This window comes from Meriones unguiculatus, chromosome 8, assembly GCF_030254825.1.
Source record: "Meriones unguiculatus strain TT.TT164.6M chromosome 8, Bangor_MerUng_6.1, whole genome shotgun sequence".
In the NCBI taxonomy this organism is placed as follows: Eukaryota; Metazoa; Chordata; class Mammalia; order Rodentia; family Muridae; genus Meriones; species Meriones unguiculatus.
This window is the reverse complement of record NC_083356.1, coordinates 110,975,519-111,119,697: the sequence shown is the minus strand read 5'-3', so window position 1 is coordinate 111,119,697 and position 144,179 is coordinate 110,975,519.

Below are 144,179 nucleotides of genomic sequence, written 5' to 3'. Positions count from 1 at the left end.
TTGGTGGTGCCACTTCACTGTAACTAGGCTTCCATAGATGCTTTGAAGAACACACTTTTTATGCTAATACTTATCATAATAAACTATGAGTATTCAAATTACTTTTTTGATTGGTACCTGACTGATAGAATAAACCATGCAATGGAGAAAACTCCCCAAAGATTATTTGGTCCTGAAAAAATATTTTAAATGATGACATGCTTCACTGATTTGAAAGGGTCTGTTACATGAAAATACATGCTAGATTTACATATTTTTTCACATCTTTTGAATGACATGATAATATTGCTTCTATTTCCTATTAAAGGAAGGATAGAATAGAATAAGCATAAGGGAACAAGGTGGAGGAATAGAAAAGGAAGAGAAGCTGATGGAGGGAGAAAGATGAACAGAGAAGAGGAAGAAAGGAAAGGATGTAAAATAAGTGGGGAGGGAAGGTACAAAAAGATAAGATCACAATCACCATTTTATTTTTTTGTGATAATGAACTTTGTGGGAAAAGTTTTAAGAGTCTGAATAGAAAAAGTAGCGAATGTTTGTGAATTTTCTAAAGGATTACTTTTACTTTTCTTGATAACTTTCTATTTCATTTTAAAACCATCTGTTCCATAGGTATTGGAAAATCATGTCATTACTTTGTTTGGCAACCTAATAATTGAATATCTGTTGGATGTTCTTTTTTTTTTAATTAAACTTTTATTTTTTATATTATTACAGTTTATTTACTTTATATTCCAGTTGTAGCCCCTCCTTCATTCCCTCCCAATCCCACCCTCCCTTGCTCATCTCCTCCCTGCCCCTCTTTAAGTTCACTAATAGGGGAGGTCCTCCTTCCCTTCCATCTGACCCTAGTTTATCAGGTCTCTTCAGGACTGGCTGCCATGTCCTTCTCTATGTCCTGGCAAGGCTGCTCCACCTGTGGGGGGAGGGGGGCCGGTTAAAGAGCCAGCCATTGAGTTCATATCAGAGACAGTCTCTGTTGCCCTTACTAGGGACTCACTTGGAGACTAGAGAAAAAAAAAATGTGGTCTTTTAAAATACAATGGGAAGAGGTTTATTGTATATATAATAAACATTTATGAGCAACAACACCAGTTGTATTCTGATCCTAGTTATGAATTTAACTCAAATGTTAGATAAACATGCTGTCTCTACACCATGGGGCAATCAACAAATACCTCAGATCTGCTCCTTCTCAAACCTCTAGCATCATCAATGTGCTTCTCATGCAGGAAACTCTCAAAGCCACCCCTTACGTTAACGTCAGAAAAGAACATCTTAGCTCCTTCCCGAACAGACAGTTTCTGTGGTAGATATAGTCAGTAACTCTTACTAGCATCTGTGTGGACAAAGAATAAACTCATGAATGGTAGCAGAAAGTAGGTTAATGATTGACTAGGGTCCTGAGTCAGATGTGTAAAGTAGCTTGAGAAAGAGAAAAATGGTAACTTAAATGATAACTTAATGAGTTATAGTCACTGCCCTTCTTGAATCTTTAACATAAAAAACAGAAAACATAAATAAATTGCATCTTTGTCTTGAAGATTCTGTTGGAAGATAATTTAAAAATTAATAAAACAATGCATATGGAAATTGTTTCATTTTGTTTATATATAGCTGACTTCAGAAATGCTATATGAAGTACTTAATTTAATAAATTATATTTAAATAAAGCATTTATTACAAACTTAAATCAAGACATTGTTCTACTTTCTGGAAATACTGTAATTGGTGAGATATTTGTCTCCAATTAGTTTGCAATCTCAAAGCAGACACACACTCACATACACACCCACACTCACATACTCACACACAAACGCTCACACACACAAAGTAAAGAAGAGTTTCTGAACTGAAGTTACACTTACAAAAGAAAGCAAATCACTTCTTTGTTGGAGAACTGCTTGACATTTAAAGTGCCACTCATCCTGAAGGATCACGAGGACATGACTCACATGAATCAGAAATGCTGCAGATCTCATCAGTATTTGTCTAGAATTCCACCACTCGTCAGTGCTCCATATGAACAGATTCCTCCTGGAAAGCAAAGCATTATTCCGTCAGTCCATCCCACATTGCTTGAAAGAAAAGAACAAAGCCACTTTGTTTAAACCCAACCTGAACACCACCTTCCTCCTCAAATCCTTTATAATTTTCCCTCTGTTTCAGCTGGGAGCGTTCATTCCTAGTGCACTACTTACCTTTGCACAGCCAAAACAGATTTTGAGTAAATCTATCATTCTTTTTTCTTTACATTTTCGAACATGTTATCACCATTAAAATTTTGAGTTTACACTGATGACATCTGAGGAAACACTTTAATCATTTTAGCCCATTTAATCCTCTCTTAAAGCTCCCATGGGGCTATACTTGTGACTATATCGTAGCAAGGCCGTGCTACATCATTCTTGTGCTGGTTGTACAGTTTTATTGTTGCTGTTTTATTTGTTTGTTTGTTTGACAACCCAACAAGCTGGCATCAGCTAGGAAGCAGGAGCCACAGTGGAGGAAATGCCTCCATCAGGTGGGCCAGGGGGCATGTTTGTGGGGCATCTTATTGATGGCTCCGGCCTACTGTAGGCAGGGCCATCACTGGACAGGAAGTCCCGAGTTTACGAGGAGCAAGCTGAGCAAGCTGGAAAGCAGCACTCCTCCCTGGCCTCTACTTTGGTTCTCGCCTCCTGACCTGCGTCCCTGCTTTCATCTTCCTCAAATATGGACTGTGGTCAGGGCATGTAAGCCAAATAAACTTATTTCTTCCCAAGCAGCTTTTGAACATGATGTACATCATAAAAATGGAAATAAATCTAGAATAGGAGGCAGGGGACATTTAAATCATTATACTAAAATTTATAACATTTACATCGTCGCTGTAATGTGCACCTGCACTTAATATTTTTTGTGACTTGAAATACTGGGCAATATAAAGTGAAAAAGAACAGACTGAAACATCTCTGTAGTAAAACTCTACTTTTCCATTTTATCATATATTTGCATGATTATATCACATTCCAACATTATATTTATATGTCATTGTGAGGGGCTTTTGGCTTCTCAATTATAATTCAATTAACAGGAGCCCAAGAAGTGAGAGGATGTGTACAAATGAGGTAACTATCTTTATAATATGATAAAATTCTTCATCTGAATTTATTTTTCTTCCACCAAATACTTTCAAAGGAAAGACTGAAGCATACTGGAAATCATCTTTACACGTTGTCTGTGTCCCCTCCAAAGTCTAAGGTCACCAACCTTTCTATGGCTTCTACCCTTTTTCTGATCTATTCAACCTATAGAGCCACGCTTCTTCTTAAACTGCTGCAAGCCTCCCAGTTTTGTGTTGAGATTTAAGGAACTTTCAAAATTATTTTGAAATAACCACATGTTCTGGTATAAAACACTCACAAGAAATTCTTTACATAAATGTACTAGGAAAGATTACTCATGTAATAAAATATGATGGGAAATCAGAGATTTTGATGTATCTAACATTGGGCTGAATTTTGACAAGCTAGTAAAAAAGACAAAATGCTTCCTCACAATTATAACTGAAATTTGAAGTAGAAAATAAACCAGCGGAGTATCAGATATGATTCAAATGAAAGACATTCCCGATGCAGCCCTTGGGAGCTAACAGCACACAAGTAGAGAAACGGTGAGGAGCCTACCCAGTGTGACAGTACAATGACAAATTGGTGTCCCTCTCCTCTCTGTCCTTTATTTGGTTTCCTTCAGAATTCAATACAAATATATGTTGATTGTTTTTTCTCATAAAATGAAGGACCTATTTATTTCAAAACATCATTTCCAAAGAAAAGTAGATTTCCTTTCTACTTCAGCTTTCCACAGGTGCCTGTCCCCTCAGGACCATTCTCAGTGGAACTCTCTGAATGGAGAGTCCAGAGGGAGAAGGAGAAGAAAGGGGAAAGGGAGAAAGTGAGAATTTTTTTTTTCCTATCAAGCTACCACCATGTAATAACTCAGGGTTACTCTATGTTCCATTCCTATCTATTAAATTACTGTTGGAGCTCAGAGTCCTACTACAGAAACAAAATGGGGCACACTGGTATTTGAGAAAAAAAAATGATTTTAAAGGGTGCAGGAGACATAGCTCTGTGATTATCCACTTTCTTAGACGACCCAAGTTCTCATTTCTACAACCATGCCCAACAGATCCCTACCTCCTGTACCTCTCAGTCATCCATGGAACCACAAACATGAGACACTACACACATGTAACACACACACACACAAACCCATGTAAATAATTAACTATAAAGAAGATATTGTAAGCTCACTGTGATGTAGAAAATTGATAATTTGAGAAGTTTGGGGGTGGAGTAGCAGGCTCAAGAGTTTAAAGTCATGCTCAGCATAAGGTACAGGAGACCTCGACAAAATTAAGCATGTAAATAATTAAATAAGAAACTGATTCAATAAGTGAATTAAAATGGTCACTGTGATTTTCTTCTGACCCCTTTCCCAAGAACCTAGCTAATTCCTTTCTTTCAAGTACAGGCAAACCTTCTGAAGTGGGTTTGCTTGCCTACTTTAGAGGAAAATAAACTAGAATTTTTTTTCTAAAGTAAATAATTTTAGAAGCTGATGAGCAGCTAATATTTGAGTATTTTCTTTGATTTTTTTTTTCCTCTGTAAGAGGTGAATTGAATATTCATGTCTAACCAGTGAGTCTCATTTCAGCAGAGAATTTTCTTACCTTTGAAATAATTCTAAATATTACCTTATGGAATTTACTTTGCAGAAATACAAATTGCATTAGCAAACACCACAGTGTTGGTTAGCTGAAGTAATGAGAAAAATGATATTTAATGTTTCAAAATTAGAAATTTCTCTTGTTATTTGAATAATTACAGAGTAAAAAATCATTTTTTCTGTTTAAATTTTTTTGTATTTTTAAATTTTCTTTGTTTTTTTTGTTAATTACAGTTTATTCATTTTGTATCCCAGCTGTAGCCCCCTCCCTTGTCTCCTCCCAACTCCACTCTCCCTCCCTCCTCTCCTATGCCCCTCCCCAACTCCACTGATAGGAGAGGTTCTCCTCTCCTTCCATCTGATCCTAGCTTATCAGGTCTCATCAGGACTGGCTGCATTGTCTTCCTCTGTGGCCTGGTGAGGCTGCTCCCCCCTCAGGTGAAGGTCATCAAAGAACCAGCCTCTGAGTTCATGTCAGAGACAGTACCTGTTCCTATTATTGGGGAACCCACTTGGACACTGAGCTACCATGGGCTATATCTGTATAGGGGTTCTAGGTTATCTCCATGTATGGTCCTTGGTTGCAGTATCAGTCTCAGGAAAGACCCCTGTACCCAGATTTTATGGATCTGTTGTTCTCCTTGTGGAGCTCCTGTCTCCTCCAGGTCTTCTATCTCCCCCTTCTTTCCTAAGATTCTCTGCACTTTGCCCAAAGTTTGGCTGTGAATCTTAGCATCTCCTTTGGTACCCTGGTGGGTAGAGTCTTTCAGAAGCTCTCTGTGTTAGGCTCCTGTGTTGTTCCCTGTTTTCTCCCTCTTCTAATGTCCATCCCATTTGCCTTTCTGAATGAGGAATAAAAATACTTTTACTTCCCCTCAGTTGTATAGTACCATTACATGGATTTAAAAATTTTGATTGCAACATGTTTGCTAGTGGCCCTATGGGTAGCATAACTGTATTCATAATAATGATGATATTGACAAGAATTAGCAAAGAGCTCCTAAGTGGAGAATATGTAGCTGGTGAATTGGGGTTTGTCCTCAACAGCACTTTTTATTAGTGGTGACTCATTATGAAGGAAAAATAAACAAATCTAATAACCATTTTCTTCTGACTTATGGAATACTATCTGAGTCATTTCTGCAATCCCAGTCCTTTCAGAAGCTAAAGGCTATTTGAGGTTATCTTTGTGACCATTACATCATAAACTTCAGGCTGTATTTGTTTGTATATACACACACACACAAACACATGCACGCATGAAATTTCACAAATATCATTATTTACTAAAAATTAATTCAGATTATAACTACATATTCTTTTGAGTATGATTATTATTTTCCAGAACCCACAAACAAATGATTTTAACTCATTTGTATTTTAAAAATTATTATTATTATTTATTACAGTTTATTCACTTTGTATCCCAGCTGTAGCCCCCTCCCTCATCTCCTCCCCGTCTCACCCTCCCTTCCTCTTTCCCCACATGCCCCTCCCCTAGTCCACTGATTTATGTGTCTTAAGTTTCTTTAATCATGCATAAACTATTCTGTTTATTAGTTCACTTTGTATCCCAGCTGTAGCCCCCTCCCTCATCCCCTCCCAGTTCCACCCTCCCTCCCTCTTTTCCCCCATGCCCTTCCCCTAGTCCACTGATAGGGGAGGTCCTCCTCCCCTTCCCTCTGACCATAGCCTATCAGCTCTCATCAGGACTGTCTGCAATGTTCTCCTCTGTGGCCTGGCAAGGCTGCTCCCCTCTCGGGGGTGGAGTTGTGGGGTGGGAGGTGGTCAAAGAGCCAGCCTCTGAGTTCGTGCCAGAGACTGCCCTTGCTAGACTTACATCAATATTTTTGAAAGACATTGTACACCTAAAGGGTGCTCTATGGTGGAAACACTAACCTTTCAACTTCTCTCCTGCTTCTGAAATAGAATTCATTAGAAACGGACTCGGTGCTAGTGCTGTGGATCTGAGGTGCATCTGCCTTTCTTTTGTGCATAAAAGAACTGATAATTGAGTTTAAGTTGTTCCTCGCCTTCTTTCATGTGTGCAGCTTCTCAGGTGCCCCATTACTGGATAACACTTAATGCCGGAGGATGGGGGATCCCTGACTCGGTGTAACGCGTCATTAGCATGCACAGCTGGAGCCTGAAAGAGAAGGCACCGCCGGGACTAATTACCTGAAAAGACTTAAATAGCAGACACCTACTGGAATCTTATTCTTCTCCCTTAACCCGTGGATAAAGATTCTTGTGTGTCTAGCACTATTATTTATTTCAAGTTTAAAATTTAAATCCCCACCGTAGCACTGCAGTTCGACGAACTCCATCCAGGGGTCTCGTCCGGCTCCCTGTGTCTTGTCCTGAGGTATTATGAGCTTAACCTGGCCGGCGTGTTTGATGTGGCAGATCTGTGAGATGCGCGTCAGTGGAGACCTCAGAAGAGTACATGCATATTTTCATCACCGCTACCGTGAGGCCCAGGGAGGCCATGTGAATGCGTTTAACTGGGAGATAATTAAACATTTGTCAGCCATGTTTGATCAGGGTCCCTGGGCTCTAGAGGAGCTGTGAGCCTCCTAAATTTATAAGCCAACGTTTTAAAAAAATCTGTTCAAACAGTAAATGTATGTGCATATTTTTCAAAAGGATCTAATCCACTTGGATTTATATATCCAACCCATGGTACAAAAGGTCCTATGTTATACATAAATCTTTTCCTCATTTTTTTCGTATATTTTGAATTGCAGAAAGTTAGGTACATTGTCAAAACTTTTAAGATGGCAGACAGCTCCAAGAGAAAGGGGCTTGCTCACCTGAGAAGAAGGCAGATAGTTTACCCCTCACATATGGCAGCGCTCATGAACTGAAGCAAATATGCCACTGGAGGAAAGCATAGCCACTTGTGATAAAATGAAAAGGAAAAAAAAAGCCATGCTCCCTATTTCAACTTTGACACTAATCTGAGAGCATATTTTCAACTTTAAAATGTTAACCCTTCATTTCGCGTCTTATCTCATAGTTACTACAATAACATGGCTTTTTATTTATTTTTGTAGTCTGGCATAATTAACCTTTATTCACAATCTTTTCCTAAGGTCAGGACGTTTTAAGATTGGTGGTTCCACTTAGCATTTTTTTCTAACTTTCCTTCTCTTAAAGTCCCCCAGCACTAAAATATGTTCCAGTAAGTCATGATCTCTCTAAGTTCTACAGAGCCTCAAGCACAGAAGTTATATTGTGAAGAAAAAGAGAAGTTTTCAAACCACCGAAATCTATTGACACTAATGAAAACAGGAGATACAAACGAAGGTAAGAAGACAGTTTAAGGCAAAAATGACCCGTTTCTACCATGTCTGTAAGCTAGAAATCTCCTTAGATTTCCTGGCATCTTCAGTTTGCTGGAGGTCACAGATAGCATGAGTTTTCAAGACAAAATGCCCATTTACCATATGACCCAGATAGACCAACCCTTAGCCTCTATCCAGAGGGCTCAATACCCTGCTACAGAAATACTTGCTTGGCCGTATATATTGTGCCTCTAGTTACAAATGCTAGAAAATGGAAACAACCTAAATGCTCAACTGAAAAGTGGAAAAAAAAAAAAAAAAAAGCAGGACATATACCCAGTAGAATCCTGTGCAACTCCAAGCAAAAATGAAATATTGAAATTTGCCAGGAAGGGATGGAACGGGAAAGCATGATGGTGAGTGAAGGAATGAGACCGAGAGTCCTCATGTGTGGATCGTTGCTACTCGTCTTTAGACATGAATGCATAACCTGGGCGTCTGCAGAAATCAGGAGTGTGAAAATGCACCGTGGCTCAGGGAGGAGCTGCAACTGTGAAACCTCAAGAAAAATTGTCCTTTAAGCAACAGCTGCAGCTGTGTTCACAGTCTAGATGGGTGAAATCCCAGGAAGTGTTGGTCCTGTGTGAATAACCACAGGTGACAAATGCATACAGACCGTGACAAAAATCAGTCTTCCCCTCACATGTCCTGGAGTTAGATAAGTTATCCAAATCCAACTGGTCAGCCCTAAAACATACACTGAGGAGCAATATTAAATGAACTCAGCACTTGTGTGTGTGTGTGTATTCAATAATTATAGAAAACTTTGAGAGAGTTGGTAAAGAAAAGAGTTGTCAGGGTAAAGGAATAGAAATGATATAGGTATAGTGCTCATGTATAGAATCCTCAGGATAGAAATGAACTTAATTTAAAAATAACGTAGCCAAACTTTGGGCAGAGTGCACACAATGTTAGGAAAGAAGTGGGAGATGCAAGACCTGGAGGGGACAGGAGCGCCAAAGGAGACCAACAGAGCCAAAAAATCTGGACATAGGGTTGTTTTCTGGTACTGATACTCCAACCAAGGACCATGCATGGAGATAACCCAGAACCCCTGCTCAGATGTAGCCCATGGCAGCTCAGTGTCCAAGTGGGTTCCCTAGTAAGGGAAACAGGAAGCATCTCTCACATGAACTGATTGCCCTGTCCTTTGATCACTGCCCCCAGAGGGAGGAGCAGCCTTACCAGGCCACAGAAGAAATCAATGCTTCTGATGAGATAGACAAGGATCAGATGGAAGGGGAGGAGGACTGGGAGAAGGACTTGAGTAGAGAAGAGGGAGGGAAGGTGGGATTGGGAGAGGAAGAGGGAAGAGCTACAGGTGGGATACAAAGTGAATAAACTATAATTAATAAAAATAAAGATTAAAAAAGTAAATAATATTTGAGATAGTAGATCTGCTAATTATGCTGATTTTTACATTAAACAGATGCCAAAATTTTCATTATACATCATATATTTGTATAACTATCATGGAGTAGCTGAGGAAATTAATGTATAAATAGATGGCTTCTGTAAATAAAAAGAATTAAACCAATTAAAACAAAGCTGTTTATTTATTAACTTAGATTTATTTGTTCTTAAGATAAATACTACCAAGTTTTTAGAAAGTGCAATGTATTATAGTTGATAAATATTTTGGTTCTTTTTTTTGCTTTAATTTATAGTTTTTCTCTCATCTCATTATTTAAATGTTCAAACATAAAGAAACAAAAAAAAAACAACAAAGTTAATATCAAGGCATTTAGGCAATTTGAATGTTATGTCCATATCATTTATGTCCATATCATTTTATAAAAATAATTAGCATCATACTTTGGAGACGATATCATTTTCATCATAAATTATATTCTCCTGTGTTCTATGAGTTGAAGTGAAACCGGGGTGATGGCACCCGGAGGAGAAGGTATAAAACCCAGGAGAATTTTATTCTTTATTTTGTGCATTGCTGGAGCAAAACACTAAAACCAAATAACTCAAATGTGAAAACATAATTTACCCCAAGTGTTTTAAGTTTCAGTTCTGGACTCTGGGCTACAGTGGAGCCACATACCAGAGAATGAAAAGCTTGTGAGGAGCCGCTCACCGTGTGCACAGAAAGCAGATAGCATGCGAACCGGGCTGTGGTCAGGCATAATCTTCAGTAGGAAGATTGTTTATCTAGTTAGTGACATTGTTTATCTAGTTAGTGTTCTGTCACTGGCCAGCAGTGACACCTGAATTCCACCTGAGAGAGGGCTGGGAGAGAGAGAGACAGGGCGACACAGAGAAGGACCCCAAGTCTACATGCTGATCAAAGTGTTGATTTAGTGGACGGCAGGTTAATACTTAAGTAGGCAAATAAGTGCAAGCAGTTTCTCACGTAGGAGCTTTACTTGGTCAAAACATGTGAGGGCTCCCTCAAGGTGACACAGAGCCTGCTGTCTGGTTACTATGGTTGCACAGAGTTTCTCAGGGTCAGAGCAGTCCTCTGTAGGACCACCAAGGTCAGTTTCTGAGAAACTGGACTTTGGAAAATAGCCAAAGCCAAGAGGCCGAATTGCACTGCTCAGATGCCATTAACTCCAAATTTGCCATTAACTCCAAAAAGGCTGCCAAAGTGTTCATTGTTTATCTATTTAGATACTGCCCTTGAAAGTTCCACTCTGATTTTTCCAGGGTATTTTGAACTTCCACCACCAGCAGGAGAACAGGTATTCAAAACCTTAAGTTATGGAAGGCATTGGATAGTCAGACACAGCAGTTTCTTCATGGCCTCCAAAGATTCATGGCTACCTCATGAAACAAAATCCATCCTGTCTATCTCCAAGAATTCCCCAAATTCTAAACAATTAAAACCTTGTTAAAATAAAGTTCAGAATCTGTTTAGCATCAAGTCTAACTCTTAGCTGTAAAATAAAACTTTGTATATATCCAAGATGTAATGACACAAAAGCAATATTGCTAGCTCAAGTGGGATCCATAGGAAAAGAATAAAATGTTTCAGATTAGATAGGCTAGGGTCAGATAGAGGGGAGGAGACCTACCTTATCAGCAGACTAGGAGAGGGGTATGGGGGAGAAGAGGGAGGAAGTGTGGGATTGGGAGGAGATGAGGGAGGTGGCAGCTGAGATACAAATTGAATAAATTGTAATAAATGATAATAATAATAATAATAATAATAATAAACGAGTCAGGTAAACATTTAGCCCTATAGCTCCAAGTCTGGCTTTAGGGTATGTGGGCTCAGAATGTTAGCTTCTTGCTTGGGCTATAAATTTCCTTTGTAATTCATTCCTTTGGGCTTTATATTGTGAAATTAATTTGTGCTTTGGCTCTTTTTATATAAATTTATTTTACTTACTTCTATATTAGTTCTATTGTTTTCTTTTTCTTATTTACTGCTGCAATACAAAAGAAAGAATCAAGGAGTTCAATCTCTTTTTAGAACTGGGAGCAGTTTCTTATTAAATTTTAGGGTTTAAACTTAACTTTCTAACGGTTTTAAGAAATCTGCTAATCATTTTCCTGACATATTTCTCCCTATTCTGGTAGAGATGGCTGTCTTATAGCCAGCTACAAATGAAGAAGTGGGTTGATATATCTGAAAATATTCACTCATTCATTAACTCAAATTGTCAATAAACAGATCCTAAGAAGTGAAAATACTGAAGCAAGCAACTGCAGTATTAGAGTAATAAAATTATCAAACAATCAATAAAAACATAAAAATGGAGATGTAAAAGCAAAGCACACACCTAAAATGAGTGAGGTGCCATGTTCCAGAATACTCATGCATGTTCTGGAAGATTCCCTGAAACCTAGGACGATGTGCCAACCTTACCCAAACTAGTTTTTGGTGCACATTTGGCAAACTGTATTCTCTCTGTGAACTTCCAAAAGAGGGCGTTGTTTACCATTTTATTCTTTTGCACACTTAGTCATGTGTATGACTAAACTTAGATGCATCATGGGAAGCAACATGTGCAAATGAGCAAAGGCTTGTGTATTCTAAACCTGTCAGTCAAAACAGCTACCTAAACCATGCCACATCATAAGCAAACTACTTCTCTGTGTGCCATAAAAGAAACCCCAGACAGCTATCAGAGCCTTGAGCACGCTCACTCATACAGCCCTGCGTCCCTCTTGACATTTGTCTCTTTCTGTTCAGCTCAACCACTTGCTTTGAATAAAGTATTCATACTACTTTGTAACCTGCGTGTACCATTGATAGGTTCTTGAATGCAGAGAACCTGTATACCACTGCTACAGACCATTAAACCTGTGATAAAATCAACGGTGCTCAATTATGCAAACGTTTAAACAGCATGTACATAACACCCTGTAAGTGGATTTTCCACTAAAAATCCTGAATGAATTATTGTGGCATAAATTAAATACCAAATTACCTATTTATGGTGTATTCTGTGTTTACTATAGTATGTGTGAATATGTGTATATGAAGAGATATACAGACATAGAGAGACAGAAACAAAGACAAAAATGGAGTATATTTGGAGGTTAGGAAGGGAAGAATCTTGGAGGAGTTGGGGAATAGCAATGAATATGATAAAATTGTATTTGAGGAATTCACAAAAATTAATAAAAGACATGAAAAAGCAAAGAAAATATCTGCCAATGAATAAAATGGTAAAAAGAAAAATGGAATCACTATTATTCCTACCAATCTACACTTTGAACATGTTTGAGTCTCTTCTATTACAGAAAAACCAGATTTTGTTTTGGCTGTTTTCCTGTTTTTTGCTTTCTTTTAGATTTGTTTCCAAAGCCAGAGTGTATGTCTAATCTATTTTTCCCTTCTCGAGTCACACAGCTTCCAGCAAATCCTTAGTAGTTTGTCCAGTTTTCTTTGCTGCTGGTGCCTCTGCACATTTTATAACACTAATATTCTGGTTCGTACAACTTAGCACATAAACATAGATTTTTTTCTGAATTTTTAGCTATTTTTTATTTTTATATTCTTTTGTTTTTATTTTATTTATTGTTCTTCCTATATAAAATGAAATAGGAAGAGTGGCAGAAATAAATCTCTCTAGCACTTTCATAGTCCCACAGTGTCTAGTGACTGGTCCAAGTACTGCAAATAAAACCTGAGAAAAATGAGGAGTGAATAAATCCCATAAACAGGTCAAAATATTCTTAACTACTCTAGTTGAATAAAGATACACAAGTACTTAAAATCCTAAGGGGGCTTATATTATTTTTTCCAGCAAGTGAGAATTATATTTCTATTATTCTCAAAAGTGAAGTCTAAAATGAGAAAAATAACTTACGAAAATGCATTGTTTTCTTTCAAGATACATTAATTACTTAGTGTTTGCCAGGATGATCACGGTCAAACATGTTTGGACCTGATTTTAATATATTTAAAAGCATGTATTCATTTAATCTATATAGATTTATCTCTCTCTTCTTCCCTCCCTCTGTCTCTGTTCTACTGTCTCTTCCTTGCTGTAGGTGATGATTTATGTAGTGAGTGCTTATTTGATTTGTGCGTTTTTTGTTTTGTTTTGTTTTGTTTTGTTTTGTTTTGTTGTTGGTCTGCTTTGTTTCAAGAAAGGGTTTCTCTGTGTACAGTTGGTTGTCCTGGACTCACTTTGTAGACCAGGCTGGACTCGAACTCACAGAGATCCTCTGCCTCTGTCTCCCCAGTGCTGGGATTATAGGCAAGTGCAACCAAATTTGACTGGGGGGCGGGGTTTCTAATCACATGCTCTATCTCCCAAATAGAAGATACAGAGACTTCTTAGATTGGATAATAAGCTCTAGGCTCAATAACTGGGCAGATACGGATTTATACTAATCTCAGCTAGTCTGGCTACTTCCCAGCCGCTCGCCCCAAGTCATTTGCCATATTGATCTGCTCTGCTCTGCTTCTGCTCCATCAGGTCAGTTCCTCGTGAGAACTTCCTCTCCACCTTCTTCTCGTTCTCCCTTTTGTTGTTGTTGTTCTTCTTCTTCTTCCTTTTTCTTCTCTCTTTTCCTTCCTTTCTTCTTCCTTCTTCCCGACTTGTGGTCCCTACTTGAGACACCAAGGCCAAGATCCGAAGTCCCTCTTAGCTATCTCCTTTGCCCAGAGTTGGCCGTCCAGCTTCTTTATTGACCAATCATAGATAATTGGGGAGCAAATTTTACGCAACATTGATCATTGTACGTGAAAATGCCCTTATCTGGAGGGCAACTAATTCTTGCCACCCAGATTTCAGCACAGAGCACCAAACCTACCCTTCCCTCCCTCTCTCTTCCTGTCTCTCTTCCTCACTCTACTTCCTCCTACCCCCTCTCTCTCACATACATATACAAACTAAGATAAACACACACCTAATATATAATCAATATTATACAATGAATAGTAGAGTGTGTATGTATATCTATACATATATATATATATATTATTACTGCACAACAAAAGTATTATTTTGGTAGTTTTAGTCAATAATATGTTTATATCATATTAATCTTCATGCTATTTAAATGTTTGTACAATTGAACTATACTGATTTTCATTATAACTTTACAAAAATGAAAAAAAATTAGTTCTATTTTTGTTTTCTTCTGGAGTGATAATGAGCCCCAAGGAGTAAGTAATATTAGAAACAGTAACAATTCTTTAATACTAACTTTCTAGCAAAATATTTAAATCCTTATTAAAAGTTCATTTGCGAAAAAAAACAGTCATTCTTATTATATTCCGAAAGCTCATGATATGAAATATTAATCTTGGTCCACTTTCTAAGACACAGAATAACAAAATCATAGGAGTCTGCTTAGTAAAAATTTTCAAGATTTAGAAATCTAGAGAAAGCCCAGAACACCTGCTTTCTTTCTTTCTTTCTTTCTTTCTTTCTTTCTTTCTTTCTTTCTTTCTTTCTTTCTTCATTCATGGACATCTGTGTTTGTCTTGAGAAAGATTTCCCATACACAGCTCTGGATAAACTGGAAATCATTATATAGACCAGTATGTCCTAAAATGCCTAGACATAGACCAGCCTCTGTTTCTGGAGTGCTAGAATTAAAGGCGTGTGCCACAACGCTTTTATGTCAGTCTTAATGGGAAATTTTGGTATGAATTCAGTTAATCAAAATCCCAGTAGAAATGAGAAAAAAAAATCTGTGCTGAGTTAAATGGAAATGAAAACTCTTAGACATTTGAATAATGGCTGTGACATGATTACTGCTGGATGTTTTTAACTAGGTTTACAGAAAAATTGGCATGAAAAGGTAGAGCAGAAGGCTTTTAAAGACTTAGTATAACCAGAAAAAATATATTATTTCCAGGTTGTGCCTAGGATGGTGTGGTTACTGAAAAGTTTAACGTCATTAAGTGCAACCAAGTATGTGTGTACGACAAAAATAGGGAAGAGATTATGAATTGGGAAAGGAATAGGAGATACAAGATGAAATGTGCTGGGGAGAAAGATGGAAATGAGTGATGAAATGCAAATGTAAATGTTCACGTATGAAGTTCTCCAAAATTAAAATGTAATAAAAAAGAAAGATGAAACAAATTAATCATCACATTCTCAAGTGTGTTAATATGTAACATATCTAAAAGATTTTGCCCGGAGAAAAGAAATTGTGTCTCAATTACATATGGAAAATGTCATTTATACTTGTTTATATTATTTATATAACATAATTCTTTATATATGATATATATTATTTTATAAGCACCCATCACTCACAGTTTGCCTGGATTCTCAGCAAACTTTAAACCAAAGCATTTAGTGATGATGAAAGTGGAGAAACAGTTGGGGGATCTTGAAGGTGGATTGGATATTTTAAATTAGGAGGTGAGTATCAGAGATGGCAGCCTATGTCTTAAACATGTTACTTTCATCTAAGAGTTGAAATGTTGAAATTTTCATTCCAAGCTGATATTATTGAAAGGTGACTGCACATGAGGTTTCTAACTGTATAAATAGTTTAACGTGTTGATAAATTCACACAGAGTGGGTTATTAGGAAGTTATGAGGAGCTGTTTGGAAGAGCTAGATATTGGGAAAAATGCTTGTGAAGGACTTATCTTGCCCATGCCTTGTTCTAACTCTCCTTACTTCTGGATTGATGTTCAGTGAGTGATTCCTTTGTTGCACGCTCTTGTTGCCATGATGTTACCGCCTCACCATCACTGGTAACATGGAGACGGACATGAACTCAAGTCTCTGAAAGTGCGATGAGACAAACCTTTGGATTGTTGAGTCGCTTTCCTCAGGTAACTTTTCACAAAAATGAATTGCCAATGGACACATTTCTCAGCCTCGTTTAACACTCAGGTTTGGTGCTGCGATGCTGACATTCAGGTTAAAGACACCCATTGGCTGGTGGACTATTTGCTTGATTGCTCACTGCTATCTCTGTAGCTGGCTTTGAAGTCAGCTCTGCTGAGACCAGAGACCTCCATTCTGACAAGATTTGATGTGCTGTTAGGAAATTAAATTCATTTTTAAATGGTGGGTAAATAATTGACACATTAGTAGATATAAGTGTCATTAAGATGTGGAAAATACAGACCAAACTCCTATTGTTTTAATTAAATTAACTTTTTTAGGTTTTTTTTTTTCAGCAATAGATTCACTTGTTCCACCATCTCCCATGCTGAATATGAACATTATTTTTCTTGAAGTATGTGGTGACTATTCGGATGCTTTGCATACTGGACCAACCGATATCAACCTAATGCCTTACTGAAATATCCCAATTTGATTGAAAAGATGCATATCACTGTATACATAATTGAGGTGATACTCATGAAATTATCTGTGAATGGTGTATAGCAGCAGTTGTGTGACAGACCACGACCACAATCACAAACAAGGAGAAAAACCTTTATTTTAGATGTAGTTCTGTATTGTCCTTGTTCTAAAGCTAAGAATGCCATGTTATTTTCAAAATCATGTCACCAATTGCAGTGGAGATTGAATTTATGAAATGCTGATCTTCAGTGTACAGCATTCACCATTCTGTGTTATTTCTTTCTTAACATGCAGTTGTGAATGTATCAAAAGAAATGAAGATGCCATAGTTTTTCTGTACCACCAACACTTTACACAGAACATAGTGTTAATGACACACTAATTATGTGAGCACCTGGAGTGAAGGCACTTGAACCCAATTAGACTATTTTGGACGTAGTGATAAAAAACAAGGTACTGGGCATGCTTAAGCTCAGAAAAAAAATATTTTCATAATATTAGCATTTTGGGTTTCTGGTGAATTCTCTTCCTGATGAGAGAATTCCCTTCATCTATCTCTGTGTCTAGCCTTTTCCTGGAAATGTCAGGAGAGTTGTCAACAAAGACAGGAGCAGTCTGTCTGGTATTCCTTCTCATATGTCGCTAGTTTTGTATATCAGCACTCTCCTTTTTAGTTCCATGAAAATATTTTAATCATTGTCACAAAAATTCATTTATGTTTGAAGTCTGGATTTCAGCGTACACATTTTGGTTAATATGTCCAATTCAGTTCATCCCATAGCATAATCTTGTTCTCAAAGGTGAGAAAAAAATCTACATGAATGTATGACATTCTCTCTCTCGGCATCTCTCTGTGTCTCTCTCTTTCTCTGCCTCTCTCACTCTTTTTCCTTCATTTTTATTGAAAATAGATTCTTCTCATGTTAGTACATCACAACCATAGTTTTGCCTCCTTCTCTCTCTCCCTTCTTCCCTTCCTCCTTGCCTTCCTCCTCCTAGATGCCCTTCACCTCTAATCTTCCCCAAGACCAACACTCCATCTTGTTTCTTTTTCAAAAAAGGAGTAGGTCTCCAAGAGACAACCTCCAAACACAAAACAAAACAAAACAAAACAAAACAAAGCAAGATACCATGAGAAAAGGTAAAAGCCCTCATATCAAGGCTGGACACAGCACCCAATAGGAGAAAGAGTCTCAAGAGCAGGCAAAAGAGTGAGATACACACCCACTCTCATTGTTAGGAGCCCCTCAACAGTACCAATCTAACAGCCATAAATTATATGCAAGGTGCAGAAACTTGCCGGCCCTGCACTTGTCACTTCAGTCTCTGACTCCAGAGGCCTTTCCTCCCCCTCGTCCATGGGGTTCCCTAATCTCTGAGGGGAGGGACTTGATGAACACCTTCAATTTAGACTCTCTGCATAAGGCCTGGCTGTGGGTCTGTACACCCACTCCCATCTGAAGGTTAAGAAAGACTCTTTGATGACTACTGAACAAGAAACGTATCTATGACTATGGCAGATACCAGTAGGAATCATTTCATTGAATTTACACACACACACACACACACACACACACACACACACCATTGGCGTCTAAGTTTCCCTTTCCGTGTCCTGCAGCATACCAGAGACTAAAACATAGGGGCGAAGGTTCAAAGCCCACACCAGCTGGTCCTTTCTACTTTCAATGAGCTGAGTAAGAGTTGTCCTTGGCCATGGAGCCCTCCTGTCAGTTTTCAGAGAGCAACCTTCTGTCCTAGCATCAGCCTGGGTTATTTAGGGATCTCCCCAGGACCTCCTCAGCCAATAACTCAGCTGAGTGTAGCCTGTCCTAACACTGGATCCCTGACCTCCCTACAAAAGGCAGCCAGTACAGACTGTTTTCTCCATTATTGGAGGTACTCACTAGGGTCTTCCTAAAAGATTCCAGGGTGGCTGCACTGCACTAGGTTCCACACCAACCCTCAAATGCCCCTCAACTCCAGCTTTCCCACTCCACACTCTCTCTCTCCACCCCCTCCTTTATTGTAAAACATCCTATTGAATTTTACACTTTTTTTTCTCCCATGTTCTTTAAAAGTTGTGGATACAAAAATAAAAGATGTTTTATAAGATAATTTTGTTAATGGGTATGATAAAAGGGCAAAGCTATTAAAGTAACATTGCATACAAATTTCAAATGAATTTGATGAGGTTACTCAGTCACCTGAAAATCTGTCAAAATCCCTTACTGTTAACATGAACATACAATGTCAGAAGATTTTTCTCTTGTTCATATTTTTCAGTACTGTATGCTGAGAAGCTTATGAGTGGCAAATCTAGCCTTCCTTTCATATCTTATGGCAAGGGAGGTGTGCTCATAAGTACCTCCTCTGTGCTATGTGGACTGGTTTTTTGCTTTATGAGTAGAACATAGAACAGTGATGTGGGAGGCCATAAGTGCAGAGGATTCTGACTGGGAGCTGCCTTATGTGTGCTGGGTCCTACAGGGTGTGTGCTGTCTTGCAGTTGTCCCTGTTGGCTCGTGATGAGGGCAGGCTCTTCATTAAAATTTTAGGGTAGTTTCTCTTGATTCACAGTAAATCTTTTAGTCATTTATTTAACTATTACACATTTGCTTTTGCAGCCATTTTTTAATCAGATGGCTGCTGGCAATTCCAGCTAAACATCTGTGGAGCTACTTTCCAGCTGTGCATAGCTTTACTCCAGTGACTAGCTGAAAAGCTTTTCAGATGACACACTTACTTCCTGTGGCTGCTTTCTGTTGACTTTAGTCTCTCAGCATGATTGACAGACAACTCCTCTTCTTCAAACCTCTACATGAAGTCCAGCCCCAGCTTATATTAAATTCGCCACCTTCACAGCATCACTTCCTCTCCCACTGTCAAAGGGTCTACAGCCCTTTGACTGTAGACCACTTCCTGATGAGGAGGCCCCAGCAAATTCCTTTAACACACAGTAAGGTACCATTGCACTTTCTCCAATGATAACAGACAGAGTGAAATTCAATTACATTATCCACCATGATCCAGTAGGCTTCATCCCGGGGATGCAAAGATGGTTCAACATACATGTTAAATCTAAAAAAGGTCCTGACACAAAATTTCCTAGAAATCTGGGACACTATGAAAAGACCAAATCTAATAATAATAGGGATAAAAGAAGAAGACTCCCATCTCCATACATGTAATCCACCACATAAACAAACTCAAAGGAAAAAAAAATGCATGATCATCTCTTTAGATACAGAAAAAGCTGCTAACAAAATCCAACACCCCTTCATGTTTAAAGTCCTGGAGAGATCAGGGTTACAATGACTGAACCTAAATATAATAAAGGCTATATAAGGGAAGCCAACATTAAATTTGATGGCAAGAAACTCAAAGCAATTCCACTAAAATCAGATACAAAACAAGGCCGCCCACTCTCTCTGTATCTCTTCAATATAGTACTTACAGTTCCAGCTAGATCAATAAGACAACTAAGGGAGATCAATGGGATATAAATTCAGAAGAAGGAAGTAAAAGTATCAAAATTTGCAGATGAAATGATAGTATACATGAGTGATCCCAAAAATTCCACCAGAGAACTGTTACAGCTGATAAACACCTTCAGCAAATTGCTGGATAAAAAAACCAACTCAAAAAAATTAGTGTCCCTTCTGTATACAAGCTACAAGTTGGCCAAGAAAGAAATTAGGAAAACTACACCTTTCTCAATAGCCACAAATTATAAAAAGTGTCTTGCTGTAACTCTAACCAAACAAACCAAGAACCTGTATGGACAAGAACTTCAGTTCTCTAAAAAACAACATTGAAGAAGATATAAGAAGATGGAAAGATGGATACAGAAATCGTGGTATATTTACACAATGGAATACTACTCAGCAATTAAAAACAAGGAAATCATGAAATTTGCTGGCAAATGGTGGGATCTAGAAAAGATCATCTTGAGTGAGGTATCTCAGAAGCAAAAAGACACACACAGTATATACTCACTAATAAGTGGATATTAGACATATAATATAGGATAAACATACTAAAATCTGTACACCTGAAGAAGCTAAGCAAGAAGGAGGACCCAGGGTGAGATGATCAATCCTCACTCAAAAAGGTAAAGGGGACTGACATTGGAAGAAGGAGAAAACAGGAAACAGGACAGGAGTCTCTGAAAGATTCTCCCCAGCAGTGTATAAAAGCAGAGGATAAGGCTCATAACCAAACTTTGAGCAGAGTGCAGGGAATCTTATGAAGGAAGGGAGAGATAGAAAGACCTGGAGTAGACAGGAACTCCACAAGGAGTGCAAGAGAACCAAAATACCTGGGCACAGGGGTCTTTTCTGAGACTGATACTCCAACCAAGGACCATTCATGGAGATAACCTAGAAACCCCTGCTCAGATGTAGCCCATGGCAGCTCAGTGTCCAAGTGTCTAGTGAGGGGAACAGGGACTGTCTCTGACATGAACTCAGTGGCTGGCTCTTTGATCACTATCCTTTGAGTAGGGAGCAGCCTTACCAGGTCACAGAGGAAGACAATGAAGCCAGTCCTGATGAGACCTGATAGGCTAGGGTCAGGTGGAAAGTTGAGGAGGACCTCCCATATCAGAGGACTTGAAGAGGGGTGTGGAAAGAGATGAGGGAGGGAGGGTGAGATTGAGAGGGAATGATGGAGGGGGCTACAGCTAGGATACAAAGTGAATAAACTGTAATAAATATAAAAAATTAAAATTAAAAACATAAAAAGGGAAATGGAAAATTTTAAGAAAATAAAAATTTAAAAAAGAAGAAGATGGAAAGATCTCCCATGCTTTTGGATAGGTAGTATCAACATAATAAAATGGAATCTTACCAAAGCAATCTACAGAATCAAAGCAATCCTCATCAAAATACCAACACAGTTTTCTAAAGACCTTGAAAGAAAAGTCTAACCTTTATATGGAAAAGAAAAAAAAATAACAGAATAGTTAAAACAATCCTATAAAAAACAAAACAAAACAAAAACAAAACAAAAAACACTTCTTAAGGAATCACAATCCCTGACTTCATGATAGAATATGGAGCAACAGTAATAAATACAGCATGGTACTGGCATAGAAACAGAATGGTGGATCAATGGAATTGAATAGAAGACCCAGAAATGAACCCAAACACCTATGGACACTTGATTCTTTACAAAGGATCCAAAAGCATGGATCCATGGAAAAAAGACAGCATCTTCAACAAATGGTGCTGATCTAACTGGATGTCTACATATAGAAAAATGCAAATAGATCCATATTTATCACTCTGCACAGAACTAAAGTCCAAGTGGATCGAAGACATCAATATAACACCACGTACACAAAATCTATTACAAGAAAAAGCAAAGAAGGGCTTCAAACTCATTGGCACAGGACACACCTTTCTGGAAAGAATACCAATAGCTCAAACTCTAAGATAAACAATTAATAAATGGTACGCCATAAAACTGAAAAGCTTCCATAAGGCAAAGGACACTGTCAATAGATGGAAATGGCATTCTACAGATTGGAAAAAGATCTTCACCAGTCCTACGTCTAAAAAAGGGCTAATATCCAAAATATACAATGAACTCAAGAAATCAAACTCTGATAAACAAAATAACCCAGTCAAAAAATGGAGCAAGAAATTAAACTGAGAATTCTCAACAAAGGACTTTCAAATGGCTGAGACCACTTAAAGAAATGTTCAAGGTATTTATTCATCAGGGAAATGCAAATCGAATGACTGAGATTCCATCTCAAACTGGTCAGAATGACTAAGATCCAAATCTCAAGTGACAGCAAATGCTATCCAGTACGTGGAGAAAGGGGAACCCTCCTTATGGCTTGTGGGAGCCCAATCTTGCACAACCACTTTGGAAATCAATCTGGCACTATCTCAGAATATTGGGAATATCTCTAATTTAAGACTCAGTTATATCCCTCCTGAGTATATACGTGAACCTGCATCACCATACAGAAGACGCTTGCTCAACTATGTTCATAGCAGCTTTATTCACAATAGCCAGAATATGGGAGCAACCTAAGTATTCCCCAGCTGAAGAATGGATAAAGAAACTGGCTCATTTGCACAGTGGAACAATCCTCAGCTATTATAAACAAAGCAATCATGAAATTTTCAGACAAATTAAGGAATCTAGAAAAGATCATCCTGAGTGAGGTAACCCAGATCCAGAAAGACACACATGATATGTACTCACTTAGAAGTGGATTTTTAGCTTATAGTATTGGATAAACATACACAGACCCAGAGAAGACAAATAACAAGGAGGATCCAAGAGAGGATGCATAAACCTCACTCAGAAGGGGAGATGGAATAGAGAGACAAAGGGAAGGAACAAGGCAGAAGAGGGGGTGCAGAGACATATGACGGTGGCAATCAGACCAGGAAGGGAGGATACAGAGATGGAAATACAGAAGGCCTGCAGAGAAGAGAGAAACTGCGGGTGGGAACATCTCTGTGACATGCTGGAGACCTAAGTCAGGGAAGACTCCTGGGTGGATACGAGGAAGACTCAAGCAGAGACTCCTAGGAGCAGAGGCTGTTGTGGATATAAACATGTTATGTATTGGTCCCAGGTGCGGAATGTGAGACTGATTCAGAGGTTCCACAGCAGCAAACTATTTGCCTCATGCAGGCTCTGAGAGTTGCTCTTTGCCAGCTGCAGATAGTTTAACTCTGAAGATTCTGGAGAGAGAATAAATGCCAGAGCCCAGAGAGTAAGGAGCTCAGAGAAAGACCAAGGGCTGTTGCTGCTTCCTCCTTTGACTACTGTTGCTGTTGTTGCAGTGATGAAAGAAGTTGGAACAAGGATTGGACTGGCTCCAAGGAACCTTACGACCATAACCTTAGAAGCAAAAAGCATCAAGGGAACTGCACCCCCTCTCTGACCAACCATTCTCTGTCCTACCTGGTGTTGGGGTTTTGGAAGGGACTGGGGTGGAACAGGCAGAAAAAATATAAAAGAAATATATATTTTTATAGATATAAATATATATTTATTTAAAAATATATAGTTTATTTAAAGTACATCAACAAGAAGCCATAAAGGCAAAAGAGGACCCCTCTAACTAAATAAGTCTCCTAAAAGGTAGGGGAACACCAACCCACCCACAAAAACTTCAACCCAAAATTTATTTTGCCTACAAGATGTGCAGGGATAGGGAAAGAACAGATAGAGCAGAGTTTGAGGGACTGTTCAAACAATGCCTGGCCCAGATGAAGACCTACCCTATGAGAGAGTGTCAACCCCTGACGCTATGAAGGACACCCAGCTAAGTGAAGACAGGAGCCTGACAGAGTTGTCCTCTGAGAGGTTCTACCCTGCAGAGCCTCAAAACAGATACTGAGACTCACAGCCAAACTTTGGATGATACACTGGGAATGTTGTGGAAAAGTGGGAGAGTAGGACCTGGAGGGGACCAAAGCTCCACAAGAAGATGAACAGAGCAAACTAACCAGTGTCCAGATGCTTGCTAAGATGAAGTCATCAACCAAGGACCGTGCATGGTCTGGACCTATGTAGCTGACGGGCAGCTTAGGTGTCCTAAATTCCTCAAGTGAGGAAAGCAGAGACTGCATTGGACTTGGACTCACTTGCCTGCCAGCTTATTATTCTCATTATCATTTTTATTATTAATTCACTTTGTATCCCAGTTGTAGACCCTTCCCTCATCTCCTCCTCATCCCACCCTCCCTCCTTTTTCCTCTCCTATTCCTCTCCCATACACTACTGGTAAGAGAAGTCCTCCTCCCCTATTGTCTGACCCTAGCTTATAAGGTCCCATCAGGACTGCCTGGATCCTCTTCACTGTGGGCTGGCTAGGTCAGCCCTCCAGGAAGAAGTGATAAGGAGCAGGCAACCCAGTTCATATCAAAGACTGTTCTTATCCCCTTACTTGAGGCCCCCATGGAGACAGCTCTCTATCTGAGCAGGGGTCCGGGTCCTCTTTATGCAAGGTCTTTGTTTGATGCATCAGTCTCACACCTGGGTCCCATACTGGTTTTGGTTTGTTTTTGCTTTTTTTTTTTTTTTTTTTTTTTTTTGCTTGTTGGTCTCTTTGTGAGGTTCCTGTTTGCTCTGAGTCCCACTATCTCCTTTTTCTTCCATAAGACTCCCTGTGCTCTGTCCAAAGTTTGGCTGTGAGTCCTTGTATAGCATCTGCTTTGATCTCCTGATGCATGGAGTCTTTTAGAGGACATCTGTGGTAGGTTCCCATCCTGTTCTCTCTCTTCTACTGCTTCTGGTCTCTATTCAGTTTTCCCTTCTGAATGAGAATTTAGTATCTTTCCTAGGGTCTTCTTTGTTGTTAAGCTTCTTTAGGTTTGTAGATTTTAGTATGTTTATCATATATTATATGTCTAATATCCACTTATAAGTGAATATATACCATGTGTGTCTTTCTGCTTCTGGGTTACCTTACTCAGCATGATCTTTTCTAATTCCACAAACTTGCCTGCAAATTTCATGATTTTCTTGTTTTTAATAGCTGAGTAGAATTCCATTTGTAAATGTACCACAATTTTTGTACCCATTCTTCTGTTGAGGGACATCTAGATTGTTTCCAGATATTGGCTATTGTGAGTAAAGCTGCTATGAACATAACTGAGTAAATATCCTTGTTTTATAGCTGAGCACCTTTTTTATATATGCCCTGGAGTGGTATAGCTGGGTCTTGATGTAGCACTATTCCAAGTTTTCTGAAAAGTGCCAGATTGATTTCCAAAGTGGTTGTACAAGTTTATATTCCCACTAGCAGTGGAGGAGGGTTCCCCTTTCTCCACAACCTCTCCAGCATGTTTTGTCACTTGAGTTTTAGATCTTGGCATATCTGATTAGTGTATGATGGAATCTTAGAGTCATTTTGATTTCCATTCTCCTGACGACTACAGATGTTGAGCATTTCCTCAAGTATTTCTCATCCATTCAATAGTCCTGTGTCCCTGTTTAGCTCTGTACTCCATTTTTTTAATTGGATTATTTGGTTTGTTGGTTTTTAATATATATATATTAGCCCTCTGTTAGATGTAGGGTTGATGAAGATCTTTTCCAAGTCTGTAGGCTGTCATTTGGTTCTGTTGACAGTGTATTTTGACTTACAGAAGCTTTTCAGTTTCATGAGGTCCAATTTATTGATTGATGATCTCAGAGCCAGTGCTATTGGTTCAGGAAGTTGTCAATGAGTTCAAGGCTCTTCCCCACTTTTTCTTCTAACAGATTTAGTGTGTCTGGTTTTATGTTGAGGTCTTTGATCCACTTGGACTTTACTTTGTGCAGGGTGATATGTATGGGTCTCTTTGCATTTTTCTACATGTGGACATCCAGTTAGACCAGCGCCATTTGCTGAAGATGCTACCTTTTTCCAACTTATGTTTTTAGCTTCTTTGTGAAAAATCAGGTGTCTGTAGGTGTATGGGTTTGTTCCTAGGTTCTACACCAGTAGCATGCCATTTTCATTACTGTTGCTCTATAGTACTACTTGAAATTAGGGATAGAGATACCTCCAGAGGGTCTTTTATTGTACAAAATTATTTTAGCTATTCTATTTTTTTCATATGAAATTGAGGATTATTTTTTCAAGATGATATGAGAGAGTACATGAGTGGCCCCCAAAATTCCACTAAAAAATTCCTACAATTAATAAATACCTTCAGGAAGTGGCTGGATACAAAATTAACTCAAAAAGTCATTAGACCTTCTGTATACAAAACACAAAATCACCAAGAAAGAAAGTAGGGAAACAGCACCCTTCACAATAGCCATAAATAACATAAATTACCTTGGTGTAACTTTAAACAAGCAAGTGAAAGACTTGTAAAAAAATTCAAGTCTCTGAAGAATAAATTGGAAAAGATATCACAAGATGGAAAGATCTCACATGCTCTTGGAATGGTAGGATTAACATAGTAAAAATGACCATCGTCTGTAAAGCAATCTACAGATTCAATGCAATTCTCATCAAAATAACAACAAAGTCCTACAGACCTTGAAAGAAGTTGCCAGCTTTTTGATCACTCTCCCAGGTGGGACTGCCTTGCCAGGCTACCGGGGAATTGATCAGGTTTAGTCCTGCTGCAGCTTGATGAGCTGGGGTGGATGGTAAGGGAGACTCCATTTTCTGAGGAGTAGGGAAGGGGGAAGAGAAAAACTGGATGGTAAGGAGAGATGGGATTACAACCAGGATTTAAAGTGAGTAACAATAAATAAATAATAATAATAAATAAAAACATGTCAGCAGAATATATTAGTGACTGATAACATATATTCTGAAGTTGAATAACATAAGCCAAAATATGTGATACATCAGAAGTAATATAACTTCGTGAGATGATTCTATTTTACCAGAAGTCTTAAAATGCTATCTAGAGCATTTTCATTAAAGAGACACAATTATCTCAATATTTCCTTTAAACTCATCTGGAGATAATTAAAGCTTTACAGAAAGTTACATAACAGTGCATAAAGCCTCTGAACAGTCTCCACTAACTGTTTTAATTTTTATTATTATTATACAAAAGCATCTAGACACATGGTAACCTATTATGCTTAAATACTTTTGTATTCCATGAATGCCTGAAACAATAAACAACATTGATAATTAACATGACGGAGGAATATCATTCTGTCTCCTGCAGTTTGAAGCTTATCTGCCATCTATATTATAGTTCCAGGATATATAGCTTTACTGTCTCCACTTAGTTACCACTTATCTTTAGTTTTCTTTAATTCGATGTAGTTTCTCGGTGGCCTTGGTACTATTAAAAAGGCCAGGTAAACCACATCTGCTATATGGCCTTTGGCACAGTTCCCTGCTAGCTGTCCCCTCCCTGCCCCTGTAGGATAATTAGGTATTGTGGTCCCGTCCATACGATGGAGAATGCTGCCAAATGCAAACCAAGCATCCTTGAAGTGTCTAGTTCTAGCCAATTATATACAGCTTTCCTGGGAGCCCCCACCCACTCCCCATAGGGTATACAGCCTTTGTTCTTTTGGATTAAAGTTGAACTAGCTACTAAAAAAAAAAAAAAAAAAGGCCAGGTAAATGCTACAAAACAAAAAACCAGTTAATATTTTAGAATATTTTTAAGTTTATAGCACAATTAACATAAAGACATAAAAACTCCTCATACCTCACCTGTCCTGAAATGGGTATCACATTATTAGTCATCAAAATGTTAATTTTCACATTATTTTTTGTTAATGAATCATAAGTATAACTCACTAAATTTCAACCAAAGTCAAAGAGCCAGAATCATAATCTAATTTCAACATTTACTTATTTTTATTTCTAAGTTAGTATTATACAGGTCCTTTTCTTTACAATATCTTCAATATTTCACATTTGAACTTGCAATAACTAAGTTCATAGTTCTTTGAAAGTTTTTCACAGTAACAGAGAAAATTTTCTTCAGTAAAAGTCAAAGGTAACTTGCCCTTTCCTAAATAATACCTTCTAAAAATGTTTTAAATGTGACAGCTAGTATATCATCTGTGGACTATTGTGTTGACCTGCATTAACAATACACTGATAGAGTATAATTGCCTAAGGAAATGGGGAAATTCAAATAGATCTCTGGTAGAATTTTTAAAAAGGAATGACAGACTCTTTAAAACAATGTATGAATATAACTGTCATAGAGTCTTGGCCACACAGTAGTCAACTCTGCATATACAGTTGTTTCAGGGACATGACTGTGTGTTGGCTGTATAGCAACATGATCACCTTATTATCATCCTAATAACCTTTACTATCACACCAATAAAACACTAAAATATTGATATAAACAGACAAGGACAGTGAAGGAATTTAACTCCTCCATCAAGAGATAGAATTCTTATTGGCAACTATGAGCATTTAGAGCCCCTGCTCAGAAGTAGCCCATGCAGCTCAGTCTCCAAGTGGGTGTCCTAGTAAGGGGGGCAGAGGCTGTCTCTGATGTGAACTCTGATGCCTGCCCTTTGATCACTTCCCAGTGGTGGGGTGGCCTTACCAGGCCACATAGAAAGAGGATCCAAACAGTCCTGATGAGACCTGACAGGCTAGGGTCAGACACTAGGGGAGGTGGACCTCCATGTTTTATGTTCTCACCCAGACCCATCCCTCTGTTTTAGAATTAAACATCAACACAACAGGTTTTTATGGCGTAACCACAGAGCTTGCCTGGTTTGAGGTGAATTAGCACTGGAACACACACAATACAGCAGAGTTTAGGGAAAAATGCTGCATGCGTGAGCAGAAGAGTCAAGTTCACCGACAGTTGTGATGTTCACTGTGTCATTGTTTGATTTAAAAACGGCACCCGTGGGATCAAAACAATCATTTTACTAGAAATGAAGATATTCAAACAATATAGAAGTGTGTATTAAATACTTTCATAGTAGGTGATTTCTAGAATTTACAATAACTTTTTTCCCATAAAGACAGAGAATGCTTAGTGAAGTCCCCCAATCACACAATTGATGAAGTTTCATAATTATGCACTCTATAGCTTTTTCTCAAAAACTACATTTATCAGAATTTGGAATTCGAATTAAATAAAACCTACAAGGTATCATGTTGTGTAGTAACAGTGGGTTTCGGAAGGAAGAAATGACATGTGATGATGTTGGAGATCATGGGACCATGGAGGAATAAAAAGTGGTACAAACATTACGGTCTACCTCAGACCTCAAGTTAAAAATACAACTGGAAAATGAACCAGTAATCCCAGAGCTTGGAAGGAAATTAAAGAACTCGACATCGGTAGTTTGCTGGGACCTTTCCACTACTTTGTTTATTAAACCACAATCCAAAATGTCAAATAATGAAAACATACTAAGTATTCATTAACTGATTACCTGATTTGGGGATAAATATTTAGAAACACACACACACACACACACACACACACACACACACACATATATGTATATGTATATATACATGTATGTATATATATATGCATTTATATGTATATACATACGTACAGCAGAAATCTATTCAGTTGTGATAATCAATGAAATCTTATCATGTACCACACCATGGATAGATGAAATATAATGCCATTCAAGTGTGGATTATCGTCTGGTATAATTTAAACATGAAATGGTGTTTAGCTGAGGCTGAGGAGAGCAGGAAGAAAAGAGATGGTGTCAACCACCAAGGTGTTACAAGTTCCAGTTAGACAGGGTGTGAAGTTCCTTTGTGCTGTTGTAACTATGGGTAACTGTGGATAACACACCTTAAGAGACAGTTTCCTCTGTGTGCTAAACAGACATACTTTAGATAACACGCTAACCCTTATTGAACAGTACACAACACATGTATGAGAAAAGGTCATTTCAGTCCATAAATAGAACTCATTTAGTTCAATGAAAAGAATGGAATAAAATAATTGTCATTTTTTTCAAAGTTAAAGCAGAATTATATTCATTTTGTTTGTTAATCCTAAAACTAATGGAAATGTGTTTGTTATGCCCTTTAAGTTTGTTATTGGTTATTATTCCAAATAATGGTATCATGTGACATGTTTCCTCCCTTTTCTATACTTATTTGTATTTCTTGGTGCCTCGCCAACATCTGGGCTTCTTTTTACATCTTTTCACATTATTATACTTTCAAATTTTTTGTTAATTTTTTGTTCTTGTAAATTGATTTTAAGTCATTGTACTACAAGTCTTTGTTTGACCTCTATTCTTCACATGGTATCTGCTCAAAAAAATTGAAGCTTATTTCTAATTATCTCCCAGTATTTTGTTCTTTAACAGTAAGTAGAAAATAGGTTGCTTTTGATATTCAAATGTGACTCACAAAATGAAAAGCAGACAACATATAAACCCTAAGGAGAACAAGACATTCTATTTTTCTTTCTGGGACTCCCCCAGTAAGGAGCTCACTCTTGCTCTTTGTTCGGGATCTTTATTCCTGTTTCCATCACTCACGTCCCATTCTTTACATACAGTTACTTATGTCTCTAAGTTAGCTTGAAAAGGCATTATTTTGTGACTTGGAATATGAATAGTGTCTGCCATTGGTATAGTGTACGGAAACATTCATACAGGATTTTACTGACTTCTTACCATCTCACCTTCACAGTTGTGCTATGCATGGGATTACCTATCCTGTGTTGTTTACAGTAATATGCTAATAATGTTTTAATAAATTTTGTGTATGACCTTGAGATACAATGACCGACCGAGTAGAAACAAATTACAGGTATTTGTTTTACCAACTCATTTATAAACGTCACATTTTCTTATATTTTCATCAACTATAATGTAGTAGTTATTTCAAATTTTTTTTCAAGTGATTTAAGACAAATTTCAAATTTTATTGCAGTCATCTTTAAAAGATTATGGACAATAAGACAAAATGCTTTATCTGGACTCACTCAAAACTCATGAGATAATTCTAGAACTCTGGAAACTCCAACAGTGTTCTATCTTCTCAGGGGTCAAGATTGTTATGTGTCATTTTGGGGAGCTTACTTTGTTTAAGTAGCCTAAAATAAACAGGGTGCAAGTGTCCAAACTTATATAGTTAGCATTTAAATTCTTTAGACTCCTTATTAAATGTAATTCATAGCATATTAAAACTGAGTCTTCTAAAAATGCTGCAAGAAAATGGCATTCACTAGATAACTTATTAACAATGTTTTTCAGACAGTCCAACAAAATCTAAGATAAAAACCTAGTTCATTTCTTCATTTTTGCCTCTAAAACCCCATCACAGTTTCTTTTACAGTCCACAATTCTACCAATCTAGCCAGAACTACTTTGGTTCTCTCTGAGAAAAGGGAGCCTGTTACTGTGCTTTTCTGCAGAGACTTTACGAGAAGCACATTTAGCTCATAGGATCACAGATTTCTAGTGTGTACTTCACCACTTTCCTAGCCTGACACTATTTCAGGATATTCACATCAATAACAGTTCTACTTTGCCATTTATTTTTAAATTATTCCATTTAACTTCTATTATAAAATCTGTAAGACTGAGTAGTTTATGAAGAAAAACATTAATTGTTACGGCTCCAGAATTGGTATCTAGTGTGGATCTATAATCAGGTAAAAAGACAACCCCTTTTGTCAGTGTCCTTAACAAGTTAAAGGAATTAGACCGCTTTCGCATTCTTGTTTTAACAGGTGCTTTCATAGAACAGAGAAAGAGCGAAACTCCTGCTATTGTGCACAGGTGGCTACAAGACACTGTATGTGTATTACTCTTCAAACACCGTTAAACCTTGTACTTGAATGAGTCTGCTAGAGCTTGAGACATGTGTCCTACTCCTACTTTAGGATGCCATGTTAGGTTCTCTTCTTTTGCTGTGACAAAATACTAAATGAAAAGAGTTTTAGGGGAGGGAGAAACGCTTATTTTTATCATGAGGTTCCAACATGACGAGGAGAACATACGGCAGACAGGGGAGGGATGGCAGCAAGAGCAGGATGCTGGCTGGCCACGCTTCAGCCGCACACTAGGAGCAGGGACAGACTAGAAAGTGGGGCCAAACTATAGCACTTCAAAACTTGCCCACAATGAAGTACTTCCTCAAGCAACGCCCTGAGTGCGTTCTAAAGGTTCCATAGTCTTCCCTTACACAACCACCAACCAGCAAGGGATAAATTTCAAACACATAGGCCTATCATATTCCATATTCTAAGCACAGCATATGGCAAAGGCTTGCATTGATCTTCACCTCGAATCAATGACAGCTGAGGCAATTTGTGAGGGGCAGCAGCAGATGAATGAAGGAACTTGAAAGACCCTGCAGTACTTTCTTCTCCTTATTTGATTGGATGCAGCCCGCCTCTCATCTTGTTACTTGTGTGCAGGATTAAGTAGGAGTAGGCTTAAAAATCAGTTGCCAGAATACTATAGAATTATATGGTTCTATAATTTATGTCACTGTCATAAAATGTGAAAATATTAACTAAAGGATACAAATAATCGACTCGACAACTAGTATTTGAGAGCAGGAGAAATTTTGTTGGTAATTTCATACATCCTGTAATGGAATTTATATCAAGCCCATGCTCAGGCCCTCCCACCCTGTTTCCTCTGCATGGCCCTCTATCAATTTCTTCCCCACTCCCACGTGTTCTGTGTTGAAGGTCATGAGTCTGTCTAGTCTGTTAGCTGCTGGGAAGATTCCTCTAACATGGACCCCAGATAAGTCAAGCTTGTTCCGGTGTAAAGCCAAATATCTGAGAACATCTGGGCAGCACAAGCAGGTCTTTAAGAAGGAAAAACTGAAGAACACAAAGCTGGTTGTTTATGGAAGGCAGGCAGATCTGGGAGAAATTGCAGAGGGAGATTAGGTTAAAGCATGTACTAATTTCTCAAAGAGCTAAAAATAAACATATATAATGTAAAATATCTCTATAAGAATTATGTATATACAACTTATTTTTGATATGTACAAAACTAACCTGCTCATTTTATTTAGATTATTAACTATTGATATTCAGTTAAAATTAGAGATAGGCTACTAAAATTTTGCTTCACCTGTAGGCATAAAATTTAAATTTATTTTTCCTCACATATGCAAGTTTTGTAGGAATGTAATTAAATTTTGTGCCAGTAAATTTCTGCACTTATACAATTTCCTTTAGAAATGCCATTCCAAAAAACTTTTGCAGCTGTTTCTGCATATGACTCTCCGATGATTCGGCACTCTGGGACAATTGCTTTCACACAGCTATATTAAGTAATAGTGTAGAATTGAATAATCCAAGTCATCCCCTCTCGTGCTCTAATACTTTTCAAAACCTCATCATTCACGAAGCATCTGTTGTTTGACGTCTTGAGAGGATTGAGAAGCCTGCTGACCAATTCAAACTGCTGTGTGAATTTGCTCAAGGAAGAGGTGATTCCTGAGAGGGGAAATAAAAATGAAACATGTTAGTGAGTAGGACAAATGCAAAGACAACCCCCCAAATCACTTCATTAAACAAAACAGTTCCAGCCGTGCTGATGTGTCTATTCCTCAGAAAACTTCCAGGACCTGAATTGGTGGTAATTTTGTTTCTCTCTTTGTTGCTTTTGTTACAGGCAGATTGTTCTGTGTTGAACAGGGTAGTCTAAATTTAAACTCTGTCATTTTTCCTTGACAGGGCACTATTTAATATAAAACATATTGCTTTAGTTCCAAATTTTTTAAAACAATGTGGCAAAATCATTCTTGCCTAGCAGTTTTGGGAATAGTCTACCCAGAATGATGTCCTAAAATTTCTATAAACATAAATCATTAACAATTCATTTTTAAGAAATAGATTATAACCAAATATACTAACTCAATATTTTATTATCATTTTTATTACCGTATATTTTATACTGCCTCAAACTTATACATACAATGACAACTTTGTAATGAAGTCAGGAAATAGTGTAAAAGTAATGAGGAATGCTGGACCAGTAATATACCATAGTGGATAGAGGCTCTTGACTCGAAACCTGATCCTGAATTTGATCACATGGTGGAAGAGTGAAATGATTCTTGAATGTTGTCCTCTAATTTTCACATAGGCACATGTGCCACCACGCACGCGTGCACACACACACACACACACACACACACACACACACACACATCCCCCCCCAATAAATATCATGCACTGTAAAAATAGCATCCATAAGTGTCTACAGTGAAATACTCTTAGACCCTGAAGCAGGAGGGCAGAAAAATATGACCAAAAACAGGACAATAAGAATAACCAAAGAAGAAATAAATAGTCTACATCAGAATTCCATAATTTCTCCGTGTAAAAGTAAAAATAAATAATTAAACAGATCCTTGGTGAGTAGAGCATGGTACCTGAAATAGAGGAATATCAGTGCACCAGAGATGCAGTGGAGACTTCTGAGCGACCCCTTGACGATGAGCACACACATCGCCCGACAGGGCGCGCCACATAGGACAGTAGCTGTCTGGAGACTGTGCATTCCTGGGCTAGCCAGCAGAGGAAGCAGATGCTGAGGATTAGTGATGTTCCTCAGACAGAAAGAGAATCCTTGTCTCTATCTTATTCTATAATTTCCAAACATAAAACATTTTTTCACAGAATTGTATTGCATTGATTATTCTTGCTGTTTTGACTAAACACACACAAAAAAGAGCATTTAGGGACGGAGGGCTTATTTTAGCTTGCAGCTCCATGGTGGTGGGGAGGGGATGCCGGCACTGACAGAGTGCTCACTGTGCATATGCCATCAAGAAATGGAGAGAAGTGAATGTCCCTGATCCTTGTTATGCAGACTTTTTATTTTGATTTCAGCCTTTGACCTACAGGGTACCACTGCCTACATTCAACATGTGTTGTTTTTTTTTTTTTTTCTTCCCAGTGAATCACTCCTGAAACACAAAAATATTTTCATGGTGATTCTAAATCTAGTGAAATTGACAGCCTAGATCATCACGACCACCAGCTGTCACGTTGGAAAGCCAGCGAAGACAGCCGGTTTCCTATGGGCCAAGGTCATGTCTAGGTGGTGTGAGTAGTCTCCTGTTCTTCATCTGAGTCTACTTAACACATGAATTCACGTCCATCAGCCCATTACCCAATTGCCAGGAACTATGTTTTTGTACTTTTATCAGAGTTATATTGTTCAAGGTTCAAACATTGGCATGTGTACATATGGCTTACTTCTATACAAAGCCCATGAGTTATTTCCTAGAGAGCTTTGCGATATTCGCACTGGGTTCAGAGTCCATCATTAAACCTGTCTTCATTTTACCAAGTTTGAGGCAGCGTGAACGTTTTCATGATGAAGCAGCAAGTCTGAGCTCCATGGTGAGGGCACTTGTCAAAACAACAGACCGGGGCTGCCTAGTACGCTGGAACAAAGTCAAGGCTCTTGTCTCAGACAGAAGGGTTGCGCCTTCAGAGACACCTCTGGGTTACATGTACAAACCTCCAACATGTTCACAGATGATTAGTCAGGTTATCCATAATAATCTTAACTTTATATCAAGAAAGGCTTTTGAATGTTATCTGAATTTATTATCTGAAAATTTGGAATATCTGACTTTATTATCTGCAAATTAATCTGAAACTTACTTAAGAGCATTTTACAAATTTGGATGTAATATCTGACCAAAGCACCAAGGACTGCAGTTTGTTCAATTTGAAACATCAACATGCTGTAACCCAGGCTTCTCTGAGGCAAATGGAGCATTCTGTTAGGTGGTCTTGGGGCCAGGCGGTCACCTTGTGTTTCCCCCACAACCCTCAACAGTGAATAAGTGAGAGAGATGATAAAAACAACAAAACCTAAAATCCAGGCAAGATTTACCACATCATAGCTCACATATCATATTTACATATTTCATGGTCATTTCAGCTTATTGCCTGCTGCAGACTTTCTTGTGTATTTCAAAATGTGATGCACTAAATTGAGGATGAGATTAGAAGGTGAAGGTGTGCAGAAAGACAATAATTCGAATTGTTCAGGCTTACAGAAATGTGTTCTTTCCACTTATAAGTTTCTATCAGAAAGTAAGATGTAACTGATACTATTTCATCTCTTACAATTTTCATCTATAATATGGATTTAACATCAAAGTCAGGTATGCTTTTATAAAACCATCTTAAAGTTCCTGGAGCTCCTTGTATCATAAAGACATTTTATTTCTTTAAACTTGTAGTGTAATTTAACTTTCTGGAAAATTACTCTCAGCTTCAATCTACGGCTTTAGCAAAAATGTAATTTATTACTATGTGTAAATTGAAGATTGTAGAGAAATTCAAGACACCTTTTTAATTATACTCTCATTACTGTCTGAGAAAGTAACACCAAGCCCATATGATTGCAGGTTAGAATATTGAAATGGATTATGTTCGAGATTATTAAAGTATTTGCAGTAAAATGTGGCAATTTTTTTCACTTATGTAGCAAATTATGGGTTGTATAATGGATTGTTTCAGAGTAGATAATGAAACTTATTTCTAGGAGCAATTTAATTTGTCCAATAGATTAATATTATTCACAATATTATGTTTAGAATAAAAGACATGTAATAGAGTAGGAGAAAAGATACCATAAGCCATGATTGTAAACTTATAAAAAAAAGTAAGCAACTGCATAGGTCCCAGAGTTCCTTGCAACTTTTGACATATGAATGGACTTTTAGTATAACATCTACTTTGTGAAAATATCATCCTACATTTGACCATAATCCCACAGAATACTGTGTGAGAGCGTCTTAGGGGAGAGTGTGCAATCACTTTCTCTCTCTTTTTTTCAGTGTCCTGGACAACAGAGAGACAGGACAAAGCATCTGCTGTGCAGTACTCACGGGATTCTTGTCAAGTTGATTGTACTCAAATCTACTGGACCTCAGAGCAGAGCAGAGCAGAGCGTCTAATCGCATGACAGCTGATGTCACTCAAACCTGGCACGAAACAATTTAGAAGGGAGTATCCTTGCTGGGTGTTTCCATTTTTTTAATTAACAGATTTTATATTAAGGTGTGTATTTCTCTACCGGTGTGTGAAATGATTTCCACCTGGGTGCGGTTTCCATATGTCAAGCAATTTCTGAGTAAATAAACAACACAAGGTTATAATATCCCGCTATAGCCCTAGGACTTCTGTACCGAGTACAGGAAAGGAAACTGTTGCTTTGCCCTTTTCAATACACACTGCAGGTGATTTGTTTCAGGCCGTGTGGTTACACTGTTTTCACTAAGTAAAGCCTCACTGTGCCTAATATGCTAACTGCTGTACCCAATGAAGAACAAGCAGCTTACACATTTTGAAATTCTTGATATTGACACACATGTTATAAGGCATAGCTTTGTTCGTAATTTTATATCATTGTGAACACATTTTTCTTGTTAGAATTCATTTATCACACCAATATTTGAAACCAGAGGCCATTTCATGATTAAATGAAAACTAAAGAATGCTAGGTTATAACTGGTTCTTATTTTGTTGCTAGATGTTTTGCTGGTTAAATATCTGTAAGGAAGAATTAGAATTGTGAAACTGATGGTAACAAAATTAAAAATTTCTGACATGGATGAATAGAAATTCCCTTAGAAATATAATAGTGAGTGCAAACTACCCTAAATGAGGAACAGTAGGAAGTCTGGTTAATGCATCCTTCTTCCATTTATATTTTGTTATCCAGTGAAAGTTTTTACCATTGGAAGGAGCATGCAGAGATGGAGGCTGGGAAATTCATCATGGTGGCAGTTTATGACTAGGATGCAGTCATTCCAGAATGAGCTGATGTAAAGGCTCCTTGTTCTGCGTTAGTATCATGTGTTTTCAGAGAGGGGAGCCGTCTTTCCCCACCAACTGACCACAGCCTGGACGAGGGAGGAGACATGACAGGAGCCTATGATTGGGATTAAAGTGAATAAATGTCAATCAAAACTGTGTGTTGTTATGGTAGTGTTCCTTCTCCCTTTCTATGACCATGTTGTGTAAGCTCAGAGCACAGACCTTTAGGAAATTTTCTTTAAAACAGGAACAAATATGTGCCAGTCAGTATTTTGTTCTGTTCACCTGTAACTTTGTGACCTCATTTGCAGGTTTTGATCATTAAGTTAATTGGATAGAAGAATGTCACCCCTGCAGCAATGAAAGTGAAATTCTTTATTTTTATTTATTATTTTTATTCAGTTTGCATCCTGATAACAGCCCCCTCCTTCCTCTCTTCCCCGTTCCCCCTCACTCTGCCTCCACCATCCCTCATCCATTTATGCTGGAGAAGAAGAGGAGGTCTCCATGGGACGCTACCCACCCTGGCACAGCAAGTTGCAGCAAGACTAGCCACATCCTGCATCCTCTCCTACTGAGGCCAGACAGGACAGCTCAGCTAGATGAAGGCAATCTAAAGACAGGACACAGAGTCAGAGACAGCCCTACTCCCACTGTGAGGGGACCCACATGATGACCAGGCTGCACATCTGCTACATATGTGTAGGGGTCTAGGTCCAGTCCAGGCTTGCTCTTTGGTTGATGGTTCAGTGTCTGTGAGCCCCCATAGGTCCAGGTTAGTTTACTCTGTAGGTTCTTTTGGTGGACTTGATCCATTCAGCTTCTTCTACTCTTCCTCCCACTCTTTCACAAGATTCCCTGAGCCCCACCTGTTGTTTGGCTGTGGGTCTCTGCAAGTGCTTCCACCAGCTGCTGTATGAAGACAGTTATGCTAGGCTCCTGTCTGCAAGCAAAGCAGAGTATCATTAATAATGTCAGGGGTTGTCTCTCTGCCATAGGGTGTGTCTCAAGTTGGGACAGTCATTAATTGGCCGTTTCCTCAATACCTGCACCATCATTATCCCTGTACTACTTGTAGGCAGGATGAATTTTGGATAGAAGGTTTGGGGTGTGTTGGTACCCCCTCCCCGCACTGGAAGTTTTGCCTGGCTATAGGAGGTGGCTTCTTTATGTTCCATATCTCCACTGGTAGAAGTCTCAGGGAGGGTCAGCACCATCAACTCCTAAAAGTCCTGCCACACCGATTTCCATTCTCGGTTTCAGCTTTACCCCATCATTCATGATTTCTGCTCTTGTTCCCTGCCTTATCCTCTCCCATCCAGTTTCCTCCATCCTTCTACCCCAGATCTCTACTTCCCCTCCTGAGTGAGATGCATGCATCCCCCACAACATCAACAAACCAAATAACCCAATTAAAAATGGGGTACAGAGCTAAACCGAAAATTCACAACAGAGGAATTTCTAATGGCCAAGAAGCACTTGAAGAAATGTTCAAAGTCCATAGCCATCAGGGAAATGCATACCAATACAACTCTGAGATTCCATCTTACACCAGTCAGAATGCCTAAGATCAAAAACTTTTTTATCTTTTTCTCCCTACTCCACCCCAATCCCTTTTAACACCCCAACACCAAGTAGGTGAGAGAAAGGGTTAATGAGAGAGTGGGCACAGTTCTTTCTTAGCTGCTTTCTGCTGGTCAGCCATTGGGTTCCATGGAGCCAGTTCAATTCTTGTTTTAGGATATTTCCAACTTCTTGTGTCATAACAGCAAGCAGGAACAGCAATGTGGAAGCAGGAACAGCCTTGTTCTTTTTCTGATCTCCACATTCTCTGGGCTCTGGCGTTCATTCTCTTCAGAATCTTCAGATTTAAACTATTTGCAGCTGGCAAAGAGCTCCTCCCAGAGCCTGCATGAGGCAAATAGCCTGCTGCTGTGGACAATCTGAATAAGCCCCAAATCCCTCACCTGAGATCAAAACAAAAACACATTTATATCCACAACACTCCATTGCTGATGCGAGTGCAAATGTGTACAACCACTTGGGAAATCAACCTGATGGTTTCTCAGAAAGTTGGGACTAGTTCTTCACATCATATTCTTCAGGATCCAGCTATTTCACACCTGGACATATACCCAAAAGATGTTCCACCACACCACAAGGACTTTTGCTCAGCTATGTTTATAGCAGCTCTATTCGTAATGGCCAGAAACTGGAAATAACCTAGGTGTCCCTCTATCAAAGAACGGATAGTACGTTTACACAATGGAATACTAATCAGATATTAAAAACAAAGACATCTAAAATTTGTAGACAAATGCATGGAACTAGAAAACATTATTCCGAGTGAGGCAACCCAGAAGCAGAAAGACACACATGGAGCATTCTCATTTGTAAGTGGAATTAGTCATCAAATATAGGACACTCAAGCTACAGTCCGTAGACCCATCCATGTCAGGGGATGGTGACGTTCTTTTTTTAATTTTGATTTTTATTAATTACAGTTTATTCACTTTGTATCCCCCCTATAGCTTCCTCCTGCCTCCTTTCCCATCCCACCCTCCCTCCTCCTCGTCCTCCACCTATGCCCCTCCCAGTCCACTGACGGGGAGGTCTTCCTCCCCTTCCTTAGTCTATCAGATCTCATAATGAAATTCTTAATGCTTAATGCTTATCTAAGAGAATTCGGATTCTGTTTCTTTATCTTCTCTGTTTCACTGTCTTAAGGATTTTTTTTCCATTTTCCCTATGCTTTCTTGGTTTCTTGCTATCCAAAATCTGTCATTCCAACAGTATTATGTATTCTAAAATGTGGAATAAAGTCTTCTGATGAATCCTGTGAAAACACTTTATTCTTCTAGGTAATAGGTGAGTACAGTCTGTGTATGTGGGCTTCTTGTGTGTAATTCAATCAACATCAATTTGAAAATATTGAGAAAGAATTACTCATAAATAGAGCATATATACTTTTATCAATATTGTCTAAATATAATTCTTTACCTAACATCCATGTTGTTTTGTGTATCCAAAGAATTCGACGTATGATTTGTTGCATAGGAGAGCAAGTAAGCTGTACGCAAACACTGTGCCATTTTCCGTAGAGCCTGAATGCATCCACATAGATTTTGGAAATCCTGGTGGGTGTGTGACAGAGGAAGAGATTCTAGAAAAAAGATAATTGTAGAAAAATTCTGTAGCCCCTACTGAACTATTATGTTTATAATCAATCATACTTCAAATAGAAATAGATGTAATCAATTATGAAACAGAGAGAAAAAGAACTGCACTCAATCATCCTCTAGACAGAACTAATTCACAGAGACACTGGGACAGGGATGAATGGGCTCAGAAAGCGTCCACACATAGAAGTGAGGCCCAGACACCAGGTCCTAAGGGAGATAGTTTCATAACCATATATTACTGCTTTGCTTTATGTACATTTGTAAGTTTGTTTCATATAAAATACTCAAATTCTTATACGCAAATTCATGCACACCTCAATATGAAACTTCTGTAACTATTTTGGAATGCTGCTTTGTTCCTGTTTTTTTTCCCCCCTTGTCAATTTCCTCATAAACTTTCCCCAAATTTCTAGCTCTGAAGAAGGTAAGAGAAATTTTATATGGATCCCCCAAATCTGTTCTTTTCTGGCCCGAATTCCTTTTGGTTTTGAATTCGGCAAACACGTCCTTCTCCTGTACTTCCTTTCTGTGAACTTGTCACTTTCATGGCACAAGATTCGTTATGTTGATCCCTGACCACGTCCAGCACAGGATTTTTAAAGCAGTTTTTGTTGGCATGCAATCTAACAGAAAGGAAGTCCCTTGGGCAATTCTCTGTATTCACTTACAGCACAAGGAAAATAAAAATTTCCCACTTTTTAATAAATACTTTTATTAGAACATGTGGAAGGGGATTAGATTGTTTCCCTAACTCCAAAGGGCAGAATTGGGGCCAGTGGTTATAAGTTCCAGCAAAACATTTTCTGTTCATCATGAGAAAAAAAATGCGATTTTATAACTGAAGAATGTAATTGGTTTTCATCCAAAGTACAAGAGATTGTTATTGAGGAAGAGATGGAATGACAGGCCATTTTCTGGCTATCAGCTCTATCCTCCTGAAGATGCACCCCTGCCTGGAATGCTGACATCACTTATTCATTGTCTTAGAGTCTAGACTTGGGAATTTACAAGGTAATGTATTTTTTTAATTTTTTATAATTATTTTTATTAATTACAGTTTATTCACTTTGTATCCCCTTGTACCTCCCTCCCTCCTCCACTCCAACTCCCATCCTCCTCTCCCACCCCCTTGTCTCTCTCCCAGTCCACTGATAAGGGAGCTCCTCCTCCCCTTCCCTCTGATCCTAGTCTATCAGGTCTCATCAGGAATGGCTACATTGTCTTCCTCTGTGGCCTGGTAAGGCTGCTCCCCCCTGGGGGGGGGGGGTTGATCAAAGAGCAGGCCAGTCAGTTCATGTCAGAGACAGACCCTGTCTCCATTACTATGGAGGCCACTTGGATACTGAACTGCCGTAGGCTACCTCTGTCCAGACCATCTCCATGAGCGGTCCTTGGCTGGAGTATCAGTTTCTGAAAAGACCCCTGTGCCCAGACATTTTGGTTCTGTTGGTCTCCTTGTGGAGCTCCTGTCCTCTCCAGGTCTTAACTATCACCCACTTCTTTTGTAAGTCTCCCTGCACTCTGCCCAAAGTTTGGCTATGAGTCATAAGCTGGAAACAGCCCAGATGCCCCTCAGTTGAGGAATGGATACAGAGATTATGGTACATTACACAGTGGAATACTACTCAGCAATAAAATAATAAGGAAATCATGAAATTTGCAGGTAAATGGTGGGAACTGGAAAAGATCATCCTGACTGAGGTATCCCAAAAGCAAAAAGACACACAGGGTATATACTCACTCATAAATTGATATTAGACCTGTAATATAGAATAAACATACCAAAATCTGTACACCTAAGGAAGCTAAATAGGAAGGAGGACTCTGGCTAAGATGCTCAATCCCCACTCAGAAAGGCAAAGAGGATGGACATCAGAGGAGGGAGAAAACAGGAAACAGGACAGGAGCCTACCACAGAGGGTAATGTATTTTTAAATACATAATCTATTTTATAATGCTCAATTATATATTAATAGTGCAATAATTAATATGTACACATGTCAGGAGTAATAAACCTACAAATAATAAGGACATGACTATTACTCTATATTATTTTGAATTAACTACAGAAAAATCATACTTGAAAATAACTTACTTTTTCTTAAGTAGTTTTAGGAAATTACAGCATTATCACCTTCTCACAGTTAATCAACAATCTCTTTTATAACTACCTTGGTACTCATTAACTGAGGAAGCCTTTCATAGATTAAAATGTTTTTGTTTGTACTCCACAGTTGGTATCCTCAGTATTGCTTGATAGGTTTTCCTTGCTCGTCAGGCATTTAGATGAATTATTAAGTGACTGAATGAAAAACTAAATTGGCAGGAAGCTGACTGCTGGGTAAATAGAAACGCAAAGTTGGCTTACAGTGCCATGCCAATTGTTAGTTGGGTATTACTCATGGTATGTTTTATGAACTATATGCACAATACATATGTATATTATTATGATATACATATACACATAGTACTTTGGTAGAATTGGTCTTTTTATAACGGCCTTTAATTTAGAATGCGTGACATTAATATTTATGACTCTAGTAATGATGATAATTTTAGTAATAAATAACCAAAAAAAGTTTTCCTTAAATAAGTGTATTCACATATTGTCATACCATGAAATTCCAGTGAGTCACAGAATGATAAATATATTATATATTAAATGAAATGCTGTAGACCATATGGTCACAATAAGATTGATGAGAATTTTCATTTGGTTTGGTTTTTAAAAACCAATCTATCTGAATATTTATTTACTACTTTTTATATTTTAAATCATTCAACTTAAAATCAACCTAATTGGCTTTACAATGAATATTAATGTTGATACAGACACATGCATATAATTTTGTAACTAAATGAAATAATGCATAAACATGTGTAGCAGGGTAATTTGGATGCTATGTATACATAAACACAAAGTTAGATAACAGATAGATGAGAGACAAATAGATAGATGATAGATAGATGATAGGTAGATGATACATGATAGATATATATGTAGATTTATATATATGTATGCTTATATATGATGTTTTGTGGTTAGGAGAAATTATGTTGAGTGTTTTATTACATAGAACAAATGAGAATATTGTTAAAAGAATGCATACTTATTTTAAATTCTGTTCATTCTAAAACAATCATTCCTCTTATCATTTATATGCAAGAATACAGAAAAAATCTACCGATAGTGAAGGCTATATATTTGTATGTAAATGTGATTATGAAAATGAGAATGACAAAAATATGTTAACTGATTTAAACTTCCTAAAATTTCATGTTCAAATCTTTAATCATATTATCTTACTAATTACAAAATATCAGATTTCTTTTTTTTTTAATTTTTCATCAATTACACTTTATTCATTCTGCATCCCCCCATAAGCCTCTCCCTCCCCTCCCAATCCCACCCTCCCTCCTCCCTCTGCTTGCATGCCACTCCCCAAGTCCACTAATAGGGGAGGTTCTCCTCTCCTTTCTGATCTTAGTCTGTCAGTTCACATCAAAAGTGGCTGCATTGTCCTCTACTGTGGCCTGGTAAGGCTGCTCCTCCCCCAGAGGGAGGTGATCAAAGAGCAGGCCAATCAGATTATGTCAGAGGCAGTCCCTCTTCACATTACTATGTAACCCAATTGGACTCTGAACTGCCCTGGGCTATATCTGTGCCGGGGTTCTAGGTTATCTCCATGAATAGTCCTTGGTTGGAGTATGAATCTCTGGGAAGTTCCCTATGTTCAAATTTTCTTGTTCTGTTGCTCTCCTTGTGGAGACCCTGTCCTCTCCAGCTCTTACTATTTCCCAGTTCTTACATAAAATTCCGTTCACCTGCCCAACAGTTGCCCATCCGGCTCAGCATCTGCTTTGATAGTCTGAAGGGCAGAGGCTTTCAGAGGCCTTCTGTGGTAGGTTCCTAGGTTGTTTCCTGTTTTCTTCTTCTTCTTCTGATGTCCATCCTCTTTGCCTTTCTGGATGGGGATTGGAAGTTTTAGTTAGGGTCCTCTCTCTTGCTTAGTTTCTTTAGATGCACAGGTTTTAGTGGGTTTGTCCTATGTTGTATGTCTATATGAGTGAGTATATACCATGTGTGTCTTTTTGCTTCTGGGACAACTCACTCAGGATGATCCTTTCCAGATCCCACCATTTACCTGCAAATTTCATGATTTCCTTATTTTTCATTGCTGAGTAATATTCCATTGTGTAGATGTACCACAATTTCTGCATCCATTCTTCAGTTGAGGGGCATCTGGGTTGTTTCCAGCTTCTGGCTATTACAAATAAAGCTGCTACAAACATGGTTGAGCAAATGTCCTTTTTGTGTACTTGAGCCTCTTTTGGATATATGCCCAGGAGTGGTATGGCCAGATTTCTTATTCTTTAAGAAATTTCATACATTTACAAAAATATTATGTTCACATAAAATTATCATTTCTCATCTCATATTTCCCACAACAGTAATTCCTGTTAACTTTAAGTCATTTATTCATTCTTCCTTCTGCTGTTTTTTGATAGTTCAGTAAGTCCAATTACCGTTAAGGATATATGTGTGTGAGGGTGGGGGGCAATCCTGGAGCGTGAGAAACCTACCGGTGGACACGCCCTGAAGAATGACTCTTCTTTCCTGGCTGGAGCACCTGCCAGCTGCTCCTTAGTAACGGGAAGGGCCTGGAAACCATCTGTGAATTCAGGCCAGAGTTTGTCTCCAGTCACGCTAGCTGACCTCGTGCAGGCTGTGAGTTCAGGAGTGCAGTGTGGCTTTATTATCACCCTAAGACAGAATGTCACACGCTTGTGTGCACATGTGCCCAGAGCTAAGTGCTGGAGATCAAGGGGATACAAATTTGAAAGGAAGTCCAGGCATCTAGGTTTGGGAAGATTATCATTCTAATTGCTGATATCTGATCCGGTCTTTTTTGAGTGAGTGTTTCGTTCCCTGATCTCTGTCTCATCTCTGGTTCTCAGGAGAGTGTGGTAGATGTAGGATTTTGTTGACGTTGTACTAATAGGCGTGTGCACTGGGAGTTGAAGGTCCCTGTGTTTCTGAAATTGGAGCTAGAGGTGCAGGAATGGAGAAGGGTTGGGGCAATGGTTGGGTTTACAAAAGAAAGGAAAACAGAATATTCTACCAGACCTGTTACTTCCCTGTGGGTGGGAACAGGGAGTGAGAGAGGGTAGAGGAGAAAGTTTGCCGAAGACCTGGGCACGAGACTGCATGACTAGACTTAAAGAACTTAGGGATGGAGATAGTTAGCCTGTTGTGTTCCTGCTCTTAGCAATTGATAGACTCCCAGAGAGTTTGTGCTGGAGTCAGGGGCTGGGACAAAGCAAGGAAGGGGCAGGAAGTATGCATTTCATTTAAACAAAAATGAAAATGCCAACCATTCTATTACACCAACAAAGCCTCAGAAGGCAGATGCTGGGGTGAAAACCTGCTAGCTCAGAGAGGCAGAGAAGTAACCTTCCTTCTCAGCTCAGGACTGGATGGAAAAATCCAAAAGGTTCGCTAGCTCAGCTGACAGCCCAGGAGCAAAAGACAAAAACCCCAATGTCAACAAAGGCTTGCTAGCTCAAAGCTCAAAAAGGCAGGGATATGAAGAGTTGAAGCCTAAGCTAAAGCCAGAGCTTGAGCTAATCCCATTTCTTCTCCAAGATGTCGTAAATACCCCCAACTCAAAGGCCAGCCTACTTTTTAGGCCCTGTCAGTTAGGGTTCACTTTATTAAATCCTGTGTACAGAAAGCTGTTGGATTAAAGGTGTGTGCTAGGGCTGGGAGAACCACACTATAAACACCAGTTTACAGTAAACAGAAAGTTCTTGGATTAAAGGTGTGATAGGACTTAAGCACGTGAAAGAAACAGCATTTTATAACGCACAATTTTGGGGTTCACAATGGGATTATTTTGCAACAGGAAAGGAATTCTGTAGGGGGCATCTGTGTGATCCACTGGAGATGGAATGGGTGCCGAAGGGGATGTTATAGCACCTGTTCTGTAGAGCTAAGTGCTGGAGATCAAGGGAATACAAATTAAGGGGATACAGACTGAAGATTTGATTTGGCCAAGCTGGCCCGTGGGTTGCCTGGAAGACCCTACAAGAATTAGGTGCTGGCTGGGGAGGGAGGCTAGGTGCAGAGGATCTATAGGATCCTAAGGTGTTTTGTTACATTGCTGGAAAGAGTTGAGGGATTGGACTTGAGGGAATGAAGGGAGAGGTGATGATCTGCAGTTAGCCGAGTTATTTTCCTGGCCAGAGTGAAGAAAGATCTTTATTCATAAAGATGTCCCCATAAGACAATAGGCAAGTTTGTAGAGCATTTTCATGATTAGTGATTGATATGGGAGTACAGTTCATTCCGGGCAGTGGATAATACAGGAAGTCCTGAATGGTGTAAGAAAGTGTGTTATGGATACAAACTTTTTTTTTTAAACCCCAGGTGTAGGATATGGGCCTGATTCAGATGTCCACAGCAGCATACTATTTGCCTCATGAGAGTTCTGAGAGGAGCTCTTGCCAGCTGCAGTTAGTTTAAATGTGAGGATTCTGGAGAGGAAATAAATGCCAGGTCCCGGAGAGTGTGGAGGAGCTCCAAGAAAGAAGGCTGCTGGCACTCCTCTCTGCTGCCCCTGATGATTGTTTGTGCAGTTGGATGAGAAAAAGTTGAGGATATCCTGAAAGGAGGCTTGAACTTGCCCCACAGACCTGATGACCCTAACCAGCAGGAAGTAGCCTCAGAGAACTAAACCTCCTTCTCTCCCCAACCTCCTTTCTCTCCTGTCTGGTATTGGAGTGTGGGAGAGATTGCGGTGGAGAAGGGAGGAGAAAGAGGCTTAAGAAACATAAATAAAATAGTTTCTAAAAATGTATACCTACAAAAGCAGGCAGAAAAAGCAATGCGGAGCAAGCTAGAAAGAAGGACTCCTGCTGGCTTAGACTGAGTTCCTGACTCCAGGTTCCTGCCTTGAGTTCTTGTCCGTGTTCCCTAGATGAATTGTGACCTGGAATAAGCAAGCAAAACAATATCTCTATAAATTGTTTTTGATCGTGGTGTTTTATCACAGTCATAGAAATGCCAACTAAAACAACTTCTTTTGTACTAGCAACAAAAGAAAAACCCACTCATTCCTGTATCTCTCTAGAACTGCATTGCATTTCTGTTTTTTTTAAAAATCATCTTTAAGAGAATTATCTCCTTTTAGACATTTCAGTTACTCTCGTATTTTCAGCTAAATTTGTGGTAAGTAGCCATTGAATGCTGCTTAAAATCACCTTCTCAATAACATCAAAACCCCAGTTTGCTGCAGCACCCAAGTCTCATTACCTTAGTTAGCATGGCTGATGGTTCACCTTTCAAAAAACAGGTTTTTTTTTTCAAATATTTTCTTTTCTCTGCCTCCAGTAAAAAAGTCAGTTTTATTTTCCTTCTTTGTAACTGCTCTGAACTCCCTGCAGACTCCCTTTTCCCTCACAGGATCAAAACTCTGTTGCTCCGCATATAAAAAGCATAAGCGTATCTTCCCATCTTACACTTACTGTGAAACAGTTCAGCTTGATGTGTTTCAGCGTGTGATAGTTATCTTGACTTACACATCACTAGCTTTGACCATACCCCATTCCCTAAATGCTATTTTTGTCTTCTGTCTGAAATATGGTTGTGCTCATTTACTCCTTATTTCTTCTCAAAGGACAGAAATCTCTTGACACCTTTCCATAACATTCCTGTATTTTCTATGACATTTTTCTCCACAGTATGTTTATTAATTATTCATAGAAAAATTAGTGTACACACCATGGTAGAATTTTTCGCCAGGTTCTTGTCTATCTGTAAAGATAGAAATACGTGAAGATAGTATGTTTGAGGCTGTTGATTTGAGCATTACAATCCTTGTCTTCCCTTTGTTCTTGCACTAACATTTTGAGATAGTTCACACTTTCTGTGCTCCCAACACGAGTATTTTGTTTTTACTTATGAATTGTATATGAAAAGAACTACTTAAACTATGTAAACTGAAACGCCTCATAAATCTACTTGGGAAAATATTAAGATCAAAACAACAAACAGAAATGATTGGAAAACATCATATACCAATTTAATATTTCATAGAGATACTTATGGAGATGATCTCATAAAGACAGATGGGGGGAGGGTGACCAGAGGATAAAACAAAATCTTTGTAAGTAGAGAGAAAAATCTTAATACCATGAAAAGAGATGTTAATGGAAATCTGAAAGTATGAAATCAAAATTAGATAAAATCAGTTCAAATGTACTCAGAGATTTGGGAATATACATTTGGTATATTTCATTTGGTTTTGATTGCTGATTAAAGCTTACAGGAGTGTGTGGTAAATGTGAAAAGAAACAAGGTGCCTTTAAGTGTTTTTTCATGGTAACACAATCATCATACACACACAATGTATAGACATCTCATAACATCTGGCAGAGCTCTTTGCAGTCAGATAAGACTTGGATTCTGTGATGAATCGGCTGATAGACAAGAAACTGTGCAAGTCATGAATGAACAGACACTGTTGACTCTGTTGTCAATCAGAGACTCCGATCCTCTGCTCTCTACCTCGTGAGCACAGAACGTAATTTCAGGAAAGAACATAGAGAACAGCCGTTTCATTTGTCCCATATCATAATGTTTTTTTTTTTTCATTTAAGGTTTTACCAGAAAAAAAAAATAAATAAATAAATTTGACTATCGACATTTTCGGACAGTAACCTGAAAATGGCACTACCATAAGTATGATATGAATAAGTTTAGGGACAACAGAGAAGCTGGATTTCAACCTAGACTCCCTGGTCTCACAGAGCCAACGGGGTTCTGCGAGAACAAGGGACTCTGTAGGTAAGAAGCTCATGTAGAAGGTAACAGCACAGACGGGCAGATAAGCGAATGGCACACGCGTCTTCCGGAGGACCTTGGCCAGAAGAGGAAACAGGCCCCAGTCTGACAGTCTCTAGAGAAGGCGATATCCACTGTGACGCCAGCCTATGAAATGGACAGAGCACATAGTACGCGCCGCGCTATTGTTAGCGTGGATACATGACTGGCCTTCCCACCCACTCCCTGCATCCAGAGGATTGAAGGTAACGCATAAAAATGGAAAGTCTTAACTAGACTGTGACTAATTTGTACATCACAAATTGATTCATTAATCACCGGATGGGACTAAATTTAACTGAAAGCAGTTATCTGTCATTAGAAAGACAGAAGACTAGGTCAGAAATTAGAAGTCTGCTCTAAAAATAAAGAATAGCCTGTCTTTTAAATCAGAATAGTGCCTGAATATGTTAGACCTCTTTGAGACAAGTGTACAATAGGGTTTTTAATAGAAAGAAGGTAAGGAGCTGTAGCAGGATAAATATTTAACTCAGGAGAGAATTAATCACGATTAAGAGCTGCTGGGAAAGAACTAACAGACAAAGGATCTTGAATATTCAGGAGGAATATGGAATCCTTGTTGATGTACAGGTTGTGAGAAGCCGTTAGAATAACTTACAGGAAATAGGCATGAAATCATTGCTCTTAGATGAAGCAGTGAGAGAGGCTTACATAGAAGCAGCTTTGTGGGGTCAGCTGGCAAGTTTGAAAGAATGTGCATCTGGAAATAAACAACATACTTAATTTTCCTGATGTTTGGGAAATGTAGTAGTCACACAAATCATAGCTTTGGATAACGATTTTTTTAATGCTTCCTAAAAGACAACCTGATGTTAATTAGCATTATAATATCTTCCAGTTTAAGGAAAGTTTCAAAGACTGAATAGGAAAGTGTTATGTAATTTACAAGAAATATTTTCAATTATGTTCAGTTCATATTTTATTTTATATCACACATAAAATTATGTATACAGATATATATATATATCTGCAAGCATAAATAAACCAGTATTACTCTCTTTTACTTGATTAACCCAGCATATTCTATTTGTAAAATTAAGATTTATGCACTTCTATGTTAATAAATGTACATTGTAAAATGTGTATTATATTCCAACATAACATTTAAATCACTTGTGATTACTTAGCTGAACCCAATGATAATTACTGTCTACAATACTTTCCATGCTTTTTATACTTCAAATAAGATTTTTCATAAGGTGTCAGACTAGACTGGGGCTAAATCCACCCATTAATCATTAAGTGTAATAAAGTTTTACTGGAACAAATTACTTTGTTTATGTATTTTTCTTGACTGAATATTCCATATGCTGCAAAAGACTTAAATAGTTGGAAAAGATAATCCCTAGCATAAAATGAAAAAAGAAGAAAACAAAGATAGAAAAACAAATTCACAAGGAAGGTCCATTCAGTATGTTGACTTGTTTCATTTTATGAAATCATGGAACTAAGCAATTTTAGTATCACTTTTACAAGTCTATATATTTAATACCTGATCTGTACCAAAATGTAATATGCGCTTTAACACTGAAAGTTTCTGCCCTCTATTTTTCACTGTTGGTACTGCAAATATTAGTTATTACAGATATAGAATAAATAGAATAGTAGACAATTGATTAAAATTCTAGCCAGCAAATAATGTAATCAAATAATCTAATTGATACCAACCCCAAATTACACATAAAGTAAGAAACATTTTCACTTAGCAGGGAGGGCCTTCTGTTCCGTTGCTGAGAGCACTCCACATCACTTGACACACTTGTGGAAACACGGAGCAGTGACATTCTCACCCACTGACCCCACACAAGCTGACTCCTTTTCCATTTAGTGATACTTGCTTTTCCCAGAGAAGTGTTTAAAGTCGTTAGAACAAGGACATGAAGAGGTTAACGACTGCAGCAGTGGTACTTTCCTGTGGGTGACAAAAGAGCTTATGACACCATATTTGGCACTCACACCACACATGCATAGTGTCTACGCTGACTAACAGCTATTGAGAGTTTAGTTACCTAAACAAAGAATTGGTCTAAAGGTTTAAAGAAAGTCCTCTAAATTATGTCCTCAAGAACTACACTCTGACAGGAAGATGTTGATTACACACGAGTAGTAACCAATCATTTTTGTGTTCCTGATGAAATTTTGAATAGAAGAGTTTAAGTGGCATAGCTGAAGAAATTAAAAGAAAAAAAAAAGGCAACAACAAAGAAGCAGGCATTAGTTACACTAAAAACAACCAGAAAATATAAACCGTATTTTCTGTCTGTCAAACCATTCAAGTTAATAAATCATTATGTACTTGCATGCCCTTCAATGCTGTTATGTCACTGTCTGAATTAAGCCATTAAATCGCCCAACTTTATTTTAATCCAAAAGTAGAATTCACATTGAGGAGTTATTTCCTTGAACAAATAGAGTTTCTAAATAATTGTGAAAAACAACAATGCCATCTCCTCAAAAATTCTAAAGCCAGTTGCCCCACTCTTTATCACATTATCTTGTATCATCTTTCTGGAATTAGTGCGAATGGTAGTATAAATAAATAAAGGAGTTTATTTTTATTTAGATCCCTGAATAAATGAAGGTATTGGAAATGAAATGATGTTATCTGCCCAGAAACAATTTCCAACCTTGGTTACTTTGCTTTGTAGACTTTTGAGTTATGAAAACAAAACAAAACAAAAATTTTTCATGTCAATAGAAAACTTTCAGAGGAGGTTGACTCATTTAACGTAGTTGTAGTACAGAGAAATGACTTGCATTAATAAAAATCACAAAGCAGTCTTTATTATTTGGTCATAAGAAGAGTGACAAGGGTGGCAAGACCCATGGGGAGAGAAGACAGGCCCCTCCCAAGAAGGCCAGCTTGTCATAAGAATATATATTGTAATATAAACTAAAATCTTTGGTCTTAGGCTAGATTACGCCAAGTATGATCGTTTCCTGAGCTTTAGATTAGATTATGATTAATCTTTATCCTATGCACTTTGCATGAAATAGTTCATATCATGGAAATACACAATCACAAATGTTTCAAAACTGAGTTAAATTTCAAAAACCCCTCAAATTTATTCCATTTAAAGATTTTCACTGACCACTCTGTCTCAGAATATCCATAAAAAAACAGTGCCAACATGGAAGTTCAATGCTATCAAAATATTTATGCATAAGTATGTAATGATAATTATTAAAGGAAAGGAAGCCAGAAATTTTAGAGGCTTCAGTAGGCAGGGGATGGGTTAAAAGATGGGAACAGAAGGAAAAAAAAATAATGTAATCAGACTTTAATAGGATTAAAAAGATTGCCTTAGAATTTTATTGGAATATTTTCTCAGGGTGTATGATTTTAGTAAACTGTGTAAACTTTAGTGTTCCACCCATAAATACTCCTCTGTTCTCTACTAGCATCTTTGTAACTTTTTGTGTCCGTGCAGAGTGCTTCCCTAAATGTCCTCCACATACCTTATACATAGGCAACAACACAAAATGAACATTTTCCTTTAAGTAGTTTAACTAAAATATATAATTTTAGTTACATGTGGTGAGATGAGAGCAGGTAATCATGCCCACTCTTCAGCCCCACTGCCTGCACTCAATCCCTTGGACTCACGTGCTGGAAGGAAAGAAATGAATCCGACAAGTTGTCTGCTGACATCTGTAGGGACATCCTAACATGTGTGTGACAGAGAGGAGTGGAGGGGAGGGGAAGTGGAGGAAGAGGGATGAATAAAGGGAGGAGGTGGGAGAGAGAGAGAATAAAAAGGTAATGAAAAACTCAGTGTAGCCGTTTGGGGGTCAGAAAGATGACTGAGCCATTCATTATGAGTGCTTGCTGTTCTTGCAGAAGATCAGAGTTCAGTGCCCAGCACCCACATGAGGTGGCTAACTGTAAGTCCAGCTTACGCGGCCCCAGTACAATCTTCCGGTCTGTAAGACCACCGGCACTCACGTACACCTAGCCACACACACAAGCATAATTGAAGAGACCAAAAAGCGAGGGGGTAAGTGATGCAGTTCTATTTTAATTAAAATAAATAATGAAACATAAATCTTAAAATATTTGCCTGTACAGCTTAGCATTAATATGTTTATTTCTACCTGTGCATGATTCTCCTTTGGAATCTTATTTATTTATTTATTTTTAGCAGATGTATGTTGCTTCTTTGAAGATAACAAAAATGATAACCTTTGATATGTTTAAATGCTGTCTTTATTTCCTCGGATGAGGGGGTGAGATGAAAGCAATTTCCAAACCTTTTTACTTCCTTTAACTCCTCTGGCTGGTACAACTCAGCTGTTCTGGCCTAAACATCTCTCCAAACTGAGTGATTCACACTGATTTCTCTTGGCTTCTGACTGAGTTGCTCTGCTTGCCCTCAAGCTAATACTGGCAATATATTTTAACCTCTGGCTCCTTCTCATTCTCTGGCTTGTTCTGTCCTTGCTTGTTTCTGGCTTGTGCTCTCTGCAACCTGTCTCTGTAAAACTGTCCTGGTTAGAAGCACTCTGCAGAAACTTTTTTCTCTCTCTCTTTCAGCACTGCTTAGTCGGGCGTATCCTATTTATCACTCATTCTGTCAAGTCTTTCTCTGTTTCATCACTTTACCTGCTCCTTAATTAAGTATTACTTTAATACACTGCTGCTTCCTTTTATAAATTTGTCTTATCTTCATTGTTTGTTTTAAAGAAGTGCACTAAGGGCGTGTCTGCATTCCTGCCAGATCACACAGACCTAGAAGGTCTTTAGATGTGATCCTTTTCCAGGGCAGCCATGTTGCCAGACTGAAATTTCTCTACAGATAGGTGAAACTTAACTTCAGAAAAAAAAAATAAAGGAACAAGATTGTACCTACACAACTTCACATATTAAAATTAGATTTATTTTTGTTATGATGCAATAGATATCTTAAAATTCCTTATGTTCTAGAACATTGCACAATAGAATCAAGTATTTTAAAAAGTTGCGAATGTTTTTGCACTCAACTTTGTTCAGCTTCTTAATTAGAGTGCTCAAAAAGATAGTGGACCACATTTAATAATGACACAGTTTTAAAGACTGGGAAGTCCTAGTTATCAATCAATTAATAAATAAATGATCAGCAAGCTTTATTTTTAAAGTTCAAGGGACATGATGAAAGCAGAAGGGATAAGAGAAGAGAACCAGGGCTATGTAGTAATAAGATAAACATAAGTATACAAAAGAACCACCCAGTAAATTTATACAAGATAAATTAATGCAGCAGAAGGACTTGGGACCTGTGACCTTCATGGATTGTTTTGCTGTTTCCTGGGGCTCTCATTGGTCTCATTATTCCAGCATGGCTGCATTCAGCTGCTGATTTCTCATGGCATAAAATTCTAACATGCTAGCATGGCAACTAGCATCAGTCCTGTTGAACTGACATTTTCTGATATATAAACAATGACAAATCTACACTCACCTTATAATGTATTGAAATAGACACTAGGATTTCTTTCTAAGAATCAGTCAAAGTCAAGAGGAATAAGCCATTGTTATGTGTAGTAGCAGCATATTATTTCTGTATGTGACAAATTTCACTTTCTCCAGAAGTATGTGAGAATGATATTTAAAATAAAATTTTAATTAGACTGTATTATCATGCTTTATAAGCTTTTAAGAACATTTTTTGGCTGGCTAAAGCATAAAATCCTCAGGCAAAATTTTAATTTTTCCTCCTTAAATCAAATAATTGCCACTCCATTAATATTGGTAGATGATTGATCTCTAAAAGAATATCAGAATTAGGCTCTATGTTCTGGGAAGTAATCTCATATTTATGATTTTTTTATGATTCTCTTAGAAATGCACTCTACTGCTTGAATCTCTCAATTTTTCATTTTCTGGATGACTTTTCACAGCAAAATGCCATTTCAATATGTAAATTTAAACCTTTAATTTCAGAAAGTATTCCAAAAATTATGTCCTTACTTTTTTTATTCCAAGAAGTATAATTAATGCACATGTAGATTTCCAATGTCTATTCCTTAGCTGTTTTTTTTTCTCTGAAATTTTAAACAGTTTTAAAACATGCACACGTACATTGAATATCATTTAGCTCCTTGTTGGGAGGTAAGACTTAAAACCACACTGTATATTTTGTAATGTAATCATTCCAGGAGGTATGTGTTATAATCTCTACTGTGATTCCAAGTTTTCTTTTACCCTGAGCAATATATTAACAACATATATACATTTTTCATAGATGTTTTCCCCAAGGGAGGCAAATTCATGGCTTTGTTTATCATCCTATTATGTCACATTTCCTTATTGTCTTGAAGAATGGGCTCATTTTCAAGTGAGGCAATTGGCTTCCACTGACGGGTATTTTCCAGACATATCACAGTGCCCTCTTCCTCAAAGGGAATATAAAAGAAAGGTCAGAGTCCGGAGAAAGTTTCAGTTGCAAAGCAAATTTGTAAACTTGCAGTTCCCTCCACTGTGGAAAAGTCTTTAAACCTCCTGCATCTAACCTTTTCCCCTCACTTCAACTCCCCATGGAAAGACATTCTCAAACTACAAGGAAAATGGAAGAGAAGTCTTTCCTCTTCAGACAATAGGTGAAGCCCCTGAAGCTGGTAAGAAAACACAAAACAAGTGCACAAACAAAACCAAAAGAATTCCTTATCCCTGTGTGAGGCGCAGCAGACAGTCCTGACCTAGACAATTAGGATGGTCTTCTGCAGCAGGAAAGGCAAGTTACTGAGAATGCCCAAGCTTAGACTTAGGACTCACCTCAGCATCCAACAGCAAGCCTAGTCAATACAGACACAAAGACAGATAGGGCTGAGCGGTAACTTAGAGCTGTATACACAGGGGAAAGGGAAGGAGCAGAAAACCTCAGGAGCGCAACAAAGGGGGAACCTACAGGTAGCAGTAGAGCAGGTGCCAAGGAAAACTCACAGGCAATTCAGTTGCTTCTCTAAGTCCCAGGGAGCATGAGAGTCCACAGAGCCATAGAGACAGAAGATGTCTGTAGCTGTCCTGTATACTAATGAGAAACAAAATGGAAAAAATGCATTTACCATCGCTACAAAATAAATAAAATACCTATGAATAAATCTTACCAATAAAATGAACATCCTCTACAATCAGAACTTAAGACAGTGCAGAAATAAACTGAGGAACACATCAAAAGTTAGAAAGACATCCTACGCTCCTGGATCCAGAACTTTAATACCATGAATACATCTACCATACCAAAAGCAATCTGTAGATTTAATGCAACCCTAATAAAAATTTCAAGGCCAATTCTTTCAGACATACAAAAGACAATTCTAAAGTGTATATGGGACTATAAAAAACAAAAAACAACAACAACAAAAAAACTAAGGCTAACCAAGGCAATCCAAAAAAAGAATGCTTGAGATATCAATATATTTGCTTTCAAGTTATTCTACAGAACCACAGTTTTGTCAAACACCAAAGATTGAGAGAACAGGAGAAACAGACATACAGATTAATGGAAGAGACTAGAAAATGCAAATTTAAATCAGCATAACTCTAGCTACCTGATTTTGAGTAAATATGCCAAATACCAACATATAGGGAAACAAAACCAATGCTTATCTTTTATTCCACGCAAAACTCAATTCCAGATGCACCAAAGACTTCAACATAAAACCTGATCCTCTAAAATTGATGAAAGAGAAAGTCAAGAGTACACTTCAGCACACAGGCATAGAAAAGGACTTTCTGGATAGAATTCTGAGAGCACAGGAAATAGGATAGACAATTGGCAAGTGGAATCTAATGAAACTATAAACCTACCTTACAGAAAATAAAAAGTTGTCAAGTGAGGACGTATTCCACAGAATGAGACCAATATTTGCCAGCTATTCATCCGACAGAGTATTGGTGTGTGGAATCTACAAGCACAATGGTAAAAAACCAAAGAAACACACAACCCAATTAAAATCTAAGGAACTAAACAGAATTCTCTAACAGAGAAATAAAATTGCCTAGAAAATACATTTTAAAGGTTCCATACTCTTAGCCAGGAAGGAAATGAGGATCAAAACAACCTTACAACTTGATCTCATCCCAATCAGAACGGCTATCATCAAAAAGTCAAATGATATGAATGCTGGCACATATTTAAGGATGGAAAGTGGAACCGTTGTTATCTCATGAAGCCACTTTGAAGAGCAGTCCAGAGGGTTCTAAAAATTTAGTAACAGAAATACCACGTGACCCAGTTTTTCCACTCTCGGAAACATACCTAAGACTCCATTCCTATCATCGATATATGCGTAGCCATGTTAACTGCCCATCTATCCAAAATATCTGGGAAAGGGATCAGACTATTTGTTCATCCATTGGCGAATTAATAATGAAAACATGAAGAAAAAAATACATAATGGAATTTGATTCATCTCAGATAAAATTTCACAATTGTTTCCCTCATATGTGAATCCAAGCTCCAAATCTTTAAATTATGTATCTAACCTGGAACAGCCTCAGACATCAGGAAACTGACAGTAGATCATTGTGATAGGGGATGCCTTAACAGGGTGAAAATAAATAAGCTAAGTGATGTGAAAGGAGAAAATGATAATACTGAGTTTAAAGCAGGAATGGAGGAGGAAAGATGTAGAAGGCAAAAAAGCTGTCTTTGGGAGAGCTAACGAAGTGAAAGTTATATGAAGACCCATATAGAAACCTACTAAGTTGTAAGCTTAAAAATTTCACGTTTTCTAAAGTTATAATAGAGATAACTTGCTTGTCTGAATAATGCTATTACTAGAACTCAATGATTATTAAAACTTCTAGTATTTGGTATAGAATAGAGAACCCCATAGCCTACCAACAATGAAGGCTTTTTTCTTTGTTTTCTACCAGAAGCATTTGGTAAGACCATATTGCTGAAATTACCACACAGTTTGGTTACATGGCAGAGAAATCAAGCTGGGACTCGGCTAGACGCTTCCTCCTCATGGTCCAACTTTCAGACTCCAGGATGGTGCTTTGTAGGCTCTGGGAGGGAAAATGCATCAGTGGTTAAGCAGCTGTGAAGCCTGTGGCCTGAAATATCAAGTTGGTGCCCTAATTCTTATTGCATTAGAGGCCCACTGCAGGGACAGAATAACTGCATCCAGTACTAACAGCCAAATTAAAAAAAAAAATCCATGACTAAAGAAATCTTAGGCCCTTTAGGAGAATTTATTTCGCTCTTATAGTTAAACTAATATGGCCCCAAACTGCTTCCTAAAGTCTTATGTCCATACCCACAGACAAATGTTACTCCTGCTTTAATCAAAGAAGCTTCTTTTTGCAATGAATAATCATGGCTGTTACGCACATTAAAATAAGCAGTGCTCAAGAGCACAGCCCTAAACAAGACCTTCATACAACACTTTCTAAGGCTCAAGAAACACCACTAAAGGGGAGCTAAAGGATGTCAGAGCCAGATGACACTGAGCATAGCTGTGGAAAGCCACCTTCTGGGCCCTTGCAATCATGATCAAATGTGCTGCCATCAGCTCTGTACAAGATTCTTTCAGTCATTAGCCATTAGTCAGGGAGGGGCTTCATGGCCCCACTCCTCCCTGATCAAATATTGGCTGCTTACTGATGGTTTCTGTCTAAAGGAAGTCAAGGGGTTCATTTAGGAATCAACCAACCAACCAAACAAACAAAAAACAGAAAAGGCATGTATGTGAGCAAGGACTTGGTAGGGAGGAAATAGGATCAACAATAGGGACAGACAAAATTGGGTAGAGTTGAGAGTAATTTTACTATAGACACACATGACATTGTTGGGTGAACAGAAGTAACTAGTCATCAACAAAGGGTCAATTCCTGCCAGGACAGAAAGAATCAGTCTTTTCCAGGGACTAGCTCTCACTTAGTTGTCCAATCTAAAGTGGTTAGCCCATGACACATGCAGAAGCAAGCAAAGTCAAATGGATTCAGTTGAATATATGTATGTATTTATGTGTGTGTATCAATATCTATATATATGTACATGCATATACATATATAAATACATATATGCTTAAACAGGCAACAATAATAATTTTAAAAGCTATGGATGTGGGCATGGGACAGAAGGAGTTGGGAGGAGAAGGAAGACTGAGGTTGGTGCAGATGCAGTGATCATGTATGAAGTTCTCAGAAAAGATATTAACAAAAAAGAATAAATTAAATTCTTATTTATTAAATAAATAAAATAAATTCCTTAAATTACATGGAACATAATAGTCTTCACATTGAGGATGTGTATCCAAACTTTCTCAAAGCAATGATTCACTTACTAGAATATGACATTTTCTATATGAGGGCCTAGTGCAATTGTGTGTGCGCATGCACACACACAGATACATATGGACTTTGTGACTCCTGAAGTATCATAGCGCCCCTGGAGATGATTGCAGGCAGTCCATCAGTGTTTATTGTATTCTACATGCCAGAATTATGGATTCTGTTGTTTAAATATGGTACTCGCAAGAACTTTATGAAGATTAACAAGACTATATTTCTTTTTTATATTTTACTTTTTGTAAGTATAAGTTATTGAAACATTATTGAAGTTATATTACCATTTTTCCCAGCAAAGAGTAATTTATCATGATGTTTTCAGAGCAAAGGTTCTGGAGATGGCCCACTGTGTAAAAGTGCTAGACACACAAGCCCGACAACCTGGATTGATCCATCGAAGGTAGGTAAAAGGCCAAATGTGATCAACATGTCTGCCATCCCAGCAGTCACGCTGTGAGAAAGAAGGTGGAGGCAGAATTGTCCTAAAGTCAACAGTTAACCCCCATTGTACTACAGCATCTATGTGCTCCATTCAAAAAATAAATAAATAATGGATAGATAGATGGATAGATGACAGGTAGGTAGGTAGATGATACATTTATAGACAGACAGATAGATGATAGATGGTATCTTTGAAGATTCATGGTTCTGATGACCAAATTGTAAGCAATATACTATTAAATGTGCATCCCCTTTCATCTTGGTAAAGCTATGTGATTGAATATTCTCTAATCTGGTTAAATTATAATTTATTTGGTTTACATTTATTTAGTGTGTGTGTGGGTATGTATGCACATACATGTGATCAGTTCACAACTTGCATGAGTTGGTTCTCTTCTTTAACATACCATCAGCACGTTCAGCTGCTGAGCCAACTCTCTTGTCTTAATTTGTTATTTGTTGTATCCTGATATATATATATATATATATATATATATATATATAAAGTACTTATGGCAGCGAGGTGTCCAAGTGGGTTCCCTAGTAAGGGGAACAGACACTGTCTCTGACATGAACTCAGTGGCTGGCTCTTAGATCACCTCCCCCTGAGGGAGGAGCAGCTTTACCAGGCCACAGAGGAGGACATGCAGCCAGTTCTGATGAGATCTGATGAGCTACGGTCAGATGAAAAGGGTAGGGAATGAGGGAGGGGGCTACAGCTAGGATACAAAGCGAAATAAACTGTAATTAATATAAAAAATAAAAAGAAAACAAATACTTTTACCAGAATTTCTTGAAAAACAAGTTCAGTATTTGATGCAGTTTCAATGTGTTTAATAAGACCATAATAAATTCCCATGGCATAACTAACATCTGAAAGTCACATGCCAAAATTATCACTGATAATATTTAATAGAAAAAATATAAGTATTTTCTATATATAAATCACATAATGAAAATGGGGATTTCATCCAATAGCATTTCTATGCCAATCATTATAGCAGACACGGTTTTTAAAAAAATGGTCCTCTTTTATATCAAATAACATCATGAGCAAGGCCAGGATCTAATGTATCAGTAATAGTTAAACATTTAATCAACTGAATTACAAAAATTACACTGATTGACAATGGTAACAATCAGGAGTAGATTTTATTCAGTTTGAAGCAGAAACTGGTATCATACTTACTAACAATTTATTTCTCTAGTTGCTGCAGTCTATGTCTTGAGAATGAGAATTTGATGAATACGATTCATATAGTGTATGACATAACAATATTAAAAATAGCACCAGTGCTTTCTATCTATCAAGAAGAACTTAAGAAACAGTAATTGCTGGGAATATATTTTTAAATCGATAACCCTGATCGTACTAGTGGTGTGGTCCACTTTGCCACGGCAGTGTAAATCACTGCGTCACATTTACACTTTAAGCTCCAATATGTAAATATTTCATAGTAAGGTATTCCGTTTTGATTGTGTCAGGACACCAACTCTAAAACTTTCATTGAAATGCGTTTACAACCCCTCCTATAGCAATGAGAAACCGTATTTAGAACACATCCTAACAAACAGGGATTAGGGTGAGACATATTAGGAAGAAAATTACAGACCATTTTTTTTTTCTATCTGAAAATCCTGTCAGTGCAGGGATTTCTGTTCTATATATGGTCTCTGGGCTGCAGTTGGAGCCATCTGTCAGAGTGGCAAACTGCCTATTCATAAATTAGTTGGACCATTTCATCAGGGCGAAAATGCCAAGGCATAATAACGACACAGGAACAGATTATATACTTCAACTGTTGCATCTTTAGAATGCTCCCATCTCCAGCTCAGCTGCTGTCCAGGAGAATGCCCTCCCCTCTACCTGGAATGAGGCCATGAAGACAGGCCTGACGGAACATTTTGAAACTACCTAAAGCATTTTCAAAGCACACAAATTATGACCTGAAAATAAAAAGATGAATAGGGGAACTTTAATGAAGCACAAATTCAAACTAACAACTGTAGGGGAGATTATAAATAACTTTCTACCTGCTAGATAACTTTAAACTTACACATGTCATGTAACAACTGCAAAGAACAGGGAACAGTTGTTAGATTCGGGAGATGGAAGAACTCTATCTTTGTGCCTATTTTAATTTAATTTCTGTTGCTGTAATAAAATACCTAGTAAAAGGAGAGCTGACGAGGAAGGTATGGTTTGTCTCCTAATTCCGGGTCATTATCTGTCACTGTAGAGAAGTCACAGTGAAAAGACCTCGGAGCAAATGGCTGCAGAACATCTCCATCCCGAGTGTCAGAGACATTAATGCATGCAACACTCGTGCACACTGGTGCTCGCCTCAACGCCTGCCCTTCAGAGCCTCGCTCTGGGGAATGGCTGTGAAAACTGGGCTATGTCTTCCCACACGAATTAACTTAGTTAATACCTGGCAAACTCGATTACCGACTAACTCTACGTAGACACTCTCTTCCCATGTGATTCTAGGTTGTGTTAAATGAGCAGCTGAAGCTAATGACCACAGCCTGCGTCTATTTCTTTAAATAACCAGTATGCTTAGGCTTTTCATATTGATAACTGTCTTGAGGTAAGTTACTATACTAAGCTTCAGTAAAATAATGTCATATAATTTATGTAAAATTTTTCAATTGTTTTAATAATTCTTGTAATGATTGTCCAGAAGGATAGCCTCAAATACTAGTTTTAGGGCCTGGAGAGATGGCTAATGATTTAGAGGACGGGCTGCCTTTTCACAGGATCTGGGTTCAGTTATTAACACAGGCACTGATGCTCTCAACCATTCTTGACTTCAGACGCAGAGTATCTGGTGCCCTCTTTGGCCTCCATGGGCAACTAAACCACACAGTGCTGCACGTGCCTATAAAACATGCAGATAAAATGCCATGCCCTGATGGGGGAGCAGCCTTGCCAGGCCACAGAGGAGAACTATGCAGCCAATTCTGATGAGACCAGATAAGCTAGGGTCAGATAGAAGGGGAGGAGAACCTCCCTTATCTTGGACTTGGAGAGAGTCTTGGGAGGAAATGAGGGAGGGAGGATGGGATGGAGATGGAATGAGGGAGGAGGCTACAGCTGGGATACAAAGTGAATAAATCGTAATTAATATAGAAAATATAAATTTAATTTAAAAATACCATGCCCATAAAAAGTAAATAAAGTAATTTAAGTTTGCCTTTATTTCATGTGTATTTTTAGGAAAATGAAACTGGTCATTATTTCTTTTTCTTAATTGTAATAGTGGTATGCATGCAAATATCCTTTTACAGCCATTGATTTAATTTACCAGGAAAATATTTAATTTGCAACAAAATAAAGCAGAAAAAAATATGAACGCTTCCATCATTTCATTGACTGATTCAAATATTTCGATTCTTTTTTATTTTATTAATTACACTTTATTCATTTTGTATTCCCCCATAAGCCCCTCCCTCCTCCTCTCCCAATCCCACCCTCCCTTCCCCTTCCTCATGCATGCCCCTCCCCAAGTCCACTGATAGGGGAGGTCCTCTTCTCCTTCCTTCTGATCTTAGTCTATCAGATCACATCAGGAATGGCTGCATTGTCATCTTCTGTGGCCTGGTAAGGCTGCTCCCCCCTCATGGGGAGGTGATCAAAGAGCAGACCAATCACATTATGTCAGAGACAGTCCCTCTTCCCATTACTATGTAACCCACTTGGACACTGAACTATCATGTGCTACATCTACTCTTTTAATAATGGGTTTAGAATTTTATGCTGAAGATACTTTAAGTTTTGTATCATTTCTTTACAGAGAACACATTTAGGATTCTTTTCAAAACCATACTTTCTTAAAATATAAAAAAGCACCAAGTGGTTTGTAAAACATTCAACTGGAAAAAAGTGACTGTGGTGGCATAATTGAAGTGGTATGTGCATTTTCCAAAATTTTCTTGACTGACAAAAGTTAGATTTTGTACATGATTGGCAATGGAGGAGCACATGGATGCCAAGGGAAAGGAGAAGTGAAAGCAGACAGAATTTGTAGTATCTGATGTGCAACCCTGGCATTAGTCCATAATGAAAGTGCTTGTGACTTTGGCAGTGGCAGCAGCAGTGAGCTCGCAATATCACTCTAATTTTTACATTATATCATCTTTTATTCACTTGCTGGAAAGGTCGTCCTGTACAGAGATAAAATACATTAGAATTGCAGAGTCATCAAAATTTTCAAATGCTCTTCCTTTGAAAAATTAGATCCTTCCTCAAATTTGAGTGTTCAAGAACTTTTAATTTAATGAAAGAATTAGCTTGAAACATAAAACCAATAAATTATGAAGAAAATTTATGAGTCAATCTTCATTTTCTTTTCCCTTTGTTTTTTTTTTTGTTTTTTTTTTTTTCTTATTAATCATGAACACAGTTGTTCTGGAATGAAATTTCGGAAGTGGAAAGTCTGTGATGTGAAACCTAGATTGTGAAACCTAGATGTATAGCCCTGAAATGTGTGTGGCACACTTGATTATTCTAACATTCCTGACCCAGCACACATGGCCAAGGGACCACACAGTAAAAGCAATGAGTGTGTGAGTCAGGATCAATCTCTCCTCCTTCCAAGCCATTGCTGTATGTGATACTACCACAGATGCGTAAAATTAGTTAATGCTGAAAGTTGGTATCAGGAGCGTGGGCACTGTTATCACAAAAACTGACTTGGCGTTTTTATACCATTCTAACTGGTTTGAGGAACAAATATAGAAGATTTTAGGGAAGTGGGCTACAATGCTATACCCTGGAAGATCAGAACATTAAAAGAGACTCAGAGAAGGTAAAGACTGAGTTCATGGCATTACAGATTTCAATACAATGTTACAAGTCAAACTGGCAGCCATTTACATTCCATTCCAGAAAATAGCTAATTCATGCCTAGTGTGTGTCATAATATAAAGAAAAATATTTATTTTAAAATGACTAATTAATGTGTAAAAGAGTGGAGGGCAGAAGTCATCAAATACCCCTGATTAAGACTCGCCTACAAGTTGGTAAAGCATGTCTCCGGCTGTGTCTGTGAGTTCCTGAGATGATGAGATCCTGAAAACTCTGCTGCCTGTTCACATGGTACATAACATGTCTCCTACACATTTTCAGGCTGGCATGTGCTGCTCAAGTACTAGACCAGGTTGCCATGTGATGACAATAAAGCTGAAACATAAAATAAATCTTCTCTCCTTTTGAGTTGTTTCTGCCATGTGTTTGGTTATGGTTATGAAAATTAACCAATACAGCAATGAAGCCCAAAGAATTGAAAACACACAAAAAGGTAACTGTACTTAATATAATTTCCTTATCTGGTACAATGTTTGAAAGAAAGCAGACAAAAGGAAAATATGATGCTCTTTCTATGCTGAAAAGTTCTTCCATCATCACCCTGCAACTGAGGTTGGAAGACAGACTTGCCATGAACATGAACCTTCTGGTTAAAAGATGCATCTCTGTGTTCCTCTAAACATAAATGGTCTGAGAAAGGCACGAAGGCCAGAGATACAGGTTAAAAGAAACAATTGGGAAACAAACCACGGGAGAGTTAAAGAAAGAAAATGAAATTCAACTCAAGGAAAAGCATAAGATATCTCAATTGCAAGGAGAAAAATAGAAAACTCAAAAGTTTAAAAAATAGGATGTAAAATTCCATGCTTTCTGCCCAAAGTTTGGCTATGAGTCTCAGCCTCTACTTTGATATCTCATTCAGTGGAGTCTTTCAGAGGCCCTCTGTGTAGGCTCCTATCCTGTTCCCTGTCTTTTCCTGCTTCCGATGTCTTTCATGTTTGCCCTTCTGAGTGAGGATTGAACATCTTCCCTAGGGTCCTCCTTGTTGTTTAGCTTCTTTTTTTTTTTTAAGGGAAATATAAGTTTTTATTATTATTATTAATTTTTACAGCTTATTCACTTTTTTTTTCAATGCAGTTTATTCAGGAACATTGAACAATCCTTGGACCCCGGGGAAAGCCAGCCCACAGCTTAAATAGCCTCTGGGTAGCCAACCCAGGCGTGCCACGGGGGCAATGCAGATAGGTCCACATACATGGAAGCAAGCCAGATCCTCGGCCTTAGCCAAATGTGGAGTTGTTCGTGACAGAGAGCACTCACCATCGGGAAGGTGGAAGGCGGAAACCAGCTCCATGTTTAAGGCATAGCATTCCGCAGCTCTCTACAGTTCCCCCTTTTTGTTTTAGACGCATCAGGCAAGACTAGAGGTCTGATCTCTGATATTAGAAATAAATTGGGACTTTGTACCGATGTTCATTTAGGTGTCATCCACCCAAAGAGCATCAGACCCGTCCAATACCTTTTTCTCAGAGGCGGGACCTGGGGCATCAACCCGCATGCAATCAGACATGCTCTTCTCTGGGTCCAAAGCGGCTGACCCTGAGTGCAGTGCTTAGCCTCGCATCCTGAGCGTATCATTTTAGCTTTTTATTGTATCCAACCATGCTTGGGGAGAATGTCCTGCTTCAATGGCTGTAAAGGCCTGAATGATCATGCCTGCATCACACTGTTGTGAGACTCTAATATTGCATATATACCACATTTAGGAGTATAGATTTAGAGAATCTAAAACCTCTGCTCAGATGTAGCCCACAGACTCAGTCTCCAAGGGGGTTCCCTAATAAGGTGAACAGGGGTTGTCTCTGGAATGAACTCAGTGGCTGGCTCTTTGATCACCTCCTCCATGGGGGGAACAGCCTTACCAGGCCACAGAGGAAGACAATGCATCCAGTTCTGATGAGACCTGATAGGCTAGGGTCAAATGGAAGGGGAGGAGGACCTCCCATATCAGTGGACTTGGAGAGGGACATAAGGGGAGAAAAGGGAGGGAAGGTGGAATTTGGAGGAGATAGAGGGGGCCACATCCGGAATACAAAGCTAATAACCTGTAATAAATAATATTAATTAAAATTAAAAATTAAAAAAACAAGATGATAAATAAAATACAGTATAAGGAAAAATTACAAAAAAAAGGATGTAACCAGACAATGAAATTTAAAAAAAAGACTGGATTATAGAGTTATAACTGATTCAGGAAGCACTTTAACATCAGCGCCTATGAGTTTTTTCATTGTATAATGAGATGTGAGCCCTCATTGTAAAATATATTGTTAGATGTCAAAGACAATGGATTAGAAAATGCTAGCACATTAGCATATATTTAAGCAGCCCTTTCCCATGCATTAACAAGAGTTCAGGAACACATCCTGGCCCAATTCCATAATAGAAAACAAGGCTGCCGTGATTGGTACAGGGAGGACATACGGCTTTTCTAGACAGGAAGTAAAGGGTAGTGGTCAGAAGACAGCAAGGAAAGCAAATAGGGATAAGCTAATTTAAGGACTTATTTGATCTTTAGTTATAGTGTACAATATTGTTGTAATTTTTATCTCCTACACAGGATATCACATTAGTGTTTATAAATTATGGAAGGGCAGTTGTCTGTAACTATTCTTCTATATATGGGTCATTCAGAAACTGGAGAATGCTATAATCTGGAAATTGATGTAAACAGGAAGAGATTGAATACATGACAATATGATATTTGTCAGCTTTAATGAGAAACTTCTCTAAAAACATATCAAGTTGTGTGAAAGTTCATAGATTAGAGAGGCACTTCCTTAGTCACATAAGCTTATCCTGATGACAATCGATGCCTTATAATTTATAATACATTGAAACAGCTTGGTTTGTTTTCTGATAAGATATTTTTAGAGGTCAGTTATCCACTCATACCGAATTAGCTGAATGTTAAACACAGTTTTAATCAAAATCATATATTAAAACTTAAATTAATAATAATTATGCTCTAAAATTCCATGCTGGTACATTTTTTTCTTTCATCTACTACATACTGAAAGCTGTCCTAAGTAACTGCGAGTCAAAATACTTGAACTTTCTATTTAAATAGTATGACTCAAACTCAGTGAATCTTAGAATATTGTGTAATAGCCTTCTCCAGAGGAACAGAAATGATAGAACTATTTTTTATTCGTATCTATCAACATCTATTTTAAAGAACTTATTAAATCAGTTTAAACGACAGGGTCAAAACGTCTAAGCACAATTAGTAGTTGTTCTGCCCTGCAGAGTGGGTGTTTCAGTAGTCAGATTAGTCCAGCAATGGCTGCCACTAGTAAGAGGCTGAGAGTTCTGAAGCTGCACTGTCTAAAGTCAAGTTGTGCCAGCATTCCCAATCCAAAGGCCCCGAGCGTTCCTTGAAGGGAATCAGAGGCAAGAACAGGGGAAGTTCACGCAGCAGGAACTAGTATGCTAAGAGAGTCTGAGAGAGATTCAGGCAGACTCTCAGAGAGGGGGTGGGGTGGAGAGGTCTGGAGGTAGGGAGGACCCAAGAAGTGTTGGGTAATGGAAACCAAACAGAATACATTGTGTAAAAATTCAAATTTCAATTTCTAAAAAGTGGTGGCTGTTGTTATCTGGGCTGCTACCAGAATTTGAGGCAGGTCCTACCTCAGTTAAGGCAACAGAGAATCTCATACCAAGGCATCTGCAGCCCAACCTCAGAAGTCAACTCCCTGAGGGAAGCTCCCTGTTCAACTGTTTTCCTCCTTGTGCCATTGAAGCCAGCCGTTACATCTCACTACAACCCAGACTCGGGCTTACTGTATTTTGTTGAAAGCTGATCGTCTCTATTTGTAACAAGCAGCGAAGCAATGCCCATGCTGTTCCTGGCAAAATATAGTCTGAATAAAATTATCAAAATAAATTGTAAGCGAATTTACCTTTTTAAGTCTGCTTGTTTGATGAGACATTCCCAACTTTTATGAGAACAGGGCTTGCATGGTTAATCTTGGCTTTTCTTATGGTTCCTGAAACTGGAAATCACCAGGTAAACATTCAGAGCTAGCCCAGCTGGTAAAAGAGGCCAAATGGAAGCGATTCAGCATGCCTCATATGCTAGTCATCCAGGAATCTGCCAAACAGATGACTGAAGGCATCCCAGGTCACTCAGTAGCAGCCAGCTCCTGAACTGACGACAAGTTAATGAAAAGGCCTAGCAGAGGACATTCAATTTGGATGATGCAGGAAACCACACAACCAAAGACGAACTTGTCGTCTGAAAGAGCAGTTTTAATTTCGGCAGGTTTCGGTGCCGTTTGTTACGTGATGACAGCTCAATAGGGAATGTCAGTGTGCGCTGCCAGTAAGCATGCGAAGGCCACACCCACGTGCCAACCTACACGTGCCTTCTCTACTGAATATGCGGTCAGGGCCACCATAACCCACTTTCGGTGACTTATTTTATACTTTTTTAATTAACTAATAAACTTTGTAGGACCCGTTTTAAAGATTTGCCTTCTATCTCTCATATGTGTCATTTGGAGGGTCGTGTATATTTAGTAAATGCTTTTTTTCTTGCTTCTTTTTATAACTGGTAACTTAATGCCAAGAGCCAGATATTGTGGCTAAGAAACTCTAGTATCATCTATACTTGAGCAGATGCTATTGAGTACTCATTGCTCCTCCAACCTACCTTCCTCGGATTCCTTGGGCGTGTGTTTGTTACTTAATTTGTCTGGACAATATTTGTGAGGTTAATCCTGCCTTGTACCTGGAGTAAGCCCTTTAATATTCCTTATAGAATGTAGTCTTGGGTTGTAATCTCTCTGATTATAAATGAATCAAGTAGCTTCATTTGGGTCTTTTCAATTTCATCTTTCCTGGATCTTCCTGTTAACGGTAATGCTGGCTAGTCTCTACTGTGGCAGTCAGCTGTTTTATTTCATTTCATTTTTTTCTAATAGGAAGCAGATGCTCTATTGTTGTGGATGATACCATGGGCAGCTGGTTGTTTTCCGCTTGAATCTGGGAAATAGGGACCCCTTTGCAAGAGCAGAATGTTGCCAGGCTTCGCGGTCAATCCAAAGCATTCTCATTACCATGTTTTGCGCTGGTTTCCTTTTTTAGATTTCCTCTGCTTCAGTCATTGCGTTGGGGTGTCAAGTGCAGAGTTTCCAGTTCAGTTTCTCATTGTAGTGAACGTCCTGTTCCCTGTTTTACACTGAAACAATTTCATGAGGCATTCTAGACACAGGTCTGTCTTGCTGACTTGAAGATGTGGTTTAACACTATGTCTTGAATTTTCTTAGCGAAATCCTAGGTCTCTTAGCAGGACTCCAGCAAGCGGTGACAGTTTCTGTCTTTTTAGGTCTCCCTCTTTACTGAGGAATGCCTCTGAAAAAGCTGCCTTCTCAGAATGCTGCATTTGAGGGTGAGGTTCTGCACTGTGCGATATTGGAAGTGCAGTGAGGAGTCCAGAGTCCCTTTATTTCTCATAGAAATTCCAAGACTCAGAGTAGGCTCTCTCTTGCATTATGAAATTACAACCATGAATAAATTTATAGCCCTTGAAAGTAGGAATTGGTGGGGAGATGAATACTGCTCTCTAATTTTAAATTTTATTTATCATTTGTGTGTTTATGTATGCATAGGTGTTTTTTGTGTGCCTGCATGCATGCATGAGTGTAGTGTGTGTGTGTGTGTGTGTGTGTGTGTGTGTGTGTGTGTGTGTGTATGCACATGTCTTCCAAGAGTCCCCATAGAGGTCAGAGCTCACCTTTTGAGAGTCAGTTCCCTCTTTCCGTCATGTGTGTCCCAGAGTCAAATTCATATCAACAGACTCACTATTCCACTCTCTAAGGAAGAATGGTCTTTAATAACACAGGACCAGTAAGGCACACTAATTCAAAGGATCTGGAGGCTGTTGCAACTGAGACGCCATAAATTCCTCTCTCTTTACTGAGATCAGCTCTATAGTTAGAGTTTTTGTAATATTGGGGATCAGAAAGCACCTCACAGGTGAGAGATACCACCTGCCCATAGAAAACTGTCTACAGACTGCAGAGGTGCCTCAGCAGGCAAGAACACGTGTTGCTCCTGCAAAGGACTTCAGTTCTGTTTCCAACATCCAACTTGTAACTTCAGCTCTGAGGAATCTGATGTCCCCTCCTGGCCTCTGAGCACATCCACACGTATGTGGCACACACACACGCGCACACACACACACACACACACACACACAGATATAAAATTAAAAAATTCAAAAGATAAAACTGTGTGCAGTCACTACGTAGTTGTTTTTATTAATTATTAACCCTTGTGGGGGGGAACATTTTCTCTGGGGAGACTATCACTGAGCATGCCAGGATTCGTGCATCGCCTACTGAGGTTTCCAGTTATAGAAATTGTGCTGCGGATGAGAGAGAATGACTTTGAGCCCAAAGCTTGGGAGGCAGGAGTGGACTTACGTGCAGTGAGGTTGTGGAATAGAACAGACAAGAGTAAAGAACGGGAAATGTGAAGATGGAAGGCGCAGAGTCTCTCTCTCTCCACTTCCTACATGTACTTTGGGTGTTGTATTATATATAATGCATTTACAAAACCACGTTATTATATTTTATATTAGTTCACCTACTTTCTTTATACATGACTAACAGAAAAGACATATATAAACAAACAGCAAATTTACTTCTACATTTGCAGAATTCATTGTTGAATCCATGAGCATTTGCAGCTAGACATTCAGCTGCTTGTCCTCAAAAATGCAGGCATGGAAAGAGCTTGGTTTTGAGAGCAGCGCACTCTGGTGCAGGCTTGCAGGCAACGATGGCTGAGGTGTTACTATTCAGAACTCTGAGATGTGGACTTTTCAGATGCCTGATACATGACGAGCTGCAAAACTTCATTTCAGTGCACATTCAAGAATCACGAATTAACTGTTATTTTATGGATGTTTGGGTTGGTTCAAAAGAGATTGTCCTTCATAGGCTCTGGCATTTGATGGCACTCTTTGGGGGAGATCGAGGTAGAACTTGCTGGAAGATGTGTCCCACTTAGGAGGCTTCAAAGCCTCTGGCCATTGTGAGTCTACTCTTTTGCTATGTGCACATGGTTTAGGTGTGAGTTCTCAAATTACCCTTGCAGCCACCTTGACCTTTGCCTCTGCTCTGCTATTAAGGATGGATTCTAATGCTCCGGACTTTTTAACTAAAATAAGCCCTTCCTTCTGTAAGTTTCCTTGGTCATGGCATTTTAATCACACCAATATAGAAGTAACACAATATTAAAATTGATATTAATATTTAAATGTAGTTTTTAAATTGAAGCCTACTAAAGATAATCATTGATCTATTTCCTACATGATATTGGTTTCTACTGTGCTTAGAAAAATGTAAGTATTCAGAGTGAGTCAGAAATCATATGTAAAATAACTGGGAAGGAAGTGTAAATATCTAGAGAATTCAATAAACTAGCACCAAAAGAACAGTACTTTATTATAGTTTTATGTATAGAATGTTAACATTCATATTTTAGGGAATAATCCCAATTTGCTTTTACTGAAAATCTTCAGCCACTGCTGAGGAACAGATGAATCTTTTTTATGCCAAAATGAATTTCTTTAAATAAATTATAGATGAACACACAAAAAGTCACTGAGTGGGAGAAAGCTGATACCTCTGCCACTGTGTGATATGTTTTACTTTTCTACAGAGTCACAGAAAAATGCTAACAGCTAAATTATGATTTAGGAATACTTAAAAATGATCAATTTTCCAACTATAGATGAAGAAACCTCATGACTTTGTTAATTTTTAGAAGCCAAGAAAACAGTGAAGAGAAAGTAGAGAATTTACCTAAAGAATAGGATTCTGATTTAATAAAATATAATACAAAAGACATAAGAAAAATATAAAAATAAGCATTTGAAAAGATCAGCCGTTTGGTTCTGTGTGCAAGTACAGAAAATACACAATGGAGGACTAAGAAGGAGTCACGCTTCTCCGATCCACCCTGTCTTAGTAATTTCATTCTGGTAGGACGGTCTCACGTAGTAACTTAAAGATGACTTGTTTTCTTGCCAGCATGACCTTGTATGAGAGGAAATTGCAGATTATTTCGCTATCTCCGTATACCAATGGCTTTCATGATAGAAAACACGTCTCCTTCTGCCAGCTTTCTTCCCTCCTCACCATCTGCCAAATAACTTGATTACAACATACTGTTGAGATTCATGAAAGGATTTTAAAGACTTAATTGATAATCTTATGCATTAAAAAAACATACAAACATGATTACATTAACACATGAATGATTTAAAATCTTTGCATGCAACTGTGTTAGTCTTTTTTTGCTTCGTTTTTTAAACTTTTCTTCTATTCATTGGTTATGGTTTCTTTTTACTTTGAAATATGATTGTTATTATGACCCAGTCATTGGACATTTCAAGATCACGTTCTACATGGCTGACCCTGCACATTATTTTCTTACTGCTAATGTGTAAATGGCTTTGAAAACAAATTCTCTTTTCCACCCTTCTACTAACACTTCTACTTGGATATTTATTTGACACAGGGAGATTAAGTCCTTTCTTGTGATATGAAGTTATCCCAATATCATAAAACAATAGCTCCACCAAGACTACCATTAGTCAGTGCGGGAAGGGTAAACACGGATTCTCACTATTAAACACAGACAGCTTAAAATGTGTGCTAACAATTTTAACGTGAAAAGAAAAGAGTATCTCCCACAGGTACTTTGTATCTTGTCTTGAACAAAACACAGAGTCCAGCCTTTACTATTACTCCATATGTGTTTGCATGCGCTTTGTTCCTAATCTCCGGAGCTTGATTTGTGAACTTTCATAAAAGGCTTCAGTCTTCTTTTCTTTTTAGAATCTCACTATTTAAGAAGAAAACACATAATATCAATGCCAAGTAAAAAGGAAGGTAGCTCACGCCCTTTTCCCATGTGTTCTTCATATTCTTTGTCTCCTGGAAAAATTCTAGACAGCTTTAGGTTCTGTGCATAGTGGGGTGTGATCAAGGACACTGAAGCTGCAGGGCGGCATTGCGCCAGAACAAACGGCTTCCCTGAGGGGAAAACCGTGACTAAACAGATTTTTAAATTTTATTTTATTTTTAATTAAAATGTAATTTTATCATTTTCCCTTCCTTGCCTCCCTCCTTTGTGTTCCCACTATAGACATTTCTGCTGATATTCTTATATTTTAGGCACACTCTTGTTTTCAAGGGTGGTTCTTCCCATCTTCTGTTTGTCTTTCCATCTTGTGATAATCTTTCAGAAACAAGACTTTTCACTTGTGATAAGAATGAATTTCTTATTTTCCCTTTGTTTGATTATTCTTATAATCTTAGCTTTTTTTTTTTTTTCTATTTGCCACCTGTTTTAGGCAGGCACGACTTCCAGTGGAGGGTTAAGAACACCAACCCACCCACAAAACCTCCATAATTTGTCCTGCCTACAAGATATGCAGGGGCAAAGATCGAGCAAGGATTGAGGGAATGGCCAACAAAAACCTGGCCCTGCTTGAGACCCATCCCATTGGAGAGACCCAATCCCTGAACTATTAATGTTACTCTACTATGCTTCTAGACAGGAGCCTCGCATAACTCCTCTGAGAAGCTTCTGATGGAAAAAGATGCAGAACCCACAGCCAAATACTAGAGAGAGCTTAGGGATTCTTACAGGAGAGTTGGGGGAAAGAGCGAGGCAGCCAGGAGTGGTCGCATACTCCACCGCAGTACTTACGGTCCTAACCTGGTGCCTTGCAGAGACTGAACCACCAACCAAAGATCATGCATGGAGCGCTCCTAGTCCCCTGCACATATGCAGCAGATGTGCAGCTCGGTTTTTATGTGAACCCTCAAAATTACGGAGCAGGAGCCCACTCTGACTCTGCTTCCCTTTTGATTCTGTTCCCATGTCTAGACTGCTTTGTTTTGCCTCAGTGGGAGAGGATCTGCCTAGTTCTGCAGCAACATAATGTGGCAGGGCAGGCTGGTACCGTGGATGGACCTCCCCTTCTCTGGGAGAAGGAGAGGGAAGAAAGGGGAGAATGGTGGGAAGCAGTGTGTGAGGGGAGAACTGGGAGGGGGCCCGCAAGCAGGATGTAAAGCGAATAAATAAGTACATTTCTAAAGTCTTTTTTCTAGTCCTATGTTCCACACATGTGTCCTGTTTTAGTTCATTTTTAATGCAACAACTGTAAAGAAAGTTTTCCAACCCCTTTTAGAATAAAACCCCCTTTACATAGCTGGTGAAATGGCTCAGTGGGTGCAGGCCATGGTTCCAAGGCTGTGAACCTGAGTTTCATCCCAAGAAACCGTATAGTTGATTGAAAAACCCACTTTTGAAAGTTGTTCTCTCATTTCCACTCATGGTCTGCAGAACACACATGTGTAAAACAATAAATAACTGTAACTAAGATGTGAAAATAACGCTGACTATGTCCCTCACCAGTTACACACAGCTGTTCCATAGAAATTATTATCAATTTTCACACAGACTCAAAAATCGCACAGAAGTATATTCATAGCTGCTTTGTTTGTTTGTTTTTTATAGCCTAGAATTGGGGATTCATGAAATGTCTCCTGATGGGTAAATGATTAAGCTCTCCATGATGCATCTATGACATGCAATACTACCAATCAATAGACAGGCTAGAGCTATTTATATACACAGTTTCCGTAAACCGTGAGAGATGAGATAATACTCACTGAATAAATTCAACCATAGGGTCTCAACCACTGACACTTAGGAAATGCAATAGTTATTAAGATGAGAAACTTACTGCTGATGCCACAGTTACTGATAGAATAGAGGATATATGGTGGGACAAGAAAGCCATAGCTCCTGGGAGTTTTCCATGATGGTTAGGTTGAGAACCTTGATGTGGTGGTAACATGAAATCATACATATGATAAAATAATAAAATTGTGTAAAGCTATGCAAACTGTGACACATTGAAAATTTGTGTGCTTGAAGTGTTGAATTTTTTCATTTTAATTTTTTTCTCTTTTTTAAAATTATTTTTATTTATTACAATGTATTCACTTTGTATCCTGGCTGTGGCCCCTCCCTCATCTTCTCCCAATCCCACCCTCCCTCTTCTACCCCTCCCTTAATCCACTGTTAGGGGAGGTCCTCCTCCCCTTCTATTTGACCCTGGCCATTCCTGTCTCATCAGGACTGGCCACATTGTCTTCCTCTGTGGCCTAGCAATCCTGCACTCCCCATGGGGAGGTGATCAGAGAGCCTGCTTCCGAGTTAATGTCAGAGATAGCCCCTGCTCCCCTTACTAGGGTACCTACATGGAGACTGAGTCTATGGGCTACCTCTGAGCAGTTGTTTTAGAGGTAACCCAGAAGCAGAAAGACACACATGGCATATACACACTCATATGTTATTAGACATATAATATACTAAACATACTAAAATCTATGCTCCTAAAGAAGCTAAACAAGGAATCCCCAAAGGAAGACTCAGTCCTCATTGAGAAGGGCAAATGCAACAGACATTGGAAGCAGGAAAAGATAGGGAACAGGACAGGAGCCTGCCACAGACGGCCTTGGAAAGACTCCATTGATCGAGGTATCAAAGCAGAGGTTGAGACTCAGGCAAACTTTGGGCAGAGTGCATGGAAATTTATGAAAGAAGGGGGAGATAGAAAGACCTGGAAGGGACAGAAGTTCCACAAGGAGAACAACAGAAACAAAGAAATTGGGCCTGGGAGACCCTGCAGAAACTGATACTCCAACCAAGGACCATGCATGGGGAAGTGTTGAAATTTTAAAGTGTGAACAAAATTTATTTACTAATGTCAGTTTCTAGGTTCCACAAGGTAACATAGTTATGAATAATGATGTCACCAGAAGCTCTAAATTTGGAACACAGAGTTCCAGAATTTTGTGTGTGCCCTGTTAGGCTGGTCTGGATTTTTCCTGCTTGTCCCTGCCTCCTTTTTCAATGATAATGTTTCCAAATATATGTTAGAAGGCTTCACAGTTAAGAGAATGCCTTGAGGAGCCTTTATTTTTGGTTTAGGCTGATGCTAGACAGTTAAGTCTTTGTAGACTTAGCAATGTACCATAGAATCCTGCAGCATGAGGGCAACCTGAGGCTGTTGGAGGCTGAGACCAACACCATGCTCTGAAACCTTGTTTGTGACAAGTTGTTTCGGTAAATTGCCATGTGGGACTTAAGCTTGATGAAAGCAATCTGGGAGCAAAAGGGCCCTTCTTTGTCTTCTACAGGATTTCCTGGGCCATGCTGGTGACCAAACGTGAAACAAGGAAAAAGGAGAAGAACAGGCAGCTAAGTGTTTTAGAAACACCGTGCTCCTGAGGACAGCGAGGAGGCAGGCTCCTTCCAGTGGAGGTTTCCATGTTTATCCCGCAATAGAATGCCAGGAGTGGGAGAGATAATTCCGCAGCTACTCCATGGCAAGAATACTCTGCATCAGAAACTCTCCACGGAACTTAAGCATGGCTGTTTCACGCGGACTTTAACAGTGGGTTTCTGCCAGATGATTTTAAGACCCAATTTAATGATTTTCTTTCCTTGGAATTCCGTCTGGTATGATGCTCTGCTCCTCTGAGAAGCCCTGACTGACTCACTCCTCAAGGCTGGCTTCCCTACTCAGTTTCTGCTGTACATTTTGCACAGTGGATTTGATAATGTTGTGGTAGCTGCGGCTTCTCTTTATCTGCACTCACTATTAATTCTTTTACTTTTACATTCATTCACTTACTAAATTCTTTCACTGAAAACCAAAAGCACAACTACTGTAGATAATTCTCTGGACTGTTGAAAACATCTGTGATGCTTAATTTTCTGCTTTCATCTTGCTTGAATTAAGAAACACTTAGAGTATCCATGTCAATGACAGCCTCTGCCCGAGTTGCTAAGGGAGCCACATGAAGGCTGAGCTGCCCTTCAACTCCATATGTGTAGGGAGGAAGAACTTAGTCCTGATGCAACATGAAGTGGAGGAGCTGGATGGCACGTGGTGGTGAGGACGCCCTTCTCTGAGAAGAAGCAGGGAAGGGGAAAAAGCGGTGAGAAGGTGGGCTTGGAAGAGAGGACGAAGGGGCTGCAATCCATATGCAAAGTGAATAAATTTAAAAAGAAACTCTCTTGAGTGAGGTATCCCAGAAGCAGAAAGACACACATGGTATATACTCAATTATAAGTGGATATTAGACATATAATAAAGGATAATCATAATAAAATCTTTACACCTAAGGAAGCTAATCAAGAAGGAAGACCCTGGGTAAGATGCTCAATCTTCATTCAGAGAGGTAAATGGAATGGACATTGGAAGAGGGAGAAAACAGGGAACAGGACAGGAGCCTACCACAGAGGGCCTCTGAAAGACTCCACCCAGCAGCGTATCAAAGCAGAGGCTGAGACTCATAGCCAAACTTTGGAAAGAGTGCAGGGAATCTTATGAAAGAAGGGGGAGATAGAAAGACCTGGAGGGAACAGGAGCTCTATAAGCAGAACAACAAAACCAAAAAAAGCTGGGCACAAGGGTCTTTTCTAAGACTGATACTCCAAACAAGGACTATTCATTCATGGAGATAACCTAGAACCCCTGCACAGAAGTAGCCCATGGTAACTCAGTATCCAAGAGGGTTCCCCAATAATAGGACCAGTGACCGTCTCTGCCATGAACCCATGGGCTGGCTTTTTTATCACCTCCACGTGACTCTGTTGCCTACCTTTTGATCTTTTTGATCCTTTTCCTCTAGCTGAGCTGCCTTGTCTGGCCTCAGTGGGAGAGGATGTGCCCAGTCCTGCTGTGACTTGAGATGCCAGGGTGGGTTGGTACCCACTGCGAGCCCTCCCTTCTCTGACAAGAAAGAAAAGGGGAATGGAGGAGGGGGTTTGAGGGGGTAGAGGAGGGAGGGGGCTGGGGTCAGGCTGTAAAGTGAATAGATAGATAGATAGATAGATAGATAGATAGATAGATAGATAGATAGATGGAAGAAAATAAGACTGAATCCAAAGTCATCCACCTGGCCAAGGGATCACCCCTCAGGTAGACCAGTGTACCTCAGGGTATCTTAAAATGGAGAAATAATAAGTATCTCTTTAATGAGAAAATCTGTTATCTTCACAGAAATTCCATCCTCTGAGCAACAGTTCCAAGGCCATGGCTTAACTTTTACTTTTTCTTTTTTTTTTTTTTCTGTCTTTTTCTTTGAGCTGCTGAACCTAAGTATACTCTTTCTGGTCTGTTGAGCTTTCTTATCCTTTGTCTAAAGCTCCTATCCTAATCTAAAAACTCCTGCTATTTTCTCATTGTTGATTCCACGCTTACACAATACAACCCACAGAAAGTTTTGTTTCCTCAGCTCTGTCCTCCTTTTAACGGGCAGCTGCATTGATTACCCTGGGCTTCTTTTGAACTACAATAAGGTTTTCTTCCAGTTTCTTCTTAACCCCACCCTTAAGCATTTTTATTAACAAGACTGAGTACCTCAAGGCAGGTCCCTATTTCTTTAATTAACACCAGGGACTTTTGTAGTCTTTGGATACGAATATTTGTGCTTTGTTTGTATAGCCAAATATATATATCTACTTTATGGTACACACACACACACTAGAGAGAGAGAGAGAGAAAGAGAGAGAATTATCAAATATTCAATTCAACATTATCCTCAAATTATGGGCATGAATTTGCTAATTAGTTATCTTAGTTGTATATGTCCATAAAATGAAATAAACATACTAACATAAAATATTTCTCTCAAACTAAGAATTTCATCTTATAGGATATTATGTTCACACTCACAGCCCAAATTTAGAGAAAATTTTTAAATATAGTATTGCTGAGACAAGGGTTAAAATATTTAAAACAAATGTAGTCTGAATTACATGAAGGGTTTGAGTAGGAAGTGAATAAAACACGCAAGTGATAGATTGCTAGATTTACAAAGTAGTCAGGCTAGGATTCACGATTAAGTGGAGATTTAGGCAATTTGGACAAAGATGCAGAAAACAAAGAGGTTAGTTAAGTGGACGTGAGAGAAGAGCTCAGGAGATAAACTTTAAAAATGAGATAAAAGACTAGGTTTTCACCAAGAAGATTAAAATGCAGCTTTAAACACTGAAGTAATCATTCAAAGGCAAGTCTTCTGATTATACCAGGCAAAGTTTGGGATGGGCATTTAAATTGGGCACGATCACATATAGATGGTATTTAAAGCTTCGTGACTACATGGTGTTTCCAAAGGTGTGAGAGTAAATAAAAATGTGAAAAGATTAAAGAACCAAAAAAAAAAAGGGGGGGTCTAAATTAGAGAATTCCAAAATTAAAAGTTCACACAAGAGACAGAACTAGCAAAGGACACTGAGGTGACAGAAATGATGTGGTAACAGGAGAAGAACACGAGACTTTTCAGGCCACATTTTAACAGCAGAGAGGATCCATTTCCACAGAAATGAAGGTTAGGCCTTCTCTATGAGCACCACTTTAAAAGGGTAATTTATGCCTTAGAATTGGCCTAGTCTAACTGGGAACAGACACGATTTTTTATATATGTTGAGTCTTGGCTTCTGACAGTCTTTCAAACACTAATACCATAAATAAATAATTCAGGGGCAGGGTTTATACAAGATTCTTATAATTCTCACTCTGTTAAAATATGTTTTGTGTTTGGGTTAGATTTTCAACAACAGTAGCAAAATTAAGATGGAAGAATATGCACTTAGTGAACATAAAAATAATTTGTGCATATTTCTCAACAAGACACTTCCAGGGAAACTTGGAATTTCTCCAGGAAAAGCCCTTGCCTATTATTCCAGAAAGCTTGAGGCCATGGCAGAAGGATTTTGAGTTCAAATTGAAGAAGCATGCATTCATTGCTGCATCTAATGTAATTTTTCTTCCCTATGGATCATATTTCAGTATATAAAGAAAGTCTTAAATTGGATTTTAAAAATAATATTTTGAAATGGGGTCTGTTTGTCATAGACTGGCATCAAAAGGCTCCTCTTGTCTCAGCCTCTGTGCAAACACAGAGAAAAAGCCACATTTTATCATAGATCGTTTTTGAGTGTTCAAGTCATTGACAGAACAGGAAAAAACTAGAAAAGGAAAATGTAAAATGAGTCAAAACCTTAGCATCAGAATATTTGTGACACAGTTAAGCAGGTATTAGAGTAAAAATATAATTATGGCTTTTTAAAAAAATCAAAGAACTAGGTGTAAAATAACTATTTCAACATAATAATATCTATATATTAGAGATGCATACCCAAAGTCATATTGAGTGAAGAAAAAAACAAAAATTATTTCTTATAAAATCCAAAGCAAGGTAAAAGTGACCAGTCGTTTCTGTTCAGTTTCGTGCTTTAATCTTAGAGAGCAGCACATGTGTCATGACTGCAAAGAGGACACTCAAGATTCTACGGGAAAACACTTGATTTGTTGACTAAAGTCAGGAAACTGACAGGATACTAAATTGATAAATGAAAATTGGTGTAGTATTTTCATAACCCATCAAACTGATCAGTGGTTCATGAACTATAGAAACAACCCCTGAAACAGAGTCTGCTATCTGTGCTTTATCCACTCTTAATGGAAGACCATGGGTCTGGAGAATCCACCTTACCGTTCACTTCCTAAACAATCCTTCCAGGCTTCTGCTCAGGAAAGAAACAAAAGCAAGGCATGCAGGGCAATGCTGAGTTGCCTAAAACCCTTGATTTTGAGATTTTTCCCAGTTTTCTCAGATTTAGTCATCAAAAACATTCCAGAAGTATATAGTGTTTACATGTTGTTTTGTTGAGATATATGTTGTTATAAAAAGAATAAACACCCCATCCATTCTATTTTACCAACAAAGATTCAGGAGCCAGATGCTGAGGTGAAAACCTGCTAGCTTGGATAGGCAGAGATAGTAACCAGCTGATCTTCCTTCTCAGCTCAAGTCCATTGGAAAGAAACCAAAAGGCTCACTAGCTCAGCTGATATCCCAGGAAGGAAAGGCCAAAAACCCAAGGCCATAAGCTTGCTGGATCAAAGCCCAAAATGCCCCAAAAGCCAGGAATCAAAAGAGCTAAAGGCCCTTCTATTTCTTTTTTTTTTTCATCAATTACACTTTATTCATTCTGCATCCCCCCATAAGCCCCTCCCTCATCCCCTCCCAATCCCCCCCTCCCTCCTCCCTCTGCTTGCATGCCACTCCCCAAGTCCACTGATAGGGGAGGTTCTCCTCTCCTTTATGATCTTAGTCTATCAGTTCACATCAAAAGTGGCTGCATTGTCCTCTACTATGGCCTGGTAAGGCTGCTCCCCCCCAGGGGGAGGTGATCAAAAAGCAGGCCAATCAGATTTTGTCAGAGACAGTCCCTCTTCACATTACTATGTAACCCAATTGGACTCTGAACTGCCCTGGGCTACATCTGTGCAGGGGTTCTGGGTTATCTCCATGAATAGTCCTTGGGTGGAGTATGAGTCTCTGGGAAGTTCCCTGTGTTCAAATTTTCTTGATCTGTTGCTCTCCTTGTGGAGACCCTGTCCTCTCCAGCTCTTACTATTACCCAGTTCTTACCTAAAATTCCATTCACTCTGCCCAACAGTTGCCCATCAGGCTCAGCATCTGCTTTGATAGTCTGAAGGGCAGAGGCTTTCAGAGGCCCTCTGTGGTAGGTTCCTAGGTTGTTTCCTGTTTTCTTCTTCTTCTGATGTCCATCCTCTTTGCCTTTCTGGATGGGGATTGGACCTGTTGTCTTAAATCCCTCAACACAAAGTCCCTCCTATTCTATCATTGTCAGCTGGTTTCTTGCTCTGCCTCTTCACCAGGGCTTAACTTTATTAAATCCTGTGTACAAAAACTCTTGGACTAAAGGTGTGTGCTAGGGCTGGCTGAAATCACCTGTTTACAATAAACAGAAGGTTCTTGGAGTAAAGGTGTGTGATAGTGTTCAACCACACCAAAGAAGAAACAGGGTTCTACAGTTCACAATGTCGGGGTTCACAATGGGAACAAATACCCCACAGCAGATATAGTTCTGTACCATTCATTTCTATGGAGACTTCTGCTCTGAGGTGACATTAGTCAGAACTAGAGGAAAGGCATTGTAAGGAAGGGGATTTATGAAATTTACCGTAAAGAGCATCATGTCTGGAACTCTAAAAGTTGATTTATAGCATTGAACTCGGAAGGCATGAGGAAAAACTCAGCAGTTAATTAACACATGCTCTACTGCTGCTGCTGCTGCTGCTATTGCCTGCAGTGCTTCGTGGCCGGCAATGCTTTCTCCTCAGATTAAAGCACAGTAGAGAGTGTGATTTGTGTTTAGTGGGAAATAAATACCTGCGAACGAGACAGGAGAATTTGGAGTTACAGAGAGCGTGGACTGCAAAGGGGACCCTGTCTCCAAAACAAACAACCAAGCAAACAAATCCTCCAAACACTAATTCACAAAGTGAAGACAGATGTGTTCACTTACAGTTGGAGGATGCATCATCCCTGAGATGTGCTCCTCAGGCTCTGGTGCTCATCTGCTTCCACAAAAATGACCGCTCTTAGGGTCTTACACAGAACAGTTTGGATGCATTGTGTGAAGGCATTACCACTAGACTGTGTTCTAAAACAAAGATAAAATATTTCAGGAGATTAAAACCAGCATTTTTATTTGTCTATGTTATCACACAGAAACCAGTTAAAATTTAGTTAACAAACTAACAGTATGTGAAGAAAATGAGCTATTGAAAAAGTCATTATAGACAAAATTAAGATAAAAAAGTATGGTACAGGAGAGACTCATGCATAGGATCCAGGTCTGGTAAGTGACTAGAGCATCATGGTTGAGTCACGCATTGTGGAAGGCCGTTTGTATTTCCTGTGCTAATGTGGTGGTTCATGTACAAAGATTTTTGATCGAATTTACACACGGAAGGATAAGCTTAGCCCTCAGCCTCTGTTGCTGATATATGTGTGAAGGTCAGCAACTCTTCAGATCATATCAGTCTTTGACCCTTCCTTTGTAATATCAGTGATGCATTCCCCTGCCAATCACTAATTCGTTTGTTCAACAACTATAGATTAGCCCAGTGTTCTGTGAAGGTCTTATAATTGTAAAATTTCCTAAGAAATTCAATCCATGACAAGAAGAGTTTTAATAAAATGCTCACAGATTGCGTGGAAAGTGAAGAATGAAAATGCAATGTCACCCATGAAGAACATGGGAATGGAGAACAGAGGATCTCAAGGCAGAATGAGGCAGGATCACTCTGAAAAACAGAACGGGCCACGGTCTCAGTGCAGTTGTTTTGAGGTAATACCATGTGCAAAGTGTCGAAACAGCACAGTCTCTTATTTAGGTGATTCTAAATTACATGGAGTCACTGGTTAGCAATTTATCCAATCCGTGGGGAAATGTTTTCATGATTAAAGTCTTTTTATTCCATGTTGGTTTGAGAATATTATAAAATAATTCCAACTTTACAAAATAAAGCACTTGAAACTATGGAGGCAGAAAATTATGTCCTTTCAAGACAAAAGCCATATTTCATCAATATATATCTTCAACTTAACACAAACTTAGACCTACCTAGAAAGAGAATCTCAGCTGAAGAATTGACTTCATCGTATTGGCTGGTAGGCATGTCAATCAAGCATTTCATTGATTGCTCATTGGTGTGAGAGGGCCTATCCTCAAGTGGGCAGGCCCAGCTCTCAGCCGATGGGCTGCTATGCATCAGAAACTTTGCCCAAAAAGGCACAGAAAGCAAGACAGCAAGCAGCCCTATTGTATGGTTTACGCTTCATTCCTAGCCTCTGAGTGCAGCCTTCATTTCCCTCAGAGATGGACAAACGTTTTCTTCCTCACATTGTTTGGTTATAATTTTTATCACGGGAGAAAAGTAAGCTCAAACATGTACATATTTTATGTATGTATGTATATTAATATATGTATATATTAAGTATTTACGAAATTAATAATATATATAAAATATACACGTGAGATAGGCATATAAATATATAAAATTATATACATATATGTGTGTGTGTGTGTTGTATCGGTGTGTAGTAGCAAAACCATACAGTAGGAAAATCATTAATCCAGGGTAGCAGAGTAAGGCAGAGCTCAGGACTTCATAAAGTGATAAACATTCACATTCAGAATATGGTGAGGTTCACTTACAGTTACTGACAGAATGCTTACCAGCCTTGCTCAACATTCTTAATCAAGTTTCCAGAATTTCAAAACGAAAGTTGTTTTTAAAAGAGTGATGCTGTGAGACTCTAATCTTGCATATATACCACAGGCAAACCAAGGAGACCAACACCAGAAGGCCTGCTAACGCTCCCATGCCCGCCCATTCCTTCAGATGATTCATGGCTGCAGCAATCCATGGTGATAATCCTGTGGCTAGTCCTGCGTCCACTCTGGTAGAATTTACTGTGACAATGGCCACTCTCAGCTGCTCCATCGTAGTATCGAATTCTCCAGTCCAATTACCTAAAATATAGCTCGACAATTGTTTAGACAGATTTGCAGCACAGGAAAAATTCTCATGTTATATGCTAGTGACGCAGCCATGATCATTCAGGCCTTTACAGCCATTGAAGCAGGACATTCTCCCCAAGCATGGTTGGATACCATAAAAAGCTAAAATGATACGCTCAGGATGCGAGGCTAAGCACTGCACTCAGGGTCAGCCGCTTTGGACCCAGAGAAGAGCATGTCTGGTTGTATGCGGGTTGATGCCCCAGGTCCCGCCTCTGAGAAAAAGGTATCAGACGGGTCTGATGCTCTTTGGGTGGATGACACCTAAATGAACATCGGTACAAAGTCCCAATTTATTTCTAATATCAGAGATCAGACCTCTAGTCTTGCCTGATGCGTCTAAAACAAAAAGGGGGAACTGTAGAGAGCTGCGGAATGCTATGCCTTAAAGATGGAGCTGGTTTCCGCCTTCCACCTTCCCGATGGTGAGTGCTCTCTGTCACGAACAATTCCACATTTGGCTAAGGCTGAGGATCTGGCTTGCTTCCATGTATGTGGACCTATCTGCATTGCCCACGTCGCACGCCTGGGTTGGCTACCCAGAGGCTATTTAATCTGTGGGCTGGCTTTCCCCAGGGTCCGAGGATTGTTCAAGGTTCCTGAATAAACTGCATTGAAAAAAAAAAAAAAGAGTGATGCTTACTTTCTTATTGTAAATATTAAAAAAAACCTGAAAGCATAAAAGTTTGGTCATATAGGCTTGGTTTTATAATAGAGACTAAAATTACATTCACACTCTTAATTAAATTGTCAAAAGTTCATTTTTTTACTTTATTTTTTATTTTTTTAATTCTTTATTAAATACACTTTACTCACTTTGTATCCCCCCTGTGGTTCTCTCCCTCCTCCTGTCCCAATCCCTCCCTTCCTCCACCCTCTGCATGCATGCCCCTCCCCAAGTCCACTGGTAGGGGAGGACTTCTTTTCCTTCCTTCTGATCCTAGTCAATTAGGTCTCATCAGGAGTGGCTGCATTGTCTTCTTCTGTGGCCTGGTAAGCCTGCTCCCCCTCAGGGAGAGGAAATTAAAGAGCAGGCCAATCAGTTCGTGTCATTTTTTTAATAGAAGTTCTCTCTAACTTCAAGGGAGGCTATACGTTTTGGGGGTCAGATACTGCACGTCAAATACGTTTGTAGGTCAACATTTCCTGCTTAGCATTCTAGTCATACCACGAAGACAAGTTTCTCACAATTGTATTTCATTTTATTGAGTGATCAGGAGGTAATACTATTCTTCCAGTTACTGCTGTTTCTACAACTGCTTCAAGTGAGAAAATAAAAATCACAAAAACAGAAAATATGAAAGCAATTTATACAACATTGTACTTTCTTTGTTTCATCTACCATGTATTTGGCCTACAGTTATTTTTACCTATGCATTCTGAGGATACAGAAACCTTTACTAAATAACAAAAATTAGATAATAAAACAAAGTACATTTAAGCAAAAGAAGATAATACTTAATTCTGAATTTAACCTATGATGGAATCGTCAATGTGTTATATATTTTGCCTTGAATTCTTCAGGCTTCCTGTTTCTCACCCCTTGGGACACCAAGAGCAGAAGACCGGGCACAAAACAAATGAATAACTTAAAGCTCTCTATTACGACACCACAGAATCGATACCGTAGGAGCAAGGCCGTCTTGTATTCATAAAGAAGAAATAATGTCGAGTGCTGTGAGCCGGGCTGTTTACTTCTTCACTGTGCCGGTTCCCACATGGAGAGGACGTGCATTCTTCCCTGGCAAGACCGCATCACGGAGGGAGGAAGCGATGAATACGCTGAGCGACTCAGGAAGCCCAGGCGGTCCTCTCAGGCCTTTCTCCTCACAAGGCATCTTTTCAAATCGGATCTGTTCCTTTATGGGGCAGGGAATCTTCTCGTTAATATGCAAGGGGTACCACATGGCTGCTCATCTGCGGGGGTCAGTTTCGAATCACTGGTCAGGGATGAAATTGAGTTGAAGTTTAGCCAAATAGCCAACAACAATGACCTTCAAACCTGTCGTGGCTGGCTGATAGGCAGCTCTAGAGAATTTAATTTGCTTTAGAGCTTGAATCCCACATTCATGTCAGACTTTTAGACAAATTTGCTTCTTTCATTGGTCATTGATTTTTCTGATATTTTAGGTTTATTTTTCTGATATTAAGAATTCTTTAAGCTTTCCAATAGCAAACATATCTAGGTAATATTCTTTGCAAACAGTAACTTCAGTGAATCAGTCATATAATTGACTCTCCAATGCAATTTCTGCTTTAAAAAAAGTATTTTCTCCTTTTGATCAAGAAAATTAATCTGTATCTTCCTCCCTCTGATAAAATCTGACACCAATTAAAATCTTTATACTATTTTTTACCTCAGTAGTCAAAAATAAAAACAAACAAAAAGAAAAAAATCAAAGTATGTAAAAACTAGTATCATTGTTCTTCTAAAAATAAACTAAATTTGTTTAAATATGTATATTTTTTAAAGTTCTCTTAGAAGTAACATTTCCATATCCATGTATTTGCTTTTCAATTTGCAATATTTGAGGAGTAGATTATAAAATGTTCTAGGGCATATCAAAGCTGTTATCTTTCTATATGCCTGCAAAGAACATTTTTACTTTTATAAATTCAAAAGAATGTTTCCATGCTGCCTAATTCCACTGTATGTTTTGTACTAAATGTATTATCTGCACCTGTAACACAGTTCTGATACTTTTTATATAAAGAGCTGTTCAGAATTGACAATACTCTATTCAGTCTTCTATTCACTTTTGTATCCTGGACTTAGTGATAGCTAGGGTATGCATCTAAGTATTTACCGATAGCTTGGGCATCTCTTGCAAACTCAATAGCTCATCTTCAAAGCTAAGGCTTTCTTCCTAATTGAATAATTCTGTACATTTTTTATCATATGCTACTGTCAGACGTTTTGGAAATGAAGGCATTTCCGCATCCTAGAATAGGTTATTATTCTCTAGAAAATGTACTCAGAGATCAGGAAGAACATTCTGGAACATTGTGATGGGCTTCGGGTCTAACTAAATGGGGGTTTGCATTGAGGGAACCAGCTCACTAGCAATCCCAAATGCATTAGAGCGAGTAGGAATGTATAGCAAAGGATGGACAGGCCATCAGGGGATGGAAAATTGCTAGGAGCATACAGCAAGGCAAGGAAGACGCTAGCTTTTTCTGTATAATAATACATCTTTAAAGGTCCAGAATATTTAGACATCTCACGAGATTATCAAGGTTGTAGAAGTCAGGATAATTTTTAATCATACATGAAGGATGGGGCTCTTACTACATTGGCTTTTATTTATCTATACATTGTTTAACTTCAATTTATTTTATTTATATTCTTTTTAAAAAGTCTTACAGACGAATACCCAAATTCACAAACCCAAAGTGTGTGTTTGTGTGTGTGTGTGTGTGTGTGTGTGTGTGTGATGTAGGCATGTAGATCAAGTTCAGATAAGCAACCAGATCTTCCTCGCAGGAATCATGGGAACTAAAGAGAATAGCTAAATAAACAGTGTTTTTAGAGGGTGTTCTTGGTTACAATATACATAAAATTTATTCCAATTACATTAGTTATATGGTCCTGAGTGAAAGCCAATATGCTTTGGGAATTATTTCTATTAAATCATTCAGGAATATGAATTATAAAGGATTATGAAGTATGTTCAATATCATATACTGTCACACTGATAGTTGTCTTAAGAACATTTGCTTGCCTCTATTTCACAAACTGAAACCTAAATCTTGACTAAATAATTTTTTAAGATTGATTTTTCCTGGATGGTTGTGGGACTTTTGCTTGTGCGGATGCTTGTGCACCACTTGTGTGCCGGTGTCTGTCTCTGCGTCTGCGTCTGTGGAGGTCAGAAGAAGGTGTCAGATTCCATGGTGCCAGGAACCAAAGCCGGATCCTCTGTAAGAACTGCATCTTCCCCATCAGCCATCCATCCCACCCAGGCAAGGTTATTTGACAAGGTGATGTTTTCTTTCTTGTGTGCTTACAGATCCACATATAAAATTTTAAGATTTGTCTCTGAACATACATGACTGCCACAGTTTACCAAGCCATAACCATGCTAAATCCTGGAACAGACCACTGTTCCTCTCCTGGAAGACTACTATGGCCACCTTCAAGAGTGTGTGTGTGTGTGAGTGTGTGTGCACTAGAGCAGCTATGCGCACATGAGTCCAGAAGAGGGAATGAGATCACCCTGGGCTAGAGTTAAAGGCAAATCTAAATGCCATCATGTGGTGCTGGTACTCTTGAAAAAAATAACACAGGATCCTAAATACTGAGCAACTCTTCCAGCCTCGGGGTTTTAGTCTTTCTGTGGTATTTGTTCTCAACACAAACTTCAAAGAATACCATCAAAATTAATTGCATTGTTTGATTTCTCTGGTCAATACTCTCCAATTATTGGTCACAGTTAAAGGAGGTTTACATTTTATTTCTGAGTGTGTAATTTGGGGCTGAAAACGGGGCTGAACATGCGATTTGTGTGCAATCCTAAGGACTAGAATTTGGAAGCTGAGAAGAGGCTACGTAAAACCCAGGGAAGCATGGAGGACATCTGTAACCAAGCCTTAGAACACAGATTTTCGGGGAAACAGGCTAAATGAGTGATAACTGGAGAGTTCCAGGTGAAGTCAGAGATTCTCATTAGCTGGGCGAAGTGATGAGCAATTGTGAACACGCGTGCACAGCGGCAGAGGCGGAAGTGCAGTGCTTTCGGCTAAACACATGTACACACTCGAACACACACACACCACATGCACATACACATGCAACAATGAATAATTCATGGTGTAATTTAAATATAGTGACATTAATTTTAACAAACAATTGTATTATCAAATCGTCTACGGCGTGTATTTGTCACATCATAATTTTTTACTCGCTGTCACCTTTCACACTCTAAAAGCCTATTGTGTTGTCACTGTGCTGCTAACGATGTACAGAATCCATGTTTTCTCCTCCACGCCAGCTTTCTTCCTTACTTTCTCTGTTTGCCCACTCACTGTGCCCAAGGACAGTTCTTGATCATCTTCCACCCACACACATCCGGACCCTTCACAGCCGATTCTCGGGGCAGCGCTTTCCTCTAGCTGTCTCTGCGAGCCGCCCATCACTTACTTTGCATACATGGTATATGAAATATAAATATTCTTGTCAGTAACTTTTGTTCTCACCACTCCTTTTAAATTACGACTAATATCACCCCGGGACCTTTATATACGCCATTATTTTGTGCAACACTTGTAGTTGTACAGCTCATAAATTGATGTTGCTTGCTTAATTTTCACTACTAAATATTACCTACATGAGGTGATTGCTTCTGTCTTTCATATTAGGAGCGTATTTCTTCAGTACACATAAAGAGAATACTTGTTGAATGAAGCTGTATTCGTCTTGAGTTCATAGGCCAACCATGAGAATAGGCAACCCAGAGAAAACCCTATGCGTTAAGTAAAAATAACAGTTGGCACTACTAACAGTTTACTGAAGATCTTTACTCCCTAACAATAAAATAAGCCATTTTAAAAAGTATGTCTTATCTAGTGTTTAAAATGCTCAGATTATCCCTGTTATGCTGGATATAAGAAAGATAATTCTGAAAAACAAAATAAAAAAAAAAACACACACTCTCATCTTACATTGAATTTTTCCTCCTTCTGATTTCTGATATAATTCACATCCTTTGAAATACATACAATATTTAATGTCAACTTTAATGTCAAATAATCTTTATTTAAGAACATGTTTAATTGGGCAAAATATTCTTGAAAAAATATCAAATTTTAAACACTATTTCTATTATTGGCACCTTCCTCACAATTCTTTCAATTTGAGAATTAGTGACATAGCTTAAATTATGTAAAACTGTTTATTATTTCCTTTTATTATGAATGGTTTTGGTTTGTTTTGCTTCTTTTAAGGAGTTCTTTATTATGAATCATTATTTGTTGAATGGTCATTAAAACTCTAAGCAGGGATATCTAACTTGTGACCATGTCACAATGTCTAAAGTTTGAACATTTCTTCAGGAAAAAACATCTCCAAATCTTCTTTGTTGTTACTCAGAGGTATGTCATTATTTTGAACATAGAGAGGTCAAATCACTGAGCCAACTTTATGCTACTTCCTGGGGCTCCTTAACACCTCTTCTGAATGTATGCACACATTTAGACATACATCTCCCGAGTCGAGCTGTTTATTAATGGCACTGACATTATTGCACTGCATGCTCTCTCTCTCTCTCTCTCTCTCTCTCTCTCTCTCTCTCCCTATTCTATCACTTATTTTATTTTGTTAGTTTTGAGTCTTAATTCGAGTAAGTATGCAGTGTATTTTTGAGTGATGGCACTTTCAAACAGATTTTTTTCTTCTTTTGTCACACATTTTTCACTAATTCAAATCTTTAATGGGAAAAAAAGAGTATTTACCTTCATAGCCAACTTGTGTATTATCAACAAATAATGAAATGGGACAATTTCAAGAATGAGTGATCATGTCTGCCTCATATTTCATAGGAGGAAGCAGGCTCTGCACTGTCCTTGTCCAGTATCCCTACAATCCTGTTTTCTTTAACATCCTTGAATCAGAAACGAGAGCTTCTGTTTTCTTTAGGACTGTTTGAACTGTTTGCACCCACCTCCTCACTTACAGGATCACCACTCTGGAAAGATATCAGCTTCCCGGGCAGAGTCCAAATCTCTTTGGGCTGATAGGCCTTTCAGGAAGAACTTTCCATCCACTTAGCAGCGTTTCTCTAGATAGTGGTGTGTTTCATTTAATTTCCAAGTATTCTTCAAAAGATGAGTTGTACTGCCCTGTGACATTCCAGTTCCAATTATGTATACAATTAGCAAATTCTTAAGAATGTTGAGATATCAATGAAATAATTCACACACTGAATCAGTGATAATTGAGCACATGCGTGCATGTGTTTACTTATTTGTCATTCAAAATAAAAGTATTCAAGAAAGTCATTGTTAAGTATATTTATATGCTCTGAAATTACAATGTATGTGTATTGCTTTATTTCTCCACTAAACTACAATCTAAAAGAAATTGAGACAATGAAAAAAATGAAGAATTTGAGTTTATAGAGAACATAAAAAAATTGAGTGAACTAAAATCATGTAACATATTTCTATCTCCATTCATCTCATTTTTCTTTTTAAATTCCCTTCCAACTACTGACACTGTATCTTGAAAAGACTGTGTGGTTATTTCTCTTTATTGCCCCAGATGTCCAAATCTTTCACTGGCTTAACAGTTTGTTCCTGAAACAGTAAAAAGGACTTTTTCTATCTATCATGCTTTTCTTGTTCATTTGCCAACATAATATCCTAAGTTAGGGAACTAAATAATGCATTGTATTCACCAAAGCGAACATACTTTCTTTCTGGACAGGGTCTAGACTTGCTCGCTGCTATTCTCAACCCAATGAGAAATATAAAGAAAGAAACATGCAAGAAAAAGCATTTCCTGTGGATTTTTGACTTATATGCATTGCTTTTTAACAATATCTTTAAAAAGCTTATCTTCTGGCTTTAAAAGAATAACAATGTACATTAATGTAAGAGGAAGAAGTGAGCATGGTACAGTATTCCAAATATCAGATGGGCCTCCTGAGAGTACTATTTACCGTGCGCGTCTTTCTCCTTTGGGAGAGCTCACTCAGGATGATCTTTTCCAGATCCTACCATTTACCTGCAAATTTCATGATTTCCTTGTTTTTTATTGCTGAGTAATATTCCATGGTGTAGATGTACCACAATTTCTGTATCCATTCCTCCACTGAGGAGTATCTGGGCTGTTCCCAGCTTCTGATTATTACAAATAAGGCTGCTGCAAACATGGTTGAGCAAATGTCTTTATTGTGTACTTGAGCCTCTTTTGGGTATATGCCTAGGAGTGGTATAGCTGGATCTTGAGGAAGTGCTATTCCTAGTTGTGTGAGGAAGCGCCAGATTGATTTCCAGAGTGGTTGTACAAGTTTACATTCCCACCAGCTGTGGAGGAGGGTTCCCCTTTCTCCACAGCCTCTCCAGTAAGTGTTGTCACTTGAGTATTTGATCTTAGCCATTCTGATGGGTGTAAGATGGAATCTTAGGGTCGTTTTGATTTGCATTTTCCTTATGACTAAAGTAGCATTACCAGGCCTCAGAAGAAGACAATGCAGCCACTCCTGATGAGACCTAATTGACTAGGATCAGAAGGAAGGAAAAGAAGTCCTCCCCTATCAGTGGACTTGGGAAGGGGCATGCATGCAGAGGGTGGAGGAAGGGAGGGATTGGGACAGGAGGAGGGAGGGAACCACAGGGGGATACAAAGTGAATAAAGTGTAATTAATAAAGAATTAAAAATAAAAAAATAAAATAAAATACAAAAGAGTACTATTTACTTAGCATCAAGGTAGAGTGCTAAAATTTTTTTTCTATTAAAAGGAGTTTGTAAATTTAAACTTTAATTTTAAAATTTTCAGTAAAAAATACATTTTTTCTTAGTCATTCTCAAGGTAAGTTGTCATTCAAAAGCACAAGTAAAAGCACTAACATTTAGTCTAGATTGAAGTAAGCTTACTATATAGAAGGAATGGACACAGATGCAGTAGCTGTCTGAAAGCTGTGACAATTAAAATGGTTATACATTGTTGTTATCATCATCACCAGCACTATTATCATATTGGCTTGAGACAGGATCTCACCTTGTAGCACTGTCTAGCCTGCAACTCTCTGTAAACCAGTCTAGATCTCACAAAGATCCACGTACCTCTCCCTCCCAAGTGCTGAGATTAAAACAATACCTTACCACGCTTGCTGTGACACATTTTTCCATTTATTCATTTATTTAATTGGTTTTCATCCTTAATGCACCCCTTCTCTCTCTCCTCCCACTTCCTAACCCACCCCACCCCTCTCCTCCCATTGCCCCCTCTTCTTCCTCCCAGAGAAGAGGAGACCACGAATTGATATCAGTTGTGGGCATTTCAAGTTTCAGAGGGACTAAGCACATCCTCTCCCACTGGATAATGACAAGGCAGACCAGTTAGGAGAAAGGGAGCCTGCAGCAAGTAACAGATTCAGGTACAGCCCCTACTATTGTGAGGGGACTCATGATGACTAAACTTCACATTTGCTCCTTACGTGTAGGAGGTCTAGGTTCAGTCATGCCAGCTCCTTGGCTAGTGGTTCAGTCTCTGTGAGCTCCCAAGGGCCCAGGTTAGATCACTCTATAGGTCATCGCTCTATATGTGATCTTGATCTTTCCTGCTCCCTCTATTCTTCCTCCCACTCTTCCACAACACTCCCAAAGCTCAGCGCATTCCTCGGCCTTGGGTCTCTGCATTTGTCACCTTCAGCTGCAAGGCAAAGCTTCTAAGAAGACAGTTATGCTAGACTCTTGTCTGCAAGCATGGCAGAGTTCATTAATAGTGATAGTGCTTGGCCCTCTCCAGTGGAGTGGGTCTCAAGCTGGGCCAGTCACTGATCCACCATTCCCTAAATCTCTGTTTCGTCTTTGTCCCTACACTTGTTGAAGACATTTTGGGTTGATGGTTTTATGTGTGGATTGGTGTCCCCCTCCCTCCTCTGGGAGTACTATCTAGCTTCAGGAGGTGCTGACTGTATGTTCCTTAGCACCCATTGCTTGAAGTCTCAGGTAGCATCACCTCCATAGACTCCCAAAAAGCCTCTCGTCACAGAGATTGCCCTCCAGATTTCTATTCTCTCTCTCTCTCTCTCTCTCTCTCTCTCTCTCTCTCTCTCTCTCTCAGTTCTTCTTCACAGTCCTTCTTCCTCTCTTCTTCCACCTGTTCCCCTCCCCAGCTATCCTCCCACTTCATCCCCCCCCACATTTCCGACCCTCCACTACATCAGATGTCTATTATGTTTCCTGTTCTGAGTTCAAGTATCTTCCCTTGAGCTCTCCTTGTTTTCTTCAGGTCTGTGGATTGTACTATGATTATCTTGTACTGTATGGCTAAAATCAACTTAGTAGTGAGTATATACCATGTGTGTCTTTCTGGGTCTGGGTACCTCACTCAGGATGATCTTTTCTAGAGCCCATCATTTGCCTACAAATTTCATGATTTCCTTGTTTTTAATTGCTGAGTAGTATTCCATTGTGTAAATGTGCCACAATCTCTGTATCCATCCTTCAGTTGAGGGACATCTAGGCAGTTTTCAGATTCTGGCTATTAGGAATAAAGCAGCTATGAGCATAGTTGAGCAAATGTCCTTGTGGTGAGGTAGAACATCCTTTGGGTATATGCCCAGCAGAGGTATAGCTGAGTCTCGAGGTAGGTTATTTCCAGTTTTCTGAGCAACCTCCAGATTTGGTTTCCACAGTGTTGTACAAGTGTGCACCCCACCAGCAGTGGAAAACACTTCTGAGAGTTCTTGACTGTTTTTGTTCTCAGTTTTTGTTTTTAAATCTTAGTAGCTAGAATTGGAATTAGTTGCAAGGTGATGATCTTCAGAATTTTCATCAGTATGTACATCTTCCCGTGTATGATCTACCTTACAACAACATTTTTTCAGTCCATGCAGTAGCACTTTCTCAGTTCATTCTGTTTCATGTGCTGACATCTCTGTTATTCTGACACAAATTCTGTGATACTTCATTTTAGCAATTAAATCTTTATAGTTTTGTTCACATTTTCCATTCTTCTACTTCATTAGAAAAGAGAAAAAGGTCCCTTGAAATCTAAAAATTTGATATTATTTTCACATATTTTGATAAAATAATGGGCACATATTAACAATTGAACATACATGAGTTAAAGAGAAGGGATTGATTTCCTTTATATTCATTTATTTTCCTATATATTTATCTCTGAGGGAGGGGGCTACAATTAGGATGTAAAGTGAATAAATAAATAAATTTTACAATAAAATCATATTCATCTTTATTATAAAGCTAGATTTCACTATATATGTATTATCCCTCTTCTGCATCTGGATAGCTCTAAACCATAAAATCCTTGATTAGAGTTACTTTTATATTTCTAATTTTCACCCAGTGCAGAGAGTTTCAAAAAAATGGAATATGGCAAGATCTTATATTCTGACACAAATAAAACGTTCTTTCTAAAGGAGGCCATTTCTAAACTCATCAACTTTTTAATTGAACGATTTTTGAGACCATCTAAGAAGAAGGTTGGACATAAAAGAAATATGTTCAGTAAGACTTCTCTTTTAATAGCTCAATCTGTCGGCCTTTCATCTCGACACACATGTTTTGGAGTGCAATAAAACAAGAAGAGAGAAGACAATCGAGAGTGTTAAAAATGTGTTCAGGCATTGTGTTGTTCATGAGGGTAGTAGAGCAATAATCTTAGACTCTGCTCTAACATCTGTTGTAGGAAAGTGCTTCATGTGACTGAAAATCTACTAGTATTGCTCTATTAAGCATGTATCTGCATAAAATAAAACTGTACGTTGTTAAATCCTGTGTGAGAAACTATAAAAAATACTGTGCTGCTTAAAACTCCATGTAACAAGACAGGCTGTACGGTGTTGTACGGGAGTGGAAAAGGACAAATGCTTACGTGTTGAGGAAGTCCTGAGAGCAGGGAGTGGACCCTTGATTCACGAAGGAGGCGGTAAAACTGGTTATTCTAATAGTCCAAATTCTGTCAAGAGGCTTTGGCTTCTTGGTGGTGGATAAACTATGCATGCAATAGAAAACGTGTAAAATTCAACGTGAGCTGCACAGCTTCGGGATGCTTATTCCAACCACACAGAATTGCACTGAGACGCGCTGACTCTCAGCCTGGTTAGTGTCAGTGCCTGGTATATTATGTTTGGAAATTCTTCATATTAAATCCTTAATAAAATAACCACGTTACAGTTAAAAATTATTGATTACAAATACTATTTCTAAAACACTCTGAGACACAAGCAATGGTAAAACATTCATATATGCTTTATAAACACACGTTTGTAAATTTATGATAGATGTGTTGCCTTCAGTCTTTCAGAGTATATGGCTAAACGTGTAGCGAATATTTATTCTATTGTCACGCAGTGAAACAACTCTTTCTTCACACACCATCTCCTACAAGGAGATCAAAATTGGAATCTCACGGTATCTCATCCACACTATTGAGATGAAAAATAATTAACAACTATTAAAAATGAAAATTCACAGCTAATGGTAAATCAGAAAATCAATACTACTGTCTCAGCTCTGTGGCTAATACTGTGAAAATATACTGTGACAAAAAGCCACTTGGGAGATAATGGGTTTATTCTGAGAACATGACCTAACCACAGTCCATCATGAAGGGAAGTCAGGACCAAGAGGCAGGTCCTGAGGCAGAGCCCACTGAAGAACACTGATTATTATTTGCTGTCCATATCTCATTCAGCTTGCTTTTTTGCACAAACAAGGATCACTTTCCCAGGAGGGAGTACCCAAAGTGGGCTGTAACCTCCCACATCCCCCACTAATCAAGAAAATTTTTCCACAGTCCAATCTGATTGAATCATTTTCTTAACTGATGTTTCAAATTAACAGACGACTCCAGCTTCTGCTGACAGAAACAAACAAACAGGTAAAATTAGATTTGTATTATAAATGTTTATGGTAACATGTATGATTATTCATGGATACCACTATGTATTATATATGTATATTTATATATAACTATATTATATATTCTACATTTTTTACATGCAAAATCAAAGGGTATGTGAAAACTGAATGATTATACAGAGAACAGAATAATACTAGCACCTAAAAAAATGCCAAACTGCAATTAGTAAAACTGCTGCTTACATAGTGAATATTATGGATATCTTACGTGTAGCTATATTAACTGTGTATGTAGCATAATTTTAAGGCTAACATTTGTTCTTTACTTGAACATGTAGTGGATGGACTGAATAATTTTGACTGACAAATTTGTCTCTTTCCGACATTTTCCGTTTGTTTGTGTGGTTTAGTTCTGAACATAAGTCACTGGAAATTTACATAAAAGATTCAGACTTGACAGTGGGATGTGCTCCCCCATGGTCTCAGTGCAGTGGGAAAGGGCATTTCCAAATTATTTAATAATTAAGTAGAACGAAAACTTCCATTTTAGGATGCTTTTAAAGACACAGTACCAGCATGAAACAACTAGTGACAGTTACTGTAGATGGCAAATAGGAGATACAGTTGCTTTCTTTCCTGAACAATAGGACAAAATGCCTGACAAAATGACTCAAGAATGAAAGGGTTCTCTCTTGGTTTGTTTTGGTTTGTTTTGGTTTGGTTTTAACTTGTAGTTAAGAAGGTCTTTGACGCACCCTGGAGGAACAATATTTTACTAATGATTGATTCTATGCTGTCCCTAGACATAAAATACATTGACTTCTACGCAAACTTGCTTTTGTAATTGCTTTATCTAACACATTAGAGTCTCACAACAGTGTGATGCAGCCATGGTCATTCAGGCCTTTACAGCCATTGAAGCAGGACATTCTCCCCAAGCATGGTTGGATACCATAAAAAGCTAAAATGTTACGCTCAGGATGCGAGGCTAAGCACTGCACTCAGGGTCAGCTGCTTTGGACCCAGAGAAGAGCATGTCTGATTGCATGCGGGTTGATGCCCCAGGTCCCGCCTCTGAGAAAAAGGTATCAGACGGGTCTGATGCTCTTTGGGTGGATGACACCTAAATGAACATCGGTACAAAGTCCCAATTTATTTCTAATATCAGAGATCAGACCTCTACTCTTGCCTAAAACAAAAAGGCAAAACAAAAAGGGGGAACTGTAGAGAGCTGCAGAATGCTATGCCTTAAAGATGGAGCTGGTTTCCGCCTTCCACCTTCCCGATGGTGAGTGCTCTCTGTCACGAACAACTCCACATTTGGCTAAGGCTGAGGATCTGGCTTGCTTCCATGTATGTGGACCTATCTGCATTGCCCACGTGGCATGCTGAGGTTGGCTACCCAGAGGCTATTTAAGCTGTGGGATGGCTTTCCCCAGGGTCAGATGATTGTTCAAGGTTCCTGAATAAACTGCATTGAAAAAAAAAATAAATTAAATGATAATAAAAAATATAAAAAAAAATGTTGAAAAGTAACTGCTAGAATGTATCATCAATCTATCCTTAACGGTCATGACTTATGCACTGTTTCTCATTTTCTTTACCCCATTTAGATTATAAAATATAAATATCAAAATTTAAAATGATAGTGTTTTCAAATGTCATGGTAAGACAATATTCTAAATGTTTGTTCATGAATTGAATGACTAAAAAGGGAAAATAAACTGAAGAGTGCCAATATAAACTTATTGAAGTTCACGTGTTCTATGAAACTTCTTGTGGAAATTATGCTCCATTTCTTTTAATGGGAGATTTTTATTAGCTTTGAACCTCCCTTTTGTGATTTATATAGTTTCTTGATCTCTGAGAGATAAAAATTCCTGATCAATCTAAGTGATATAAAACTGACTTCAAATATTGTTGACAGTGGTGCTAAATTTTCCACAGTTATGGATACAAAGTAAAAATGCACATGCATCTACCTATGCCATTAAAACGTCACTAACGAAATTGACATGACACTTCCAAACATTTTCCAGTTATTTTTAAATATAATTTGAAATAGGAAGACAATACATGAATCATTACTTTTTCATTGTAAATTCGTTGAAAATGCTGTCTGTCTTCATAAGGGTATCATCAATTTTCTTTAAAAATGACTGTAAGAAAAATTCTTAGAAAGGCATGGATCTGTGTGTATAGTAGCTGCCATCTGTGCATATTCTAAGTTACTCCAGGCAGTGGATTTGGAGGGAAACTGTAAAAGTAAAGAGTAGAGTGGCTGCAGTGACATGGTAACACAGTGACTTAGTACAGCTTTGATCTTGCATATGGAAATATTAAAACTTTTTTTCTAAACAATTGCAAAAATCAATATAACATTTTTATAGCCTTTCTTCTCCTCAAAGGCAAAAAATAATTGTGCTCCCAGTGTTGTGGATCTTCCTTTTTTTTTTTTTTGCCATTTTACAAATAGATTTCATTGATCTTTGGATTATATGCAAATAATTGACTTGAGAAATTAAACTGTGAAAGTATATATTGAAAAAATATAATATGCATTTGTGTCAGATTTTCTTGGGAGTTTTCACAAATATGAGTAAAATTAACTTGTTTGACATGAACCATGCTAAATACTAAGAAGCGCTGAAGAAAAAAGCTAGTGATGAGTGGAGAAGAGACAGAAATATATAAATTCAACAAAATTCATTTAAATGCTGATAAGTTTATAAAGATACACCCAAGGGTCTGTGATGGAAGAGGAGTTAACTAATTTAACCTTATATTGTCCTCAAACATAGATATTCTAAGAATGTTTACTTCTGAACTTTCAAAGGACTGAAGATAAAAAAGTAGGTGATTGTGGAGATGGGAACAGTTATGTAAGCTGTGGAGTGAAATATTACAAGTTATGGGATGAGACAACCACAATGTACAGAGATATAAAGATGAGAAGAGACACGGGGTGGTCCCAGTAAGGCAGAAGACTGTGATAGAGGTCTATCAAACATTAAGGACATATGTGTCATGTTTAAATTCCTAGTGAGTCGGATTGCATGAAGAGGTCAGCATGGTTTCCCTGACTCAAACAGGAAGCTCTATAGAAAAGGTTAAATTTCTAATACAGTGATACAGGACCAACTGTTCAATTAAAATTATATTTACTAGTACAATCCAGAACAATTTGTGATTTATTGGATGTAACTAGTATGGAATGAAAACATCCCTTACTTCAACACCGCCAGGAATGGAGTGTTTAGCCCCTATTGAGGATTAGCCTACCCATCTCAGAATATCAAAAACAAATACAGATTAAAGCAAAGCACCAAAGCCTGCACACGTGAGAGCTTTAAGAATGTGTAGGTTGTGAGCCTAGCCTTTAACAGTTGAGCCATCTCTCCAGCCCTGGCAGCTCAGTGTCCAAGTGGGTTCCATAGTAATGGGAAGAGGGACTGCCTCTGACACAATCTGATTGGCCTGCTCTTTGATCACCTCCCCCTGGGGGGGAGCAGCCTTACCAGGCCACAGAGGAAGACAATGCAGCCACTCCTGATGAGATCTGACAGACTAGGGTCAGAAGGAAGGGGAGGACCTCCCCCATCAGTGGATTTGGGAGGGACATGGGTGGAGAAAGGGGAGGGAGGGTAGGATTCGGAGGGGGGAGAGGGAGGGAGGTACAGAGGGGATACAAAGTGAATAAACTGTAATTAATAAAAAAAGAAAAAAACTGTAAAAAAAAAAAAGGGTGTGTAGGTCTTAAGACAATGTGTTAGACTAATGAAGTGGTCATAAAGAAGCAGTTCAAAGCTCATAAACATTTTTTAGGAAACTTTCACACATCCCCAATGTTGGTACCGTTTGTTACCTGCAACACATAATGTCACCCGTTGGCTCTATGAGGCTAGTTTACAGAACAACTTAAAATTTTATGAAAAACAAAACAAAAGTAATTGGTGGGTTTCACAAGATCCTAGCTAGGTTATGAGGGGACAGCCAATGGAGTGGCTTTTCATCCAACCTGTCCTTATGATATCACCAGAATTCGAGGAGAAGGCTCTGGTGAGAGGTGATGACAAAAAGCGGCTTCCTGGGTCGATTTGCCTTGGTAAAATGAGAAGCAAACCTACCTTTATCAAGTCCCACTCCTATAGGACGGTGTGAAGAGACTGCTGTGGTAGTCAGCCTTGTAGAGGTCAGGAGCAGCTAGAACTGGTAAAATTCCTTGGCTCAGAGAACACAGCTACAGAGCCAAGAATGTGGCTACTCTCTGTTTCCTCAAATAGCTCCAAGGTTTGCTCCTGTAAGTTTAGGAAAGGAGAAAATGGATGATAAGAACCATCCATACGTGGCTTCTGCCTTAGGAAGTAGCCTGGTGCTACAGCAGAGTGAGCACTGGCCTTCACCACAGCAGCGCAGTCACCTCCAGCCAGAAGCCACAACCAAAACAGCTGATCGCAATAAGCATGACCTTCGGTCCACTAGCACTATTGGTGATGGCAAGACATCGGTTAGAAAGAGGAAAAAAATGTCTCCTCTTCCATCTACTAGTCTTCTGTAAATGACACTTAAATAGTTACATGCATGTCAAGTCCTTGAGCTAGTGGGATATGGAAGGCACCTAAACACTTCAGGACTGGCTTCCACGCATTCCACCAATTCTGGATCTTAAGAAAAGGATCCACACTTGTGCCAAAGGACAAAAATCACTGGTTACTTTAATGAAGCCTCTGGCCCAACCCTGGCACCAAACAAAGAGCATCCCTGGGCTTTGCTTTTCTTACCTGGATCTCCTTTTCTGTTTTGCTTGTGATGAATTTAATTTGTTTTGCTTTTTGAGACAACATTTCTCTACGGAGTTCTGGCTGTCCTGAAACTAGTTATGTAGACCAGGCTGGCTTCAAACTAACAGAAGATCTGCCTGTCTGCCTCTGGAGTGCTGGGAGTAAGGGTGTGCGCCACTATCAACTGCCTGTATGTTGGATTTGTTTTAAAAAAGTGTATTTTGTTCAACCACATACTTAAAAAATTAATTTAACAGATAAAAGCCATAAAGAATAGTGATGACTTGCATCAGGAAAAGGAAAGGGAAATAGAGAAAGATAAGTTAAAAAGAAGAGAGTTAAATAAAGTATAATGAATTACATAGGACTATAGTGAGCTATGTTGTAACATATACTGAATATTGGCCAAGTTTATAATTTTTGGTGCTCTTACCACAAAAACACAACTGTGACAAGTTTTAAATAATTTATTTGATTAAACGGGTTTTTTGCACGGTTTGTGTTTCATAGTATGTATGAAAAATTGCTTCATATACCTTATATATGCATAATAAAATTAAAGAAACACTGAAAACAAATATTGTAATGAAGTTATTATCCTCTAGATATTTCAACTAATTAATTCACATTTCAGAGAGTTGAATGATTAGCTCCTGCACTAATTAACTCATTATTCTTTTGAACTTGAGCAAGGTGAAACAAGAAAGGAAAAAGAATGAAATAGGCCTTCTAGTGTGAATTTCCTAATTTTTTCCATGTTCGAAATTTCTTCCCAGGCATTTATTTTCTTTATCTATAAGTAGCATAAACTGCTATCAGGCTAGTGATCAACAGTGGCCTTCAAACAGCAATAGCTCACAGACCTAGGCTTTGGGGAATATTAGCACTAAGACTGAATTATTTGGAGAAAAACCCATGTTCATAATTCTTTTGTAGTGATGCTAAGGTTTGTCTTAGTGAAATCAGAGACCAGAGGAAGTCACATGATTTTCAAGGGTTTAAAGATGACTTTCACCTTTTAAAAATTTATTTATTCACTTTACATCCTAATTGTAGCCCCCTCCCTCCTCTCTTCAGGTCCCACCTCTTACCCTATCCTCTCTTTTTCCTCTTCCCTGCTCCTCAGAAAAGGGGTGCCCCTCCCACAAAACCTCCTAAGCATATCACGTTGCATGAGGACTAAGTGCATCCTCTTCCCCTGAGACTTGCCAAGGCAGCCCATCTAGGGGAAAGCAATCGAAAAGCAGGCAACAGAGTCCATGTCAGAGATAGCCCCTGTTCTAATTGCCAGACCGTGAAGACTGAGCTGCTCATCTGCTACAGATGTGTACAGGACCTAGATGCTATCCATGCATGTGCTTTGGTTGGTGGTTCAGTCTCTGTGAGCCCCCATGGTCCTCGGTTAGTTGACACTGTTGGTCTTCTTGTGGAATTCTTGTCTACTCTTGGTTCCCCTGTCCTTCCTCTAACTCTTCCACAAGACTCCAGAATTCCACTGTGGGTCTCTGCATCTGTTTCAATCTGCTGTTGGGCACAGCCTTTCATAAGACAGTTATGCTAGTCTCCTGTCTGTAAACATAGCAGAGTATCACTAATAGTGTCAAAGTTGGGCTCCCTCCAATGAAGTGGGTCTCAAGCTGGGCCATCACTCTTTGGCCCTCCCCTCAATCTCTGATCCATTTTTATCTATTGTGGGCAGGGTAAATTTTGGATGGAAGGTTTTTTGAGTGGGTTGTTGTCCAATACCCTCCACTGGAAGTCCTGATTGGCTATAGAAGGAGGCTATTTCAGCCTCGATATCCCCTGCTGCTAGGAGTCTCAGCTAGGGTCAGCCTTATGTCCTCCCAGGAGCCTAGCCTATCACAGGTCTTGGGAAACCCATGGGAGAGGGGGGCATCTCTGTGTCTTTTGGTTTTGTTCTTAATTTTTAATGAATTTAATTTATTTATTTATTCACTTTACATCCTATCACAGGCCCTCTGTCTTCTCCTGCCGATCCCATCCTGCCTCCTACTTCCACCATCACCATCCTGCACTCCTCAACTACTTCCATTTCATTAGGGGTTACAGGACTTTTAAACCTGTTCTTGGTTTAACTTTGGTAAATGGAATCTATCATGAAAATCTCCTATTTCATTTAGATTGCCTAGTTTTGTGGATAATAGGCATTTAAAGTCAGACCTATTGATTCTTCGGATTTCCTCGGTGTCTCACATTATGTCCTCTTTTCATTTCTGATGTTGTTAATTTGGATATTATCTCTCGCCTTTTAGTAAGTTTGACTAAGGGTTGCCCATCTTGTTTATTTTCTCAAGGAACCAGCTTTTAGTTTTTTTGATTCTTTATGTTTTTTTTTTTTTTTTAATTCTAAATTACTGATTTCAGCCAGGAGTTTATTTCCCACCTTCTACTCGTTTTTGCTGTTTTTGTTTCTTTTTGTTCTAGAGCTTTCAGGTGAGCTGTTAAGTTGCCAGAACTGTAATTTTTCCAATTTCTTTGTGAAGACACTTAGTCCTACGAACTTTCCTCTTAGCACTGATTTTGTTGTGCCCATAAGTTTGGATATGTTGTGCCTTCATTTTCATTGAATACCAAAAAGCCTTTAATTTCTTTATTTCATGCCTGACCCGGTGGTGATTGAGTAGAGAATTGCTCAGTTTCCCTGAGTTTGAAGGCATTTTATTGTTTCTGATGCTGCTGAGTTCCAGCTTTAGTCCATGGTGGTCTGATAAGATACAACGGTTATTTCTTGTATTTTTTGAGGCTTTCTTTGTGACTGATTTTTTTTTCTTTTTTTTTTTTTTTTTTTTTTTTTGGTCAGTTTTGGAGAAGGTTCCATGAAGTTCTGAGAAGGTTTACTCTTCTATGTATACCTTTTGGGTGAAATGTTCTATAGATATCTGTTAAGTCCATTTGATTCATGACATCAGTTAGTTTCATTATTCTCTGTTTAGTTTCTGTCTCATTGACCTATCCAAGTTGGGTGGTGAATCTCCCACTATTAATGTGTGGGGTTCAATGTACTATTTAAGCTTTGATAATGTTTCTTTTACAAATGTGGATGCCCTCGTATTTGCTGCATAGATGTTCAGAATTGTGATGCCATCATGGTAGATTTTTCCTTTGATGAGTATGTAGTGCTCTTCTCATCACTTTTGATTACTTTTGCTTGAATGTCTATTTTATTAGAGATTAGAATAGCTACTTCTGCTAGTTTATTTGATTTATTTTCTTGGAAAACCTTTTTTTTTCAACCCTTTGCTTGGAAGTAATATCTATGTTTGTTTGCTGAGGTGTGGTTCTTGTATGCAGCAGAATGATGGATTCTGTTTTCTTATACATTCTGTTAGCCTGTGCCTTTTTTATTGAGACTTGAGTCCATTGATATTCAGAGATATTAATGACTAATGATTGTCGATTCCTGTAAATTTGATATTGGTGCTGATAGTGTGAGAGTGTGTGCTTCTCTTCTTTTGTTTTTGCTGGTGTGAAATCATTTATTTCTACTGTTCTCTTGAGTGTACTTACCCTTTTTTGTGTTGGATTTTCCTTCTAGTATCTTCTGTAGGGCTGGGTTTCTGGAGAGATAGTGTTTAAATTTGGTTTTGTCATGGACTATCTTGTTTTATCTATCTATGGTGATTGAAAGTGTTGCTGGGTATAGTGGTCTGGGCTGGCATCTGTGGTCTCTTAGGATTTGCAAGATATCTGTCCAGACCTTCTGGCTTTTAAAGTGTCTGTTGAGAAGTCTGGTGTAATTCTAATAGGTCTGTCTTCATACTTTATTGGCCCTTATCCCATGTGGCTTTCATTTTTATATTTTTCAACTCTGTACATTTAGTGTTTTTATTATTGTGTGGCAGGAGGAATTTCCTTTTTGGTCCAATCTAGTTGCTGTTATGTAGGCTTCTTGGATGTTTATAGGCATCTCTTTCTTTAGGTTAGAAAAATTTTCTTCTGTAATTTAATTGGAGATATTTTATGAGCCTTGGAGCTGGGAATCTTTTCCTTCTTTTATTCCTATTATTCTTAGGTTTGGTCTTTTTATGGTGTCTTAAGTTTTCTACATGTATTGTGTTAGAAACTTTTTAGATTTAGCATTTTTTGACCAATGTATCAATGTCTTTTATTGTTTCTTCTACCCCTGAGATTCTTGTAGTCTGTTGGTGATGCTTGTGTCTGTAGTTTCTGTTCTCTTTTCTAGGTTTTCCACTTCCAGGATTTCCTAGAATGTGTTTTCTTTATTGCCTCTATTCTTTTTTTTTTTTTTTTTTCAGATCTTGAACAGTTTTGTTCATTTCCTTCTCCTGTTGCTTGTATTTTCCTGTATTGCTTTAAGGGATTTATTAATTTCCATCACCTGTTTGATTGGATTTTCCTATGTTTCTTTGAGGGATTTATTCGCTTCCTGTTTAAAGGCCTCTATAATATCCATCAGATTAGATTTAAGATTGTTTTTCTGCATTTCAGGTATGTTAGGATATCCATGGCTTGTTGTAGGAGAATAGTTGGGTTCTGGTGGCACCATATTTCCCTGGGTTCTTGTTGAGTGTGTTCTTACTCTGCCCTCTAGCCATCTGATTGTCCCTGGTGTCTCTGGAGTCCTCTGGTAATCCCTGATGGTTGTCATCTTTGGTTGTTGCTGAAGTCTGTGGCCTCTGAGGCAGAGCTGGGACTTGGCAACTGGTGTGTGGAGGTCATGCCAAAGGCCTCACCATTGCTGGCATTCCCTGATGGCTGCCGCCTCTGGGAGTGCAGGCAGAGCTGCAGACCGGGTACCAGCACTTGGATGGTTCAGGCCGACCTCACCTCTTGCTGGTAGTCTCCAGTGGCCAATGTCTCTGGGGTCACAGGGAGAGCTGGCACCTGAGAATTGGTGCAGAGAAGCCACTGAACACACTGAGCACACCTCTAGTCCTAGTCTCCAAAGGCCAATGACCCTTGAACTGTAGGCAGAGCCAGTGCCTAACAACTGGTGCAGAGCACTCAGGGTAGGCCTTACCTCGGCCGGCCTTCCCAATGCCTTCTGTCCCTAGGACTGCAGGTAGAGCTGGCACCAGGAATTGGTGCACGGAAGTCAAGGAACAGACCTCACTTCTGCTCGCAGTCTCCGATGGCTACCTTCTGGCCTTTCACTTTTAAAGAGCATTAGTTCACACTGCTTCACACAATGCCCTTTGCTGACCCAGTTCCCTACGTGCATTTCTAATCCATGAAATACTGATTAGAAATCCAAAACAGAGGGTTTGGATTATGAAGAAAAGTACGGATAATCTTCCAGGAAAACTCCCCAAACTGGGATTTCAACAATCATGTTTGCTATTAGCTAGAATAGTAAGTCACAAATCTCTCACATGTAAATTATGCACTACATAAAACAGAAGCCTAATGTACTAAAAATCCCCGGTAGTTTGAACACATGAACACATATATATGGGCATATATGTATATATGCACATACATGTTTGAGATTTTCAAGACAGGGTTTCTCTTTGTAGCTATATATTTTTATTATAACATATTGTTTTTATTCTGTGTCGCAATGTTTTTTCTCTCTCTTTCTCCCTGTCCATTCCAGACAGGATCTCTTTAGGTTACCATAGTGGAGATACTATGATTCCCTCCCTCAGCCACCTGAGTTCAGGTGTATATCATAATGTGGATTTGAATGTGAAATGTCAGCTGTCGATTGATGTGTTTGAGCAGTGGCATCCATCGTGTTGTACTGTACCGAGATGGAATATTTGCTTGAGGAAGTAGGTCTTGGGTGATCTGGGGGTTAGGTAGCCCAGCCGCACTTCCTGCTTCCTGACTGCCTAAGCAATTCATCTCTTGTCCCTGCGTCAAAATAAATGTGTTCCCTAGAATTCTAAGCCCAAACAAGTTTATAAAACTAAGCTTCTTCTTATCAGATATTTTCTCAGAGCAGTGGAAAAGGCAACAACTGCACTTCTCAAAATGTACTTTTTAAGTCTATTAATCTGATAACTAAGTTGGGTGGAAAGATTATGTCTGGCCCGAGCAATTTCTACTTATTTACTAGTTTGTTATGTCTTCCCAAATATTCTATGTATTCAATTATGTTATAATTGAAACTTTTTTAAAAAAGCTATCAGACAAAAGACAAAGCAAAAAGGAATAAACTCTCCTGACAATTCTTGAAAAAGTTATTGTTTATCTGTATAAACTGTGACTATTGTTTAAAATATCAAAAACTAAAAGTCAGCCTTTTAATTTTCATACGTTGCTAAAATTAATGAATCGTAGCTGCCATCCCATTAGCCTTCTACTTTTCATGAAGAGAAAAAAAAAGTATTTCTTGTAAGCTACCCTTTTAAGTTCACTGGATAACAGATGCGGATTTGAATTTTAAGAGGCTAAGATCAACTCACTTGTAAATCTCTGTAGTGTAAGATATGTTTTACACAGTTTGATTGGTGCTTTTCCTAGTCAGGATTAATTTGGCTGTAATCAAGGAATGATATGGAAAAATTGCTCTATATTATTATTTTTCTTCAGCTGTTTTAAGGTGCCTGTCTATTTTCAGTGAAGCACTGACTTTGGCACCAGCCTAAATGCTGCGATTTTCAGTGTTTGTATTCTAGAGTAATTCTCTTGGGCAAGTGTGGGGTGTACCTCAGGATCCTTTAAGAAATTAGGAAATAATAGAGATGAAAGGTCATCACATCTCTTCCAAGTCTCCTTTTGCTTACAGATCCTCTTTATCACCCTCTTTGCTTGGGTATTTTGATGAAGCAAATTGTGGTACCAAAAGGTGGTCTTGTCACAAAATTAAAACAAGTTGATTTTACTTGGATATGACCTGAGGCCTCTCATTCAATTTGACCTTCAATTCAGTTAACTCAGAGAGAATTGAACATCATTCACACACTTGAGAATGAGTTCAGAAGCAGACCCTACTCTGTTGATATCTTCAGATTGATAATGATCCAACCTATGACCCATTCCTGACCCACAGAAACTATGAAGCAGGAAATGTGTCTTGTTTAAGACCGGGAAGTTAGGGAGAAGGTGTTATAATCACAGCAGTTGCTACTTCTTACAAGGAGACAGGTGGTTCATTCACTGATCACTTCTGCAGGTTCAGTTGAATATGTAAGCTACACTTAGATACATCCCTCATGTAGGATGCATGCAGATGTTGCTGCTAAATTTTTACCTCAACCAAACAAAAGGACACTCAATAGAAATACTGAAATCTCTGTTCAACAATGTGGATATTTGAAATGTGTATGCTTTTGATTATTACAATGTCTACTCTACAGTGTGGATAAATTCCTCTTTTCATATCTGAAACTGGAAACATAGCCTTTAAAAAGCAGAAAGTATTAAAATATGTTATACCAACAAAAAAGAAGCAAGCAACAGTCGTAATCAGTGTTCTTGGACTGAAAAGGAGTACAGCTCGATCAACTGAAACAACTTGGTCATGATTTCTATGTGGCCTGGTGGATTCTTCTATTGCATATGATAAAGTACTTGGATATATTTATGCTAATAGATTTAAGTCAAGAGAATAATAATTTAAATTTTCCATGTGTATATAACTACTTTTGTGGTACTAGTAAAATCATATCATATTGTATATAGACATGTTCTCAAGTTTTTAGAAAAAAATAAACTTAATGCTTGATTCTGAACATTGCCGCTGTATATTGCCAACACATACTAATACTTTCTAAATGTGTGTATAAGAATGACTCAGTGGTTGGCTTTTTGATTACCTCCCCCCTGAAGGGGCAGCAGCCTTGCCAGGACACAGAGGAGGACAATGCAACCAGTCCTGATCAGACCTGATGGGCTAGGTTCAGATGGAAGGGGAGGAGGACCTCCCCTATCAGTGGACTGGGGAAGAGGCATGGGAGAAGATGAGGGAGAGAGGGTGGGATTGGGTGGGAATGAGGGAAGGGGTTATAGCTGGGATGTAAAATGAATAAACTGTAATTAATATAAAAAATAAAAATTTAATTAAAATAAAAGAATGACAACCCTGATGAGGAACTTATTTGCAATAGCTTTTCTGTAGAGTACACTCATGATTTTCTCCAAGTTCTGATCTCCGTATCTAAGCCTAGTAATGCCATCACTTCAAGAAACCCAGAGAACAGCCTCGAGGCTGGCATGAACATAGATTTGCTTTCATGATTCAAGTAGTCTTTGCATATATTGGTCATACATATATGTGCTATCATATTCCCATTTTAACATTTTGCTAACTATCATGTAACAAAGTTTGTTGGTAATGGAGAGGACAGCGTGACATAATGCAAACAATTGGTCATATGTACTCCATCATTCTGTGAAGACTTTCCTGAGAAGGATAACCTCATCGTTTAATAACAACATTGGGCGGGAGGCAAATTCTTCTGTGTTTGTACTGTTATCCTAAGAAATGGTTATAGAACCCACTAAAATTATAAACATGCTTATTAATAAAATATGAACATGAATTTTCAGTGCAGCTAAATTTTTGCTTACTACACTGATGATTGTGTGTTAATTCTTGAATGCAGTGATTATTGAAAGAACAGTTACACTGGTGATAACCATATTGTAGACCCCACTGGATTACATGACAGTGGTATTGCTGGATTATTTAGATTCTTGTGTCCTATAGCTCAGGCTGGACCTGGAGCTCTCTGTGTTGTCAAGTGTTACAAGATAGCTTCAAACATGCCCGTCACCTATATCCACTACCTGAGTGCTGAGATTACAGATGTGTACCACAACTCATTAGTTTTATTTATTTATTTTTATTAGAGTGATCGACTTACTTATGAGCATGAAGAGAATGAAAAATCTGTTTCAACACTGGAACATCCTTTATGCTTCACCTTCTGCTCACACGTGTAAATATAATTAGAGGCTTCTCTGAACCTACTCAACTAGTGAAAACTTAAGCATTGACTGATTAAGAATTAACATTTGCCTTCAAACCCACACCTTACACCACCAGGGAACAGACCTGCAATGACCTGGGCATGAAAATACACTCTTCAGAAGCAAAACGGAGCACAGGAAGTGTGTCAGGGGTGGAAGTGGCATGCTTTTAATTCCAGCACCTGGGAAGCAGAGACAATGGGATCTCTGTGAGTGCAAGGCCAGTCTGGTCTACAGAACTAGTTTCAGAGATGTTGTCCATTTGGAGGGGGCCTGGATTCCAACTGGGGTCCTGGATCTTGGCTACCAGACTGAGAATGGGACAGATAGAGCATTTTAGGGTGAGGCCTGAGTGAACTAAGCCAGGGTGTGGAAAAGGTTTTCCCCAACTATTACAGATTAGCTCTTTCAGCTTGAGGTCGCTGGTGGCAGTGGAAGCTTGGGCATTCCAAAGCCTATGGCAATACCAGTGTTCCAGCGCTTGGTGAAGCTGCTGTGCTAAGCTCAGCAGAGGTGTGGGCCAAAGCCCATGCCTGCTAGGCTTGAAGCCAAGGCACAGGTCTGGTGAGGCCCAGGCCCAGGCCCAGTGAAACCCAGCTTGACGGAGGATAAATGAAGAGTCTCATACAGTCTAGAATTGAGAAATCAAGGTCAATACAAACCCTGGACAGAGGGAGGGAGGGATTTCTAGGATGAATGTGTTTGATTAGCTGGTGTCAGGGGGTCAGGCACACATTTTGGTCCTATCACAAGAAGGAAAATACAGTACTTAATTATTTTAACAGTGGTGGATCTCCAAGTATAATTGAAGGTCACTGCTGGACTAAGATCCTTAGCAGGGTGGAGCATTTCTAGGAATTCCTAGATGCTAGAGCATTTCCTTATCAGGTGAAGGGCCTGGCCTGCAATCTGTCCTGAGGGTTATGTGACCCTCCTTACAAGACCTAGAATCACTCAGATCAGGGGAGACTTTCAAAACCCAGCCAAGAAAAGGGAGTCTGTCATCACAGACTGATAGAAAATAAATGGCTATGCAGTGACAACTGACTTCAACCTTAGCTAGCAGAGCCACTCACAGGACAGCCAAGGCTGAACAGAGAAAGCCTCTCTGGAAAAAGGAAAAAAAAAATAATGTTTGAATAAACCCGAATAAGTTGCTTTAACTTTGTAAGGCTTTGAACAAAAAAATGTGCAGAAGGAGAAGGATATGCCTGCTACATCCAGATGGACAGTATAGATTCAATGTTTATATATTTTATACGATCATGGAACTAAATAAACTATTGATATCTTTTTGTTTTGTCTTACTATCCCTTCAAACCATTGTCACTATTTGACTATCATTTACTGAAGTAACCAAATTTACTTCTTATTTTTTCACTGTGTAATTTTATACAAGTTGTTTCAGCTTTTCTTATATTATATCTGTCAGAAAAGATTCAGAATAATTATAAGACCAGAATGAGTGAAATAAAAAGCCCTGGTATGTTCTGTGGTCAGTGGGTCTTGGTTACTTTTATTACTTGCATTATTAAAATAAGAGGAAGAAAGTCATTCCTCTGTAAGATCATGGCTTTGGAACAGGAACTGAACACTGTTTTCTTATTCTGCTTTTGCATTTTGCATAAATTTTTTAATTTTATATTACTTATAAATAGATGTATACTATTATAAATTTATAGATTTGTGTAATATTATACATACATTTATATACATATTTTTTATAAATATATAAAACAAATGTATATAATTACATCATAATAGTTGTGTTACTGTGGGAAGTATTGGAAAATAGGATTAAACTGCATTTAGCATCTACCAAAATGGGTGACAGTGAGCCCCTATTTGTTTGCTGACAATTTCCCTTCTTTAAAAACAGCTTCATTTCATTCTGTGTGTTAATGTTTCTTGCATGAGATGCAATCTGACAACAGCATGATCAGCATCCTGCAGTTTTCCTTGTTTAGTGTGTTTGTAAACAACTTTGACAGGCACCTACACTTTCATTACTAGACAAAGAGTGGTAAATATTGAATTTGAACCTCATGAAGAATGAAGTTCTGTGAAGGTGTGCAAGTTGATATATTTTCTCAGAGCCCCGCCCCCGTATTATCTGTCAGGGCCTCTAACCTCAAACTCACTAAGTTGGCCTTGCACTTATTTTTTTAAATTTTTTTTTGCCTGCCTGTGTCCTTCAAGTATGGGGATATCAAGACATATTTCAGCATATCTAGTTTCTATAATGTAGGTGGTCATATACGTCCTATAAAGTGACGTGCATACTACACTAGCATCCTACAACTCTGGGTACATTTCTAATCTTTAAGGTATTCCTAATCATGTTTATTTAAACTCTATGGATACACTGAATACGTGCAAAGCTTGTTCTTCACCCATTTGATCTTTTTAAAATCGGTTTCCGTATTCCATCGATAATTCCTCAAGCTAAATGAATTACAAGCTTTTTATCTAGTATCAGTTTGAATGTGCAGCATCTTGCAGATCTGTGTGATGGTGGGGTTGTTTTGGGGCATGGTAATTTATTATCAATACAAAGTGTAACAAGTGGCCCTATCTGCTTCTCACAATCACACCTAAGAAGAACAATATGTACCAGTGACCATAAAGGGACCAACAATCAAAGACGGTTTGTTTGTTTGTGTGTGTGTTTGTTTTGTGGATGAGGTCTCACTATAATAACTCTGGATGGCCTGAAAATCAGTACATAGACTAGGATGTCCTTAAACTCAGAGAGATGCACCTGCCCCTGCCTCCCCGGTGCTGGGATTAAAGGTATGTGCCACAGAACCAGGCTGTAAGAGTCTTTTAGGGGCTCATTTGGAGAGTGTGTGTGACATATTCTAAGAGTGATAGTATAATATAGACAAAGCCAAGAAAATAAGGTCAAAATCAAGATGCCTGCAAAGACAAGTTGAACTTTGATCAGGTTCATTCTATTGGCTAATGACTGTCAAAATGTGACCTCCTCATAAGAAGGAACAACAACAAATAGAAATTGCACATGAATGCTATCAAGATGAATCAGAAACTAGGACACATAACTAACAAGATGTGAACTTGTTAAAACCCTGAGTGGTTTTAATTAATTAATTTGCAGTTTCAGAAATCAAGCATGGAGTCTTTTGTTTTCTAGGCAAGCACTCCACCATTTAGCCATATATCTAGCCACACATGATTTTAAAATGTGTTAAAGTCTGAGAGCTACTGTTGTAAAGAAATGTGGTCGTTTATGTCAAGAGTGTAATATAGGTGAGAACAAAGTCCGTGTTTCAGTGTTTCACAGTGCAGTTTGATTACAGGATATGGCACCAGGAGCAGCTTCCAGATATGAAGATGGTGAAAGGGAACAGCCAGACTTTGAAGGACATTGTAAGTCAAAGCAGGATGACAGAATGAAAACAGATAAGGTTGAATCCTGACAAGCTCCAGTTAAATCTCAGGAGGCAAAAATGTCCTTTCACTTACAGAGCTGGTACAAGTCGAGATAACAGCAGATGACTGTGATTAATTACCATGTGTGTTAACATTTGGAGGTGTTCTTCCCAAAAGATGTGTGTGTGTGTGTGTGTGCATGTGTGTGTGTGTGTGTGTGTGTGTGTGTGTAGCGAGCGAGAAGGAAAGACAAAGAGAGAGAAACTGATATGCTGTTATGTTATGCTCTACAAGGTCCTCAACAAAAGTTTTTACTAAGCCCTTGACTTGGACCTCCAGAAACTGGAGCTAAATGACACCACTTCAAGATAAAGCAACCAGCCTCCAGAATTGTATAGAATCACAAAATAAACTAATGCCTAATGTAAACACTAACTGTGTAGCAAGGATTGCATATATGCCAATATACAAGAAAGCACAAAACACTCCTGCTTCCAACACCCAAGGAAAAGTTTGGAAACGGGGCCAGAAAGATCCAGGGTAAGGGAGAGTAAGATCCTGAAGGTCAGGGAATTTGCTGTGACATTGTGTCGCTTATTCCTGCCAGAAGTAACACCCATAAAGTCTCACCACCGTGATTACCTAAGCCGAACAAGGACAGCAACAGACATGCCACCGAGGCCTCAACTCCACACAAAGCACTGTAGGCGACTAAGGAATGCTGAGACTGGAGAAACATCTTACCTAAACAAGAGCATGCCAGTTTGTTATCCAAACCACATGAGCAGCCCTGACAACATGCCTACAGGTAACACTGTGCATCTTGAGTGAGGTATATCTAGAAATACATCTACATATACGCATATACGCTCAATGAAAAAAGAGGCCATAAATTTGAAAGAGAGTAAGAAGGGCATGTGGGAGGATTTGGAGAGAAGAAAGGGATAGGAAAACTTATATAATTATATCATAGTCTTTAAAAAAGGAGAAAACAGAAACTAAATTGTAGCTAACAGCGAGTGTCATGTGTGGTACTCAAATAATGTAGCTAAAGCACAACTGCTTCCAATTAAGTCATTTGTCTTCTTTGGAGTTTTAAAATTTCTCCACCAAAAGTAAGTAAGTTAATCTAGTTGTATTCTTAAACATAATAAGGAATTTATAATGAAAACAACTTAAAAAATTTTAGTAACTACTTTTACTCTTTTATTACGATTCCTCTTATTTTAAAGAATTAATCATGGTATTTGCTATCACTTATACAAAAGAAACAAGAACAAGGAATTTATGAATGTATAGAGAAAAAAAAAGATGTTCTATCGCAACAGAAAAGTAAATACTACAATAAATAACACAAACTAAATAATTATCTGTAATAATTACTATGAAATAATATAATAGATGTATAATATGATGTAATAATATCATGATGCAATATATGTATAATAATGTAATCATGATATAATAATATACAGTGCCATGATGCACACAATTTTAAATCAGTCGCAGTAATTTTTGTTTTTGTGAGTACAAATGTAATGAGAACGGAAATGTCTAACTTTCATGCCAATTCATGTGTAGTATCTAACTGATAAAAAAAGAAATGAAGCCCCGTTACTTTTATTAATTCATTGTGTTAAAATCTTCTTAATATTTAAGCACAATTGAAGAGAAGAGGTACTTTTAGGCAAAGTTTTGAGTTTTAAAGATGTTAGAATAACTTTTTCCAGGGTTGCTTTAACAAAAAGAGTTCAAGTTAAACCTTTTAGTTTGTTTCTCAGCACAAATGGTCTGCCCAGCTCTCTTAGGAGAAATCTCATTAAGAAAATGTAATTGCCCCTAATTCTATCACTATAGATAGCTCTGAATGACATAAAACTATTGCTATCCCAGGACACATCTGGGACACGATCAAGTTCTGTGAGGCACAGAACTTGAGGCACATTTAATTGACAATATTCATCTAAGGACGGAATGAATGATCTATGACATTTTCAGTGTATTAGGTAGACACCTTGCAAGCAAAATAAGTAACTCACACTGCTCTTTGAAATGTGTAAATTATTTGAAATATTGCACACAGACAAAACTAGAGAGTGACTTCTATGCTACTTACAAAGTAAGCTTTGTAGATTATCTTTTTTTCCCTTTATATTGACTACATGGTTTGATTTCCAACTGCTCATAAAACACAGTTTTTAAAAAGCAATATCTTTATACAATTACATCTTGTCAGTCATGGAATGCTCATGGGAAGGTGTCTAATTAACCATTGTTGTGTACTAAATGCAGAGTTGCCTAAAGCACTATATGTCAAAGATGGTGTGAGTATGAAATCTCTCACTGTGAGCTGAGATTTGGCCTTAGACTTTCACAGATTTTATTCTGACATGCTATCCAAACTTCACAGAATTAATATATATATATATATATATATATATATTAGCTCCCCTGAAATTCACTGCCTATGTCTCTTACAGTCTTTCAGCAATAATCCCTGAACCTCTCGTGGGAGCAGGTGGGGGTTGGGTAAGCCTCCATTTTTAGGAATAAGCATTGCGCAGCCTGTTTTTTATGTACCTAGGCCAGTTGTGGATTACTGTGGCAATCAGCACCACCTTTTGCAAATAGAAACTTCTTGGATGGGACTTGAGAGATACATTGAACTTTGGCTATAATGACGAGTCAGTAAGGAATCAGTCTAATGCTACGTCCATTTTGAAGCCTAGAAAGAGTGGGTTCGGCCGTAGTACCCCAAACCTGCCTACATGTGGGTTCTCAGCTTCATAGCTGTGTCTGAAAGGGCTTCAACCAGGGGAGTGGGTCTTAAATCCGTTAGAAAGTACACCATTCGACCCTGGAGCTTGTACCGCCATTGTCCCATGAGCCTGTTTGCCTGGCCAGTCATTATTGCAGCTCACAGATTCATAGCTAAGTAGGACTCATTTTCAGAGCTTTACTACCTTATTTTCAATAGACTAATGTATTGTTTTTACTTTATACATACAGTCCAACTAATGCAGATGAATGAAAATAGAATTCATCCAGACACATAATTGTTACTTGCATTTAATTACTAACACAAAATATTCATTGGGATGTTTAATTAAACATAGATGACACAGTACTGAGTAATAATTCCTAAAAATATTAAAATGGCATGTGAAGTGATGAATTCTATTCATAAATTACCTTAGCTGTGTAGTCATAAGGTTATTGTGTAATTCACATGCTTATTTTTGTACTCCCGATCTCTGGTTCCAATCCCCGATCTGACAAATATCCTATCTCAGTGTTGTGTAAACTCTGCTCCCCAGTTGTCTGCTAATTTGCACATGGCTAGAGAAATATATTCATTATAAAAATATTAACATGTTTCTGAATAATGCATAAATTTTCCCATGAAACCAAGAAAAGTGAAGTCAGACAAATATGCTGGGATTACAGTTGCGCTATCACACCCAGTTTCTATATTAATATTTACAGAAAACATTTGAGGGAAGTTGACCTACAAGTCTGTTCTGGGATATTGAAACATTCTGCTTTGTGCAAAAATAAAACAAACAGAACAGAAAATAAACAAAAAAAATGCTATTACGTTAGCAGATCCTATTACCAAAGAAATGTGCTTTAGGAAAGATGAAAAGAAAAAATGAGACAAATAATATCCTTTATACAAATTATATATTTTTTACAGTTTATTCACCTTGTGTCCCAGTTTTAGCACCCTCCCTCACCTCCTCCTGATCCCACCCTCCCTCCCTCTTTCTCCCCTAGCTCTCTCTTCAAGTCCACTCATAACGGAAGTTCTCTTTCTCTACTGTCTGACCCTAGACTGTCAGGTTCCATCAGAACTGCCTGTATCTTCTTCCTGTGTGATCTGGCTAGGTCCCCCCACCAGGGAGAAGTGATCAAGAAGCAGGCTGCCAAGTTCATGTCAGAGAATGTCTCTACTCCCCTTACTGGGAAACTCAATGGAGACTGAACTGTCTATGTGCTACATCTGAGCAAGGCTCTAATTCCTCACTATGCAAGGTCTTTGGTTGATGCATCAGTCTCTACAGTCCCCACTGGGTCCAGCATTTTTGGCTTTATTGCTCTCTTTGTGGGGCTCTTTACCCCTCCAAGTCTTTCAATATCCCCCTTCTTCTATAAGACTCCCTGTGTTCTCTCCAAAATGATTCTAAGATTCCATCTCACACTCATCAGAATGGCTCAGATCAAAAACTCAAGTAACAACACATGCTGGCAGGAATGTAAACTTATACAACCATTTCGGAAATCAATCTGTCACTTTCTCAGAAAACTGGGAATAGTGCTTCCTCAAGATCCAGTTATACCATTCCTAGGCATGTATCCAAAAGATGCTCAACCGTACAACATGGACATTTGCTCAACTATATTCATAGCACCTTTATTCATAATAGCCAGAATCTGGAAACAACCTAGATGCCCCTCATCTGAAGAATGGGTAGAGAAATTATGGTACATTATCACAGTCGAATACTACTCAGCCATTAAAAACAAAGAAATTATGAAATTTCCAGGCAAATGTATGGATCTAGGAAAGATCATCCTGAGTGAGGTATCACAGAAGCAGAAAGACACACATGGTACATACTCACTTATAAGTGGATATTAGCCATGTAATATAGGATAAACATTCTAAAATATACAGGCCTAAGGAAGCTAAGCAAGAAGGAGGACCCTAGGAAGAACGGAAAACAGGGTAGACACAGGAAGTGGTAGAAGAAAGGGAACAGGATGGAAGCCTACCACAAATGTCCTCTAAAAAAACTCTACCCATCAGGGGATCGAAGAAGATGCTGAGACTAATGGCTAAGCTCTGGTTGAACGATATCTTAATGAGTACACCAACAACTAGAGAGATGTCTCAGCAGTCGCTCGAGGAGGACCATAGCTCATGTTCTAGAATCCACATTGAGTGACATACAACTGCTTGTAACTGCAGCTGCAGGGAACATGCCACCTCCTTTGGATCTCCACACATACACATGCATGCAGACACACACATGCAGACACATAAATAAAGAAATATTTACAAAAAGGAGCTTCTTATGTTGGCTCACGATGGTAGAGCATAGTGAATATTCACAGGCATGAGGATTGCGGAGGAGTGGAGGCCAGCATGGTGTGTGCATACATTTGTGCTCGGAGAGAGTTTGGGTGGAGAGAGTACTGGTTGTTGGTCCTCCACAGGAACCAAGTTTGATTCTTAGCACCCACAAAGCAACTCAGAACCATCTGTGACTCCTAATTCCAGTACCAGGGAATCCAACCCCTTCTTCTTGCCTTCTTGCTTGAACACACTACAAAGAAATATGTACGTGTGTGCACACACACACTTTAAAAAATATTAGAAATCAAGAAAAAAAGCACACTGAAGGAAAATTAGTCAAAATATTACTCAGCAGGAGATATGGGTTATGTCAGGATTAGTTTCATTGAATTGCTTGACATGAATGTAAGCTGAGGCTAAATTAATTCCATGTATAACAAAGTTGAGGAGAAGAGGACAACGTTTCCACCATGCATTTAAAATATATTTGAAAAGGCATCGTACAGTTGATGATAGTATGAACAAGGGTGGGGTAACTATGATAAGAAATATAATCCAAGCACAGGGAAGCATAGACTGCCTGAGTTCACTCTTGTGTGAATTTCAGGAAGTTCATCAAAAGCAGAGAGCACCCCTGACAGGGGTTAGGGACCAAGAGAATTGGAGACTGTTGATAAAAATACAAATCTGTGATGATTCATGGGGCCTAGAGTATGTTCCATTCTTGAAAACTGCGAAGAAGATGTTAAATATTCTCACCAGGAGGAAAAAAACAAAACAAAACAAAAAGTGATCTAATGCCTATGTTAATGAGCTCTCTGTAACTATATTAATGTATGCATATTAAAAGTAACTTACCCACAGGAAATACACAAAATTATTATTTTCCACTAAAAATAAACAATTATTAAAGTATATCAAGCAAAATTGTTTTTATAATTAGCCACGGTATAGTTATAAAAAATTTACAGGCAAATTATTAAAGATTCAGTAGTAAAAATGAAATAATTGCATCAGCAAAGTTCTTGAGAAACCAAGGGCATATTTTGACACAAGCACTTGGGCGAGCTTGATGGTAGGTTTATCCTATTTGAAAACTAGAACATTTTATCCCTTGTAATGTTAAAGAAAGGCGATCACCCAAGGAAGAAGGGAATGTGTTTTGTGGATTCGGCATCATGTAATACAGGCAGTTTCTGCCTGATTGCTTCTGTTTCATTAAAAGACTCAATACATGTAAAGCTCTTAGAGCAGTGCCTAGCCTGAGAGAGTATAATGCAAGTGTTAGCTATTAATATTTCTCAATGAAGTATGAAGCAAAAGGCATCAGCTGAAAATAACAGGGAGGGTGGAAAAGGGAAGTAAGAAAAATGAATGCAAAATTGCCATTGTTTGTGAGCCAATTTTTGTGAGCCTGGATTTTTTTTCTTCTATTTTCACATGTAAAGGTCTTAATGTTATAAGACTCCATCAATCCTGTCCTCCTTCTGCCCCAAGAGAGGCAGGTTAACATATCTCACGAGTAAATTGAGCATATGTTATTTGCTTAGATTTAATTTTTTTCCTGTTGGCAGTAATCTCTTTGAAGTAAGCAAGCTCCTTTGATCCTTCAGGCCATGGCAGTAAGTTAAATCAGTTAAATCTCCATCCTGGTTGAGCTCGGCCCTGATTCTTTGGTGTCACGCCTGTGTCTGTCCATCTGCCCCACACTGTAGCTCATTGTGAAGAGCTTTGCTTGCTTGAGAACCTAAGTTGTGTTCCTGGACTTCAGCTCTTTGGGCAAAGATTATGTTTGCCTTTTTTTTTTTTTTTTTTTGGTCTATTATTCCTTTGATTTCTCATTCATTTGGCTTAGAACAGAATGGGAAAACCAGGTGAACATTCCATTGCTCTCCTTAAAGGCTACTACCTTTCTAGAGATTTCTAATAGTATAATCTTGGGCAAACTAATTAATATACCTTTAATCAATTTCCACATCAATTAAATATGTATAATAAGAAAGCTGATCTCAAAGGTATTTTGAGACACTTGTAATGACGATTAAAGGTATGCTTTCAAGTTAGAGAAGCCTTTGTAGGTGTGAGCTGTGTTTCTGAATGGAAAACTATAATGAGAATAGCACTTAGTGAAACTAAGGGCCGGAGGCAGGAAATAATAGCACAGGAAATGAGTGGAGGAAGGGACGGACAAAGGCACATGGCATATTTAGAGAATCTCAATAGTTTGCGGGCATTTCTATTCTCTATCGGGAGGAGCTTCTCCAAGTGGTACATCAGAAATCAAAATCTGCTCTGTACTTCACTTCCGAAGTTGTTTATAGGGAAGATGACAAGTTCAATGTGGGAGGGCTATAAATAGGTTTTCAATCCACGCTGGCGTCTTCACACCACAGAAATGACAGGATTATCTGCTAGAATCCAAGCTGGGTTTTATCGTGCTATTTACTAAATTCAGCCCTAATGTCCACTGACGTCAGTGCTCTGTCAACACTGTGGATAGCGGTCATTGACTCTCTCTTATCTGATGATGACAGTGCAGCATTCAAATGCTGAGTGTGAACATTAAAAGCGCATTTGCCTTGCTTTTGAGATTTGTTTTTTCCTCCCCTCTTCTCTCCTTGAAAAGAACAGAAGGAGTAGACGTGAGAGAATATGGTATTTCTGGCAGAGGGAAAGATGCAAGGACTGGAAGTTAAATACAAATATGTAAGAAATTGAATCTAACGTATGAGTGGTGTCATCAGATCAGTGCAAGGAACCTGAAGGGGTTTTGACCACAGAGGGAGTTTGCATTTTATTCGGAGGTGACTAGGAAATAAAGATGTTAAGGTTGGATATGAAAAGATTTGTTTTACAATAAAATCTCTCCCTCTCAAAATGCCTGCGAAGAGGTCATTGTTATGATTCATATAGTGAAGTAGCACCACTAAGATTATTTCAGTCCACACTAGGAAATGACACCCTCTTTATTGCCAAACTGCTTACAGTGACTGAGTCCCTGTATTCAAAGTCTGCTCTCCAGCCCTGATACTTACATAGTCACGTCATTTTCTTAGACCCATGAATGGTCTGAGGTTTTTCCATCAGGTTTTAAGGAATCTTTGGTTGTATTCTCCTTTTTACTCAAGCACTTCTCCAATGATAACAGCACATCTCCCCAAAAGAACACTTCAGCGTGATCACCAGGATGGGAAAAAGAAAGAAGGACCTTTATATGATGGGGTGCTAGTCCTTGGAGAAGAGGATCCCAGCTCAGCTCCAGCTCAAGCACTCTGCTCTGTGTCCACAGTATGCTGTCTCTTCAGTAGGGTCTTACCTGCAGCCGTTCTGTGAGGCAGCCACGATATAGACATAATGAATGATTTTCTAAACACAAAATAGTTAAAATATCCCATTGTCACATGTAAGTTCAATTATATGTGAATTTAACTTATGAATAAAATAATACATTTGGTTAGGTTGAAAGAAAGAAAGGAAGAAAGAAAGAAAGAAAGAAAGAAAGAAGGAAAGAAAGAAAGAGAGAGAGAAAGAAAGCAAGAAAGAAAGCAAGAAAAGAGAGAGGCAAGATACAGCCACAGACAACTGCCCCAGACATCAAAGCTAAGAAAACAAGAAGTGTTATGAAGGTCCCTGGAGAATAGGCTTTCTTTGTTACTTGCATTTTGTACTCAACAAAATCACTATGCCTAGAAATACATCAGTGAAGAAATGGTGGTTAAAAGAAGGGGAAACCAGAGGAATGAAGAAAAAGAATGGATAAATAAAATAATGCTTGTCATACATCTGTTTGAAAAATAACTAATATTAATATGTATGCCTTGTTATTCTGACAAGCCCCTATACAAAGTTTTGTTTACTTTGAAAGTAAATTCTAGCTTAAAGAACTCTATTAAATTGTGTTTCTCATCACCTTGGCTTTACTTTTGCTCATGGTCTGAGAGCACACTCCACCACGGTGGAGAAAGCATAATCATGGGCCTAACTCCTGTGGGCAGCAGTGGCAGAGTGAGGTTTGTTGCTCACAGTTCATGTGATCAGGAAGGAGGCAGACAGAAAGGAATGCTGGTGCTCATTTCAATCTCACCTTTGCTTGACTCTTCCTCCTCTTCCACCGCCTCCTCCTCTACCTCTCCTCCTCCTCCTCTTTCTAGGCTGTTTCTAATCCGTATCGTGATGCCATTTACACTCATGATGAGCTGTCTCTCTCAGCTTATCATGTCAGGAAGCCTTTTCTCAGAAGATGAGCCTAGAAGTGGCTCATCTAGGGGATTCTAAATTCAGCAAAACTAGCAATGAAGATCCATCATCATGTCCACAGTAATAAAGCAATGGCTACGATATAAAACCTGAAAAATGAATGAAGGAGGAGTAAACATTGACTTGCAGCAATGTTGTAGGGTTTCCTCAACGGGACAAGAGGGATTCTGGCACTACTAGCAGGCACTTGATCCATGTCAGTGGAATTTCATCACATAACAATTCTACTACAGAAAAAAAAAAATCCCAAAATTATCAAGATGCTATTTTCTCCTTTCCTGCAACTCAGATCTGATTCGTTTTCCATAGCTTATTTCTCAGTGTGTGTTAATGGCTGACACTATGAATGAAGAAATCCTAGAGATTATGTTCACAAAAGAAGAAATCAAAACTAAAATAAATTTATAAGAAAATGTATTATATCTACTTGTACAATACATTTGTACAAGTCTGTGTGTTGTGAAAACTTTACTGAAGGATAACATACAAGGGCTTCAGCTTTGTGTGTGTGACATCATGAGACAGACTTGTCTTTGATACATAGTTAACTTTGAGAACCATCACTCTGAGAAGAAAGTGGAACCTGATTATAATACAGCACCAATGGCGTTGCTCCATAGAGTAATTGCTTGAAATTTTATTTTGAGAAATATGTGGCATATTAAGAAGTTAGGATATATTTACATAATATTAAGTTAATAAATGAATAAATTAAGCAATTACTCTTAAAGAAAAAGAAATTAGTACAGTAAAACATGCAGCGAATTGTCAAGGATTACTGAAATAAATACAATTAATGTTTTCCTGAGTGAGTAACCTTACTCTATTATGGGTGAGATACACAGATTCAGAAACTAACCATAAAAATTTGGCTTGTGTGTAACCATGTCAATTTATGAATTTATAAATTGTAATCAAATCCAAAGTCACAATTTTAAAACATAGTCATTACAAAGTAATCAGTCTCATAGGTACAGACAAAAACAAAGAACTCCAAATTCCAAACAGTTTCCTCAGGTTTCATTGCCATTTTTGAAAAATAGAATCCAAAGCAGAAGAGATGGTTCAGCCATTAAAAGATAGACTCATAACCAAAAATATGAAGTCAGAATTCATTTTATTTTCAAAATGTACTTGTCTTTATATAAAATTAGTAGGAGGCAAATTAAAGAGTAATGAAAGTGGTTGTGATGCTGTTAGTGTCTGACCCACGTTAGTTTAATGCTTCTTCAACTCTGCAGAACTCAAGTTCCTGTGTCCTCAGGATATCTCCCAAAGGACACATGCTTTCTTAATCACCAAGAATTCCTTGTAAACATTCAATCTGCTGTCAAGCTGAACAGGTCTCCATGGAAACACCCCTTTCTGACAGTGACAAGGTAGAGACAGTTGAATTTTCTAAAAATGCTGACGAGTTTCACAGATTTACAAACCTCCCTGCTCCTTGTGGCCTTCATAACACATCTTTCTCAGGAAAACCTATCAGTGCTCGCTCAGGGAGTAGTATGCACACTACGGAATCCTTCTGGATGCAGTGTTGAACTGATCCTTTTATTTTGTAAGATTGTTTAAAATTAAAAAGTAAGTTCCAGTTAGTTAGAATCTGAGGTCTAGGACCATATGTCAGTGGACATAACCGGTGTTGTATATATGAAGCCCCATGCTCAAGCTCTACAATCTGGAAAAAAAAATAAACATGCAGCTAATTTTTCTTTAAGTAATTGATTTAGTTTTCCTATAAAGGGAATAATGAGTCCTTTGCTCTCTGTAGATAAATACTTTCTTTTCAATGGTATAATATGCCCCTCCTATGAAGAAAAAACTTCTGTGTGGTCATGCATGTACATGACATGAACGCCTGTGTGCGCATGTGTGGGTTCCTGAAGAGGCTAAAAGGAGCCCCGAAGTGACTTGAGCATTAGCCACCTTGTTTGTATTGTATTTCAATATTTTATTTCTTTCCGCCTCATCTCACCAGCTGTGATTTCCTGGATAACCATGAAGTCTACGGATCCTTCCTTGTTGAAGACTGGGGTTTCCAGTGAGGTCACGCTGCCTCCGTGCTTACGGAGCGTTCTCTTAGTGAACTCTGAAGTGGAAGTTCCTGGTTTCTTTGAGGACTCAGCCGAATCATGGGACGTTTTGCTAGAGGCTGGTTTGTGAGAGGGCATCGTGATGTCTTGCCATGGACTGTCTCACGCGAGGGAGTGACTTTGGCCAGCTGAGAACATCCGTGGGTGGACTCTGAGGAGAGAGATACATAGAGGCCCCCACACAGTGAGACATCACTTTTGGGACAGACAGTCTTTGGCTTTCGCTGACTCTGAATCTTGCTGATTCATGTTGCTGCTTGGCGTTGGCCTTTAGACTGGACTGCTGGTATCTTGCGTATCCCAAAGAATTTCCTCCAGAGAGGTCTACAAACACCTTACTCTAATAACCTCTGTTCTCTCCTCCTCTGGTCAGTGAGTGGGTCGGAGGAAGAAGCATCTAAAACCCTAAACAACGTAGGTTAGGTGAGAAATCTCGCCTCCAGAGCCCGGCTGTCCCTGCGTGTGCCGCACGCTGTTGACTGAGGCAAAGCCATCTCCCGCGCTGGAAGACGGTGATTTAAACTTCCCGCCCCACAGCTTTCCTTCACCACATTTCCAGCAAACACCTAGACGTTGCTATTGTAAACTATTCAAGGAAGATGTTGGGTCATTTTACTCTTCATCTCATTACTGTCTTAAATATAAAATTATTGGCACCATAAAAATATAACCGGCTATTACTTTGCCTGGACACCTTATTTAAACTCACTGTAAAATATTTTAGTGTGTGTGTGTGTGTGTGTGTGTGTGTGTGTGTGTGTCTCCTTAAGTCCTGTGCATTTCTGTTATGGGCATTTTAGTTTATTTAAATTTTGTTTTTTTTTAACTTTTTAAATTTAAATTTTTATTTTTATTTACTCACTTTACATCCTGGTCATAGTTCCTTCCCTCCTCTCCTCCTGGTCCCACTCTCCCTCCCTATTTCCTTCTTTCCCTCTCTCCATGTATTTCAGTTTCTATTAACATAAGAACACAACTTTACTCTTTTGGTAGTGGCACATGACCTTAAACCCAGCACTTGGGGAGGCAGAGGCAGGCAGATCTCTGTGAGTTCGAGGCCAGCCTGGTCTACAAACTGTGTCCAGGACAGCCAAGACTACACAGAGAAACCCTGTCCCAGAAACACACACACAAATGAGTCATTTTAGGGATCAGCTCCATGACAGAAATTTCCTCCTTTTAGGGAAAGAAAATTTCCAAAGATGTATCCTGAGTGAAGAACATGATTACATAAGGGTTATGAAAAGCTCATCCTTCTATGTTTCATTTAGAATTAAAATGATGGGTAATATTTTTTAAATAAGGTGTTTTATCTTTAAAGTTCTTAAAATTTGTTCTTCTCTCATATATTACATCTTGATTGTATTATCTTCTCTCTTCCTCCCAGTTCCTCCCTATCCCCACCCTCTCCTCCTCCATTTTTTTTCAAAAATTGTCAGTTCTCTCATGGCTACCAGCGCAACATGGCATATCAAGTTATTGTAAGATAAGGCACCTCCTTTCATATTAAGGCTTGAGGGGCACACAGTGTGAGAAAAAAGTATCCCAAAGGCAGGCAAAAGAAGCACAAAGCTCTCGCAGCCACTGCTAGGAGTCCTGTAAGAAGATTAAGATACACACTGTAACAGACATGGAGAAAGAATATATTTTATTTTGAGATTATGATTTAATTACATCATTTCTCCATTCCTATCTCTCTCTCCAAACCCTCTTTCATGTATCAATATTGAGTTAGCTCCCAAGATTCTAAACTTAAGCACTTAAATCAGTAGTCGTTTACACAGGCCCCTTGTAATAGTTGTGGAATAACTTACCCAGATTCTTCTATGTATATTTAGTACTGAACTAAAGCCTAATAATACAGTTATAGCTATAGGAATAAGGAACTAGTGCTGAACTGGGAATTACTTAGAGGGAAGACAGATATTCAGATGGGACAAGAAGAATCACCTCTCCTTTCATGGAGTTGAACCTGAGGCTGACTGCAAGGAGAACAGGGAAATAAAACCTTCATTGGTACGTTTTAGTGATGAGACCCACTTACCTGGATGACTGTCTTGACCGCTATAATCTTTAACACCGTTGTTAGCCAAAACCCCACCAATTCCTATAGCTCTTTGTAACAAGGCCAAGAACTGAAAGCCAAAGGAAGCAATTCTCAAGAGACGGTTAATTACTCACAGGTGTCGTTGCTAAGCAACGACTTCTCCTCCTGCTTCCGTGCTTTACCTAAGCGCAGTGTTCTGTTCTCTCCACTTAGCGAACGTTCAAAGGAGACAGAGGAGTGCTGTAGAAAGAATTCATTTTAAACCAGCTGGAAATGGAGGCTTAGCAAAAGAGACTCAACTCTTGAGTTTTGAACTAGAGGACATGCAGAACATCTTAAGCATTTCACCCACCACACTGCCCCTGCGGCCCCCTCTGGTTTAGAAGACTATTTTTAGAAAACAGATTTTTAGGCAGAATTTCAATAAGAAAGAAGGGATTGTTGGAAGAAACTGTACAATGTGATTCTTAAACAGCTATGAGCAGATGTGCCAGACAGCAGGATCAATAGCCTAAGCAAATGGACACACACACACGAATCTCTATAGTTGTAGGCCCCTGCTATTTCTATATTATGTAAAGAACAATATTTTCTAAAAATATCACCCTAAGCTTAACAAGACTGATTAATATCCTCAGGCTGTGTTTGATTTGTATTCATTAGTTATTGATCTCTAATTTACAATCTTGAATATTTCCTGATAACTTACTCTCTCTTGCTTAAATTATGAGTAACTTACCCACAATTATGGGCCTGATCTTGATTTGTATACTTCCAATGTAATTCCTAAGCTGTTTCAGCATGTCGTTTCACAAGTAAGCTTCATATTTTCCCATGACTTCAAAGTAATTAAAACTAGTGGGAAAATGGTTGTTTAAGGTGGTCTGAATGGAAGGGATTTCTTCATGTATTGATATCAGTGACATGGTGTGTTTTGTGACTTAGCGTTAGATGCCTTTCATGGGTCCATGTATAGACTCATTCCTGTGGAAAAACAAGTTTATACCAAGATAAGTGCTATGGAAATGGGCATCTATACTATTCAAAACACCATTTTGAAAAGTATTAGTCATTCACCCCTTCAGCCACTTACACAAATGATAGGTGTCTCCTGAGCAACTGGCAGCATCACCTTCCCATGCAGGACTGGTATCTAGTGAGTCTTAGTCTGCTTGTATACATTCTACAGGCCACTGAGAGATGCGCTGAGCCTGGGAATTCCTTATCCTTTTCAATTGATTGCATACGTATTGATTTCTCATTCTATTAAAGAAGAAATGGAACACTCATATGAAGGATACCCCTCCCTTTGCAGCTGCCTTCCTCTTCAGACCAGCCGCTTTTCTTCTGCATTACAAACACATATCAAAACCTTTGGTCAATTGTTTTATGAGTTTGTTGGATACATACCTTTATATAGACTTGCCAAATATGGCTTAGCAAATGTCACAATCTGCTATTATTTACTGCATTTGTGGCCGTTGCTTTTGATATTACAATTAAAAATGGTATAAAATTTACTTAAAATTCAGATAAAAAAAGACAAGAAATCTCTTTCCATTAAAATCATGTTTTATTTTGTGATTAATTCAGTACAAATATAATTCTAAAGTACATATAAAAGACTAATTAGAGACATAAAAATATCCTATATTAGTATTAGTTTCAAGTGATTCTGAATTCAAGACATATAGAGATACATATCTCTAAGATAAATTCCAAGTATTTATGGTTTTTGAAAGTCTAACATCATTGTATTATATGTTATACCAGGTTTTGTAATATATGTGTGTGTGTATGTGTGTTAAAGTTTAGGTGTAATGTCAATAAAAATCACTTTGAAATAACTTTCAAATATCACAGACTATAGAAAATAACCTTCTTGAAAGTTATCTTTTATAGTGAGTGTATTCAAGATCTTATCATAAATAGGTTCTTTATCAAGAATAAAATCCGGTTTAAACATTTGTAAAACTCACATTAAACATTCTGTTCTTAGCTTTACGTTATGGAAATCCATTGTCAGAAACAGCTCTCAAATCAAAAGCCTCAAATGTTGCCAACTCAGCACTTCCCATGAAATGTAGCTGTTGTATGTGACAATTAATATTTACTATTGGTTTATCTTTTATTAATCCTAAGCAGCTGTATACCCAAATCACCACACAGACATGGGTGGGTTTATTTAATTAACCTAGAACACAATACTCCAAGCCCACGTAGCTTACTAACATTTAGATTTCTCACATTATACTTGTTTTTAGTGATAAATTAGGTCCAGTCCATCTCTCCACGTTGTTCCAAGATCTCTCTCTTGCCTCCGTTCTCCCAGCTCTCCTCTGTCCTTCTTCCTCCTCTGCCTCCCGCTTTCCTGTCCTCTGTCTCCTCCCTCTCTTCCTGCTTCCTTTCCCTTGCTCAACATTGTGGCTAGTTGCTTTATTTTGGCATGTTTACACAAAGTTGAGAAAGGTGATGCTTAGAACAAGTATCACAATGCAATGTTTGGATTGAAACCTGAGAGTGGGGGAGAGAAATTAGCATTTGAATAAATAAGGGTAAGGTGTGTACATTTCAAAAGAACATTATACCAACATGTAACCATGGTTCTACAGGAAACATGAAAGCTGATAGAGTAAGCTAATTTCTGTGAAACCCTTAAGACTGCTGAGCTGCTGAGCTCCTGAGCTAAGTCCCCTTGGGGGACTCTCTGTGTCTTCGTAGTCTGTGAAATTCATCTGCCTTCCTGGGCAGCAGTGTCAGCTTTGCTGTGTCACAGAAGAATTTCATCGTGACCACAAAACGCAAGGGAACATCTTTACAAAGTTAGATTCTCAACGCATTCAGCATCTCCTTAAAAGTGTTCAAACACCAAACAAGCAGAATACAAAACAAATATTTTATTAATGTCTAATTTGAAATATTTCTCTTCTTCTTTGATGTGTAGTTTAAATGGCATGATAAAATAATGATAATAGAGAAAGTGCATATACTTTGAATTCACTTAGAAATATGTGCATCTGGGAAGAAGTTACTATAATAAGATGTAAAAATTAATTGTTGCTTCCCCCATTTGTGTCAAAATTATTTGGAAAGGACTTATGATGTGGGAGTTAATGTTGATGGAGCTAGGTGTTGGCACACGTAAAGCACTATGAGGAGAGTGTGGTGTTCTCAGATGGGAACCGACCATGGCAATCAATCTTTATAGCCCTCTCTGCATCAAGTGTAATTAATAAACGCAATGGCACAGGGCAGAAGCCTTTTACTCTACTCATTTTATATTACTAATATTCAACAAAGATAATATAAATATGCCCACTCACCTGTCAGATAGATGCAGAGTGATGTAAAGTGCTTGCCAAAATATGCATCCCAGGGATGTAGCTACAGCTACTGTCACGTAATTCATATTCTTAATGCAAGACTTGGCACAGGTAGATCTTTTCAGGGAGGCAGAGTCAGAACTTACATGACACGCAATAGCTTTTTGATGGATAGCATAAAATGAACCAGTGTTTGCATTATTGGGCAGCACTTGAATGTCAGAATTGGGTAGCAAGTACCAGCAGCATCTGCAACTCCACCAGTCCTTTCTCGTCTTTAGCAACAGGCCCAGACTCACTATTAATAACATCATGCTATCTATTTCGAATCAATGTGACATAGAGAATATGGTAATGTTTCTCTTTCTTATGATATAATATTAACACAGAATTAAAACACACACCCATTTTATTGCTTTCTTAAATATTTATAAAATTATATTTGTTATTATATACATATGTGTGTGCTTACATAGGTGCATAAGATCAGATAATTGATATGCCTAATGCCTTTTGCCCCATGTAGTAAAGGTAAAGCCATATATATATATATATATATATATATATATATATATGTAATTTTTATATATGTTATATTCCGACCTCTGTTTCCCCTACCACACCTCCTCATGTTCCCATTACTGCCTCTCTTCCCCCGGGATACACTCCTCTGTGTCCAATAACAACAACAAAAGTAGGGATATTAAGCAAACATGGCAACATAACATACTCTCAAGACTAGACACAAAGGCTTCTATCAAGGCTGGATGAGGCCTCCTCTTAGGAAGAAAGGGGAATCAACCGAGGCACAAGAGTCAGAGGTTCTCCCCCACTGTGTCTGCTCGTGGTCCCACAGGAAAACCAACGACTCAAGCATCTTGTATGTGCAGAGGCTCTAGCTCAGACCATACTGTCTGTGACCGTCGATTAAGTCCGAGTCTATGAGCTCTGCTTTGCTGATTCACTGGGTAGTTGTTTCCTGGTGTCCTCAACCCCCCTGGCTCCTAGAATCCTTCCTTCTCCTCTTCTTTTGATGCCCCTGTGCCTTTATGTAGTGTTTGGCTCTGGGTCTTTAAGTCGGCTCCCGTCGCTGGCCTTGAAGCCTCTCCGATGATAACTGGGCAAGGCCCCTGTTTAGGAGCATATCAGAGAATCATTAGGAATCATTGTATTGACTTTTTTCCCCCCGTCGTATTTGGCTCTATCTAGGGTCTCCAGACTGACCAGCCTCTGGTTGAGGTCCATCTACGCAGTGTTAGGGTGGGCTCGCTCCCATGCTGAGAGCATCAAGTTGGACCAGTCATTGGTTGGCCACGCCCACAAGTTATGTGCCACCATTTCCCCAGCACACCTTGCAGGCAGGACACACTACAGGTAGAAAGTTTTGTGACCAGGTTGATGTCCAAGTCCCACTGCTAGGAGCCTTGCCTGATTAGTGAAGATGGTCAGATCCGAAAACCTATCCACCATGACTAGGAGACTTAGCTAGGGTCACTCTTGCAGATTCTAGAGAATTTCCACTGCACTAGAGGAAATTATAACATTTAAAAATCCGATTTTACCGTAAACTGTCAACGATTATTTAATATCATTAACTAATACATATGGAAAAATGAGCCATATATAAGAACTAAGGCGAATGAAATTGTTGCAGAGCCTCAGAATTTATTAGCTGCTGTGGTACACACCACTCCACTAGAGAGGTCCAGAGGAGTGAACGCCTGGATTCCTCTTACCTCGGAAATGGCTCGCTCTACAGGAGCTCCTCCTTCCGTGTGGCTGCACACTTTAATCTCCTGTGCTGCTATCATTTCACTTTAGCCTTAGCTTTTATTTCTTTATGACTTTGACTTAATATTGGCACACCATGACATCCTCTAGGTTATGTACTTCGGTTTTTATTTTCAACACCTGTGGATACTTACTTACACATATGTTTATCAGGTTTCCTATATGTACTATATATGAAAATAGGGAGGACACTGTTTGAAACAGCTTACATGGTAAATTTTGACACAGGTACAAATTGAATGTGTTTCCATAGCTGTCATAGCAAGAAATCAAATTTATATGATTTATACCACACATTTTTTTTATTATCCTGGAGCCTAGAAATATGTAACCCAACTTTTGTCAAATTTAATTTTTGGTAAGGTTGCTTTTATTTATTACAAACTGTTTCCAGATTCCCATGACTTCACAGAGTTTTCTTCACTGTGAATATGTAAAAAGAAACTGTTTCCCATTTTTATTGCGTCTGATTGTGTGTGTGACTGAATATCTGTTATTCTTCTCATCCATTTGTTCAGACAATAACCAGAAGATGAAATTATGCTTTTATTACTTATACTGAGTTGTTATATCAAAATGTCTCAGCTCTCTAGATCTCAAGTAGATTAATAAGATATGAAAATATCGGAGAATTCATTTTTCGTCAGTTATTAGATGGCTCCACTACTCATTACATATATTACAACCCTTACTATTTTGACTCAAACCTTCCTATTTAAAGGGTCTGAAGCTTTTTCAGATAAATGAATGGTGGCAAATGACTATATTAAATTTGATTTGTAAAATATTAAAATTTAAAAGCTAAAATTTTTATAAACTGCTTATAAGAATGTTTTGCATATTTTTTTTATTTTAAACATATTTTGGTCATGTTAGAATAAAACTAGCAAAATTGCTGTAAGCCATACTACCAAAGAGCAACTTGGGCCATCTGGTTTTGTAGCAGATGGTAAATATTTAATAAAGAATGCCCCATACAGTGTCTAGTTATTAAATATAAGTCATTATGTCTTTTCGACATCCTCCCTGCTTATTCTCAGGGTTAGTGTCTAGGTGGTGTGCTGTGACACAGATTAAAGAAATTTAATAATGTTATTTTCATATAGAAGTCAAAAAGATGTATTCCAGAAAAAGTTAATTTTATTAGCACAACAAAATGTCAAATTAAGAGTGACTTTATTTGCAACTGGATTATTTTTCTTTGTATGTCAAAAGCTTATTCAAATGGATCTATTAGTTAAAATGAATTCACTAAATTCTAAATTACTTTAAGTCTACTGTTCGCTGATTGAGAAAATGTTGATGACAGAACGACCTAATTTTACCAAAGCTTTGTAGTTCAGAATGAAAGCAGATCATCATTAGAAAAAATTTTCAGAATAAAAGTATATTTCATCATTTTAGTATCTGGGGCAACAAGGAAACAGTGGTTTACGGCCCCCCAAGTCCCATCAGTAGCGAACTGATAAAGGCTGCGAAGCCAGATACCCGAGAACACGAGCTGTAAGATGTTCCCACGAATGAAAGTCCATCAGAGGAGAAGGGCTCTCATCAGTGGTTAAAGGCTTAGCATGCATCTAGTCTGTGTTTTTATGATGCTCTCAGTGTTGTTAGAATGCTCCCGTCTCCCTAGGAGCCGTAGATGGTGTAAACAATGGCCAGGAAAAGACAAAGCAGTCATTTCCTAATCTGCCGAGAAAAGCGTTAGCACTGGTGTAAGGAGTTCAGAGTAGGGCTTGGCTAAGCCAAGGGCAAGCCCGGAATTCCTGGCCAATTTCTGTAAGCACATTTGCTAAGCAGAAAATGATGGGAGACAAAATGAGAGTTTACAATCTCTTTCAGTTATTCAGCAATATTTTCATTTGCGATCTTGGCATATACGAGAGTTTACGCTTATACTATTGGCTTATGCTTATTTACTTTTAGTATACCATAAACTTTATTATATAAGCTTTATTGATGCTTAAATGAGATTGAAAGAACCTTTGAGAATAATGAGATATTTATTTTAAATTCTGATTATGATGGGATGTTTTTTCATATTAATCTGATCATTCGGATCATTGTAAGCTTTGGTGGCTGACAGATACTATAGTGATTTATCATGTGTCAATCATTTATACTTACTATGTGGAGTAAATGAAACTCACAAAGTGTTATTGGAAATGAAAATGAAATAATTTTTTTATCTACCTTTTGAAAAGATAATTCTGAGATATTTAAGCAGTCTTCATATTTTTTGCATTAAAGTTATCTTTACTTAGTATTCCCACATCTAAGACTGCAATGTTTTCCACAGAATTCTTCAATGTGTTTCTTTATTTTCATGATATCCTTTCCATTATTAAATTGATATTTTTGTATGTATAAAGTGTAACCTGTATGTAACCAGCCTGGAACAACTTAAACATTTGAATTGTATTCCCAATAGTTCATTACTTTGATAAATGAGGCTTTAATATTCTTGCTCTGTTCGATTTTATTTAAATGTAATAAATCAATTTGACATTTGTTAATATTAAAAATATCACCGTAAAATATTTTGGAAACAATACTGATATAAAATTGGTCTACAATAGCATTTCTCGCTGGCTGTGAGGAAAGGAGGTGAGTTGATATCTCACGTAAAAAGCAGCAGCTGCTCAGCATTTGAATTATTTCTTTTTTATTAGACCCATTCTCTTCTTTACAAAACAAACAAACAAACATAATTTCAAATCATGATTAGTTATCAGATGTGTATTTAGGTATATAATAATCATAGCTCATTCCTATATTCATTTACTTATACTTGGATGGAATTAAAATTTAATGTGATTTGGGGCCTCTGTTTTCTGTATCTACTTCAATTTAAAAGTGATTTTGTTATATATTAAGATGTTAATCTATTTTAAAATATTTTATTTGTCCAAATGGAGCTCACAAAAACTACTTAATTTTACTATATGAACAATATCATGCACCATGGATTTATGCCAAGAAAATGACATAGAATTCATAGTGTTCATTGAATCAATAGATTTAAGCTTCAGGAGGAAAACATGTATGTTGCTTCTGCCCTGCACCCCAAGAAGAAGGAGTAGGATACATCCTCACCAAAGCTAAGGACCGTACTTGCTTAAGAATATTAAATTTACAGGGTATTATTTATCCATAAATGAATGTGAGAACATACCGTTAAAAGTGGTTTTTAAACTTGTGAGGAAACTGTGGAAAGAGCTCGTGTTGCCGTTTTTCTGTTGCTGTGATAAAACACTGTGATGAAGTCAACTTAAGAAAAAAATAATTTGCTTTGGCTATGACTCTGGAAGGCCCATAATATTGAGGTAGGTGTGGCTGCTAGTGGCAGGCAGGAGCAAAGGAAAGGAAAGTGGAAAACTCACTTCCTTTTTTATTATTACTATCCATTCACTAATGCACAAGGAAGAGGACAAAAACGTCTCCAGTGAGCATTCTGTCTAAAACTGTGCTCTCAGTGTTTACGTTCAAACCCAACCGTTGTATTTAAGGAAAAGCCCTTAGGGAACAGCCGACAGAACCAACAGACTTTGAAATACAGTTGTTAATGTAAGTCAACCAAAAGGGGGTAAAGGCAAACAAAATATTTCTAAGTGGCATTTTCAACTTTTATCCATGCAACTTAGAGAAATCTTGCCAATATAATGCAACTCTGTGTCTGACTGGTACTCTGGCACTTTTTCATTATTTCAAGCAATGGAAAGAGTCCTTCTGTATCCCCACCCCTACCCAAAACCATCAGTCTGGAGAGCTACACTTTGGTACACTTACAATTGTTAAGAGTTCTCTTTGATGGGCGTCTGACTAGGTTAATCTTCATTGTCTATGAGCACTAAGGAAGGGTTGTATTGATGCCCGCAGCCCATGTTCCCACCAAAGGCCGTGTGGATGTCCTGGGTCTGTGCTGCAACCTGAAGCCGTGTTGAAGTCCTTGACCTATGCTGCCCCAAAGGTTATGATGAATTGTCTTCTATGTCCCTCCTTCCCAATTGTGAGGCTGCAGACATTAACACCACTGCAGAAGAAGCCTCCTTATCCTTTACAGTCAGGAGGAGCACAGATCATGGAATTCCACATGGTCTCAGCTCCTTCCACAAACCTCACGTGACCAGTACTGACCACAGACATCAACACACCCCTCTGCCTCAACACAGGCCACAGACACTATCATAGCCCCCAGCAGCAGCACAGGCCCTGCACTTCAGCGTTGCCCAAGATGGTGACATGGCCCACAGACACCACCACCAACAAAATAATAGTCTATACAGAAAGCCACTAAAAAGAACGTTTAAAAATTGTTATAAGGATGCAGAGGTACAGCTGAAGTGCAGCTCTCCACAACTGATGGCTTCTGGTGGGGGTAGGAAAGGACTCAGGTTTTGTTCTAAGGGCCTTGGCCACTGCTAGTTTGACCATGCTCCAGTGAGCATATAGGCAACACAAATTGAAATTGTTTTATTGTTTTCTTTCTTTCTTTCTTTCTCTCTCTCTCTCTCTTTCTTTCTTTCTTTCTCTTCTTCTTCCCTTTCCTCCTCCTTCATCTCCTCATTCTCAATGTCTACTCCTTCTCCTCTTTCTTTCTTTCTTTCTTTCTTTCTTTCTTTCTTTCCTTTTTTGTGGGATGTCACAAATGTAGGGGTAGATCTGGGTGGACTGGGAAGTGAATGTAATCAGGGTGTGTGATGTGAAATTCCCTAATAACCAATAAAAATATTATGTTTGTGAAATGGAAAATATAGAAAAATGGAAAGTAACATACATTTATGTAAATAACATTTTTAATGTTTCAAGCCAATCTGTTTAGTAAAATACCAGTTGGGACAACATGAATATTAAGTAATGGTTCAGATTTTAGACAAGGTCTTAGTGATGGTAGGAAGGGAGAGATGGCAGCAGGTAAGAATTGGGAACCTCTTTACCTTGTCTACCTTGGCCAAAGCCTCAGAGGTGGGATTCAGTCGGTTTTCTTTTCATTGGTTCCTCTGTCCTGCTACCTCAGTATAGTATGATATGTCTCCTAGCCGGACAGGACTAGTGGAAGGAGGGGAACAACAACCTACCAACCAAAACTTGATCCAAAAAATTACCCAGCCTACAAGAAGTGTAGGGCTAAGGAGGGAGCAAAGGTTGAGGGAATGTCTAACCATTAATTGGCCCAACCTGAGACCCACCTCACGGAAGAGGACCTGATGCAGCCCCACACAGGGCCTGTGCTTGGCGATTCAGTCTGTAATTCCATTCGAATCTTGCTTAGTTGATTCAGTGTGCTGTGTACTCCTGGCGGCTTCCATCCCCTCTAAATCCTCCAGTCTTTCCTTCCCTTTTTCTGTGGGCCTCCCCAAGCTTTGAGGGAGGAACTTGATGACGGCCTTCAATTCAGACTCTCTCTTTGCATGGTGTCAGGCTGGTCTTTGCACCTGATCCTATCAGCGGCTGGAGGAAACCTCTCTGACGGCAGCTAGCCAGGGAACCAGTCTGTGAGTACAGTAGAATATCACAGTCCTAGCTCTGAGGTCTTGTAAAATCAACTCTGAAATTGCATATTTCCAACAAACCATATTACTGAGCAAACATTCTCCTTCACAAATGAATGAGTGGAGACACAGATCACCAAAGATCACACTCCATATTCAGCAACTGTGGCTCCGGATCTCTCACCTGAGTTCCAACTGTCTTGGATAGCCACGACACTCCAGATCCCTGTAACTTCTATATTGATCGAGGTCCAACTCTCAGTAAATATGATTCTGACATGCCTAGCATCCTGCATAATGCTTGGCCTTTCCACTGGGTAGGAGCTGGGTAGAGAGAAAAGTTATTGACAACTGGTAGCTGTTAAGGGAGGGAAAATCAGTGTCTTCGGTGGATAGGCACTGATGAGTTACTCCCGTTCTAGAGGACAGCTCTACAGTCATGGCCATGTGGGCAGTCCAGGTTAAAGGAAACTAAGACACATGATAATAAAGGAAGACATTCAGGGAAGAAGCGTGGCTTGAGGTGGAGGGAGCTGAGAGAAAATGAAGTATATGACCAGAGTGTAAAGTGTGCATGTGTGAAATTATCAAAGAATACATTATTTGCAGAAGTAAATAAGAAAAAAAATGGGTTTAGTCTTTATAAAGATTCACTAAGTGAATCACCAAGATGGGGTTTTATAACCTTACTCTCTTTAGTAGAAATGAATATACTTATTTTTAGTCATGGTTTGATATAATTTCAAAATATTTCTCATAGAATCATTATCTTCTCTTTTTTAATGAAAAATTAAAAATATAACATTAACCTTATTAATCTGTGCACATTGAATATACATATATTTATCTCCATAAGTTTATCCATAAGATAACTAGCAATATGAAATAGTTAAAATGGCATTTCTTAAGTTTTTAACTCTCTATCTAAAATGCTATGCTTTTTGTTCAAATTTGTTTTTCATGCATAAAATATTGCAATCTGATCTAGTTTGTCGCTAAACAAATGGATCCTATTAATGTATAATCTGATGTTATTACAGGAAACTTGAATTTTAATGAGCCCGGCTTGATTTGGATGAGTCAAGACAAGCATAACACAATTGAGTCAATTAACACGAATTTTGTAATCAGTGTTGATTAAGGAAGTGGGGAGACGGAATGTGCATAATTTGGAGAAATTCCTTGCCTTGAACACTAACATAATGGGATAAACATTGGCCATTTCAAGTAGCACATTTTACTAAAATAAGATAAGAAGGTATTTCATTCTTCTAAATAATCATTTCTATAGAGTTCATTACATATGAAACCCAAAAAAAACCCCAATATTTTTCTGGTTCTGTCTTCAAGGAAATAATAAACATTTAATGTTCTGTCTGTTGCTAAACATGTAATAAAGTAATCTAGAATGCAGACAGGTAACCCTGTGACCGTACCTCTGCCCTCTACTTCAGAGATGACTATTACAGCTGCTTTAGAGTTTCCTTTGTTTAGCAGAACTTACACATCATAAAAGAGTATTTTCCTGTCAGTGCTACTTTATTTAGCTTGGAAATAAGCTGATGCGTTTAGCTTATTTATGTTCACATGTCAAATGTGCACACATTTCTATTATTTTTTTCAGTTCTTAGCTGCTGCTCTCCTTTGCAATTTACTTTTTAAAAACAAGTTATATTAGGAATCTTGCATCATGAACTTTCCTATATTCTTTACAATTATTTCTAGGCTTTTATTAAGTGATTAAATACTTTTATATTAATAAATTACAATATTATATAATTTTATGACATGGAACACAATATTTAACATTAATTTGTTTTGCAGCGGAACTTTTGAAGAAATCCATTATGCTTGTAAGGAGAGCTAGCATCAGACCTTCGAGCAAAGATGTATCCTAATGCATCAGAAAGAATTAAGGGTCTGGAGAGATGGCTCTGAGGCTTTGAGAGAGCACTACTCTCGCTCGAGCAGGACACAAAATCTTTCCTCAGACACATGCAGGGTGGCTCACAACTGCCTATGACTCCGTCTTCACGGTAGATCTGTTGCTTCTGGCCTCCATCTGCATCTGCATGCACATTAATGCACCTTTCATACATACACGTAATCAAATTTAACAACTCTTTCAACAAGAATTAAATGTCACACGTAATTGTATTATTATTCATGTACCTAAAATTGCGTATAAAACCCACATAAATATGAGTACACACATATAGAAATTAAATCTTCCCACTTAGGTTAACAGTGTTGACCCCAGAAACCATACACTACCTGGCCGAACACCTCAACATCAGGCATCGGTATCCATTTGTGGCTGCTGTGAGGGTCTCCGCTTGATGCAAGGGAAGCTTCTTGGAAGAAATGAGGCAGCTACATTTACCTGTACGTATAAGGCTGAGATTTAGAATACAGTAAAGAGTTATTCTGATCTAGAAAAATGCTGATAATTTTTGTTTTTTAAGGTCCATGACCATACTAGCAATGGGAAGCTTGCTGGGTTTTCAATACCAGGCATGATTTCTTTCCATCTATACCTATATCTCTAGCTATAGATATATCTATAGATAGATGTCTATCTACCTCTCTCTCTCTATAACCAAATCTCCTGGACAATGAACCAATAATATATCTGCTGAGTCCACATATATGTATGCATATTGAATATTCATAATTTGCTGATATGTAAATTGTATATATGTATGTGTATGTATATATGTGTGCTTGTGTGTAGCAATAATGATAAAAGAAAACGAGGGTCTCAACTTTAGGGGGAAAACATGGAAGGGATTTGAGGAGTTAAAGGTAAGGTTCTAGAGGAACAGAGGGAAGAGAGAGGAGAGAAATTATTTAATTTTATTTCAGTTAAAACAAAAATTATATGAAAATCAATTTCAATAAAATGATAATGTTGTATTTAAAAAAGAAAAAATGCATATCAAATATATATATGCAGGATAATACTAAATAATGACATAATAATTAAATATAAATAAGAAAAATGTAGAAATTGTAACAATAAACTATATTGTGAAACAATGAAATGATAAGCATTTGCACTGGTCAAATAACAAATATGTTTTAAATATACTTGATCCAATTCCACTTTTATTTAATAAATAGTTTATCAAACAAAAAAGCCTCCTAAAATTCCATTCACATTCATATGTTATTATTTAAGATGGTATTTTATTTCTTAACTCTTATAAAGTGTTAAAAACATCATGAACACTCGTATCAATTTCTAGAGATCTGTTGTTTTTTGTTTATTAAACTTAAATATTAATTGAAATTTTCATATACTTTACACATGGTTATAATTTTTATTATTTAGTTACCTAAGAGACAGTTTATTATAGTATACCTATTATATTAAAAAATACTTTGACAAAAATATTAATCAAATAATTTAAAGCCCTCTTTAACATACTTTCTTCCAAGTTATTTTTAGAAAAATCTCAGCACAAAAAAACAAGATTTGCATGGATTTTCTGTAGATCTGATATGTGGAAGAAGACTGAGAGCTAATAATAGAGGTACCTTCAGTACTGTGATGTTCACCAGGATTCTTTTAGAAAAAACATCAAATGCTCTCTGAGGTAGCACAGACCACTAATCTTCAGGCAATTTATACCGTGCTGAGTATCACAAAAGAGAAAGTTCTGTGCTATTATGGAAACATACAATAAGAAAATTGGGTATGATTCAGTAGAAGTCTCTCTTAGGAGATACTGGAAAAATGGTTCTTCCTACACTTGTGTATGGTGAGAGAGTAGGGAGAAAAGAATATCTTATTTTCCCAAATGCAAAACAAATCCAAGGTTTTCTGACAATATTTGCCCATGCTCCGTATCTCAAGGGTTCCCTGGTTCTAAAGAGACTGCATGTACACTTTATATCAAAAGTGCCCTCACTCCACACAACAGTGAACCCTGCTTGAAGATTTGAGATTCATGTATTAAGTACAGTGTTCTTACTGTACAAGTTTTCTGCTCATATAGACACATAACATATTATGCTGGTTTAGTAAACTGGTGGCTGTGGGTTCTCCTTATAAATGTAAATAAGTTTAGAGCTCATTCCTCATCTAGAACAAAAAAAAAAAAAAAAACAAGATTCTAAGAGCCAGAGGATAGTGGAATTTGCTGTGAGATTTTTTTTTCCTTTTTCTCCTTCCTGGTAATGTCTTTCAACATTTCTTTTTTTCCTTTTTTTTTTATCAGTTATCAAATAATTAAATTTTTGGTAATGATTGAAATTTTTAAATTTTTATTTTATTTTTATTAATTACAGTTTATTCATT